This window comes from Juglans microcarpa x Juglans regia, chromosome 4S, assembly GCF_004785595.1.
Source record: "Juglans microcarpa x Juglans regia isolate MS1-56 chromosome 4S, Jm3101_v1.0, whole genome shotgun sequence".
Classification (NCBI taxonomy): domain Eukaryota; kingdom Viridiplantae; phylum Streptophyta; class Magnoliopsida; order Fagales; family Juglandaceae; genus Juglans; species Juglans microcarpa x Juglans regia.
The window spans coordinates 2660423-2801270 of NC_054601.1; the positions used below are offsets into that span (position 1 = coordinate 2660423).

General features: G+C 36.4%; 15 protein-coding genes and 1 pseudogene across 28 annotated transcripts in view; 11 read left to right on the forward strand and 5 right to left on the reverse strand.

Moving 5' to 3' along the window:
- Nucleotides 1-7844: 7844 nt before the first annotated feature.
- Nucleotides 7845-14080, forward strand: LOC121262433 (casein kinase 1-like protein HD16). 2 transcript variants are annotated; one of them, XM_041164900.1, is made up of 16 exons: nt 7845-8384; nt 9531-9662; nt 9764-9837; nt 9948-10017; nt 10137-10192; nt 10280-10351; nt 10769-10863; nt 10965-11031; nt 11124-11253; nt 11332-11550; nt 12002-12144; nt 12227-12401; nt 12581-12671; nt 12759-12916; nt 13010-13198; nt 13289-14080. In XM_041164900.1, the coding sequence occupies exons 1-16, from the start codon at nt 7989-7991 to the stop codon at nt 13346-13348; spliced, it is 2127 nt and encodes a 708-aa protein (XP_041020834.1). In that variant the 5' UTR covers nt 7845-7988; the 3' UTR covers nt 13349-14080. The 2 variants fall into 2 exon arrangements, with proteins under 2 accessions (XP_041020834.1, XP_041020835.1); XM_041164901.1 differs by lacking the exons at nt 7845-8384; nt 9531-9662; nt 9764-9837; ... (1 more) ...; nt 10137-10192; nt 10280-10351 and adding an exon at nt 10520-10566.
- A 5196-nt stretch (nt 14081-19276) lies between these two features.
- LOC121262610 (NADP-dependent malic enzyme-like) lies at nt 19277-25755 on the forward strand. Of its 8 annotated transcripts, none has more exons than XM_041165153.1 (21): nt 19434-19560; nt 19898-20082; nt 21218-21338; nt 21433-21507; nt 22058-22209; nt 22282-22387; nt 22517-22582; nt 23063-23158; nt 23264-23335; nt 23412-23495; nt 23590-23688; nt 23766-23813; nt 23890-23943; nt 24091-24189; nt 24286-24375; nt 24485-24562; nt 24697-24771; nt 24861-24951; nt 25186-25314; nt 25407-25508; nt 25702-25755. In XM_041165153.1, exons 1-20 carry the CDS (start codon nt 19528-19530, stop codon nt 25493-25495), a joined length of 1842 nt encoding a protein of 613 aa, XP_041021087.1. In that variant the 5' UTR covers nt 19434-19527; the 3' UTR covers nt 25496-25508; nt 25702-25755. The 8 variants fall into 8 exon arrangements, with proteins under 8 accessions (XP_041021091.1, XP_041021087.1, XP_041021086.1 ...); XM_041165155.1 differs by lacking the exon at nt 25702-25755 and adding an exon at nt 19772-19796 and having other exon boundaries at nt 19465-19560; nt 25407-25681; XM_041165157.1 differs by lacking the exons at nt 19434-19560; nt 25702-25755 and adding an exon at nt 19277-19433 and having other exon boundaries at nt 25407-25681.
- A 168-nt stretch (nt 25756-25923) lies between these two features.
- Nucleotides 25924-30905, reverse strand: LOC121262611 (protein cereblon-like). Its single transcript, XM_041165160.1, is given in 11 exon segments — nt 25924-26265; nt 26524-26687; nt 26797-27002; nt 27540-28119; nt 28248-28349; nt 29189-29254; nt 29339-29430; nt 29433-29450; nt 30156-30233; nt 30332-30414; nt 30704-30905. Coding segments are annotated over 11 exon segments (1662 nt in total). The 5' UTR covers nt 30841-30905; the 3' UTR covers nt 25924-26129.
- An 863-nt stretch (nt 30906-31768) lies between these two features.
- LOC121263616 (tryptophan--tRNA ligase, chloroplastic/mitochondrial) lies at nt 31769-39537 on the forward strand. Of its 2 annotated transcripts, XM_041166598.1 has the most exons (15): nt 31769-31965; nt 32051-32203; nt 32849-32936; nt 33415-33456; nt 34333-34422; nt 34529-34651; nt 35263-35334; nt 35641-35753; nt 35881-35902; nt 35988-36053; nt 36628-36684; nt 36918-36964; nt 37179-37260; nt 37739-37828; nt 38915-39537. In XM_041166598.1, the coding sequence occupies exons 1-15, from the start codon at nt 31895-31897 to the stop codon at nt 39047-39049; spliced, it is 1251 nt and encodes a 416-aa protein (XP_041022532.1). In that variant the 5' UTR covers nt 31769-31894; the 3' UTR covers nt 39050-39537. The 2 variants fall into 2 exon arrangements, with proteins under 2 accessions (XP_041022532.1, XP_041022533.1); XM_041166599.1 differs by lacking the exons at nt 36628-36684; nt 36918-36964 and having other exon boundaries at nt 35641-35749.
- Nucleotides 39538-40538: 1001 nt separating this feature from the next.
- LOC121262230 (histidine-containing phosphotransfer protein 4-like) lies at nt 40539-44737 on the forward strand. Of its 2 annotated transcripts, none has more exons than XM_041164624.1 (7): nt 40539-40815; nt 42366-42484; nt 42694-42824; nt 42900-42968; nt 43887-43958; nt 44086-44158; nt 44259-44737. In XM_041164624.1, exons 2-7 carry the CDS (start codon nt 42416-42418, stop codon nt 44310-44312), a joined length of 468 nt encoding a protein of 155 aa, XP_041020558.1. In that variant the 5' UTR covers nt 40539-40815; nt 42366-42415; the 3' UTR covers nt 44313-44737. The 2 variants fall into 2 exon arrangements, with proteins under 2 accessions (XP_041020558.1, XP_041020559.1); XM_041164625.1 differs by lacking the exon at nt 42366-42484 and adding an exon at nt 41957-42023 and having other exon boundaries at nt 40541-40815.
- Nucleotides 44738-53172: 8435 nt separating this feature from the next.
- LOC121262560 (receptor-like protein kinase HSL1) lies at nt 53173-56701 on the forward strand. Its single transcript, XM_041165083.1, has 2 exons — nt 53173-55866; nt 55986-56701. The coding sequence occupies exons 1-2, from the start codon at nt 53190-53192 to the stop codon at nt 56423-56425; spliced, it is 3117 nt and encodes a 1038-aa protein (XP_041021017.1). The 5' UTR covers nt 53173-53189; the 3' UTR covers nt 56426-56701.
- A 258-nt stretch (nt 56702-56959) lies between these two features.
- LOC121262561 (nuclear poly(A) polymerase 4-like) lies at nt 56960-63298 on the reverse strand. Of its 3 annotated transcripts, none has more exons than XR_005940125.1 (11): nt 62758-63298; nt 62584-62661; nt 62073-62180; nt 61085-61147; nt 60839-61000; nt 60363-60476; nt 60143-60205; nt 59701-60030; nt 59450-59614; nt 58119-59292; nt 56960-57605 (listed from the first exon to the last, which is right to left on the reverse strand). XR_005940125.1 is itself a non-coding variant. In XM_041165085.1 (11 exons), the coding sequence occupies exons 2-11, from the start codon at nt 62887-62889 to the stop codon at nt 58528-58530; spliced, it is 1980 nt and encodes a 659-aa protein (XP_041021019.1). In that variant the 5' UTR covers nt 62890-62933; nt 63141-63298; the 3' UTR covers nt 56960-58527. The 3 variants fall into 3 exon arrangements, 2 of the variants coding, with proteins under 2 accessions (XP_041021019.1, XP_041021018.1); XM_041165085.1 differs by having other exon boundaries at nt 56960-59292; nt 62758-62933; nt 63141-63298; XM_041165084.1 differs by having other exon boundaries at nt 56960-59292.
- A 71-nt stretch (nt 63299-63369) lies between these two features.
- Nucleotides 63370-70601, forward strand: LOC121262562 (endoribonuclease YBEY, chloroplastic). The gene is given in 13 exon segments (XM_041165086.1): nt 63370-63909; nt 64636-64861; nt 64864-64886; nt 64961-65056; nt 67057-67234; nt 67352-67420; nt 67505-67605; nt 67836-67928; nt 68170-68241; nt 68744-68863; nt 68950-69000; nt 69596-69784; nt 70243-70601. Coding segments are annotated over 13 exon segments (1791 nt in total). The 5' UTR covers nt 63370-63504; the 3' UTR covers nt 70411-70601.
- Nucleotides 70602-71009: 408 nt separating this feature from the next.
- On the reverse strand, nt 71010-74192 carry LOC121262566 (early nodulin-93-like). The gene is made up of 4 exons (XM_041165088.1): nt 73882-74192; nt 72552-72613; nt 71667-71742; nt 71010-71342 (listed from the first exon to the last, which is right to left on the reverse strand). The coding sequence occupies exons 1-4, from the start codon at nt 73991-73993 to the stop codon at nt 71245-71247; spliced, it is 348 nt and encodes a 115-aa protein (XP_041021022.1). The 5' UTR covers nt 73994-74192; the 3' UTR covers nt 71010-71244.
- A 3185-nt stretch (nt 74193-77377) lies between these two features.
- Nucleotides 77378-83842, forward strand: LOC121262563 (annotated as a pseudogene). Its single transcript, XR_005940126.1, has 14 exons — nt 77378-77616; nt 77933-77979; nt 78089-78128; nt 78525-78587; nt 78673-78810; nt 80319-80477; nt 80575-80628; nt 81366-81434; nt 81541-81670; nt 81818-82083; nt 82861-82909; nt 83038-83192; nt 83370-83616; nt 83663-83842. The product of XR_005940126.1 is annotated as an ATP-dependent 6-phosphofructokinase 3-like (transcript).
- A 179-nt stretch (nt 83843-84021) lies between these two features.
- On the reverse strand, nt 84022-87396 carry LOC121262565 (serine/threonine-protein kinase Aurora-1-like). Its single transcript, XM_041165087.1, is given in 11 exon segments — nt 84022-84355; nt 84442-84514; nt 84918-85035; nt 85267-85278; nt 85281-85362; nt 85454-85549; nt 85750-85845; nt 85943-86089; nt 86880-86945; nt 86947-86997; nt 87346-87396. Coding segments are annotated over 11 exon segments (879 nt in total). The 5' UTR covers nt 87382-87396; the 3' UTR covers nt 84022-84253.
- An 849-nt stretch (nt 87397-88245) lies between these two features.
- LOC121263808 (glutamyl-tRNA(Gln) amidotransferase subunit C, chloroplastic/mitochondrial) lies at nt 88246-90653 on the forward strand. The gene is made up of 5 exons (XM_041166887.1): nt 88246-88562; nt 88688-88728; nt 89704-89759; nt 90249-90300; nt 90388-90653. Exons 1-5 carry the CDS (start codon nt 88254-88256, stop codon nt 90461-90463), a joined length of 534 nt encoding a protein of 177 aa, XP_041022821.1. The 5' UTR covers nt 88246-88253; the 3' UTR covers nt 90464-90653.
- Nucleotides 90654-91397: 744 nt separating this feature from the next.
- LOC121263274 (RNA polymerase sigma factor sigC) lies at nt 91398-95511 on the reverse strand. Its single transcript, XM_041166074.1, is given in 8 exon segments — nt 91398-91848; nt 92583-92783; nt 92882-93022; nt 93175-93405; nt 93491-94057; nt 94299-94462; nt 95286-95327; nt 95330-95511. Coding segments are annotated over 8 exon segments (1677 nt in total). The 5' UTR covers nt 95379-95511; the 3' UTR covers nt 91398-91566.
- Nucleotides 95512-99732: 4221 nt separating this feature from the next.
- On the forward strand, nt 99733-101077 carry LOC121262273 (EPIDERMAL PATTERNING FACTOR-like protein 2). Its single transcript, XM_041164671.1, has 3 exons — nt 99733-100370; nt 100457-100491; nt 100595-101077. The coding sequence occupies exons 1-3, from the start codon at nt 100253-100255 to the stop codon at nt 100865-100867; spliced, it is 426 nt and encodes a 141-aa protein (XP_041020605.1). The 5' UTR covers nt 99733-100252; the 3' UTR covers nt 100868-101077.
- A 2384-nt stretch (nt 101078-103461) lies between these two features.
- Nucleotides 103462-109919, forward strand: LOC121262731. Its single transcript, XM_041165321.1, has 2 exons — nt 103462-104056; nt 108395-109919. The coding sequence occupies exon 2, from the start codon at nt 108416-108418 to the stop codon at nt 109547-109549; it is 1134 nt and encodes a 377-aa protein (XP_041021255.1). The 5' UTR covers nt 103462-104056; nt 108395-108415; the 3' UTR covers nt 109550-109919.
- A 4985-nt stretch (nt 109920-114904) lies between these two features.
- The window catches only part of LOC121262711, a 42783-nt gene continuing 16839 nt past the window's right edge, over nt 114905-140848 (forward strand). The window contains exons 1-5 of the mRNA XM_041165301.1: nt 114905-115605; nt 115857-116000; nt 117167-117428; nt 124528-124533; nt 128756-128762. Of these exons, the coding sequence (XP_041021235.1) occupies nt 114988-115605; nt 115857-116000; nt 117167-117428; nt 124528-124533; nt 128756-128762 (1037 nt within the window). The 5' untranslated portion in view covers nt 114905-114987. The remainder of the gene's footprint in view (nt 115606-115856; nt 116001-117166; nt 117429-124527; nt 124534-128755; nt 128763-140848) is intronic.

Here is a 140848-nt window from a genome sequence, read left to right on the forward strand (position 1 = left end):
AAGTTGGAGGAACCTCCAATTGTCCAAGTTCGACGCAACAACAACCCTTTTTTTGAAGACACATGAGGTATTCAAACTAAGGCCATACGTTTGAAATTTCCCAAGTTTGATGGGGAAAACCAAAATGGGTGGTTATATCGAGTTACTCAATTTTTTAATTATCATCAACCCCATCCACATCATCATGTTTTATTAGTTTCCATCTATATGGAAGGAAAGACCTTAACATGGTTCTAGGAATTGGAATCCGCTGGTGGTTTTCTTAGCTGGGACAATTTTGTTCATGTTTTGCTCACTCGTTTTGGGCCATCAGCTTATGAAGATCCTATGGAGGCCTTCACAAAGCTATGACAAACCACTACGGTCGAAGCTTACAAATGTGAATTTGAGTATCTCTTTAATCAATTACATGGATTAGCTGAGTCTTACAAGCTCAACTGTTTTTTGGGCGGATTGAGAAAAGATATTCGTTATATGGTTCGAATGATGCAACCTTAGTCTTTATTGAATGTATTTGGCATCGCTAAAATGCAAGAAGAAAACGTGGCAGCATTGAAAATGGTCGTTAAAATGAGTCCTGGACCTACCAAGGCTCCTATGGCTCTTCCAGCTCCAGTTCACAAGACTGTCGTTCCAGTTCAACGATTATCCCCTGCTCAAATGAAGGAACAACGGGACAAGCGCTTGTGCTATAATTGTGATGACAAGTGGGTTTCAAGTAGAGGTGTAAATTGGTCCGGGGGGGTGATGGACCGAAATTTTAGGTCCATCATTTTTTCAGAACCAGACTGGACCCAACATTCCTAGGGACCAGACCGGACCAATAGCGGTCGGTCCATTCGGTCTGGCCCAATTATTTTATTATTATTTTATAAATAAATTAATAAAAAAAATTAAGTGAATTATTAATATGGATTATGTAACTAACTCAATAAAAAAATAATTTATATGATCAATGATAATAAATTAGATGAAAATTAAATTCTTAACTTATATAATTAATACATAATCAGTTAATTGATACAATATTAATTTGTTAATAACATATTTTATATTTTATATTTTTAATAGTGATAGGTTAGATGAAAATTACATAATTAATTATACAATTATTATATAAATAGTATATATAAAATATATATTTTTTTAATTTGGTCGGTCTGGGGTGGGAAACTCCTAGACCGGGACCGAACCAAAAAGTTTCAGTCCTCTATTTCAGGGAATGAGACTAACCAGTCTTGGTCCCAGGTCGGTCCGATCGGTTTCTCTGATCTGGACCAACTGACTTTCACCCTTAGCTCTAGGACATAGATGTAAGTCAACAAAATTATTTATTATAAAGTGTGAGGATTCAGAATAGGAAGAGGAAATTAAGTCCACCCTTATGATTATTAAAGAAGGAGGATCAAATTCCAAGCAACCTAGCTTGGACACCTACACCACAGGGCTAAAATCAACAATCTCAATCCATGCACTAGCTAGTTCGCCAAGTCCATGAACCATGAGGATTATTGGTTGTATTCAGGGGGTAAGAATAGTGGTTTTGCTAGACACAGGGAGCACCCACAATTTTGTGGATCCCTCTATCATAGCAAAGGCACAATTGCCTAAATACACACTCTGGGCTTAAATGTGAAGGTAGCTAATGGTGGAGCTGTACGCAGCGACAGACTTACTAAACTAGAGGCATTTCAAATGCAAGGTATAACCTTTACAGCTGAATTTTTTGTCCTCACATTGGGTGTTTGTGATGTGGTCTTAGGTGTACAATGACTAAAAACTCTTGGGCCTATTTTGTGGGACTTTTCTCGGCTTTCTATGGTGTTCATGTTCAATGACAGCAACATAACTCTTCAAGGCCTCAATCTTACTGCACTATCACTAATGGAAGGTAAAGATTTCAGGAAGGCAGCTAAGGCTGAAGAAAGAGGTATGGTGTTACAATTGATTGATGGGCCTGTTTCCCAAAACCCTCGTCTCGAATTTCACCCACAACTATAGCCTCTCTTAGACCAATTCCATTATGTTTTTCAAACCCCTACCCGATTACCACCAACCAAAACCCATGATACCACATAGAACTTCAAGAAGGGACAAAACCAGTGTGTGCTAAGCCATACCGCTACCCTTATTTCCAGAAAACTGAGATTGAGAAATTAATCCATGAGATGCTACAAACTGGAATTATTCGATCTAGCCAAAGTCCTTTTTCTTCTCCCGTTTTATTAGTACGCAAACGAGATGAAAGTTGGAAATTATGTATCGATTATAGGGCTTTTAATAAATAGACTATTAAGGCTAAATTTCCTATCCAATTGTGGATGAACTACTCGATTAATTACATGGGGCCTCAATTTTTTCAAAACTGGATCTTCGATCCAATACCATAAAATATGAGTCTTCCCTAGTGACATACCGAGAACAACATTCCACACCCATGATGGTCACTATGAATTCCTAGTTATGCCTTTTGGTCTAACTAATGCTTCCGCTACCTTCCAAAGCCTAATGAATGAAATTTTCTGTCCATTCCTAAGGAAATTTCTTTTGCTTTTTTTTTTTTTTTTTTTTTTTTTTTTTTTTTTTTTATGATATACTTGTCTATAGTAAAACTATGGACGACCCTATATTCATCACTTAAAACTTGTCCTCGAAACATTACACAAACACCAACTCTATGTCAAAATGCAGTTTTGGATGCCCCAAAATTAATTATCTTGTGCATCTAATCTCCAAAGATGGTGTTAAAGCCGATCCATCAAAGTTAGACTCAATGCTCAATTGGCCTTTCCATACTACTCTCAAATCCCTTCGTAGTTTCCTCGGCCTTACATGGTATTATCACAAGTTTATTAAAAATTGTGGCCTCATTGCTACCCCTTTGACAACATTACTTAGAAAAAATTCTTTCCATTGGTTTGAATAAGCCAAACTTTCCTTTTAGGCCCTCAAACAAGCTTTAACATCACCTCCAGTTTTAGCACTTCGTAATTTTTCTAAATGTTTTAGCATTCAATGTGATGCGTTGGGTTCTGATATTGGAATAGTTTTATTACAGTTTGGGAAGCCTATTGCATTAATGAGTCAAGCTCTAAAGGGAAATGCACTTAACCTCTCCACTTACGAAAATGAGCTCTTGGCCTTGGTCTTGACAGTTAAAAAGTGGCGTGCATATATTCATGGGCAAAAGTTTGTGGTACAAACTGATCAACAAAGTCTTAAGTATTTGTTAGATCAGTGTGTGGGTACACCAGCTCAAGAACGATGGCTAATCAAGCTATTGGGATATGACTTTGAGGTCTATTACAAAAAGGGAAAAGACAATAATGATGCAGATGCATTATCTAGAAGAAACAAAGGGAACTCTTGGCTATAACACTGCATGTGGCTTCTTGGTTGACTCAGTTAAAATATAATCATGTAAATTATTCTGAATTGCTTTCATTGCAGGAATAGTTTCGTCGGGGCACATTAGATCCATCTAAGTATGCTCTAAAGGATGAAATCCTCTTTTATAAAGGCAGAATGTGGGTGCTAATTCTTCACTTAAAGAGTAACTCATACAACTAATGCATTCTAGCTCTCAAGGGGGCTACTCTGGGTTCCAAAAGACATTGCACAAAGCAAGGGCTGAGTTTTTCTGGAAATGGATGCGCATGGATATCCGCATATTCATTCGAGAATGTGACATTGTCAATGGAATAAGAGTGAAAATATTCCAACTCCTAGACTCCTTCAATCTCTACCAATTCCTACCAAGGTATGGACTGGTATTTCTATGGATTTTATTGAAGGGCTTCCTATTTCACAGGGTTGCATTGTCATTATGGCGGTGGTGGATTGTCTTACTAAATATGCACATTTCATGACCCTATCCCATCCTTATACAGCTTCTAAGATAGCACATATTTTTCTGGATAATGTGTTTAAATTACACGGGATGCCTTCATCAATAGTCATAGACCGTGACCATACTTTTACTAGTCTATTTTGGAAGGAGCTATTTAGACTCTAAGGGACCTCCTTGCAATTCAGTTCAGCTTACCATCCCTAGTCTGATGGCCAGACTGAGATCGTCAACAAATGTGTAAAATAATACCTAAGGTGCTTCTGAAGGAAAAAACTAAGGGATTGGAAAAAATGGTTATCTTTGGTGTAGTGGTGGTACAATACAAATCTTCACTCCTCCACCCAGATCACACATTTTGAAGTTGTATATGGCTACCCACCCCCGAAACTATTATCCTACTCTCCAGGGACAATGAAGATTGAAGCAGTGGATGACACTTTACGTTCTAGGGATATGATGGTAAAATTCTTATAGCATAATCTATGCCCAAGCTCGTATGAAAAAATATGTAGATATGCATAGAATTGAATGTGAATTTCAGATTAGGAATTTTGTGTATCTACGGTTACAACCATACCAACAGCATTCCATAGTACATTGACGACATCAAAAATTAGCTTCGAGATTTTATGGACCAAACAAGATTTTGGAAAAGGTTGGGTCAGTAGCTTACTGATTGGAGCTCCCCGAAACTTCTATGGTTCATCCCACATTCCATGTTTCGAGTTTGAAAAGGCTTCTGGGTCAACTCAACATCCACTCCTCTATGTTGCCACCAATTGTAACGGATAGATCTTGTATGCAGCTAGATGAGATATTGTAGCACCGCATGGTTCGGAGAAGAGATAGGGCAATAATGGAGGTCCTCGTGAAATGGAAGGGATTGCCTGATGAAGAAGCTTAGTGGGCCGACTTCCACAAATTGCAAAAGGATTTCCATAACCTTGTGGGCAATGTCCTATAAGGGGGAGGGAATGTTACGGGCCAAGCACAGCGTCTTGTGGCATATGGTGTTATGGTCTTGTGGCCTATGAGGCCCACGAGATTTAGTCTTTTGAAGTCCAACAAATAATCAGCTCAGTTACAACAAATAGTAGTTAGTTGACTAAGTCTTTAGTAGGTCGTGTCTATCAGTTGTGATCTATTATTTCATTCTTTGTAATTAAGCAATTATTTTGCCAAGTCAGTTGGGTTTGCTATCTTTAAATATTCTGGAATAACAACAAAATGAGAGAATTATGCCCAACAATATCCTTAATGATTGATCATCTCAAATTGATCCTCTTAAAATATTTCAGTTACTACTTTCATGAGCCTTCACATAATAGAGAGATGCTTGTTTGTGCAAAAAATTAAACAAAATAGACCAAAACGGAGAGTGAGAGATGCAGATCAATGGAGAAGAGATAGAGATGGGAGGAGGAAGCTTATCAATGTGATGTAGGGCAACCGACGACGACAACTTGACCAATGACGATGCACGATAAGGAAAGGGGAAGGAGCGAACTCAAGAGATAACTTGTTGAGTGAAAAAAGAAAATCTGAAGTGGCATGTAGGGAGAATGGGGAGAAAGTGATGGAAAGAGAAAAACTAAAGATAAAAAAAAAAAAAAAAAAGGAACTGTCTGGAGGAAGGGAGAAAAAGAGAGAAAAAGAATAAGAAAAATACTTACCAAAACGATATCATTTTCCTCTTCAGGCTGGGCTTCTCTGTGGGCCTGGGCCTAGCCTGAGTGTTACATACCAACTTTCGATTGTTTAGTGAGTGGACAAAAAAATAAAAAAAAGATTAAGAAAATACTCCCCTATTTATTTATTCAAATGCAGATTTTTCTAGCAACTCAATCTTTGTAATCTAGATACAATTATCATATCATCTCCTCAAGCATGATATCAAACAATAAAATAATCATTTATGTTTTTTATTTAACTAATAATTAGTAGACATCACATTATAAGATGAAATATTAATGTTTGAGAAATGCTACGGTCATAAAAAGATTTCAAAAAAATAAATTCACAAATTAATATAATTTCATTTGATACGTTAGATTTATTTTATAATAAAATTAATTTTACAATTTATATATAACATCAAATCATGTCAATTTATGAATGAGTAATGCTGGATAGAGTCATGAGTTGTACAAATACTATACACTTATTTGAAAAATAATAAATTTTATTATTAAAAAATTAATTTTTTGATATAAATCCTATATTTATATAATTTTTTAAAAGAATATGTAGCATTTGCATGTTCAATAATTATAAATGTAATTTCTCTCATGATTACAGTCTGCAGACTGGGCAAAACCAAACAAATTTTTCCCGAAATATCAGAAAGTTCTCACATCCAATTGGCCTTTCTAACTTTTAAATTTAGGTTAGATTTAGATTAGGTTTGGATAGTGAGTTGAGATGAAATGAGTTGAAGTAAAAGTTGAAAATTAAATAAAATATTGTTAGAATATTATTTTTTAATATTATTATAATTTTGAAATTTGAAAAAACTGAATTGTTTATTGTATTTTGTGTGTAAATTTATAAAAATTATAATAATGAGATGCGATGAAATGAGATGGATTGAGCTTAATTCCAATACAAATCGAGCCTTCTCTAACACGTGGCATCATCTCATTTGTAAAAATACATGATTTGCATCAGGAAAAAATAAGAGAGGAAAAAAAAAAAACAAAAGGAAAGAAAATCAAGAAAGCCATAATAAAAATAGAGAACCGCTTTGGAGCGGTACCTACCGTTTTTTGTGGGGAAACAAGTCTCAAATAAGAAATTGCCATGTCATTAATATAGTAAAACCTTATATGAGGACCACTCCATCATAATTTTTTCCAAAAATCTCTAAACATTTTTTACCTCAGCATTTCACCTGACCCAGCCACACTTTCCCACACCCATCCAGACGTTGCCACCACCAGACGCTGCCACCAGCCCCACGCAGCCACCAGCCCGACTCAGCCACCAACCATCATTGTCGTCCTCCATGGTTTGCTTTTACAACCTTTTTTTTTGTCTACCCGATTATAGTTGTTGTTGGGAACACTGTTTTTCATTATAATTTACACTGCATTGCATGAACGATAAATGAAATTATAGAACATTGAAAAAAAATGTGCACTACCAGTGTAGTTTCTGGTTAATGAAGAAGGAAAAATGAAGGTTTTGTTTTGGGTTTTTCTTTTCTGTTTAATAATAATAATAATAAAATAAAAGTATGCAGCATGAATACAAAGTCAAAGTAAATGAGGCCACTTGATTATGTAGCAGATATTTTTATGTAGAAAAATATATGCATTAAAGAGGGAGAGTTGCGTTGATAGGTTCTACGAGAGAGAGACGAGCTTTGGTGTAATTGGGAGAGACAGAAAAGAAAGAGGGAGAGTTGCATCGATGGGTTCTGAGAGAGAGAGACGAGCTTCAGTGCCCACTCTTGGGCTTAGTTGCATTGATGGGTTCTGTGAGAGAGACAAATGAGCATGAGGGAGAGAACAACTTCTGCGTTTGCGAAGAGAGAGAGACGAGGTTCAGTACGGTGCCCGACCATTCCTTCAGTAATAGGTGGGCTACGTGGCTTTATTATATTAGAGGTTGTTCTCAAGCCCATTTCAAATGTATGGACCAAAAGGTTTTCTCATAAAGATATGGTAATTTCTCTCTATTTTTCAATCTCCGGACAAAAAAATAGAGAATCTACGATTGCTTTAATTTCCCTCCACAGATCTCCAAATTCCCTCGCTCACTCTGACTGAACCCTAAAGGCTAAAGGCTAGATTTAGATTAGAATTAATTTTTATAAATTTTTATTTCAATTCATTTTATTTTATTTTATTATTATAATTTTTATATAAAATATAATAAATAATTTAATTTTTTTAAAATTTTTAAATAATAATATTAAAATAAATATTTTAATAATATTTTATTTAATTTTTAATTTTATCTAAAATTATCTCACCTGACCGTCAAAATCATTTGGTTCGGTTCTCTTGTCTGTTGGGCACACATTCCAGCCCTCTGTGAATACAATTCAAACCCGACTCTAGAAGCTTTATGAATCTTCTACCAGCGCATCACTACCTCCAAGGACTCCCCCTCTTCATGGACCTTCGTCCCCACGATGCCTGATCTGCGTAGCCGATCACGCAGGAACCGGGCATTCAACAACCCTGTCCCGAATCCGATTACCCCGCAACCAGTAGTCCACAACAGTGAGGATCTTCTTTTAACTGTACGAGGTCGCCAGAGAAGGGCAGCTGGGCAGAACCGGACGAGTAATAAGAACTCGATCGGCGTTGCTGAGAGGAATATTGTGACGAAGAGAGGCCGCAAGGTCATCAAAACGAGGTCGTCGAAGGGCAAGAAAGTAGAGAGAGGAGGAGAGGAAGGGATTAAGGTTTTTAGAGGGGGCGTCGAGGAAAGAGCCATGGATGAGTACGGTAGCGGCGGCGGACGGAGCGGCGATAAGGAGCCCGCAGCCGAGGACGAGGGCAGCACTGCGCCTCTTCCCGAGAAGGTCTCTCTCTCTCTCTCTCTCTCTCTCTCTCGCTCTCTCCTGATTTCGTGCTTCGTCTATGCCTTTTTGTTGCGAATCTACTAGGTAGAACAAATACTTGAAAACCGGCTTACAAAGAAAGGGTGTTAGGGGCTTATAAACCATCAACTAATCTCATACTTAGTCGACGTGGATCGTAATAACCACCACTATCCGCAGCCGTCCACGGCAGTTCTGGTGCTCACATATGGGTTAGCTGTGTGCTAGGTCTTTCCTAATCCCGGACGAACACTGCCATGCCGACATCACTCTCATGTCACAAGATTTAACCGTGCCAATATGGACGGCATACATGGGGTGACTCTGATACCATTTGTTAACTCACATTTGAAAACCAGCTTACAAGGGAAGGGTTGGGCTTATCCAATCTCATACTTAGTCGACGTGGGATCGTAACTATTTTTATTTACTCTTTGGTTTTACTGTGGGGTGATGAAAAAGCTGAGTAAAAGGGGAGGAACGAGACTTTTGTTTGTGGGCTTTTTGTCTTCCTGTTGTTCCATATCAGAAATCCTGTCGATGTTCGGTGTTGGTCGCATTATAATTAGGGGGTTTGATGGGTGAGGTGAGCTCATCTCTATGTCATGAAACCTAAAATTTCACAGCCCTTTTCTCATCGATGAAAAAAAGGGGAAAACATTTAGGTTTCTGGATTCTCTGTTTAGGCGAGCTCAGCTCTGCGTCGTCAAAGCTATTATTTCATAGCCTTTTTTTTCATCGATGAAAAGATTGGAAAAACATTTAGTTTTTGGATTCGCTATTGAGGCGAGCTCAGCTCTGCGTAAAGCAGATATTTCTTAGTACCTTTTTCATCGACTTGGGTTTTTGGGTTCTCTCACAATTTAGTTGCTAGGAAGATGTAGTGAAGGAAGCAGTGTTTTAATCTTATTCTTTAACTTGCTTTTTTTTTTTTTTTTTTGGTTCTTTTTTCTGCGGTCATTCTTCTTAGCTCCCTCTCTTGATGATTGCATTCACTTGAACTATATTAAACTAATAAACCGATCAGCGAGAACACAATGATGATAACAGTGGGCTAGTTATGACTTGAAATACAGTATTCTTTTGCATTCATAATACTCATTTTGTTATATGGTTTCTCTACAACAGGTCCAAGTTGGTGGTTCCCCAATGTACAAAATAGGCAGAAAGCTGGGTAAAGGAGGATTTGGACAAGTGTATGTTGGTCGACGTGTTGGTGCTACCAGTGTAAACGAAAGAACTGGGCCTGGAGCTGTTGAGGTATTGCGTATTTGTTATATGATGTATGTGCTCACTTAGTAATTATGTTAGGATAATAATTTCGATGTTAACCTGTCTGAATGATCATTCTAAATTTTCAGGTAGCTTTAAAATTTGAGCATAGGAGTAGTAAAGGATGTAATTATGGACCGCCGTATGAGTGGCAAGTTTACAAGTGAGGCCCCTATCAATGCCTGTATTATATTTTTTGGTGCATTGCTTTTTCACTTGGAACTCTTACTATATGCATGGGTTCAACTGACACTTTTAATTATTACCATGCAGTGCACTTGGTGGCAGTCATGGTGTTCCACGAGTTCATTATAAGGGCCGGCAAGGTGACTACTATGTCATGGTATGTGTTATTCACTTTGATATGTTCCTTCTGATCTCATGTTAATGAAATCGAGTTTATTATCTCGCTTTTTTTTTTTTTTTTTTTTAAACTGTAAGATAACTCTATCTTGTTCACAGGTCATGGATATGCTTGGGCCAAGTTTGTGGGATGTTTGGAATAATAACTCACACACGTAAGCTTCTTTTTCAAATCTATACTTTTGTATGTTCATGCGATCAATTTTACCCATTTGATGTTTCCTTATTTCTTTTAACTGCAGGATGTCTATTGACATGGTTGCATGTATTGCCATTGAGGCCATCTCCATATTAGAGAAGATGCACTCTAGGGGGTGAGACTTTTATTGCAATTTGGACTTTCTGTTTCTTTACAGATATATGTGATATATTTTTCAACAGATTACACGTAATTTTATGCTAGTTTTTCTTTTTTAGATAATATGGTTATGGTATGTAGGGGCATCAATCTCCACAACAACCTTACACCCTATTTTTTTGTTGGAAACTCTTTATAGCATCTGATGGAGGTCTGGTACAGAATAGCTAGGTACTTGTGGGTGCCGTGGTTGAAGAGCGTTGTTCTTCCTTGGACCCATCAACCTTTGTGTTCAATAGTATGACACACTATTCCAGAGTTATTGCATGTAATTGTGCTAGCTAGTCCATGAAAGTAATGGTTTAGCATTTGAATGGTTTCTAATCATTGCAGTTTTTATGGGTTATTATGTTGTGGCTGATATTGTTGGCAGATATGTGCATGGGGATGTGAAACCTGAGAATTTTTTGCTTGGTCCTCCTGTGACTCCTGAAGAAAAAAAGCTATTTCTTGTCGACCTTGGATTAGGTAAACTTTTAAAATACCTTTTCCTTCCCGCAGCATGTTGTTACCCGACAATGAAGAAGTATTTCATACCTTCTTATTCTGTGTATATCTTGACCTTACAGCCACCAAGTGGCGAGACAGTGCAACTGGCTTGCATGTTGAGTATGATCAACGTCCAGATGTTTTCAGGTAAAATTTAACCGTGTATTAAACCAAAAGTCTGCTTGAATTTCCTTTCTGTGGTTCTTAGATTCCTCATTGGCATGCGATAATGTGTCCAGGGGAACTGTCCGGTATGCTAGTGTGCATGCTCATCTTGGTAGAACTGGTAGCAGGAGAGATGACTTAGAATCTCTTGCTTACACTCTTGTTTTTCTTCTCCGTGGCCGATTGCCATGGCAAGGATATCAGGTACCAAACTTTCAAAATTCAGTGAGGTTTGGTTTTTATGTAGTTATGCTTGACCTTCCAACATGGTGTTTGTTCTAGGGGGACAATAAAGGATTCCTTGTAAGCAAGAAGAAAATGGCCACTTCCCCAGAATCTCTGTGTTGCTTTTGTCCTCAGCCTTTTCGAGAGTTTGTTGAGTTTGTGGTAAATTTGAAGTTTGATGAAGAACCTAACTATGCAAAGTATATCTCCCTCTTTGATGGGATTGTTGGTCCAAATCCGGATATCAGGCCAATAAACACTGATGGCGCTCAAAAGGTACTTTTAACATTCTTGCATTTTTGAGTTCCAGACATCCGGTGCCAATAAAAAAAAAAAAAATCTTGCATCTTTGTTTAATGATTGACTGCATGTTGAAGTAGAAATCTTTGGAAGTATGTTTCTTTCTCAAAGCCACATATCTGTCTTTTGTTGGTTGCTAATTAGGCTTTTAGTTTTCAAATTGGGTGACATCATAAACAACTCATAAGATAGCCAATTCCTTCACTCCAGTGGACAGTTCAAGGTCAAAAAATTGAAATGAAGATTTTTGGAAAACACATTGACCAATTTATAAGCTGAATTCTACTTATAAAAAAAATTATAAGCTGAATTCTCCAGAGAACAAACTTGATGTTCCGTGAAATTTTCAGGCATGAAACATAAACCTTTGTCTAAACCATTTTTTTCTAAATACATCTAACATATGTATTTCTTTTCTATGCTGAAGCTTATATGTCAGGTTGGACATAAGAGAGGACGATTGACCATGGAGGAGGAAGATGATGAACAACCAAAGAAGAAGATTCGAATGGGGATGCCTGCAACTCAATGGGTTAGTGTTTACAATGCTTGCCGGCCTATGAAGCAAAGGTATGTCTCTGAAGTCACCCATTTAGCTTGTCAAGTATGTCATAATAGGGTCAGATGCTGACGTTTTCCTCTCTTTTTGGAGATTTCACTATAACGTAGCAGATGTAAGGCTCTCCCAACACATTGAGAAAGGAAATGAGGATGGATTATATATCAGTAGTGTGGCTTCATGTTCAAACCTTTGGGCCCTTATCATGGATGCTGGCACTGGATTTACTGCTCAAGTTCACGAACTCTCACCCTATTTTCTTCACAAGGTTGCATTTTTTTTTTATTTGCATCGAGAACAGTTTTTTTAGATATAAAATTGTACATGTTTAACTGCATTGCTTTTTTGTGCCTTCACTATGCCATATAGATGTTTATATTGGTGGTTATAGAATTTGGAGTGTTTGTGTCGACTGATTATTCTTGTCTATCTTCTAATTATGTGAAGGAATGGATCATGGAACAATGGGAGAGGAATTACTACATCAGTGCAATGGCAGGGGCTAATAATGGGAGTTCATTAGTTGTGATGTCAAAGGGTTAGTCCAAGCAGCTTTAAGCATGGATGGTTTTGAGAGATTTTTTTTAACTTCCGATCTTAACTTCTATTGCTTCATTGAATTTAGGGACACAGTACTTACAGCAGTCTTATAAAGTCAGCGATTCATTTCCATTCAAGTGGATCAACAAAAAATGGAGGGAGGGGTTTTATGTTACTGCCATGGCTACTGCTGGGACTAGATGGGCAATTATTATGTCTCGTGGTGCTGGATTTTCTGACCAGGTTCTGTTCAATTATCTGGATCTGTTCATTTGGAATACCCAGTAGTAGCACAGGAAAAAAATATGTAATCTATTTTAATTTCTATTTTTTCAGGTTGTGGAACTAGATTTTCTCTATCCTAGTGAAGGTATTCATCGAAGGTGGGACAGTTGTTACCGAATCACATCAACTGCAGCAACTTGGGACCAGACTGCTTTGGTTCTTAGCGTTCCTAGAAGAAAACCTGCAGATGAAACTCAAGAGACTCTCCGAACTTCTGCTTTTCCCAGTACACACGTCAAGGTGGACTACTTAGATTTATCATTTTTTTCAATTTTCTTCCTGTTCATCCTTCATTTCTGAATCTAGAATTTCCACGTGGTGTTTATGCAGGAGAAATGGGCAAAGAATCTTTATATTGCATCTATTTGCTATGGTCGAACTGTTTCATGAACTACCAAAGTTCTGTTAGGATGCCACTTAACGTTATTTTGACCTCACTTTTATGATCCATGAATGGGTGGGCTCTTAGCATCTAGTTCTTCTCGAGAAGCAAAGATCACGTCAGGCAAATTTACTGATCATAGCATTTTGGAGATGATGTATGCTAAACTCTTCTTTATTGCCGCCATCACATAGCATCTGTTACAAACACCTGTGCACTGTCTTTAAATTGCGTCAAAATGCTTATGAGGCTAATTTTAAATCATATATCCACCTGCAAGGGTGCTTAATATTTCATTACAAAGTTTGTATAGGTTTGAACAATAATCACATGGCTGAAGGCATGTGCACGGGAGGGCATTTTGATTGTTGATGGTATTTTCGGACATACAATTATTATTTTGCTGTGGGCTCTGGACATTCTCAGCTGTTCACCCTGTATTTAGTACTTTTTTTATTCTCCTTTCCGGACTTGAATGATAGTTTCTGGGTTGTCAGAATTTGACTTGAAAGGAAGTGGTTGTACACTTTGAGCAAGAGTTTGTAATGATCTCTTTATTATTGTTTTTCTTCATGTTATGTTTTAATTGCAATCTTCTGCACCTTCCTTTGACCAGCATGGTGCATAAGGTGCATGGCTTGCCTAAGTATATCATGGTGCATGGCTTGTCTAAGTATACCAAGGTGCTATGTGTTTATCTCATTTTTTTACTTATAAGAAAGTGCATCAAAGTGCTAATTTTGTGTTTGACACAATCATGGAGTAAGTCTTTTTCTTCGCCTCCTTAAAGTAGCCATTTTTCCCCTTGTACAATTCTTTTTTCACCATCTGTAACATGACCCCAGTGGTTTCTACGATCTAGATTTTGAACTGGTCACCAGAGCACATATTGTCTGGCTGACCTGTTCAAATTCAGAAATTTCATAATATTTTTCTTCATATTTGTGCACGTGCATGCGCATGTCTTATATTGTGTGTACACATAGGCCACGGGACTACATAGGTATGACTTACTTATGTTCATTGCATTTGACTATCTTAAGAGGCAGCAGCAGTTGGCTGTTTGCTGATGCAGTGATCAGTTGCAAGTATATTTTTAGATTCAAATGTCATTTTTCTTGTCTCCTTTTAAGTGCTTGCGGAATAGTTTAAATCGGTTGCGGGCGTACTTATTCGCCTTGCTGGTGTGTAGGTTCATTTATATAGAACTCGGCAATATGAATGTGCTATATTTTCAGTGTGTTTTTAGCATCAAAGATTAGGTAGTAATGCTCAAGGTCTTGGAAGCAGAAACATTGAAGGCAAAGCTCCTTGTATCCATGTAGAATTAGAAAAAAATTGTGCTACCAAGAAAAACCCCAGTATTCCACTTGGTAAGTCCAGGGATTGTTGTGGGGAAACTTCATGCAAATTTCTTTGATGTGCAGTTTGTGGAAGCATATTCTGATAGTTAAGAAGGTGAGTTTGGTTGCTGTATGATTGATGAAATTTAATTCTATATTCAGGTACTACTTAAGATTCTGTTGGCATAATCTTACCAAGACTCTACCCTGGTAAGCACCCGATTTTATTTGTTTGCATTATGCCAATAGATGGCTTTCGTTATTTTCTTGAAGAGATAAGTAGACTGAATATGATGAGGAAAATGCTGTGCATTCAGGGCCTTGATGCCATGGAATCTGACTGACTGAAATGAGATATACTCATTGTGGTTGCAATCCTTCATCCACAGTGGCACTACATGAAAAGTTGCGAGTCATCAGGACGAATGGTATGGAATTCTTTCCCAAACCCCCACCCCCAAACAACACACAAGTATCTCTTAGATGATCATTTTTGGGCGATTGATGACTGACTGCGTTCATTTTGATGCATGCAAATAATGCAGTCAGAAATTGGCTTGTTTTGCACGCATTTAATATCTGAGCACCTCTTTAATAGTCACTCTCCAAACAATCACAAGCTTTTCTTTCACTTCATTACCAATTTCAGCTTTGGGATAGAGCTATCTATGGATCTTTTTACTGTCTTGGCTCCTAAATTCAATAACATCAAAATGGAGTTCACAGTTCACACTTTATTGAGTAGGGAAATTATTTATTTATCATATTTATTTATCAGAGAAGTCGACCAAATTTCCTGTACCTATGTATACCAAAATAGTGGAGTTATTGAAAGAACTTTTGTATCTTCTCCAACGTATTTCTTTTGTCTTTTCTTTCCTTTTGTTCTAGGTGTAGTGTTCTAGTTGACTATATTCCAACCATTTAGATGGTCCTTGAGTCATTGGAGGTTCCAAATGTGAATACTTCCCAAGAATTCTGGTGTTGAACTTTTTGATGTGCAAGTAAACCTCTGTTGTACTTTTGGGATGTGTGTGACAGAAAAGTGAAAGCAGCTCAATCTCTTGGAGCGGGGGATTGTGTCGTCATTTTTGTGGTAGTTTCTTTCTCAAGATTTTGAATGTCAAGGTGATTGTCTTGCCGATTGCCTGCGCTTTCCTTGAATGAAGGGAAACTCTTCCAAGACCACTGGAGGAGGTTATGGGGATTGAGCCCTGAACATGGCAGCACAGAAAAGGTGCAGATTGACTCTAGGCTTCTATGCCTTTCTTCGGCAACCATTAGTTTAGTTGTGTGATATCGTGTACAACGTTAGGGATAATCGATTAAATGATTAAGCTCTTGAATTGCTGGGAGATACTGGTTTTTTTTATATTTATATATATATATATATATATATAAATATTGTGGGCAAGATTATCCAGTAAATCACGCCAAGCTTTGCTAGGTTGAAGTGCATTAAGAGAGCTGGGAAAGAGAGAGGGTAAACGATTGAATGTCTTTTCTAGTCTTGTGAGCTACCGATTGTTTTTCTTCTTAAAGAAGATTTGTTGAGAAAGTGCCTAAAAGACTTACCTATAATAAATGTTCGTTCAAAGAAATAGGTTCAATTCATGCATAAAAAGGAATTGATTTTCATGGGTTATATTGACAAGCTTTGATCTTATCACACCAGTTTGCAGTTATTTTTCAACAGGTGGAAGGGCCCTCTGTGAGCGAGAGCTTCGGCGTGATATGGCCCAGGCCCTGTTTAGATGCAATTTAGGTGTCACGAATTTTATTTTACTGACTGATGAAATGCATCAAATCGTTGAATCAGGGTAAAATGAGATGAGCTCTCTACTGACTTTGATTCCATTTGAATACTGATAAATATATGTAATCTCGATTTTTTTATTTTATTATTCAAAGACTTAAATTTATAAAATATTTCGTTTGTATTCTGTCAACAGATCTAACGACTGCAAGCTTGGTTACATGATATTTCTGTCATGATTCAATTAAAAAAAATTGACTCATAAAATTCAGTTAAATACAAATAGTGTTAAAATACGCACGCCATTAAAAAATTAAAAAAAAAAGAAAAAGAAAAGACATGGGGAACAATTAATCAAATTTAAATAAAAATAAGGTAAAAAAAAAACCGTCCCCATGAGTTGGGTGCCGAGTGGTCCTCGGAGAAGGCAAGAACAACCCATTGTAGATGGTTTTGGCTGACACATTGCCAGGTATCAAGCTTCTGTTGAGTTAGCAGACGTTATATACAGAATGATTTCATTGAAAATTCGTGAATATATGTAGGAATTGAGTCGTTGAAATTGAAAACCCTATAAATCTTTTGATATGCTTGTGAAAATATCAAATGTCGTCGTTTTCAATATCTGTTGTAATACTTATGATTAAAACAACGTCATTCTACTTAAACTTAAGTGGAACGGCGTCGTTTCGATAAAGGTATATTAAAAAAAAATATTTTATTATATCGGTCGATTCAGCGGTCCGGTCCAGCTTCAAACCGAGATCAAACCACTGAACGTCGGTTTCTTGAAATTTCCACCGCACGCCGACTGGTTCCGGTTGGTTCCTGATGCTGCTGGTCGGTTCGCGTCGGTGGTGGCCAATGCCGTCGGTTTCTATACAGCCCTAATTTAAAAGATAAATTTTAAAATTTAAATCTTATTATTTAAATGTTAACAATGTGTTTTACACACCGATTTGAAAATAAAATAACTCATTTATTTCTTTGTTCAATATTTCTCTTACACATAAAATTATATTATGGTGTTCAAATCCACTTCAAATAAATTATCAGAATAATAAAAATTCAAATAGAGAAAGGTAAGGGGGTGATTTAGATGGAAATACAAGCTCGTTATTTTTGCATGGGTGTGTCTTAGGTAAAATCATGGAGGAGCGTTTCACCAAACTGCAACATAACCTTGTCTATTTACACAAGATGGCAAAAGTGGTCTCTTTGGGACTAATGGCCATAAATATGAGCACCACGTTTGTTAGGTTTTGTGGCTGCATATTCTCGACTTGGCCCATCACCAACTCCATCACAAAGATACATTCCATCTACAATTCATTCCCAGCACATGCTTGCATTTTTTGGTAAGATTGTAATGTCAAGTTGAAGTTAGTAGGTTGAATGTAATGTCTATGTGTTCCATAACATTTAAAGGATGAGAGGGAAACTTGTGGATGTCTTCCATGAAATGAATTCTAAAAGTGACGTGCTGTTGGCGGCACATTTAACATATGGGAACATGTAGGGTGCGATATATTAAGATTAGTAGGTTGGATTTAGTTTTCTTATATATTAAGGGTGTGATGTATTAACTCATAAGATGACCCTAGTAGTTGTTTCGAAAATGTTGCAGTTATAAATGTGTCATTATATTTATAAGTTAGTGCAGAAGACATATTATTTACACTATTGACGTGACAAGATTTAGTTTGTAAAATTTAAAATTTAAAATTTCCCTTATAAATCAAGATTCTGCCATATAAGCAGTGTGAAATGTGTATCATTCACACCAGTTTGAAAATAAAAATCTTCTTTATAAATAATATTTTTCTATTACTAGTTTATTCTTCATTTTTTAACCTGATTTTACAACTTATGCATCTTATGGATTTTATTTTATTTATTTATTTATTTAATGAAGTTTGGGGTAATATGATGGGCTATAAAGTGATGAAACAAGTAGTTGTGAAACTTTGCCATATTCTAAAGTGAATGAAATTTTCCATATCAAATTCTTAGAAGGGTGACTCTATGCTAGGTGAGCCCTCTCTGAAAGGACACCTCTACACATGAGATGAGCCTCCCCCTCAAGAAGGTGTTTATGATGTGCTAACAAGAATAATGACAAACGGTTTAACCGTTGTTTTAAAGTGTAAAAAACCGTGTTTTTTGTTTTGTTTTGTTTTTTTTTTTAAATCAACATCATTTCATAACAAGTCTAGAAAGTTGAGTGTTGATTGTTTATTGTGTTTACCTAATTCTTAAAAAGAGTTATTCTACTTAAAAATCGACGTAGATGACATACTTCACATCGCTAACATTACATCTAAGGAAAATTCTATCTCCATGACATTTTGAATTTGAAATTCTTTAATATGATATATTACGTGAATTATAAGTGTGCCTTTTATTTTGACTATAATTTTCTTCTTGATAACTTTAGAGAAATTTAAATTTATTAGGTGAAAGATAAAAATATGAATATGATTTATAAAATTAGGATAATGGTAAATACAAGTTCAAAAATCCCATAAAATTTATTTAAATGATGAAAAAGTTATTTTTATCATTTTCCTTATCCCATTTTGGACAATAAATTAGATGATAAATGACATTTACATTTGTAAGATGTACAACAATATAAGTTTAGTGTATTTTATTTAAAAAAATAGATAAATTTAGAATCTACGGAAAAAAAAAATAACTATTTTTTTTTAAATGTGAATCTCTTTTTTTTTTTTTCTAAAAAAGACAGTGCATTACCAAAAGTAGAAATGGAGAGAAGGAAAAAAAAATTGTAGAGAGAGAATGTCAAAAAGTCACTTTTACGAGCCGTTGCCTCAAACACAGGCAGTAGAAGGGTAGACGACGCGATCCTACTTGGCGCTATCCTCACCGTACACTACTACAAATCATAAACACTCTCATCCGGATCTCTCCGTGGGAGGATTTCGTGGGAAATGGACCAATGGATATACTTTCTGTAGCCCCAAACACGGGGTAAGAAAATCTTTCTTTACAACCGCTACTCTCACCACCTCTTTTTCGAAGCCAAGACTCTTCGCATTATTAAAGAATACGTTCCTTCATTAATATGATCTCGTTGAGCAAGAACATCAATATTCTGGTACGCTCAGAAAAACGTCGTGACTTCGTAATCTCACTTGACTTCTCTTACAACCCCCCATTTTTGTACATAGGAAAAAATCAATGTAGAATAATGACTACACTTCTCTTTAACGTGCGTATTCCACCTTCTCTTTGTTGTTGAAACCTAACTCCTTTTCTTTTTTCCTTTTCAACCCTTTTGCAATAATCCAACTAAAAAACAAAGACAGGGAGAGGAGAAGGCTATAAAAGGAGGTTTCTGGCTTTCGTTTATACAAACCTTTCTGCTTTTCGTGTCGGTGCTTTTATTTTTGGGATTCTGCGTTGGTTTTTGTTTAAGCACCTGCAATTTGCAGAGACTGGTGCGTATCGGAAGAGGAGCGCTGATGCAGAGAACAATGAAGGAGATGAGGAACGGTGGCGATTCGTTGGTGGATGTGGAGGGTAAGTCTGGTTTTGGAGGTGGTCTTGAGGATGTGTACGGTGAGGATAGGGTCACCGAGGATCAGCTGGTTACTCCCTGGACCGTCTCTGTTGCTAGGTGAGAGTAAGAATCGGAAATGAATGGACGTAAGATGTTGCTGTTTTATTTATTTTTTTGTCTGCATTTCTAGTTAAATTGCTTTTCTTTATATATAATATTTGGCTCTTTTGTCTCCACATTGCATGGGATTTCGATGCTTCATACTTTTTTAATATTTTTGTATGTATCAACTTTCTTAAATTGATTTGATTTATTCTTTTCTCAGTCCAAAGGGAAAATAATCTTTATTTTAATTAATCTGTTGTTTACGTGATCTTCTTTTTTAGAGCTTAATTTCTTCCGAGCTTCCCCCCCTCCCCACACACCAATAGTTCGGCCTTTGTTTCTTGAGGCTTTCTGTACGTAGAAGGTAGGATATCTAGTAGTGTAAAAAGCTTTTCCTTTTTGTTGTTTTCTGAAACTGTCGTTTTGGGCTTACTGTGAAAATGATTATTTCGTTGAAATTTCTGATGGGCAAGTGATCGAGTGATTGAATAAAGCATGCGAATTACTTAAGAAAAGATTGTTGTTTTGGAAAAATCAATTTCAATTGCCTTCCCAATTTGTCGGCTGTAGCATCCTCCGAGAAGAAGGCTAAATGCAGGCCTTATTCCATTCATAAAGACTTTAAGTGTGCTAAATTTCCTGTCCAAAATTCTGGTGTCATGCCAATTTAAGATTTTGCTTCGATTCTAAAGACTCGTTTGGTTATGCAATTCAGATGAGATGTGATATTTTATTAAAAGTTAAATAAAACATTGTTATAATACAATTTTTAATATTATTTTTGTTCTGAAATTTGAAATAGTTGAATTATTTATTATATTTTATGTGAGAGTTTGAGAAAGTTGATGAGATGAGATGAGATGAGATAATTTAGTTTTGTAAATCAAATTGTTGCACTCTATTATTTCAGCTTCAGTTTTATAGTTTCCTTCTAATTTTGTCTCAAATTTTTAAAGAAGCTTATAGACTGGCCGTTCATTGCTTGTTTGTTGTTCCTTAGTGGTACTTACTCTTACCAACCATTCTGGAACTTCTCCTTTTTGCGCATTCATTTCTTGGTTGATTAATTCGTATCGCCGGGTAATGGTCTAAAGTAGCAAAGCTGTAATGCATATTGGGATATTGATGAGCGGTATTCATTTTACAGTGGGTACACATTGCTGCGGGATCCACGCCACAACAAAGGGCTTGCCTTCACTGAGAAAGAGAGAGATGCCCATTACCTGCGTGGCCTTCTGCCTCCGGCAGTACTTTCTCAGGAGCTTCAGGTTATTTAAATGACCATGTTTAGGTTAGTTAGACAATTTGTGCTTGACCCTAAATGGATAATCTGTGATTGTTTTCTATGGTTATCATGTTTAGGAAAAGAAGATAATCCACAATCTTCGCCAATATAAAGCTCCATTACATAGGTACATGGCCATGATGGATCTTCAGGTAATTGTTCACCTGCCTAATTTTATATTGGTTTTGGAACTTGTAAACATAGTTTCCTTCCTGTATTAAGTTAATTTTCACGTGCCCCTCCCTTGAGGTCATACTCAAAACAATGGGGGAAAAGTTGAAATTTCTTTAATTTCTTTTTAGGTGAAGGTGAAGGCAGTTCTCCTGTGCTTTGATGTTGAACTCTGTTATTCGAGTAGTCCAGTTGTCTCTTAATAGTAGTAGTTTGAATCGAATATGGGTCATTCAAAAATGAGGACTGTTATATCCACAAATGAATTACATAAAAATAATCATACAAACTGACATGACTTCATCTGATCTTTTAGATTTACTTTATAATAAAAGTAACTTTACAATCTAACAAATCATATCAAGCCACGTCAGTTTGTGAGATTGTTTTTGTATAATCACTTTGTGGCTAAAGTATTTCCCTTCAAAAATTAGTTTGGTAATGAATGATGCCAATCCTGTTTCAGGCTGTGCAGCCAATATTTAAGAAACTCCTACTGAAGCTCTAGTGCAACGTTGTTGTATTGTACAGGAAAGAAATGAAAGGCTGTTTTACAAGCTCCTAATTGAAAATGTCGAGGAACTACTTCCAGTTGTCTACACTCCAACTGTTGGTGAGGCTTGTCAGAAATATGGGAGCATTTTCAGGCGTCCTCAGGGCCTTTACATCAGTTTGAAAGAGAAGTATAATTTCTGATTTTTTTGTTGATTTTCTCAGTAGCCCGAAGGAGGGTATGAATGATTGTCAATTTTTAGGGGGAAGATCCTTGAAGTCCTGAAAAATTGGCCGGAGAAGTCTGTTCAAGTTATTGTTGTGACTGATGGTGAGCGTATCTTAGGGCTTGGGGATCTTGGCAGCCAGGTATAGCATGTCCGATTCAATTTGAATTTCATATTTTGTAAACCATGGCCTGGAATTCACATTCTATCTCTCACCTCACAGTGGAGTTTACAATCAACTTCTTTGACATAATCATCTAAATCTGTGCAGGGAATGGGGATTCCTGTTGGAAAACTCTCTCTGTATACAGCACTAGGAGGAGTTCGTCCTTCAGCAGTAAGAAATATTCCTCTCTTCTCTTCATTGGATTTTTTCATAGTTTCTCCGTACGCTCTTTGAAATAAGACTCTTGTTAACGTGGATTTAAGTCTAAGGTTCTTGGTATTATTGCCTCCAATGCACTTTTGTTTTTTACCAATCCTAACCAAATATATTAGGCATGGCCAAAAACTGCAAATAAGATTTGAAGTAATTGCATAGTTTCAATATCTTTTTCCTGAGTTTCACGTTAGTCCCGACAGTGCAGGTTCCATTATCCGAAACTTGTTTATGCCTTTTTTGTATAATTTGGCCCGACTTGGTAGGTTATGGCCACAATTCCCTCTTGGTGTAGTTTGATAATGCGGAGACTTTGATGAATTATTTTGTCAACAGATTGACAAAGTAACCGAACCTTTTTTTTTTTTTTTTGCGTAAATAAATTCAAAGAACCTCCACCATTGCTAGTAATTTACAATCTGTATTTATTGTCTACAGTGCTTGCCGATAACCATTGACGTTGGCACAAACAATGAGCAGCTGTTGAAGGATGAATTTTATACTGGGCTTAGGCATAAGAGGGCAACGGGGCAGGTTTTTTTTACTTTCTTGTCTTCTTCCCTTTTCTGTTCAGTTTACTGCAATTGTTTAACTATTGCAAATGCTGTATTATTGAAGTGGTTTTTCACGTTGATTCAGGAATATACAGAGCTGCTTGATGAGTTCATGTGTGCAGTTAAACAGAACTATGGGGAGAAGATTCTAGTACAGGTCTTTATCATTTTCAACTAACTAAATTTCATGGTTTTTGTACTTTTTTGAGTTTCGTGCACCATGTGTTCCCCAGTTTGAGGATTTTGCCAACCATAACGCATTCGAGCTGCTGTCACGATACCGCTCAACTCACCTTGTCTTTAATGATGATATACAAGTAACAAGTTCAAAACCTTTTTGACCGTTAATAACATCTTGATTTCAAGTTGGTAATGTTTTCTCTAAAGGCGACCTCTTTCAATTTGATTCAGGGTACAGCATCTGTGGTATTAGCAGGGATTATTGCAGCCTTGAAATTAGTTGGTGGAACCTTAGCTGACCAAACTTTCTTGTTCCTCGGTGCTGGAGAAGTGAGGCTCAAACTCCATTTGCCTTTGAAGCTCTTTTTTCCTTTTTTGTCCTCACTTCTGTCCCTTGTTTCCTGAAGGCTGGAACTGGCATAGCGGAGCTTGTTGCACTGGAAGTGTCAAAACAGGTATTGATTTCTCCATCTAGACCATTTTCATTGTGTTCAGCGGAAAATCTACGATCAGGTTTTGTTTACTTCGCAGACAAAAGCTCCACTGGAACATACCCGCAAGAAGATCTGGCTTGTGGACTCAAAGGTAATTAGCTAGGAACCTCATCTGCATACTGAGATTCATGCCACTTGTTACAGTATACTAGCTTAATTATTTTGGACTTTTTTCCTTATTCTTTTTTTTAATTCCCACCCCTCCATATAATCACTTATAACGGTATACTAACTGCAGGGACTGATTGTTAGCTCCCGTCGGGAGTCGCTTCAACACTTTAAGAAGCCATGGGCTCATGACCATGAACCTGTTAAGGGACTCTTAGATGCTGTCAAGGTGTGAAAAATGTTTGGGATCTTGCTTCATCTTCATAAAAGATTACTTGATAAGGAAATTTTCAGGTAAGCTTATACTATGCTTCCAATATGTCAGGCAATCAAGCCAACAGTGCTGATAGGATCGTCAGGAGTGGGAAAGACTTTTACAAAAGAGGTGGTTGAGGCCATGGCATCTTTCAATGAGGTTCTCTCTTTCTCTCTCTCTCTCTCTCTCTCTCTCTCTCCCGTACTATCTAATATATTTATATAATCTAAAAGAAAGTCTGAGATTGAGATTGGTGATTGGCTTCTAGAAACCTCTTATTCTAGCTCTCTCCAATCCAACTTCACAATCAGAGTGTACAGCTGAAGAAGCTTATACATGGAGCAAGGTAGAATTCTGTTTCTCTTTCTTGGATTTTTAATTTAAGATTCCACATTTCTTGCATTTTGAAAATGGAATATTATGGCTAAATTTACTCTTTTTATACCATCATAACCTTTGACCTCTGTCAATAATATGCAGGGCAGAGCAATCTTTGCCAGTGGAAGCCCATTTGATACTGTCGAGTATGATAGGAGGGCTTTTGTGCCCGGCCAGGTGAGGTCCTAAACTCTAATATATCTTAAATGACTCTCTTTACCCCATATTTACAAAGATTTTCAAGCTCACTTGTTCATTTCATTCAGGCCAACAATGCTTACATCTTTCCTGGTTTTGGTTTGGGTTTGATCATCTCTGGTGCAATTCGAGTGCATGACGACATGCTTTTGGCAGCCTGTAAGTACACCAAAGGATGGTAAAAATTTAAACCCGATGATGGATACCTGTAGGAACCAAGTTGATAATGGAAACAAATGGGAATGAATGGAAGAGTGGAAGAATGCAAAGAAAAAAAGTGGATAGGAATCATGATTCTTGATTGTTGTTCTTCGTTATTGTTTTTTGTTTAATCAAAATGGTCTTGCTAGGTTCATGGTTTAACTTCTTTCTTCTTTTCCCCTCTTCCAACAGCGGAAGCTTTGGCTGCACAAGTGACACAGGAAAACTTTGATAAGGGGCTGATTTACCCACCATTCTCCAATATCAGAAAGATATCGGCCCACATTGCTGCTGATGTGGCTGCCATGGCATATCGACTTGGTGAGTTTTTTTTTTTTGTTCCTGATTTGTTCAGCTCACTCAAAAGATGCCTGGACTGTTAAACATTGCTGCATAATTTGATTGCTTTATAGGTCTTGCTTCTCGTCTCCCTCAACCAAAGGATCTTGTCAAGTATGCAGAGAGCTGCATGTACACCCCAATTTACCGAAGCTATCTTTGAAATTCCTCCATTTGTAAGTTTCAACTTACCCGAGCATCTAACAGCTCCCCAGGGTGATTGGTTTTCCTTAGTCCTCTAGTTCGTGAAGTGCAGTCAGCGATGCGATGTTGCTATTAGGATGATAAGTATTTTGTTTCCCTTTTTCTTCAAAGATAAGGGGGGGAAATAAACGATTTTTTACTCTTAGAAGATTCTCAATGTTTCAGATTCTACGTCGAAAGAATAATATTCTGACACCAGAAAGAGTTGTTGTGATTATATACCTGATGCCAACTGACTCATGTGGGGGGCACTTGGGGTCAATTTGGCTCAACATGGGTGTGTCATAGATGTGAGATGTATACAGCAAAAATCTGTTCCATTGGATGGTTAAGGTGATATTGGAAATAAGATTTAGCTTCAAACATGCTTCCCATCAAAGACCAACATATCACAAACCTTTTATCAAGTTATTATGTACCCCATATATATGTAACTATGTTACCAGCTGAAAGTCTAGTCATGCATAGCAGAAGGCACAGCAAATGAACCCCAACACATAACACATCTGAGAGATTGACACGAAGCCCTAACACATTAATATTATTACATAGTTACTGGAACGTTCAGGGAAGCACCTGATAACTTTGCGCGGTCACTGCATGTCATCTGCGACTTGAGAACTCCTAATCCCCCAGAATGATCTGGGCTTCAACTTCTTGATTGTGGCCGTGAATAACCACCCCATTTGAATTTGACAAGTGGCACAGTTGGTGATCGTCCATGCATACCTGCAAAATATGGCAAATTGTCAACTGCGTCTCCCATGACAAGGATCGCCCAAGAGTTGCATCATAATCGTACCACAAGTTACTTCTACATCTATATTAGCAGACAATAGCGGGCATAAAATTATAACATTAAGGGAATGGGTTAACATGCTATTTTACCTAACACAAGTAAAGTGTGAACTCACTGATTGTTAAGGCCAATGAAAAGCGTGCCTGGAACTAGGCACAAGGACATGAGAAAAATGGATAAATACATACCCAGGAAACCAGCTGTATTCTATCTGTGGTCGCCCTCTTGGTGCCAAGCCATTTGCTTTGTAAAGAGTCATTATCTCATGTACATAACCCTCTGGGTTCACGTAAGCACCAAGAGGACCTTCACTGGACATGACCAGAATATCACTCCGCCTCGCAATTGCCGTCTGCATCAAAGAAAAAGGAAAGAACGGAACCAATAGGCAAACATGAGTTGCTGAATACCAGTTAGCCAAAAAGCGCGCGCGCACACAGGATAAAATGAAGATATATAACCTGACAGGTTTTACATCGAATAAGATTGACACTCTCAAGCAACTCAATTTCCCGACGCAATCTATATGAAGTCCCATCAATCTCCAGGAGCTCCTGCCTTGTCGACTCAGAAACAGGGATTTTACTGGCAATATAAAATGACAAATGGTCAGGTGTCCGAATAAGGCCATCCATGCTGGGTGCCCCGACTATCTTTTTCCACATATCTGCAAAATCCAGAGCAGAAACATGAGTATCATCAACTGAGATTTAAAGAAAACAAAATCTAGAGCAAAAATTCCCTTTGTTTCATAAGATCTGAAACTTCACTAGATGCTGCAATTTTCCACCTGAATCAATCAATCAAAGCTAAGATACCCTGGAGTAAATGAGGCTTTTTCCATTTTTTTTTTTTTATTTCCTTCGAGGAGGAGGAATTACAAATCATATAAGATTAAGAAGATTGATTCTACAAAATTCAAGACAATTTTGCAGATTTATCTATTTTCTATGGACAAACTTTTTTATAAGTAAGGATCAAAGCAAACATTATTAAAGCCTTAGGCTTAAATTACAGCTGACATTTAATGTCTTTAGTGTTTTATAACATTGGATTGGATACATGACAGATTTTTTTTAGGTAAATAAACAAGAGAGTCTTCAGAACTTAGACTCTTGAGGTACAATATTCAGTTATGATTGAAGTCCAAAAACTCAACGTTGGTGAAAGGAAGGAAGAGTGTATGGGGATGAACAAAAGTCACCTGCAGCCCTTTCGGCAAGGCAATAGGAGTCATACATACGGTACACCCAATAGGGCCAGAACGCTCTTGGAACCCTGCGGAACTTGTTGAAATCCATTTTTTCCCAACAAGTGTCTGGCTCTTCTCCCTTGCAAGATAGCTTTCCGGGAGTGGAACTGGTCCCCAATCCCAATTTGACATTTTCGATTTGCTTCTTGTGGTCTTCATGCAATGATCCTGTGGATTCAGAGTCATTCAGGAAAGATCTTCTAAATTGTAGGTCTGACTCACACAAGAACTTGTCATCATCACTGCTTGTTGATTCATCCATTCTATCACTCCTATCAGAAGAATCAACCACGGAATGGTGGCTTCTCCTTTCCACAAGGGAGAGTGCACTCTCAAAGCATTCTTCAGAATTTGAATCTGAAACATTGTCCTCATCCCTATATGGATGCAATTTATCATGAGAGAGTTTTGAAGGCCGCTTTAGTGAGACAATAGGGCTTCGAAGACTACAAAATGGTGGCAATTTCCCACATGCATCAAGTGGAGTTCTTAATGGTTGATCTTCCGGGATAATTTGGACCTCTCCACACGGCTAAAAAGATGAAAGATATAACCCATATAAGCTTTTATCGATAGAGGTAACCAGAAAGGGGAAAAAAACAATATCATTCAAGCATGATAATCTTTTTTTGGGTAAATAAACATAGATATCATACTAACCGCTCCTTCCACATCAATCCAAGGTCTCCGTAGACGAAATCTCTGCTGGCCACGAGTAACCACATTCAGTGAACCATCCTCTAACCGCCGGTATTGCCGAATCTATAAAAGTTTTAACAAGTGAATTAAGCTGTTTCCCTAGGTAACATAACAAGCATTAGAGCCCAAAATCTAGCACTCTTGAAGAAGACTCCCAAATGCATAAAATATCTCTAGCTCCCATTAAAAGAGACACTTTGCCAGCAGGTTTATTGGGCATGAAAACAGTATCATGATAGAGATTGATTCACTTTCATTTCTGATAAACGTGAGCCCAAATCAATTTTACAACAACTGTTAGACTCCACTTAAAAAAATAAAATGTCAGCCATAAGAAACATGGGTATGCATAGAAAGGTTCTCAGTATGTCTTGGTCTAGGCTGTGAAAACATTCATTATCCAGAGCACATAATTTTACGTGGGAATATAATAGCCCAAATTAATCTACATGAATGTTCACATCATACAACCAAGTACTTCCAACCTCCATTTACAAGGAAAAGGTTCCGATCATATCAATGGAAAAGTAGCATTATGCATCAGATCACAATGAAAAGTTATCATTGTATCAATTGGTTGTCCATGCACATAAACAAGCACACAAGCAATGTGTGAAATGATAAATGCAAGAGAATTCTGTCAAGTTGTATATTGTTTTTTCATAAGTAGAGTTCAAGATATTACAGAGCCCAAAAAAACCATGAGAAACAAACCCAGAATGAATTCGATAAATTTCTCTGTCTATGCGTTTCTTTCTAACTTTCACTGCAGAGTACAGCTTTGTTTGGATCTTAAATATGATAACGGAAAAAAGTAATAATAAAGTAATTCTCTAAAGTTCTTAAATATACCTATGAATTGGGGGGGTGAGGGAAAAAGCTGTAGGATTTTTTAAATATACCTCTGCTGTCGTCCCAATGGTTGCAAACCTTATTCTTCCGTTGTTAGGATCCCTGTGCACACGGACCTGAAAGAGTTCAACAAAAGCAATGAAGAAATACCAACCAGATAAAGAGAGCAAGTGAAAAGCAGTCAGGAGGAGGTCACCTACCACTCCAATTGTATAAGGAGCATCAACCTGGGTCAGTGCTCTCTCGACAGTGGCTATAAAATTTGACTGAATAACTCTTAAAGGAAGGGTGGCCCTGGGAACAGAACAACTCCTGAAAAATATCACACGGATCTCCATTTTAGAAAAAGCTATAAGGGGACAAAAAAGAAGAGGAGTGAAAGCATCCCAGAGTAATAAAAGACACCAGAGAGGTCTTATCTCTTGTATATCATCTTGTATACTTGGGCTTTGCCTATCTCTATTAATAATATTATCGATTACTTATAAAAATAAATAAAAGACACCAGGTAAAAAGGTGGTGCACTCTACCAGCATGAGATCTCAAAAATAGCAGGATTAACAGTAAACTAAATTCTTTCTTTGAAGTAGAGGCCATCACAACTGACTTTATGCGTGATAGTGCAAAAGCCATTAGAGTATGATGGCACATGAATGAATGGGGAAAAAGAACATACTCACCCGCACAGTTGCAGGCATAGGCATGAGATCTTCTCCAGAAAAGTTTGATAAAGAATATTAATAAGATAAATGCCAGCTATTTAAACACGTGGCAAAAACCTTGATATTATTTGTCTTCAGTGCTCGGTACAACTCGAAGTACAGAGTCCTCACTTCTTAAATTCCAGAAATTTTTAGATTATTCAATAACCGAACCCATTTTTCGTTAAAAATCGTGGATAACTTTGCACTACTGTGACTGAGCTTGTAATCTAGACGGGCTTCGATAGCCAACCAGGTAGGTACTGGAACTGAAAGTCAATACATTGATATTTTACATAAATTGATAAATAAGGACCTTCAAGATAAAACAGTGGGAGGTTCAAGATGGCGCCGCCTTCCAAGAAAGCCTTCCGATGGTGAGTGTCTTCAACCTCTGTTGCATGCAAGTGATATCATAAACCCTATATGTTTTGGATGAACATCAATTTATGTATATGCATAAAACCGAAGATCATATGCGGCTATGCCTACCGCCAAGATACGTATGTGATGAAGCCAAACTGGTGTTAAATGTGAATTCGCCAGACGAAGTAGCACCACCATAACCACGATCACTTCAATTTATACGAAATAAACGTAGGAAGTCAGCAACCAATGAAAATAATCAAAACGACATTAGTGAAATCAATTCCAAAGCATTATGAAGGGAAAAAATTAAAAAAAAAAAAAATTAAGCACACCCATCCCCTATTGCTAATTAAGTTCAAGCTAACATGCAAATTTTAGCTTGAACTCATATTTTCCATATCTGTTAATCTCAAATTTTTCATATCCATTAATTCAGCTTCCATAGGAGACAAAAAGGCTTTTGAAATCAAACGACGAAGAGAATAGCGAAATTACGTGGCGGCAAGTTCATCATTGGATGGCTGGCGGTGGTCATATAACTCTTCGACCTGCAATTCCTCGAGATCGGGATCGAGCTCTCGAATCTGCTCCCTCCTGTGCCTCTCCATCTCCAATATGCGATTGTCGTCCATTTCTTCTGATTCTCTCTCAGCTGTGCTCTCTCTCACTCGGTGTTATAGATTTTGGGCTTTGGGCTTAAGCAAATGACAGAGTGAAATTTAGGAGAAAAATATTTATAATTTTAAATTGTGCAACTCTCATCTAATCGTTTGAAAAAAAATAAATAAAATATAGAATTTATGTAAAAAAATTAATTTTTTAATAATAGACTCTACCCTTTTTCAAAACGATTATACGATATTATTATTTTCAAGAAAAAAATAAAAAAATTTCTCAACATTTTAAGTGGCCATATGAAACTTATCATTTAGATATTTATCTTGACGAGTCACCATGTAATTATTATAAAAATATATATTTGAAGTAAAAGAGAGTCCGAAATTACAATAAGAGAAATATGAAATTTTGAAATTTTTTGAAAAAATAGAAAAATCTAGTATTTTAAATGGCCATATGAAACTTATCATTTAGTTAGATGTTTATCTTGATGTGTCACCACGTAATTTATTATAAAAATGTATATTTGAAGTAAAAGAGAGTCCGAAATTACAATAAGAGAAATATTAAAATTTGAAATTTTCTCTATTTGTTTGTTTTTTTAATTTTTTGTAATAAATTATGGAACATTACATAAAAGAAAAAAAAATCCATCTATAAGAATTTTACTACTCATTATTCCTACATATCATACATTATATTTATATTTATTTATTTTTATTTTTAAATTAATTTATTTTTCTTAAATTAATTAAATTCTTCTACTTATTATTTATATATTTTATATTTTATAAGAGAAAAAAATTAAAAAATTAAAATTTATATGTAATGTAAATTTTGTATATCCGAGGTAACAATTTAGGAACAGAACACAAAAGGCAAAGATGGATGTTTTTGTGTGGGCCGAAGATTCCGATACAGATCAGATTAGTCCTTTCTCTCTTGCGTTGAACTGAACATGCTTCGCGCAGTCGGATAAACCAACCCCTCGACACGAGCGTTATAAAGGCTTAAGAAAAACAAGGACGAAGTACAAGCGAAGTACAAGCGAAGACGAAGAGGAAGAAGATGGGTCGCTCGATTCTGTCCCACTTTCTCACCATCTCACACTCCTCGTATCCACGCTTTACTCCGTCACTGTACTCTCTCTCTCTCTCTCTCTCTCTTCCCAATGTAGTAGTAATGTCTGCCCTTTTCGTCAGAGTTTTCGTTTTCTGTGAACAGATGCTGTGGATCCCCAATGAATTACATGAAGAAAACCGATTTTTTTCGTAGTTCTCGGCGTCCCAGTGGCCTTCGTGGAACCGGTTTCCAGTGCTTTTGCAGTGTCTCCGTCACCGAACCCCTTGTGCCGCAGACTCCTCCAAGCTCTGTGAAGTAATTCCGTCTTCTATCGATTATCATTTGTTGAAATTCCGGTTCGATGTATTAGCATGAGGAATAATATGGGTTTACTTTACAGAAAGTCTTTTTTTTTTTTTTTTTTTAAATTTTTATAATTGATCGAAGATTTTATTAAATAGGGTTTGCTTGGCTGAAACTAGTTATAAATAAGCTCTGTTTGGGTTTATAGAGCTCTTGAGATTAGCGTACAAAACAATGAGTCATATAACGAAAAGAAGTAACGGAATGGAATCCAATAAGTGAATCACAATTGAAAAATTCGAGGCTGCTTTGCAGGAAGTTGAAAACTTGTAGGCATTCGAATAAAGTGATTGGATTTTGGGATTTGCGTGAACTCTTCTCCTGGAAACCGGTAATTGTTAATGACAGTGAAGCATAAGATTACATAATTTTTGTAAGCATGTTACCGGGGTTTGGTTAATGTACATTAAGTTAAAGCATGTTGATGGGTCAATAAAATTAGGATTTTGAGACTTTTTCTATCCACTTAAATTTAATCTCAAGATATTACCGATTACTTTCTAAACTCGTCCTACACTGGTGTGCAGGCAGTGTACTTTCTGTTATATTAAACTCTCCTGGATGTGTGTTAGATTTAGTTGAACTTTTGTTTTACAGGAAAAGGATCGTGTCTGGAGTTCAACCAACTGGATCTATTCACCTTGGAAATTATCTTGGCGCCATAAAGAATTGGATTTCACTTCAGGTTGTTTTTTACTTTCTCTGATGTTCTCTCAATGGAGACCATTTTGCAAAAGCTTGAACACTATATTTGTTGCTTATCAGATAATACCGTAGCATCATATCAGAATGTGGCTGTTTCATGCCGCAATGAATGGCAGGATGGAATTTTTTTGTTTAAGCATCCGATTCATATATTCCATATATTTGTTCAGCTTGCCATTTTTTTGAGAAGTAATAAAAATTTCATTAAAAAGAACAAAATGTGTGCTCCAAATTAAACCCATGGTTAATGAGGTATCTCTTTGTGCTCACATATGCCTACTTTGGTCAGGTGAATGATAATAGTTAAGAGAAACTCTATTGCTAATTTTTTTCAATGGGATGGTTGCCAGTTTGAAATCCAAATTGCCTGTACACACTTCAAATGAAAAAAAATTATTTTATTAACCTGTTGTATTGTACATGTTTGATTTTTAAATTCTGTGGTTTAAATCTTGCAGAACGCGTATGATACTCTCTTCTTTATTGTGGACCTCCATGCGGTATGTTTCATACTTGAGTCGCAGCTTTTAAGTTATGAAGTACTTAGTGATGTTATCTCTCCAGTTTTTTTGGATGCAAAGCCGCTGGAGGAGCAAATATTAACTTTTCATTGTTAGTGTACAAGATTGGAGATATCTAATACCCTCTAACCTTCTTGAGCTCCATTGAAATATCTTTTATATTTTTTTGCTTGCTCGTTCTCTGGGTCTCTTGTTCCGGAATTTTTTCAAACTAATATGTACCATTATAGTAGAGTATGCATTTTTAACACTTAGAAAGGTGCATCCATTTTCTTTTACTAGGTAGTGAGGATGAATGAGTCGTGGTTATTGATGAGTGGAAAATAGCTACTTGTGTGGAGAGGGAGACTGGTAATAATTGAAATAAAGAGCTGTCCTCTCATGTTTGTATAAGTGTCAGTGTTTGATGTGTAAGAGTCTGCAAGGTAATGGGGTAATCTTTCCTCCTTTAAACTTAGCTGTCTAGGTGCCATTTTTACTGTGAAGGTGTTCGACAAATAAACCCCAGTATAATGCTATTATCTGCTTATGCTTCTAAGGGGCTTTATATTGATTTTGTATTTGAGTGTCCCTCCTAAGAAATCATAGAGATAAATTATTCTGTTTGATAGGTGCTTCTGAAGCATCTTAAGTATCTGGGTGTTGTTAAGTACAGTACCGATGCCCTCTTTTATTTTGGGTGAGAATACCTATAAAAAAAGGTATCTGGGTGTGGTTAAGGGAAGTGAATTCTAAGCCGTTTTTGTTATGTTAATATTATTCTCTTTGACAGATATCAATGGACTGTGGAAACTATATTTTTTGGCTGTGTTTTATACTACAGTAAGCAATTAACAGCTCCATATCTAATTACAGATCACATTACCATATGAAACACAACAACTATCAAAGGCAACAAAGGATACTGCAGCCATTTATTTGGCATGTGGTGTGGACACTTCAAAGGTTTTGAGGCAGCTATTTATCCTTAATAGTCATGTTTTAAGTTTTCTGTTCAATATAAAATATTTATCTCTCCCTGTGAAGGAATGAATCTGCCTTGTGGTTACAGGCTTCTGTTTTTGTGCAATCTCATGTTCGTGCCCATGTGGAACTAATGTGGTTATTGAGTTCTACAACACCAATTGGCTGGCTCAACAAAATGATTCAATTTAAAGAGAAATCTCGCAAGGCGGTACGTTTTTAGCTGTATGACAGCTCCATCTTCATTTATGCTATTTATTCTGATAAATATGTATTAAAACCTGTAATTTTCATCTGTTAAGTCAAATTTTTTGAATTCGAATCTGGTTAATGTCCCAAGGGGTCAGATTGGTCCCACTTGAAAATTAGTTTAATACTGTGAGATGAATATTGATCATTTTCTCCAGTCAATCATTAAAATTTAACAAAGAAAAAGAATCCTAACATCAAGTTTTGGATTTGTCACTCAGCTTTGGAGACCACAATAATAATAAAAAAAAATCCTATTTATTGCTTTTATTAATGAAGGGAGAGGTAAAAACTTGTATTTTTGGATGTAAAAAATTGCCATAGGATATCTACAGTTCCATAATAATACTATATCTCTGGCAACTTTTGACAATTTAGAAGTATTTTTCAGTTTTAACCCATAATATACTCTTATTCTAATAAGTTATAACGTTCTGGTTATTATTAAAATTTAAGTTTTTATGGTAGACCCCAATTTATCTCTTAGTTTAGTCTTTTTTGTATTCTACTGTTGACTGTATAGTATTTTTACTGACTCAGAAGATTATGTTTCTTTCATTTTGGTTTTTCTAGGGGGATGAAAATGTTGCTGTTGCTCTTTTGACTTATCCTGTGCTGATGGCTTCTGATATTCTCTTATATCAGGTGGTCTTTCAATATCTGCAGCATTATGTAATGTGACACACAAAATATATATCTCTTGAAAAGTTTTTATCTGATTTTTCAGATTCAATCTGGTTACTAGTATTTTTGTATTTTACGTACTTACGAGGAAGCTAATTAATTATCCTCTTTTAGTTGGTGTACTAGAGTTTCTTTTGGCAGTAACATCTCGAACTTAATTACAACAAGCTCAACAATTTGATTTGTGCTTAATCAGCTTTGCACATTAATATCAGCTTCCTTACCCTGATAACATATGATTCTCATATGCTCAGCTTGCCTCTGCAGTCTGACTTTGTACCTGTTGGTGAGGATCAGAAGCAGCATCTGGAATTGACTCGTGAGCTGGCTAAGCGTGTTAATTACTTATATGGAGGAAGGAAATGGAAGAAATTGGGTGGGTAAGAAGAATTTATATTTCAACTTGCAAGCGAAGTTGCTTGTAAATAGATTGAAAATTTTCTAAATTTCTAAGCCTCCTATTTATTTCTGCATGACCCTTCAGAATTTTTTATGTTCTGGTTGCAGGCGAGGTGGTGCTATCTTTAAGGTGGATTTGTTGAAACCATCTAATTAGCTCATGAAGTCTCTTGCAATGGAGCATCCCCCTTTTCTAAATGTGTATCATGATGTAGGTTCCCGAGGCCCTTATACCACCAGCTGGAGCCCGAGTTATGTCCCTCACTGATGGTCTTTCCAAGGTTTCCATTGTTCTTTCTCCCTTGCAGTTTGTTTCCCTCTATAGTTTTATACATCAGACTATTGTGTGCCTTTAAAAAAATTATAAGTTCAATATTTCTATTTATTTTGGCATCAGACCAGGACATGAATACAGTGGAAACTAATTCAGCATTGAATTGCTTGAATGTGTTCATCGGGGATTCTTTTGCAATTTTGACTTAGTTTAACTGGAGAATACATAGGCCAAGAAAGAAACTAGTTGGTATTCATGAGCATTTTACTTTTGCTAAATGCTCATGAAGTACAAGTTTAATTTCATGAGCATTTTACCTTTGCTAAATTTCTTGAATTGAAAGCAAATTCAAATTTCTTATCTGAAGGGTGTTGTTCTACAAAAAGGGCCAAAGTGTTTTCTTTGTAATAAAAGGTTCTATAACTGAAGATATTCACTCCAATCACCTTGATAACTATAATGAATTTTGGTAGACCTTCCTGATCAATGGGTTGTATTAAGATTCTTGAATTTCTTGTTGCAATTCTCAAGAAAAGTGTTTTTAGATACCAATTAACATCTTTTTGGGTTCAATCTTATAGATGTCCAAGTCTGCACCATCTGATCAATCTCGAATCAATCTTCTTGATTCAAAAGATGTAAGTATGCATGCGTACTTTTTGCCTCGTAAGTTTTAGTCGGCATGCTTCCAATGTGTATGTATAATTGAATTTATTTCCTTTTAATAGATTTCATATTAAAATGAGGCAAAATATCACTGATGCCATCAAATGGTAATGATAAGATTGTTGATGTATATATGCAATATCAAGCAGTATCATTTTTCCCCTCCTTTGTTCTGAGTTGGCTTTTTTTTTTTTTTTTTTTGAAGGAAATAGCAAACAAGATAAAACGTTGCAAAACAGACGCATTTACTGGGTTAGTACTTAATCTTTGCATTTTCAATCTCATTAATTGTCTACTTTTTTTCTACCTATAATTTATTTATTTTTTATTTTTAATGTTCTGTAGAGTTTCACCTGTACATTGAAGTCATTTTCTTTTCTAACCTTAATTTTCCCTAACAGTTTTTTCTAATGTAAGTTCTGGTAAGCTCTTCCATGTTCTGTGTGTTTTCTGGTGATTTGTGCAGATTGGAATTTGATAATCCTGAAAGACCTGAATGCAACAATCTTCTCTCTATATATCAGCTCATGTCAGGGAAGACAAAAGAGGTCTTGAATTTTCACCTATGATTTCTTTTTTGTTGTAATTCCCACTGGTTCGACAACCTTATTTTCTGTTAACTATTTGTTTAGATGTGACTGTTGTTTAATTTTTATTTATTTCAGAAAATTAAATAATTGAAATTCAGAGGTTTCGTGAATTTGCTGAGTCATTACTACTATTAGTTTTTAATATAAACATTTGTTCGCATATGCTGAAAACTTGATATGTGTTAATTAAGTTGGAGCATCTATCAATTGTAATCTTTGATAATGATTTTCTAATTGTTTATTTATTTATTTATAAAAGCTATTCAGCTATAGCTCTATTCAAATGGAACATCCCCCTTTCAAGCCCTGTGGGTGTACTACCTTTTGAAAATCTGACAATCATGTATCAATTGTATGCTTTTTTTGTTATTTCTTAGTAAGATAAGTATAATATTGCATACCAAAAGTTTTTATGCTAAACAATATTTTGTTGCAGGAAGTTGCACAGGAATGCCAGAATATGAACTGGGGTACATTTAAGGTCCTTTTAACGGATTCCTTGATTGATCATCTGCACCCTATCCAGGTTTCTACTTCTATCATGATACCTTTTTCAATATGTTATGCTGCATTATATGCTTTTTACTTTACCAAAATGTTTCTTTCTATCAGTTGTCACAGTTATTCTAATCCTTTAATATTGAAGAGGTAATAGATATGCTGTTGAGGTTGAGCTGCTAGTGGGCCAACATTAGCCACACTTCAATCATATCCATTCAAAGCTCTTGGTGTTGACAGTTCATAGTGACATTTTGTTGACAAAAAACTCTGATATTTTTGTTAATATTTTGTTTATAATGCTGCCAAAATCATAAAAATGAAATAGGCCTTGGAATTTTTTTCTTTTTGTGTTCTCATTAATAAATAAGCTGCTTATGACTTATCACAAGCATAGCCATTAACTTAGCAATCTAATATGACCGTTGCAGTATAAAATCATAATCATGCTTGTTTTTGGTTGACCATTTTAATTGATTTTTTTGCAAGTCATATTAATATGATAGTGGGAACTATTGCCGAAATGGTCAAATTATTCTTATTGGTGATGTCAGACACATACTGCACATTCTGGTATCCACCGAGTCCATGATGAGCACAAAAAATGGGCTCTCTGTGTTTTGGTTTTCATGGAGTCAACACTTAACACAAACTAATTTTCTTTACCAGAAATAATTTAAGTTGCATATAATACGCATAAAGTTTTCCCAACACCATTTACAGAAATTTGGTGAATTCATATTGTTGCAAGTTGGAAGTTGAAAGTCCACCCCGTTGCATGCATCTTATTTTTATGCGTGTGCAGTGTGTTTGTTGTGGAGGGTGTGCTTGCGATCTGCATGTTGTGGCTGAACATTGGCATTTTGCGGTGATCCTGGGGATCCATACACATTGTGTCTTGATCTATTTGTCTGCTCATGAATCTCTTATATTTATCTACCAAAGGCATGACTATACTTTTTGCTAATTTTGTAATATCCCTGTTTCTGCTTATAACTCTCAGGCAATTCTTTTTCTTTTTTTGTCTAATGGTTTACCAGTCTTTTCCAATATTATTAGTGATTATTAGCATTTATGATTCAGCTTATCTAGAACTTCGATGATTTTTTTGCAGGTTCGCTACAAGGAAATAATGTCTGAATCAGCTTATTTGGATAGAATTTTGGCAGAAGGTGCTACAAAAGCTGCAGATATTGCAGATGCTACTCTCAATAATGTCTACCAGGCAATGGGATTCTCGAGAAGATGAGCAGAATTGATGCTACTGAAAGAATTTATGCCGGATGATGAGTAAGACAGCAACCTAAGTGTAACTTTTGGATAATCAGTCATTGCAAAAAGTTTTTGAAGTACATCTCTAAGCATGTTCTTTGAAGAGTGAATGAAAAGTTCTGCGAAGGCCCCCAGATTTTTGATGTAGTTATCTCCACTTCTCTGCTCTTATTGGTGCATATACATTCCTGGTGCTCCAAAGAATCTGGTAGTTTTAGGATTTATTTTATTTTATATTTCAAATTATCAAGCAGTATTTTTCATGTAATGGAATATGATATTATAGGATCTGGTTTTGCTTTTCCATTTGTAATGCATTCATTCAGCCGAATTAGGGCTCAGATAAATCATTTTTATCTCTTCAGTCTTCACGAATTCATGTAATATGGAAGCCATAGTTGGGCTTTGCCAAGATTGCTGTTAATAAAGTTTTTATTTATATAATAAAAAAAAATGTAGTATGAAGCCGTAGCTTTATCAAACCTTATAGTCCATCTGTCATATTTTCTCTTCTGGCCTTAGTCTTTGTGATAGTTCTTCTACTTTCCTTGTGATTCTTCATTTAAACTCATCAACAGAAATTCACATGGACTGTTTCAAGAGTTTAAAGAGATTAGTCCTTATTCCCCTGTATTTTGTGGAGTCCTTATCGACATGATATTTAGAACGACTTTACTTGTAAAACTCATGACTTCACCTCATTTGGGACAACATGATATCTGGAACTTTTTGTTGTCGGGATGATTATGAGTTTATGCAGTGAACTCATGACTTCATCTCATTTCCTTATTTTCAAACATGACAGCATACTTCATGTGCAAAACTCTACAAATTTCAGCTGCATATAAATCTTGAAGTCTTTTTAATGCAAACATCTGTAGATGACTTGATTGAATAATCTATAAAGGAATTGTATAACTTCTTACCATCATATGCTAGGAAAGGTGAGATTAGGGGTTGTTTTGGATTCTAAGATGAGATGAGATGGTTTTAGATGAAAGTTGAAATAAATATTATTAGATTATTATTTTTTAATATTATTTTTATTTTGAGATTTGAAAATTTTGAATTCCTTATTATATATTTTGTGGAAATTTAAAAAAATTGTAATGATGAGATAAGATGAAACATTTTCCGAATCCAAACGAAGCCCACTCTTTTGGACAAAGAAATGAGATATAGAATTCTCAAAATTTTTTATAATTTCATTGTCAAACATTACTCAAATATAAAATACTTTTTAATTTCAAATCTTCAATTTTTTCATTTAATTATTACCTAATTATTATCTAAACACAAGAATCAATTCAACTTTTACAAATTTCAAAATAAAAATAATATTCAAATAATTTTTTTAACTTTATAATATTCTTATTTACTCTCTTTTTTTCTAAAATTTAATAAAACATTTTAATCCAAATCATTTCGATAACAGAAATTAGTAATTTAGCACTGCACCCGTAGGTTTTATGATTTTATCACGCCCACCTGGCCGGAATTCTTATCATCACAAAAGCCCTTTTTGTCTTTTGCAAAGGAGGAATATGACCATACATCTGGACATTCCGTTAAGAGTGGGATTGGGAGAAGATCTTCCATGCTCTCTTCCTCTATTTGATGGGTGGCATAGGATAGGAGTAAGAGAGGAATCCTTTTAAACTCTCTTTTCCATCTTTTGGTAAGAATTATAGAGAAACGGATAGAAGAAGGCATTCCAAGGACCACTGTCTGGCTCATTTAAAGGTTGTATATTCTCCTTTCAATCATTATTTGAAATATTTTTCTTTCTGCTTCTGGTTACTTCAAGACTGACTTCTGTGGCTTCTCAGTTTCCCATGTAATCTTATTTCCCAGTTCAAAAGAAATCGATCACTGCATCATATTATCTAGATCCAATAGTACTTTCGGAAAGTAAACTAAAAAAACAAAAAAAAAAAAAAATTATTTGCAAGCAGACATGGAGGACACATTCTTCGTAGTACTACAGTGATGTCATATTAAAAATGAGTAATGTTAGCTACAAGTTCAAATCTATATATCTTGTACAAGTTTTTTGTAAAAATATGGGCCCTATTAAGAGAATAGAACTGCTATATACACAAAAAGATTACATAAAAATAAACCTATAAATTGATGTGGTTTCATGAGATTCGTTAGATCTATTTTTCAATAAAAGTAACTAAACAATCTGACGTACCACATCAAACTACATCAGTTTGTGAGTTTACTTTTATGTAATCAGTTTGTGAGTTTTTCACATTTTTGCATAATGAAATCTACTTTTTTATAAGATTTGTGTATTTGGGATTTGTATATATCATTAAAATAATTTTAAGTTTTTTCTAAGTATAATTTTTTATCACGTCGGATATGTCATCTGCACCAGTTTCTAAGTAAAAGTATCTCAAAACAAAATTCAACTTTTGGTAATACAATGGAAGGAGAAAGATGTGTAAAGCTTGATCTCCTTCCTCATTGAGTAAACCGTTGGTTCATTACTCGTATTTACTGGGCAACTAACCCAAATGAAACGAATGAACAGCGAAGTACCATCACAGTGAAGATTATTAAACGTAAGAAAATATTTTCTTCCTAGTTGAAGGGTTTTGGGATCTCATGAATGCATATACTCTGGCAACTAAATATGGATATGAAAGCATCATATCCTTGACACGTACCTACCCTCTTGAACACACGCACACACACCTCTCTTTTTATGATTTTATCGCTCTCGCCCGACTGTGCTCGATAAATACCTTGGTCAATCTGCCATGTTTCCGTATCACATGTGAAACCATCAAAGCCTGCGCACCACTTTACACCAAGAGATTTGCTGTGTTTTGTCATACCCTGTTCCATCAAGTTCTGCCACTTCTTAACATAGGGGAGGGGAAATGGTAAATAATCACATGCAACGCCAGCTTGACATGAAGAGGTCCCTCCTTGATCAGGTTCTGCTCACACTTCCTGCATGCACTAGATTATATACATACATAAGTGTTCATTGCTCAACCAGACAACGGACTCTCTGTTTTCCCAAAAGCAGTGAGCTTTTTAAGGATTCGCAGGAATGGGGTTTTTTTTTTTTTTTTTTTTTTTTTTTTTTTTTTTTTTTTTTTCCAATTCCTATTTCCCCCCCTTTGCTTTGTCGCCTTATTGCTTTCTGTAAACAGAAAATGGTTTCTAAAAGCCCTAGAATGATTTTCTAATGTGATTGCTTTGACTCTGAGTCCAATAAATTACTCCTATATTAGGAATTGGACCATAGCCTAAATTAATCAAACTTTATGCAGTGGGCTAAGCTTAAGGTAGAAGAGGCAAATTAGTGGAGCTTAACTTGACCATGCTAGTGGTAGCCCTACCACGTACTGCTCTCTTTCTCCAAGCACTGAATATTTACTATTTCAATAAGGTTGAGTGCTTTTCAGCGAATTTGCACGAATTCTTCACCAAGTTACTGCATAAAATGAACATTTACATCTCTCTCACTTTGGACTCTTAAATTCGTGTAAGAACTTTATGGGATGTTTTTTTCACCTATGTGTGCAATAGTAATTAGAAATTGAAAAAAAAAAAAAAAAAAGGTGACATGGCCAGTCAGATAACAATGAAATGCTGCAGGGGTACCTTGATGAGCAATTTATACAGCTGGAGGAGTTGGAAGATGATGACAACCCTAATTTCGTAGAGGAGATGGTGACAACGTTCTATAATAATTCTGCTAGACTGCTACAAAACATTGAACAGGCACTGTACGTGGATTATTGTTCTTGCTTCTATTGTATTTTGTCATTGTTTTCATATTTATTAATGATCTATATATGCAGGGTTAGTCGGCCTATTGATTTCACCAAGCTGGACAATTATATGCACAGATTCAAGGGTAGTAGCTCAAGGTAATGATTCAAATGGTTCATAGTTTAAAGGGAATTGGTGTTTAAAGCAGGGAAAATGCAGCCCTGCTCACCCAACATAAACATATACTTTCAGCTCCCATCATTTGTTCTAGACAACCACCCATTTAAAAGAAAGTGGAACACTTCGAAAGAGATCCATCCACTTGTATTTATAACACAGATCTTAAATCAGTGGATCAAGAAACAGAAATTAGTATATATATAACTTGACCTTAGTGATATGGAAGTGGCACTCCATGATTCGTCTCAAACCTTTTTTTCTAACAAAAGAACAACTTCATTTATCAACCTCCATAAAGACCGGAGTAAGGTTCTGACAGCAATGCTCCCAAAATCATGGATTGTGATTCAAGCAACATCAAGTCAACAAAATATACTGAGGAAACAGAGGATATCATGAAACATAATCCTCCACACCGACAGACCAGCTACTGTGTTTTTAGAAGTTTTGGTTGTACTTGCTAACATGCTTAACTTCTCAAAAATACAACAGCTAGCCTATCGGTGTGGAGGATTATGTTGCATGATATCCTCCCATATTTTCTCGGTATATTTTGTTGAATTGTGCTTGAATCATGATTCATGATTCTTCTCATACTCGATTTGATATGTTTATTTAGATCATCTACAAACTTCCATATAAAGTAATGCATTCACTTGTTAAGTTTTTAAGATTAGTGGTGATTTAATATAGTATCAGAACGGAAATACTGAATTTGAACATTGGCTCCACACTTTATGTCATGTACTGAGTCTATTTATTAAGGGAGAATCTAATCCACAAGTGAAGAAGAGTGTTAAAATAAAATTAAATGATTAAATTTACTTATTCTCATTAGCTCAAATTGTTGAGACAAAGTGGTCGTCTAACAAACTATTGGATGATTTGTTTTGCAGCATAGGAGCTACAAGAGTGAAGAAAGAATGCACAATATTCACGGAATACTGCAAAAAAGCCAATGCAGAAGGGTAATTTATTCACAGTACCATCCTAGCTTTGCTCTTTTGAACTTGCAACTCAGATTGATATATACGCGGCATCGGTTCCTTGAAAGGGATTTTATATTTCTTAGATTTTTACATTCCCCATATCCAGATGCATTAGGACATTCCTACAAGTCAAACAAGAACATGCATGTTTGAGAAGGAAGCTGGAAACTTACTTTCAGGTATCTGTCCTGTCCTGTCCGGTGTGTGTTCTTTATCCTGGCTAGCTCTTCGCTCTTCCTTATATTTGCTTGCTATTGTGTTTATATAACATTAATTTAGTTGGGAAGACAAGCTGCTGGACCATCTGCAAATGCAGGAGGTCAAGTCGGATGATTATATGGACACACATGAACGTCGATCCTTCATTTCCGGAGTCATACTTCATATATATATATATATATATATATATATATATATATGAACAGAAGTCCGTGTTAGTGAGTAAAACGAAAGAATTTTGCAGTGTTTGGATGTCGCAGAGGCAGTATTATTAATAATGTCTTGAAATCTAGATCCTGTACAAATAAAACAAGTTCGCTTGTCTATCTGTATGGTTTATGTCTGCTTGTATTGTCTTGACTGTGCGTGTGTGTGTGAGAGAGAGAGACAGCAATATGTTTTAAAACACATTAAAACACCAATATGTTGGGCATTGGAACTGAAAGCACCAAAAGCTCAAAATAATCATAAATATATTACAGTTGAGGAAAGTTTGCATGAGCCAGTGTTTCTTTCCTCTTTCCTTCCGACGTAAGATAACCTAACTTTGATTTTTGAATCATGTGGAACCGATGAAAAAGACTAAACTATACAATGGGACCTACCTCTTTGTCTAGTTTGAAAATAAGAACGAAGGGAAGAATTCTAGAAAAGTACTAAATTTACTAACGTTAAACAGTCTTAAAGGTATCCAAGTTCTCTTTATCCTTTTTGAAACAAGTGGTATCATAAAAAAAAATTAGGTCACGAGAAACTATCTCATTTTATTATTATAATTTTTTTAAATTTTTACATAAAATATAAGAAATAATTTAATTTTTTCAAATTTTAAAACAATAATAATATTAAAAAATAATATTCTAATAATATTTTATTCAATTTTTAATTTTTATAAAACTATCTTATCCTATCTCATTATCTAAACAGAGCTTAGTTTTTTTTTTCGTAGACTCTAGATTTTTTGATTTTTTTAATGAGAATGAGCGAAATTTATATATTTTAAAAGTGTATAAATTATTCTAAAACACCCCCAAAAAATAGCCAGTATTTAAACGCAATGGAGGTAAATTACAATTCATCCTTTTCTTCAGTTTAGTCAAAACCACAATGATTTTTTTAGCACCAACTAACACAAAAGATATTGCTTCAATAGCAAGTGGATCAAAGTTGGATAGAAAGCAAAGATGAGGAATTTTATTGAAAGTTGAATAAAATATTATTAGAATATAATTTTTTAGTATTATCTTTATTTTGAAATTTGAAAAAGTTAAATTATTTATTATATTTTTATATAAAAATTTAAAAAAATTTTAATGATGAAATGAAACGAAGTCGCACAAATACTTTAGACGTTTGACTACTGAGTAAAATATTATCAGTCAAAAACAAACCACATTGTCGTATAGAGAAATCAAATTCCGGCAAAAGGGAATATAAAAAAACAAAATAAAGAAACCGAAAAGGTGTAAACTTCCAGCTACTTTCCATTATTTGCGAACCATCGAACTTGGTACATTTCTTTGTTTTCCACTGCATGCATCATCGTCCCAAATGGATTGACTTCAGGCATCACTTTTTTTAAAGTAATTTTTGACTGGAGATCGAGCATGGGCTTGAGCAAGCTGATCATCTGGGTCACTTGTATTTCCCAAATTCTCCCCACTCATCTATAGATCAGTACACAGCAATGGACCAAAGATATGTTTTTTAATAGATAAATTCTTTAATTACAAAAAGATTATAAAAAAATAAACTCACAAACTGATATAGCTTGATGCAGTACGTCAGATTGTAAAGTTATTTTTATTATAAAGTAGATTTAACGGATCACATGAAACTGCATCAGTTTGTAAATTTATTTATGTATATTCTCTTGTGTATGTAACACTTCTCTTTTTAATATTCATAAATCAAGATAAATATAACAATATTGGACCAGAGATATTTTGTTATGGTTTCCTCTCAGATATCAAAGCCACCCATATAATATATATTTATATATATATATGTATGTATATGTATATCTGCTAGCTAGCTGATTACAGCTAGCTTTCTTCCATAGAAAATAAATCCAACCACCTTGACAACCCCACAAGTATCTTTCATTTTTATTTTTCCGTGATCTCACGATGCTCTCCAAATTTATAAGTTCAACACGTGCTTAATATTGATGGTCACATCAAGATCACGATCTTCATACCAAACGTAGGACTATTCAAACTCACGAGCTTTTGGCTTGGATCTTCTCTCACGGCAGCTCAAACTTCCAACTTTTGGAGGTTTTCTTTCCAACATTAATGTTAAGACTCTTCATGCAACTACTAAAGTAGTTTTAAAGGGGGAATAGGCTTTATAAACTATCTTCCATAAAGACCAACAGCTTGGACGTTCATGAAGGATTTATTTTGGGCATACATGCATGCATGGAATCGGGGCATATACAAACTAATTAAACAGACAAGCTGTAGTACTACGTAAGACGCTCCTATTGCCGAATTGTCAAAAGTGTTGCCCAACAAACCAAAGACCCTCTTTTATATTAGGACTTGCTATTCTAGATCATCTTTTGACCCAGAACGCATGGAGAAAGAAATTGATCATGGCCAACACTAGGGGTGGGTAGCGGGGCCCCGCCCCCGCTGCCCCGACCCGCTTCCGCCCCGCCTCCGTTAGGCGGGGCGGATCACCCCGCCCGTCAGATGCGGGCGGCGGGGCCACCCGCCCGCATCTGGGGCAACATCCGGGGGCGGGGGCGGGCTGGGGTGACCCCCGCCCCGGATATACCCCGCCCCGCCCCGCCCCGCGGATATTATTATATATATAATTATAATTATATATAATTATATTATATATTATACGTTATTTACATATATTTTATAAAAAAAAAAAAAAAAAAAAAAAAAAAAAAAAAAAAAAAACCCAGGCATGAAACGACGTCGTTTCATGCCTGGGTTTAAAATTAAAACCGAAACCCTTGGTCCCTTACGCAGCCCCCCCTACTTCTCATCTCAGTTCTCAGTTCTCACTCTCGCTCGCAGCGGCGCAGCCTCGCTCTCGCCTCTCTCTCTCTCTGAGTTACTTCTCGCAGCCGTGAGCCGCCGCCCGGTCCATCTATCTGCATCGCCATCCCCGTCGCACGACTCCGACTCGCACCCGGTTCCTCTCTCTTCATCTCCGAAGGTAAGAAACCCAAATTTTTAAATCAATTTTTTTTTTATTTACATATTTAATGGAGATTGGAGGAAGGATGGGGTTTATCGGAGATGGAGGATGGGATTTTGTGAATTGTGTGCTGTGGAGTTTAGATTGTGCATGTGGTTTGATCTTTGAAATTTTGAATGTGACCCGTGAATTGTGTGCTGTGATTTTTTTTTTTTTTTTTTTTGCATTATATAATGTGTGTAAATCACTGAATTTCAATATTATTGTGTCTAGGGCTCCAATCCGAAACACTAAATTAATTTAGGGGTTTTAATCTTTGAAACCCCTAAATTAATTTAGGGTTTCGAAATACCCTAAAGAGCTCAATCCGAAACCCTAAATTAATTTAGGGGTTTTAATCTTTGAAACCCCTAAATTAATTTAGGGTTTCGAAATACCCTAAAGAGCCCAATCCGAAACCCTAAATTAATTTAGGAGTTTTAATCTTTGAAACCCCTAAATTAATTTAGGGTTTCGAAATACCCTAAAGAGCCCAATCCGAAACCCTAAATTAATTTAGGAGTTTTAATCTTTGAAACCCCTAAATTAATTTAGGGTTTCGAAATACCCTAAATTAATTTAGGGGTTTTAATCTTTGAAACCCCTAAATTAATTTAGGGTTTCGAAATTCCCTAAATAGCCCAATCCGAAACCCTAAATTAATTTAGGGGTTTTAATCTTTGAAACCCCTAAATTAATTTAGGGTTTCGAAATACCCTAAAGAGCCCAATCCGAAACCCTAAATTAATTTAGGGGTTTTAATCTTTGAAACCCCTAAATTAATTTAGGGGTTTAATCTTTAAAATTGCTATGCACTAGGGGTTTAAAAAATTAATTTAGGGGTTTAAAAACAGAATTTGATGTTCCCTACCAAATTGAACAAAAAAAAAAAAAGGGAATGCACTAGGGTATTTCGAAATTCAATATAATGAATTAAGATGAAATATATATATATATATATATATATGAAATTATGAATGTCAAGTGGTACTTTTTTTTATTCTACTTTTTTTTTTTTTATGTTCATTATAATTTATATAGTTGCTATGCTTATGCCTTATAGTCTTTCAAGTTATAAATATATATATATATATATATAAATAACTAAAACCACTATAAGTCTTTTTATAACTTGAATAATTAATGTGTCTTTTTAATGCCTAAAATTTATGACTTTAAATTTTTTACAATTGTTTGATGAATTATATGGTCTAATTTTTTATTCTAATTTTTTTTTATGTTCATTATATATTTGCTATGTTTTCTATAATTTCAGATTTGTTGTTTGCTTGAGTTCATGGATATGCCAGCAGATTCTAGTGCTAGCTCTCCTTTCCAGGCCGAGGGCACCCCTACCCCTACCCCTACACCTACACCTACCCCTCCTAGTCAAACCCCTACCCCTAGCCCTACGGCACCTTGCCCCGCCCCCAAGCCCAACAAGAAACCTGCTTCAATAGTTTGGAGTCATTTCACCAAACTAGAGGGTGGTGACTCAAGTAACCCCCAAGCCAAGTGTAACTATTGTGGAAAAATTTATGGATGTCACTATAGGAAACATGGCACCTCACAATTAAAGGTGCACTTAGAAGAGCAATGCAAAAAAAGTCCAATATTAAGATCATTACAAGACAAAAGCCAATCTAGGCTAGAAATTGGACTTAAAAAAATGGCGGATGAGACTAGTGGGGGTGCAACTTTGAAGGGGTATACTAAGTATGATCCCGATGAGTGTAGAAGACACCTAGCTCGTATGGTCATAATGGACGAGCTACCTTTTCAAATTGTTGATGGGAAAGGGTTCCAAGCGTATTCTCACTACTTGGAACCAAGGTTTAACATTCCTTCTCGCCACACGGTGGCAAAGGATGTAAAAAAACATTATTACATTGAAAAGGAGAAGTTGAGGGGTCAATTGGCGGATCAATTTGTTTGTCTCACCACTGACACTTGGACATCGATCCAAAATTTTAATTATATGTCTTTGACTGTGCATTTTATTGATTGTCATTGGACATTGCAAAAGAAAATTATAAAATTTTGTAAAATCACCGATCATAAGGGTGAGACAATTGGAAAGGCCTTGGAGGCCGCAATAAAGGAGTGGGGGTTGACCCGAGTGGTTACAGTCACAGTCGATAATGCCTCGTCTAACGATGTTGCATTGGGACATCTAAAGACCTATCTTAGAGAGGCAAATAAGACACTCATGGGTGGTGAGTGTCTGCATGTGAGATGTGCGGCACATATTCTGAATCTGATTGTCACTGATGGTTTGAGAGATCTTCATGACTCGATTGCTCGGGTTAGGACTGCTGTGAGATGGGTGAGATCTTCTCCTTCGAGGTTGGACAAATTCAAGGTTGCTGCGAGACCTGCGGGCCTAACATCTAAGAGGGGCCTTTGTACTGATATGCCTACACGATGGAACTCAACATTTCTGATGTTGGAGGCGGCCCAAGAATATAAGCTGGCATTTACATTATTGGGTGACGAAGACATCCAATATGTTAAATATTTTGATGATCACGGGGGATTGGGGAAACCCGTAGAGGATGATTGGGAAATTGTAACTAATTTTGTAGAGTTTTTGAGGCTTTTTTACGATGTCACCATGAGGCTATCTGGAACTTTGTACCCTACATCCAATATTGTATGTCAGCAAATATGTAGGGTAAAAGAAGAATTAGATGACATGGTCGCGAGTGGTCACATTAGGATGCGGGAGATGTCATTGATTATGAGGACAAAGTACGACAAGTATTGGGGAGATTTAACGAAGGCTAATATTTTGTTATATGTAGCTGTCGTCTTTGACCCGAGGTATAAGTTGGATGGCATGATATTTGGATTGGGCCTTGCGTACGGGCAAGTATGGGCAGAGCTTATTGCAGCAAGGGTTCGGGAAACCCTTACTAGATTATTTGATGAGTTTTCCACCATGCGGGGTGGTAATATTGCGGCACCTACACCTACCCCCTCAGCCTCAAGCTCACAGTTTCCTGAAGTCGAGGTTGGGAAAAGACGTAGATTGGAGTGGGGTGAGAGGTATGAGCAGACCCGCTTCCTTCGGAGTTCTATAGAGGCTCAGCCAGAGATAGACAGATACTTAGCAGCAGAGATTCTACCATTTTCCCGAGATTTTGATATATTAAGTTGGTGGAAGGTGAATGCCGTGAAGTATCCCATCCTTGGAGAGATAGCCCGCACACTTTTGGCCATCCCTGTTAGCACAGTAGCCTCAGAGTCGGCCTTTAGCACGGGAGGACGTGTATTAGATTCATTTCGGAGTTCATTAGCTCCTGCCACTGTGGAGGCTTTGATTTGCACGCAGAATTGGATCAAGGGAACTCCAATTCATGTTCCGGATGTTCTTGAGTATGAGAAGGCCGACGTCGAGGAGGATAGTGATGATCAGTTTGGATCTGGTATTTATTTTAATTTCATTTTATAATTTCTTATTTTAATTTATTTATTTTCATTTAATTGGTATTCATTAATTTGATTTCAAATTTAATACTTATAGTGATACATGAGACGACGTCTACGGCTACCTCCGATGCAGTATGACTTTGTATTGGACCCACCATTGTCATGGTTTGCACAATTTCTTCCATAATTGTTTTTTGCATTTAAAATTTTGTTTCATCTTTATAACTTTTTAATTCTAATTTGTTTTATTTTTAACTTATTAATATTTCAGGTTTTATAACTTATTGACTTTTATGATCTTGATTTTCAGTCTCACAGCAATCGACATAACTCACCACTCAGTGAACTCACCGCTACGGCTCCACCCCAAAATCAAATTGATCAAATTGAAAAATTATGATTTTATTCATTTAACATTAATTGTAATGTTGCTACAATAGTTAATTGTATAATTTGTAATATTTATTTCTTTTAGAGGAGTTTGTAATAGTGTAATAGTTTATTAGTTCTCTTAATTTGTATAATTGTGAACAAAATATTTTAGCATAGTGTCTTACTGCCTTAGTGATGATTACTACTTAATTAGTTAATAACGTAATAGTTCAATGTATGATTCTATATATCCCTTATATATATTTTTTTTTCCTGTTTTTAAATCTATATACTTTTTAATCTAAATAATGGGCTCAAATGGCCCAAAAACGAATTCTGGGCCCAAAGTGGCCTAAAAACCGATTCTGGGCCAATTAGGGCCCAGAAAAATGTACTGGGCCAAAGGCCCAGTATGGGGGCGAGGGGTGCGGACGGGTGGGGGTCCACCCCTGCACCCCGGCCCAACGGATGGGGGACCCCGCCCCCGCCATGCGGGGGCGGGGTCCGGGGAGAAATTCCCCACCCCCGCATATGCGGGGGCGGGGGGCGGGGGAGGGGTGGCCCCGCCCCGTAGGGGGCGGGTATCACCCCTAGCCAACACTAATATTGAGTGTTTAAGAGTTTGTTTCATAACACTATTGTTCTCAAATATTCTCAATTAATTATTTCTCTATTATTTATAGATATTCTGAGATATTCTTAATATCCGGACAAACCAAATATTACTTAAAAGTTATGTACAAGCAATAATAAATATTATGAAATTTAATTTAGACATCTATTTCTCTCTCAGCAATTCAATGAAAATTATGTTATGATAATTGATATCCTAAACTATTAAATTTTGATATTTTACAGCAATATTGGTTAACATCTAACCAGGAATATTAGATCGTATAACTCAAAATTGATGATTTAATGCGTCAATTATTAATTTTAATAATTTAAGATGCATATTAAGAAAAAAAGGTAATAATTCAATAATGAAAAGAATATATATATTTTTGCTCATATTTTATGACATCTTGGACCGACGGCAATGTTATATAGTATAAAGATTTTCATAATGATCTGTCATTTACTAATCTGCCCCTAAGAAATTGGATTAGTGTGCACCACCAGCACCCAGTATTAGCTTCTGCCTTCTAGAACGACGGATTCAATCAGAACTGCGGCGGCTTTAGCTGTATTGCCATCTACTTCGATTTTGTTTGAATTTTTCTGTTGCCAATCACAACAAAAATTTACAATTCAAGGCCGTATCTGATGGAGTTGGTACAAATTGTAATCAGTTTTTTTCTTTGCATTTGTGTTATTGCTTTCTTTTTTTTATCTTTTTATTGTTAATTAAAATAAAAAAAATTCATTTTTCGGATATTTGTCTATAGTGGTTGAGTCCTCTCTTTTTATGAAGGATGATATTGAATATCTGTTTAGACAGAGAGTGTTATCTCTTGGATATTTATCTATAGAGAGTATCAATAATAGTGAAAATCAGATTAGTCACAAAAGAAAATAGTGCACTGGTGGACCTCCAAATATATTATTTTGATTTAGAATGTCATGTTTGATACGGAAACTTTCAAGATGTATCCGATCATGAATGTAAGTTTTTCTGATAAATGAATTATGAGAATTTTCCTTTAAAAAAATCATTATTCTTATCCATTTATTTATAAATAGGCAATATACTCGATTATACATATCCTATAATTTAAATCCTCAAAGAAAAAAATTACTGAATTTCATGTAGAAGAATATAAATTAAAAGTTGAACGTCTTTGAAAAGGAAATGTTGTTTGTTTTTAGTTAACCATGGATGGATTTGTAAAGAATTTTCAAATGTGTCTTTAGTTTGACTGCATTTCCATTAGCAGCCAATAACTTTTGGGGTGACACGTGGGATCCATTGATATATGGCCACGTCACACTCAAATTACATCTTAAATCCCCACGAGGTAACAAAACCTCTTCCGTACTCCACATATGAATTTTGACCGTTTGTTTCCCACCCTTTTCCCGGCAACTGAACCCGCGCTCCAAATGCCGCAACTACCCCTATCGTTACCCCAAACTCCGCTCCTCCTCTTCCTTCTTCTCCTCATCTCCATACCCCTCCATGTAAATTCTCAATCGGAAAACACCGTCCTCCTCAACCTTAGACAGCAGTGGGGCAACCCACCGTCCATCCAGTCCTGGAACTCCTCATCCTCACCGTGTGATTGGCCTGAGATCAACTGCACCGATGGCGCTGTCACCGGGATTATCCTCCGCGAGAAGAACATCACCGAGAAGATACCGGGATCGATTTGCGACCTCAAGAACCTCGCTATCCTCGTCCTCGCCTCTAATTACATCCCCGGAGAGTTTCCTAGAGTCCTATACAATTGCTCCAAGCTCCATACTCTTGATCTCTCCCAGAACTATTTCGTCGGTGCAATCCCGGAGGACATCGACCGGATTCCGACTCTCCAGTACTTAGACCTCAGTGCGAACAATTTCTCCGGCGATATCCCCGTCGCCATCGGGAAGCTGCCGGAGCTACAAGCCTTGTACCTCCATGAAAACTTGTTTAACGGCACGTTTCCGAAAGAAATTGGGAACTTGTCCAATCTCGAAGTTTTGGGCATGGCGTACAATGAAAAGTTGGTGCCTGCGCCGATACCACCAGAGTTTGGAGGGTTGAGGAAGTTGAAGTTTTTGTGGATGAAGCAGACGAATTTGATCGGCGAAATACCGGAAAACATCTCCGGTCTTTTGAGCCTCGAGCACTTGGATTTGTCAAGGAACAATTTGGCAGGTGCCATTCCTAGTAGATTGTTGTTGTTAAGGAATTTAAGCTTCGTCTATCTCTTCAATAACAAATTGTCCGGGGAGCTGCCGAGCTTGGTCGAGACGTCAAATTTGATCAAACTTGATATTTCTAAGAACAATTTGACCGGTTCGATTCCTGAAGATTTCGGGAAATTAAAAAACTTGGAAGTACTGAATTTGTTCGCAAACCAATTAACCGGCGGCATTCCGAGAAGTTTAGGTCTACTTCCACTGATTGATTTTCGAGTTTTTAGCAACAAGTTGACCGGAACTTTGCCATCGGAGCTAGGCCTGCATTCGGAGCTCGAGGCATTTGAAATCTCGGAAAATCAACTGAATGGTCCATTGCCGGAAAACTTATGCGCTGGAGGTGCTTTGCAAGGACTGATCACATTTTCCAATAATCTCGGCGGGGAACTGCCGAAATGGGTAGGAAATTGTCGTACTCTGCGCACGGTTCAGCTTCATGGAAACAACTTCTCCGGTGAGGTTCCTCCTGGCCTTTGGACATCATTCAATCTATCAACCTTGATGTTAAGTGACAACTCGTTTTCGGGCGAGCTTCCTAGTAAGTTGGCTCGGAATTTGTCAAGGTTGGAAATTGGTAACAACAAATTCTCAGGTCAAATTCCTGTCGGAGTCACTCTCTGGGTGAACCTGGTTGTCTTTGAGGCAAGCAACAATCTGCTCTCGGGAAGAATTCCGGTGGAATTAACGAGTCTTCCACTTCTTAGTTCTCTCCTGCTGGATGGTAATCAACTTTCCGGTGAAATTCCGTCGGAGATAATCTCATGGAAGTCGCTAACAACTTTGAACCTATCAAGAAATGAGCTTTCTGGCCAAATCCCAGCCGTGATCGGTTCTCTACCTGACCTCATTTATTTGGACTTATCGCAGAACCAATTGTCGGGTGAAATCCCACCTGAAATTGGCCATTTGAGGCTCACTTCACTCAACTTGTCCTCCAACCATCTATCTGGGAAAATCCCATATCAGTTTGATAACCTTGCATATGGAAACAGTTTCCTCAATAATTCCAACCTATGTGCTGTTAGTCCAAACCTAGACCTTCCAAGCTGTTACACCAAAACCCATGATTCCGACAAACTGTCCTCTACCTATCTAGCCATGATTCTCGTTCTCGCGATTGTTGTTTTCATGGTCGCTGTTTTGTCGGCATTCTATAAGTTCAGAAACTATCGCAGGACAAAGCACAGACGCGATCTTTCAACTTGGAAGCTTACCTCATTCCAGAGATTGGATTTCACAAAAGTGAACATCCCGTCGAATTTGACGGAGAACAACCTTATAGGAAGTGGCGGGTCAGGGAAAGTATATCGGATTGCTACAAACATTCCCGGTGAGTTTGTTGCCGTGAAAAGAATTTGTAACAACAAGATATTGGATCACAGGCTGGAGAGAGAATTTCTAGCCGAGGTTCAAATACTGGGCACGATAAGGCATTCCAACATAGTAAAGTTGCTGTGCTGTTTTTCGAGTGAGAATTCAAAGCTTCTCGTCTATGAGTACAAGGAAAATCACAGTCTGGATAGATGGCTCCACGGGAAGAAGGGAAAATCGATGACAGGGACAAACCCTGCGCAACATATGGTCTTGGATTGGCCAAGGAGGTTGCAGATTGCAGTTGGGGCAGCACAAGGACTGTGTTATATGCACTATGACTGTTCTCCTCCGGTCATTCATCGAGATGTGAAGTCTAGCAACATTTTGTTGGATTCTGATTTCAGGGCAAGCATAGCAGATTTTGGGCTAGCCAGGATGTTGGGTAAGCACGGAGAGTCCCACACGATGTCTGATGTCGCAGGCTCTTTGGGCTACATCGCCCCAGGTAAGATCATCTTCTCATTAGTATATTGAAAATTCTTCTGCTTTTGAAACAAGTACAGAAAAAGGGTCTAGTATCGGAAACTGTTTTCAGAACGTCTTATTTATTTATTTACGTTACAGAATACGCTTATGCAACAAAGGTCAACGAGAAGATCGATGTTTACAGTTTTGGAGTTGTACTTCTTGAACTCGTCACTGGAAGAGAACCCAATTGCGGAGACGAGAACAGAAACCTAGCAGAGTGGGCATCGCGGCACTACCTCGGAGGGAAGCCTATAATTGATGCCCTCGACAGTGAAATCAAGAAACCATGTTACTTGGAAGAGATGATTAGTATTTTTAAACTAGGACTCATTTGTACTCACAATTCACCTTCAACTCGGCCTTCCATGAAGGAGGTTTTGGAGATTCTTTGCCGCCGTGGTTCTCTGGGATGTTACGAAGGGAAAAAGACGAGAAGCGAATTCGATGTAGCTCCTCTTCTTGGCAGTGCTACATATCTTTCTAGTTACAAGAGCAGTAAGAAAGTATCCATGGAAGATGATGATAGCTTAGTTTAATGCGCATGATGTATTAAGTAGTTTTGTATAACTGCAATCACGGTGTCTAGACTCTAGAGCTTCGTTTAGTATGATGTACCAAATAGTTTCCAAGAAAATTCGGGAACTCTTCTGGCAGAATCAACAAATGAAGAACCAAGTGTGTGTACAAGGCTTCTGCTTCATCGGAACCTTGAACCACTCTTTGCAAAGCCTTGACAAAACCTTGTTTGGTGAACTAATTTCCAAAAATAACGCAAGTGACAACAATGAATAAACGTGTAACTACATTGGAAACCTGGGTATAATATCTGGAAAAGCCACCATAAAGATTTTTCCACCTTGTTATGACAGTAATATACTCTTATTTTCTGGAATTTGGCTGAAAAAGAGATCGTCTTTCACATGCTTCCTGATAGACCGTATCATCAGCAACACCAAAAGAGTATCTGAAACTGCTAACTATAGAACACCCCGCTCATATATGCAAACGTCTACTACTGACGAGGCACGAAATTTGTGTTGTCAGAGAGAAGACAAGACAAGATGAGCAAGGGTTCAACAAAATTCTTGTTACAATAAATCATCTCTAGAAGCTACAAGGTTTAGAGAACTCTCAAGGGGGAAGAAAGCCCACAAACTACAACAGTTTAGGGTGGGAAAAATAGACCCCCCCGCCAAAAAAAAAAAAAAAAAAAAAAACTTGTTTGTCCTAGTTAAAAGGAGTTCTTTCATCATCACATCCACCAGCAAAAGAAAAGTAGAAAACGGAGACCAGTCTTCAAAGCACCATCGTGCTTTATAATAGCATTCAGCAGCACAGTGAAACCTAAAAATCCACGCCAAGCTATGGGATGTCTTCACTTTGCCGACCCCAGCTCTCAGCTCACAAGACCAGAGACAATGCACACCTGGAAAAAACCATAATGAAAGCCAGCAAGGAATGTGTCACTTACCAAGGTGCTGGCTCTCTCCTTTCATAGAAACGAACCCCCGTTCAGTTATAGTCACCACCTGAGTATTTAAGCTGTTAAGAGACAAAACCTGCATACAAGAGTTGTACACAAGAAACAGCACGGTATAAAGATATTATGACTTGCATTAAAAAAACCTAAAGTTTGGATAACATGCCTTGTCATCGGCACTTTCATAGATTCTGATCTAGCCCGGAATTTACAACATTCTCAAGTGCAATATTTGGCTACACAAGACAAAAGCAGGGGTAAAAGAACAAGTTAGGCCCCATAACAATATATTAGAGACCAGAAACAAGAGGAGAGTGTCATGTCTCTGAGTCTTAGAGATATAAAGATAGCCAGGTTCTATGCACAGTCACTGTGAGCATGATGTATAGTGGTGCAGGACCTGCCACCACATATGCACCAGTTGGGAGATTTTCTGTGCAAAAAATTAGAATTATCAAATGATTAAGAAAAAGCAAAATTCCATAGAATAATTTCGATAACAGCATATGGAGAATGAAACAACAACCCACAAAAGAGCTTTCTCTCTCCCGAATGATCCAGCCAGATAGAGAGAAAAAAAGAGTGAGGGGGGATTCCATAAGAATTAGAGTCTAAAATGAATTGGGAACCTACAAACAGGCTTGCTCTCCGTCAGTAACCCAACCACATAACCACAGAGAGATAAAAGGAGGGAGAAAAGAGGCGGAGACACTTGATAGAAAAAGGATCAGAAAGTTTAGATTCAGAACCTCCATGTCTTGAGGCAAGTCTTTTTGAAATGCTCCGCTCGTATCGAAACGCCCATTTGCCAAAAGCAAATCAGTATCTGCATCACATGCATCGTCCTGAAATGATTTAAGACTCCCACTTATCTCCAGAACTTCGATTTTTCTCATTGACACCCCTAAGATGCCCACAACCAAATTGCACCGGAGGTTCCAAGTACTGCAACTTAGTTTGAGCCCACTTTCAGCATTTTATTTAATCGCCTGATTTCATGGTTTGACTAATTTTTTATCAGCATCTTCCTCCAATTCAGCAGTTTCCTGCAGGTTTCTCCAGTGCTTTGGTTACATGAAAGCTACCCCGGCTTTGACAGTTTCCTGCAGGTATTTTATCCATGTAAGCAGTTTCCTGCAGGTTTCTCCAGTGCTTTGGTTACATGAAAGCTACCCCGACTTTGTCCCCATTCAGACCAATCTGATATGCTTCCCCAGTTACAGCATTAGGTAACTCATATGAAGCGAGCAACTCCATGGGTGAAGGTTTCTCCACTGCATCAGTTAACAGTACTTCATTTTTAACTTCGGGCAACTTATCACTCACAAAAGTTTGCTCAGCTTGGCTGACAGAGTCATCAACAACAGTTTCACCATTATGCACATGATTTTGTTTGACACCCTCCTCTTCACTCCCCAACTGTATACCACAAGACCTAACCTCAGAATTAATATCTACATCCCCAGTCGTTAAACACCCTAATCTAATAGAAACTCGCTTATTTGGATTACTGGGCTCCGCATCCATCATTGCAGGATCATTTTTCCTCTTGGGACGCCTTTCCTTAAACGCAGACTGGCACCCCACGACATCTTCACAAGTTTTTTCAGCCTGCTGGCTTATGTGCCTTGACAATCGAGATCGTTTATAACCATCAGGGAAAACAAAAGCAGGGAGCTGCTTTCGACGAACATGAGAAACAAAAATATCCATCCCTGGTTTCCAAAACATGTACATATTGATCTCTTGCCTGAACTCATCAACTGTTCCACGTATATCAAATTGCTGGCCTTCTTGACCTCTAACACCCTCTTTCCTCTGCAAGCCCATGAAGAAAGCACAATGAGAACACGGCTTGGACATGTCTACATATTCATTTGGACAAGGATGGCACTGAAGCATCCCATCTGTGTCCCTCTCTATCTGCCCAGGATAAACAGAAAGCATTAGTAATAAAGTAAACTGTACCTCCTGTCTCAAGCATGTAAAATATTCAACAATTGCAAACACATAAAAAATAGCCTAAAACACAGTGAAGTTTACTCCTGCTTTTTAGGGATGTCTAAAAGATAGATTTAACCTTCAGGGTAAGCTGTCTAAACCGAGATTCCACCCATCCCTTCCAAGCTAGCATATCATCAGCATCAGCCGCAATTACATCCACCTGTAAATAGTTTTTGTATGCTTCGAAGAATAGATACGGCTCAAATAGAGCACTCCATTGGGCTTTGTTCAGTTCAATATCCTGCCAAATCACAAAGGCATGTCATCAAATCAAATGAAGCAACCTATATGGAGTAGAAAGGGGGAGGGGCGGGTGCAAAATCAAACCTCACAGATCCTATGACCATGGTGGAACTGCTCCACCATAACACGGAGAGTACTTCCTGAGACATTGTAGCTAGAATTCATACAAGGGTATGCAGGAGTTATTATTGGCATGTGATGAAGTCGGTCCCTAGGGTTTTTGCGAGGATGCCATACAGGAAACCCAAGTTCATTCTCTTCTATTGAACATAACATCACAGGGTTCGGCCAACGCCATTGTGTATAAACTCTGAAGAATCGAGAAACCAGCATACTAGGAATGGCATTGGGATAAAGCTGGCATACCCGAGCAACCAAAAGAGCCCAATTTACGCCACCAAGGAATCCAGTCACCTACATAAAAGATAAGAAAAAAATAGAAACCATGATATAAAATTAAAATGTGAAGCGAGACTCATTGGAAAAATGCTGAGCAATGAAAAACAGACAAATACAAAAGTCTTACATTTGAATAAACACCTCGCATTTTAGCCCAAAACTTCAAGCATCTGAGTGTCATGCGAAAGTGCTACAATTGCATATAGGAACAGACCATAAAAACAATAAAATAGAGGTATAAACAGTATACTTGGGCTCTTGCTATTCTTATGATCAATAAAATTTTGTTTACTAATAAAAAAGGAGAAATATAAATATAAACAGGGTAAAGCATAAGGATTCTTTACCTCAACATTTGGAACAAGTTTAAGAATTTGATCTGCAACCCTGCAGCCATTAAGACTTCGGACAGTTTGCTCATCAACATTGTACAGCACAGATCCATCCGAGATGTCCAGGTCCTATTGAGAAGATGCAAGTAGATGCAACATATATGCGTCCTTTAGATCCCAAAATCTCAATCACTAGAAGATTCCAGTGCAAAAGGACATGGTGTATCAGTCAGAAACAATCAAGATAAATTTTTTTTATCCATTCGATGCAAGTTAAGCAATCACACTAACTATAATTGTGGCTTATGCGAGTGACTACAAGAACTCTAGAAAGCCTGGTTTACCAAAGAAGTGAATAAGCAACAGCACATAATTCATAGAAAGAAACCATCTTTTAAAAAGAGCCATGAAGCATGAAGAGACATAATCTATAAAGACTACTGTGAAACATAACTAGATGAACAAGCTCAAAGAGCTGCACTCAAACTTACTTCTGGAACTACCAAAAGAGATATACTCGCATAGAGAAGATCAATCGATATTCCCAGGAACTTGAATTTCATAACTGGGACATGAGCATCTGGAACTGGCTGAAGCTCAGTAACTTCTTCCATTTCAGCCAGAATATTATGCAAAACCACAAAAAAATCTTCCTGGGAAAAGACAATTGTGTGTTAGGTGAAGCTTAATTGTTTGGACTCAATAAAACCGAACAACAATGATCATATTTGACTCACATCTCGATTCACATATGATGGCCCCACACACAATGTGTCAATGTCAGCCCCTGGCCCATGGACCTGTCAATATAGTAGGTACGTGATACTAGAAAGTGGTAGTTGTTACTTGGAGGACATCAAAAGTGTGAGAATATATATGTGTGTATATGGTTAGAATCTAGTGAGAGTAACATATTTTTTTTTTAATAGTGAGTAACATTTCTTGCGCTCACAACACCTGTTTGAGGATATAAGTTGAGAGAGGGATATTATACCACAAGAATTGGTCAGAATCTAAAATGATTTACTTTTCTTGTACATTTTTTGGCTGCACCATATTCACCGGCAGCATAACAGCAGAAGCAAGACCAAAATCAGGACAGGAGCACTTCCCACATATAACAACTAGCTGTCTAAGTTAAATGTACAACTGAATGTGAGAATGATGAAGATATAATCCTCATCTCTACTCCCACCATCTTGGGTGATGCTTGCACTATGAGAAAGGAATTACCAATTAAGGACCATAAAATGGGATCAACTATTAATAAGAAGGGCCAGCCTGGTTATTGGATTTCTGCCAAGAGAAGGACCGTGTGCCCCAAATAATCACTTGACACAAACTCCTCTCTTTCCTCCAAATTAATCTAGAAAATATTGCCAGAAACTTTCATTGGTACTGATATATTGGGGTGCTTCATAGTTGAATTTGAGTTTCCCCATCCCAAGCATATCACAATAATGACGCAATTTACCAAAAAGGATAGTACAACATTCTGGCAGGTAACTTGATTCTTATTTCTGAACTCAAGATGATCCTAAGTTGGTCCTCCAGCAAACAAATGGAAAAAAATAGTATAAGACTCTGCACGTAAAGCTCACAAGATTATACACTACCGAATAAGAAATTTGCGAGGCTGGACTAAAATAGCTAGGAGACGAATATAACAAGGTATAAGAGATTGTGCTCGCTTATAATAAAAAGTGTAAGAAAACTCATACTGACCCCCAGACGATAAGAGCCAAAAGTAAAAATGACAGCATTTGCATCCTCCACCATCTGATCTGTGTAGCCTCTCTGGCGGGTTAACTGCTTGACCCAACCTTTTACAATCTACAACAAAGGTTTTGTCAGTGAAGCAGAAATGCATTCCACGGAAAAAAGTGCAGAATGCAAAAATTACAAGAAGCTAAAATGCCAATGTTTTAGTCAACAAGACAAGTTAGCAATGGTGTGTCACTTGGATCAATTATTCATGGACAAGATAGAGACGAAACCATGTGGCAGCTGAATCCATCAAAGATCGAACAGAATGAATTCTTTCATCGTATTTCCACCATCATTTTTATCGGTGATTTCCTTTAATCCATTTAATCATACATCAAGCCCAAATATTTTTGAATCGCACAGCTTGCAAAACTAAGTATCCACCACTACATAACTTGATGGCAAGTACATATACACTATTGTCCTGAAAATGCAGTCACCAAAACAACATAACTAATCAATTAATTACCTGATCAATGCGGTCCAGGACCTCTTTTCTCCTCTCAGCTTCATCCTTACTCTCATACAGCCCCGAATCAATCAAGAACTGCCAACAATATTGTAGTTTTACCCGTAGACACAAGCAAATTCAGAATAATGTGGATATAACAAACCGAACCATTAAAAAAAGAAAAAAAAATACCTTGTCCAGTTCCATATTGCGGTGACGATCAGCCTCAGCGGGCCCAGCAAGAGAGATCGGCTTTGTGATGCCGTACTTCTTCGCCAATTGTGGCGAAGAATCGTTCGGACTCTCAGAACCCACCACTTTCATAGGTAATTTTTCTTTTAAAAGAACACACACTGAATCAACCTGGCCTAAAATTGATATAAATACAAAAGCAATGGCAACGGAGATCGAACGTGTTCAGCAAATCATAAAGCAGATCATGTTTGGGTGAAGGTTGAAGAGAGAAATTGAGATGAGAACAAAGTCAAGGCGGGAATCTGAAAGACGGACAGAGTGAGGCGATGAAAAATAACTGCGTGGAGAAGTCGGAAACGAGAAAAGATCAAAACCCTAACCTTCGATGTAGGCGAGGTTTGCCGGTCAAACGCGGAATATGATATGAGGAGAGAGAGAGAGAGAGAGAGATCGATCTCGAAGTGGTGATGAGAGTGCCGGTGTGCGAAAGATCCAAGAACTGACACAAGGAGTTAAAACCAGCTTCCGGTTTTAAAAAGTAAAAATAAACTAAATTTTGTTTTGTTTTGTTTTATTTTTATTTTTATATTTTTGGGCTAATAGAGCCCTAAAACCCTTGTAAGGCTATTGCGGAGTCGTAGACTTGCGAGAGATCGTTCATGTCGTTGTCACCGTCACTGCCCAACAAAACCAAAGCAACCCGAGCTCAAGCTGACATTCCTCCTTCCTCTAAGCCTCCTCTTTATGCTTCCACGCCTCTCCCCTCTCCTCCGCAACCTCCACCCACCTCCACTTCTCTCTTCGAGGTCTCCTTCCATGGCGCGTGTCCTCTCGCGCCCCACTCCGCTCCCTCTCAGCCCCGCTCCCAAGACCATTTCCTCCATCCGTGCCTCCGCGCAATCACGCTTTCTTATCAATACGAGTAGTCTACATGTCTCTCCGTCTCTGAAATCTTCGCTTTCCGGTCGGGGGTTCGACTCTCTCTGCAGAGAAGATGGGAGGGGTTTGAGGCCGCTGGGAAGGGTTTGGGCCGCTCAGAGAGAGTATCGGAAGGTGAGGAGGCGGCCTTCGAAGAGCAAGGAGAAAGAATTGGAGCTCAATGTCAGTATTTGCATTGAAGAAGATTTGCCCGACGATGCTGAAATTCTGGTAATTCACCTCTTTGTATTACCTTCGCATTATGTATCGCTGGAAGCCTTCTAATTTCAAGGCATTTAGGTTTATTACGGAATGCGTTAGTGTCTGCGCGCCTGTGTTAAAATTCACGTGAAAATATTTCCATTTGGAGGTTTGGTCATGAAAATGGCTCCCTCTTCGGTAAGATTTATGAATGAATGCCTAAGACAATATATGTTGTTGCCATGTGAGAGCCTGCGCTATTAAAAGGGAATACGTAAGCTAGTTATATAACATGCTGCACTAGGGTTATTTTTTATCCACTAAAGGGTGTGGAGGAGGTGAAATTGCTACGAAATTTCACTTTTTCTTTTTCCTGGTTGTTGAGATATGTACAAACATTTTACTAAGCATCATGTAACAATCTCGAGTTGTTGGTTACACTTGTCAAGTATATGTGGAATGATCTGTTTCTCTGTCTTTCAGGATTACTCCTATTTTCTTTTTCTTTGGTCGAGTTTTTATCTCCTTTGCATTAAGAACATAAATCGTAGACTTGCTTGCCTGGTCTTAACTTTGAAGTTGGGTGGAACTCGGTTTCTTCTAAGTAGCATTTATAAGTATTCCACTGCACATGAGTTATGGAATATGTCATACAAGTTTAGTATGATTCTTCCCCTTCAATGGGGATGGGGGAAGTTCCTCCTTTTTGATTGATGATTTGATTCTTCCATCTATCTTTTTTTGTACATGCTGCAGAGTATTGCAGAAATGCTTCGTTTAAATGTTCCAATGGCAATGAAATTAGCATTTGATGGCTTAAAAGATTCTGCATATAGAACAAGGGATACTGCTATAAGTGATGTTGGTGGATTTGAAAACGTAGAGTTGTCTCTGCTTCTTTGCAATGATGAGTTCATTTGCAAACTCAACAAAGAATGGAGGGATGAGGATCATCCCACTGATGTTCTCTCCATGTCACAACATGCCCTGAACTTAAGCTTCCAATTGTAAGAACTTGAAGCCATTAACTGAAGGCTTTATCTTTAATGATAAAACAGTTGACTGATTCTCATTATTGCAGCTTCTGTTAGGTGACATTGTAATTTCTGTTGAGACAGCTGCCAGACAAGCTGAGGAAAGAGGGCATACTCTTCTTGATGAGATACGCATCCTCATGGTTTGTCTACGAACATTTTAATTATATTTTGTATTTTCTCAAAATTATGTGTTTTGATGGCATGATCTCCATTCTCTTGTGATTATTTTTAGATGAGTCATGTCATTGCTCTCCCTTTCATACTTAATTGTTTAAAATAATACGCATGCATTTTCCCTGGTCTCTTAAAAAGGATATATCGATTTGGCTAGAATCAAATTGCTGAGAATATGAGTGGAAGGTAACCTGGACTTCTGTAATTGCTTTCACCTGTCAAATGAAAGTTGTATTGCATTGGTAACAAAAAGCAACTCTATTCTACCCGGTTGTAACATTCCACAGTTAGAGGTTGGGCTCATATGCATTTGTTTAAGGTTAATTGGAGTTATGTGGTCATTCGCAATGTTACCCAATACCATTATGTAAACTGCCGTAATATGAGATTGGTTTGCATTATCCATTCAATTGCTGTAATATGTGAAATATGGAAGTTTGTGGGGTGGTTGGTGTACTAAAGCAGCTAGTGGAGCTTATGGGGTTAGTTTGTGGAAATTTATTAGAAAATGATGGGATTCCTTCTCCAATAATTTCAGATTGAAGGTGGGAGATGGAAAGAGGATTCTCTTTTGGCATGATCTGTGGTGTGGGGATACTGCTCTCAAGCTGGAATTTCCTACCCTTTTCAAAATTGCTAGGGATCATAATGCATCTATTTATGATTCTTACTGCAGTGGTAACAACAAGGTTGAATGGAATATCATTTTTAAAAGGGACGTTAATGACTGGGAAGTGGATGAAGTTAAGGCTCTGCTGGTAAAACTCTATAGTTCAAAGTTGGTGCTAGAAAGAGAGGATAGTATGGTGTGGATTCCTGCTGGAAATGCAAAGTTTTCAGTTTCTACTTATGGCAGAGTTTTGTCAAGCCATAGTAGTTGTGTTTTTCTTTGGAAAAGTATATGGAAAGTGAAAGTTCCCTCTAAGGTTGCTTTTCTCTGTTGGGTGGCTTCTTTGGGCAAAGTATTGACTACTGATAATCTTAGAAGGAGAGGTCTGTTTATTGCTGATTGGTGTGTCATGTGTAAAAGGGAAGGAGAATCTGTAAATCACATTTTTCTTCACTGCGAAGTGTCAAGATTCTTGTGGAATGAGGTTTTGAGTTGGACAGGATTACATTGGATAATGCCTAGAGAAGTGGTGGATTTATTGGTAGGGTGGAAGGGTTTGAAGGGCTGTAAGAAGGCAGCGAGAGTTTGGAAGATGATTCCTCCTTGTCTTATGTGGTGCATATGGCTTGAAAGAAATGGGAGATGCTTTGAAGATAAAGAACGCTCATTGGGAGATCTTAGGGATTTTTTCTTGAGTACTTTGAGTTCTTGGGCTAAAGCTTTTATAATGGCGGATAATTTTCTGCATATGTTTTAGTTTTCTGGTGTCAGTTTCTTTTTGTTTTTGGAAGTTGTAGGTGTTTCCTTTGTATACGTCCTGTGTACTTGGGCTTATGCCTATTTCTTTGAATACAATTATTACTTATCAAAAAAAATTGTTGAAATCAACATGTTCATGGGGCTGAAATGGGAATTGCAAATTAATGCTTTCTAATCTGTTAATCTGGACAGGTTGGGACAAAGCCCACCTTACCTGTCCATCCTACCATACTTGCCGACTGATCTATTCATTTTGACACTATTCATTTTGACACTATGTTGAATGGGAAGAATGTGAAGAGAATATACGTTCTTTTTCCGCTTTATCTTGAAGGCTTTGTTAAATCCAATATATGGATCATAAATTTCTTGTACGGTGTGTACTTAAAAAATCAAAAGAATTGAGAGGACGCACCTATAAAAAAAAAAATTTGAGAGGACGTATGTAATATTTTGTGTTTTTCAGCTGGTAGTAGCCCAAGATATGAAGGCCACGTATTTGAGCGTTACACTTGTCCATTTCCCTGCCCCCAAAGTTTCGAAAAGGAGTTTTAACGCACGCTGCCTGAGAACTATAGCTACTTAACAATCCTGCAGGTGCATGGGCTGTTACATCTTTTGGGATTTGATCATGAGATCAGTGAAGAGGCTGAAGCAGAAATGGAAAAGGAAGAGGAACGCCTTTTGAAGAGTCTCGGGTGGAAGGGGAAAGGATTAATTCAGAGTGCATATGATGCTGAAACAAATGCAAACTCTTATAACGAATATACAGATGGTGATTTCACTCTTTATCTATTATTGGATGTATATATTTGATATACATTTTGAAGCTATAACATGCTATATATAAGTTTTTTTTTTTGAGATCATCTTACAGTCGGATTGTTAAAAGACAGGAAGAAAGAAGGCAGTCTTCGATTTTATAAACCGAAGTTCAACTATATCTTCTGTGATATGGATGGTGAGATAATGCTTACAGTACTGGGTACATGGGTGTTTTGGATCCTGTTCATAGCTTATAACATCTTTCTTTTTCATATGCAAGGTACGCTGCTAAACAGCAGAAGTCAAATTTCATCAGCAAATGTCAAGGCCCTGAAAGAGGCTGTGTCAAGGGGTGTAAAAGTGGTGATAGCCACTGGAAAAGTAAGAGCATCTAACTTCATTAACTATCACAACATTTTAATGGAAGTGTATTTGAATATCGTTCCCTACTTGGAAAATACATTGTCTGTATTTATCTCAATCTGTTTACTTGAATCGTTTTGTGTTTAGTTGATGCTGCTGCATTATTTCTTATTATACTTTTTTCTCGTGTGTTGGATAACACTGCTTGTCTGTGTGACCATCAGTTCTTATTAAATTTTTGGGTACAGGCCCGTCCAGCTGTGATAAGCATTTTAAAAATGGTAGATTTATCTGGAAAAGATGGTGTTGTTTCAGAATTTTCTCCCGGGGTTTTCTTACAGGTTTATCACTTTGCCTTCGTTCTCTCATATTTCGGCATCTTGCTTATTTTCAGTAAAGTTACTCCATATCTAGAAGTTGAATATGTAAGAGAATGAGTTGCATCTCTGGGCAGAGACTTGCTTAGTCTTTGGTTCAGGGAGCTCTTATTGCTCATGTTTTTTAATTTGGGCATTTGTACGCCCAAAGTTACTTTTAACATGTATATTTTAAGTATATTCATAATAATATGCTTGATTCTAGGGTTTGCTTGTTTATGGTCGACAAGGTCGGGAAGTTTTTAGAAGGAATTTAGATCCAGATGTCTGCAGAGAGGTAATATCCCTTGTACCCCATTACCCCTTGTTATCTTACTGATTAACACAACTAAAAGATTAGCAGAATTTATGATATGTAAGTTTGATAGATTATGAAGACTGAAATATATTTTTGTAAATATATTCCCTCAAGTTCCAATTGGAAGAACTTAAATCCTAAAATCTCATTATATTATGAGTAGAGCCCTTCTGCCTAACACCATGTAAAATTAAAGACTGATTCTCTCCTTGGCAAAGGGAATCCCCTTTCCCCTTTCTCTAATAATAAGGGTTCCAAACCCATCTTACTAATAATAAGAAAGGGGCTGCTGCTACTTGTAGTGCGCTAGCGCCTCTAGGAGTAAGGCTCTTCTTCTGCACGACTCCCTCAAAATCCGCCACTCGTTAATAAAAATTTGAAAACTATATACCTTAACAAGCATGGAAGATATTATTGCTTTATTGGAGGATTCTTTTTCCATTTTGCATAGAGCGAAGATTTACGTCACTCAAATTTGCAGGCTTGTCTTTACTCCTGGGAGAATAAAATTCCTCTCATCGCATTCACCAAAGATCGATGCTTAACCCTATTTGATCACACACTCGTTGACTCACTGCACACTATATATCATGAGCCAAAGGTACCTCATAGACTTGTTAATACTATGTTATGTTTGTTGGGTAAAGGCTTCTTAATTTGTATAATTTACCAGAAAAACCTTAACAGGCAGAGATCATGCCATCAGTTGAGCATCTCTTGGCTGCAGCTGACATACAGGTACGCCCTTGAATGAATACTCCCTTCTCTCTCCCTCCCTCCCTCTTGACTGCCTATTTTCTTTGGTGTGAATTCACGGAAATATGCTTATCTTTTAGTTTCATTGCAATCCTTTCAAAAGCTTATGCATGCACATTATATTATTATAAGCACATCCCTTAAATGTGCAAGTTATATATGCATTGGGCTTTTCCTCTCAACATTAATAATAATAAGAAAAAGTAGTGACCCAAGTCTGCTCCAAATGTCTTGTGATTCAAACATACACTTTCTTTTCTTTTCTTTGGAGAAAAACTTTTAAAGGCCTTAGTTAATTATTTAAAAAAAATAAAATAAAAAAAATAAAAATAAAAACTTTTAATGGCCTTAGTTTACCTTTGCAATTTATCCTACTTGCTCTTGAGCTAACCACCCAGCCAAAAATCTTGTACTTTAGGAGCACCGTCCTTACTCATATGAATGTGGTCCGATGTGTATTACCCGTATTTACATGATTAGGCAGCATCCAGGCGTACTAAACTTTAGAAGGGAGAAAATCTCTTTTGGTGTTCAAAATAATGACTCCTTGTTATGCACGTATCTTTTGGATTCACAGAAAATGATCTTCTTAGACACTCCTGTGGGAGTGGCTACCACTTTGCGGCCATACTGGACAGAAGCAACAAGAGATCGTGCCACTGTTGTTCAAGCTGTGCCAGACATGCTTGAAATTGTTCCGCATGGAACTTCAAAAGGGAGTGGAGTAAAAATTCTGCTTGATCATTTGGGTATCACTGCAGAAGAGGTATGGACAATTCACGATTATACATGTTCTCCAATCTTGTTCACATTTTTAAGGAAACTCCATCCATTCTCTCTGACCATCAAAATCCTTGGAACGAAAAGGGTGTTTAATCCAACTGTAGCACCGTAGGAGCAGAGCCGAAGCTCGAGGACCCCCCCCCCCAAAAAAAAAAAAAAAAAAAACTTAGAAAAAAAAATTATTTATTATTTCGTAGATTTTTTTCTTTTACTTGATTAATGCCCCTCGATCTGCATTTTCACACCATGAAGTGCAGCATGGCCTCCATTGGCCTCGATAGAGCAGATGTTCGGTGTATTACGTAATGATCCTATTCCTAGGAGCATCGTTCCGCACGTTTGGAGGATACTGTAATTTAAGTTTGACGTTTTTTTTATTGTTTGGAGACGGGCCAATTATAACCCGACACCCTGAACGATTCTAATCAATGAACCATTTAGGTAATGGCTATTGGCGATGGAGAAAATGACGTTGAGATGCTTGAGCTGGCTTCATTGGGCGTTGCTCTTAGTAATGGATCAGAGAAGACGAAAGCTGTGGCCAATGTAATTGGTGGCAGCAACGATGAGGATGGCGTTGCCGATGCCATCTACCGGTATGCGTTCTGAGCTTCGTTTCATGACTATATATGCTAGACACTTTCAAGGGTGGCGACGTGTTGCTGGTTTCCCTTTTTTTTCTCAATTATTTTTCTCTCAGGAGAAACATTAAATGAGCTCAGCCAAAAGGGCGAGAACAAATCTATTTATACTCATTGAATCAGATTTGAAATAAATTTCATCTCGAATTTTCCTTTTTATTTTCCGAAATTCATTCACATATGATGGTTTAAATAAACAGGCAAATGTGACTTGATATGAGAAATGATAGTTACAATCGTGGGTGTACAAGCGTGAAAAGAAATTTAATTTTTTAATAGTAAATCTCACTTTTTTTTAAAACGACTGCATGACGCTTGCATACTTTTACAACTGTATGTAGCATTATTCTTAATTTTTATTCCAGAAATTTAAAGTGAAATTAACTTCCATTTGTATCCTAATCATATTCGACTAGGAACCAACCAATCAGAGAGAAAAACACGTTTAACATTATTATGTCGTGTTTTTTTCTTAACAATGGACAAAGAGATGGGTCCAAGTGCTCTTATTCAAAATGGTTCGCTATAGAAGAGGAAGTACAGTGCTCGATGCCAAGTTGGGTCCCATTTTACAACAACTCTTGGAATTCAATAAAAATCGTCAGTAGTTCCATATCGAAGTCGGATAGTACGAGTCACACAAAGCTATTTCAAAGTAGTAAACAACCACCGTCCAGCTGAGAAAATTGAGAGATACCCAAAACGAAAAAGGATATGCACATCTTACCTGACTGCAGCATGATATATCAATACAAAACATTTGGTTGTGGACGAATCACTAAAACTTGAGAGTTGGACTGCATCATCTCTGGTGTCTCAAGGAGTCTTCAAGCTGGGAATTTCTTCTTGCACACTCTAATATTGTTTTATCGGCAGTGATGAAGTACGCTGCAATTGATGCTGTTCAACAATCATAAAGTTATGCTGTTAGGACTATTATGTTTCAGAACCTTCCTAGTTTGAAAGGGAGGAGATATGTTCGGGCATTCAATTACATGTACATTAGCAAAACAAAATATATAAACCGAGAAAAACTAGAGGGGAGATTTTTTTGGGAAGGTGGTGGGGGAGGGGGAAGTGCTTCTGCTTGCGTGTGAGTGAGAGAGAGATGTTACAAGTCAACAAACAATACTCATTTCAAGAATTTCTTTTGTAAAGATTTACTTATAAAGAAACTACTTTTGCACAATAAAGTTCTTCGAAAATTTGTTGTCATGAGCATACCAGCAGATATAATGAGTGCCTGAGCAGTATAATTGAGGTTTGCCTTTGCCCAAGGAATCACACGAACTGCAACCAACTAAGGGCGTGAACAAGAAACATCAGGAAAAGAATGGGAAAAACCATGCTCTGCACGCATGGTAAAGAGTAGAATATGTCAAGTATACAGGAACCAACGGCATCTTTCAACTATAATTTCTCAGCATATGCACATCTTTGTAATCAACCAGTCTTTACCATCGATGTCATCAGCATTCTCACTGTTATCATTATCATAATAAATTAAAACCCTCTTATTGCTTTTTTTTTTTTTACCAAAAAAAGAAAAAAAAGTTTGATATATTATAATTGCATGAAAAGTAAAGGGGGACAGTTAATTTGCAGTTGATTTGTCATGTTCTTCAATTAGTTTCCCAAACTTAAATTAGTTCCCACCACATAAATTTTATCTGCCTCAATGCTAGGAAAGCTAATAAAATTTAAAAAGTAGCTCTTGCCAATTAAAAAATCAAAACATCTCGTGGTAATTATATAACACATGCAAAAATCTTTGCGGATAAAGGTGTGCAAATAAGCTCGTTTTCAAATAATCCTGAGGGATAGCTCAGCTGGTCCGGCCTTGAGTTTGCTCCTCAATAGTCACCAGTTCGAGTCCCCTTACTACTGGAGGTTTACCTAGTCGTTAACTTCAGGGCCCAATGGGATTAGTCATGTGCGCGCAAGCTGGCCCGAACACCCACGGTTATCAAAACAAAATAAGCTCATTTTCAAAGAATTATGACCTCTAACAAGAAGTTAGACATCAAAATAGAAACCAAAAAAAAAAAAAAAGGCAAGCATGATATTTCTAATATGAATCCCAAAAAGAGTAAAAGCACAGATGCATACTGTAGGCACAGCGCTGACAACACATGCAATGGAAGCTGCCTTGAAGCCAGCACGAACACCTTCTGCAAATTATGCATATATGCCAAAAGATGCAAGTCATGTACCAATCCTCAAATGTAAAACAATAAATGATCATAAATACCAAGGCTCTACATAGTTGCTGATGAAAACTGAAGGGAATACAAAAAGAATTTGAAATTTCTGATTTCAAAATTTTTGATTGATTAGGACCCAAGAAAAGCGAGATTGCCTCCAACTAAACTTAGAACAGCTGGCTTAATTTTTCTTACAGGAACAAACAGATACACAAAAGGACGCAGGCCACTGGCTCAGAGGCATTTCCGACTGAATTCACCAGCCAATGACAGGGAATTGAACCTCTTTAACTGGTTTTGTGAAAACTGTAACGACCTTGTTGACTGAGAGATGGGCTCAATAGTCAGAAAGGGTTAATGGTATACGTGTTTCCTTTTGTTTCCTTTACTATCATTGGCCGATTACATTGGGCAGTTGAAGTAGACAGTTATATTGGCTTGGGCTTAACTGATTGGTCTTTAGTCAGCTAAGAGAAATGTAATAAAAAGGCAATTAGATTCTTGTATTGGGCAATCTTGAAATAAATCACTTCTTGATCTCTGGAGGCTGGTTTCCTCGAAAAACCAGAAGCGTGAGTGTGTGATTGTTTTCATTCTTAAGTTTTGCAGTTACTGTAGAAATTTGGTTGAGTAGAAGGGAGGTCTTGACAAAAACTGAGGAAAAAGGTATCAATAACCCATCAATTTTAGATATTTGCTTTAAATTAATCCATCGATTGTATCAAACTATTTTCGATTATACTTTTTTCTGGATTCTCTGGTCCCAAAAGATAAATGTCAAAGTAACAAAAAAGACCTTAATTTCTGTTGCAAGCTTTTTTCCAAGCAACCAAAAAGGTCATAAAGACAACTCAACGCATCTGACATTAGGATTTCAGAGCTTTATAATCTCGATTACTTTGAATAGAGACCAAAACAAAGCCTGACTAGAACCAAACAAGCTGATACCGAGTTTCCAGAGATTAGATCTTAATTTCCGTTTCTTTTTCCACCATCTCTCGGGAAGCAAACCGAGCATATGCATTTGAACGAAAAAAGTAGAATAAGGAGACTATTACCACAAAAATCGACACTTTCAATCGGTAATTAAACAATTAATCAGATCATCAGCATAACAGAGCATAAAACTCATCCAATAATATAGAAATTCCGGTTCTCAGCAGCCAAAGAGAGAATTACTAAACTAATAACAAGAAAAGAAAATTTCAATTGAAACAAAATAAAAAGGGCAGAACCATTTGTGCAGTGTCTGGCTTTGAGGATCTTCTGGTCTTCAACAGGAGAAGCAATTAAGAAGCGTTGTCTTTTCTTCGCCCATATGTCCCTCATTTCCGATGGGATTCCCATTATTCCGTTGTTCTCAGGAAGTTCTGAAGTCTCAGAGTTTACACGGAGAGAGAGAGAGAAAGAGAGGTAGTGATCGGTAATTAGCGAACGCCTTTAAAGTGCTCTCCGGATTGAGCCTTTATTCGGTGGTTTTGTCGGCCGGCGGCTTTTGATCCTATTGACAGCCAACTCATATAAAAATAAAAATTATTCTCATCACATACTATTTACCATCTTATATCATATAAAAAATATTCCTATATCTTATAAAAAACTATAAATATAGAATATAAAAATAAATAATAATTGATGCATAACATTCTTCTATATAAAAAATAGTCACAATGGTAAGTTAAATTCTTTTTTTTCTAAGTAAGTAATACAAATTTTATGTGTAGTTAGTTTTTAGATATATTTAACAAGAAAAATACTAGTTGAACCGATAAAAGTGACTGATTAAATTTTTAATTTTTAATTTTTTGTACTTAATGATTAAGGAATTGAATATTAATGCATAGATTTTTTTTATTTTTTTAAAATATTTAAAATTGTGTAAAAAATTATTAAAATAAAAAATAAAATAAAATAAAAAAGTACATTTGCTCTCATCGGTACACTTCCTTCTAATAAATATTGATTCTAGTAGTACTATCCATTTAACAATTACAAGATACAATAGTCAGCAAAGTGGTAGGCCTCAACATTCCTCCCAAACCAGCAAATACAAATACAAAAAAATTAAAATAAATAAATATGGGGTTAATAACTTGACTTACACCCATTTCTCACAATGGAAAGTTGTTTGAAGCAGTTTTGATACAGTTCGATAAATGGATTGTAACACTATGACTGAGAATCGTAGTGAAGTGAGTTGTACTACATTTTGCTAAATTGGCTCCAGGAGACTTCTACTATCTCTTTTTTTTTTCCATCATTGGTTAGGAAAAGCATAAACATACGAATATAGCAAATATGAAATGCGTTGAATTGCCAAAAGACAAATACCAAGGATTGTGAAGGCACATGAAGACCACGCACTACTCTAAGAAAGTGGAGGTTAGTTGGATACGAAGTATATGAGGTCCGTAGCCCCGAAAATGTTGCATGTGGTGGTAACAAGTACTCCCTAGTGCGACGGCGAGTAGATCTCATGCGCGAGTTGAGTCGTGCGGGCCGAAAAGTAGTAGATTTGCGCTTCTTGTTGCAATGGACAAAAAACATAATAAAAATTGAAAAAAAAAAGATTGAAAAACACAATAAAAACTAGAAAGCAGTAGATGGGAAGAGGGAGAGAGGAGCCAAAGCTCCACCCCCTCTAGGCTTAGAAAATGACATATTTAGTTTTTAGTTGGGAGAAGAATAGCCAGAAAATGACATATTTAGGTTTTAGTTGGGAGAAGAATACCCTGGAGAGAGAGAAGATAAAAATCTCTCTCTTTTTTTTTTAAATAAAAGGAGAGGTGAGGGCGACCAATGTATCAATCCTCTCTGGATATGACCATAAGAGCCATTTCTCATTGTGGAATGTTCGGTTTGAGCCATAACTACTACCCCAAAGATGAGCTTATCACCACAACATCCCAAAGTATCCAGCTGGTTCAAAGTCCATCTCATGACATGATTCAAAGGTCAAGTTTTACTACTACGAGTAGTTTCAACTTATGTCCTAACTTAAACTTATGACCTCGAAATCATAAAATATCAACTCGTACTAATTGAACTACCACTACCACGTTGGTAGACCCATTTAAATTCTACTTGAATGACATATCCTCCAACTTATAAATGTTTTTTTTTTAATTTTTCTTTCTGGTTAAAAAACTTATAAATGTCTTTTTTATATTTTACAAAATGTAATAAACAGTTTTCGTTAGTAGTGTTACTTATATTGTTAAAAAATATATATTTCATAAGATTCATTTTTTTAATTTAATTTTTAATTTTTAATATATCAAATGACCAACGCGTAAAGAATTAATTTTTTTTATAAATTTTTATTATCATTTCTTTTCTTTTTAATGTAAGCATAATGATTAAATCTAATTATTAAATCTTATTTTAAATAGTCCACTAGTGAGTTGTTTTTTTAAACATTTATTTTAATTAGGAGACAGATAAATATGGTAAATAAATTTAGGGTGGAGTTCACGTTTTTGCAGGCCGTCCATCGGATCGGAGCTCGGAAACCACGTCCCACTTACTGTATTACAACAGTAGCCAGTATTACCCCCCGCCGCTTGTTTTCTCACACATTGAATATCAGTCACTATCAGCTACGACATGTCTCACACTAAGCTCACTAAGCACTTTCATTGAATTAGCTAAAAACTAAATCTAATGAAAATTTAACTATTGAACTATAAAATATATCACATTAGAATATCTATATTTTAAATATTTGAAATATAACTACAGTAACTTTTAAAGTAATTTTCAAATTTAAAAGATAATGTTTATTTATCAAATCTATTTTATATCATTTATTTCTATCTCTTGAGGTCTCTATTAATGCCTCTCTAATTTTTACTTTTAATTCGTAATTTAATTAGAATATGATTACTAATTAATATATAATATTATAAAAAGTAAAATATGATAAAATAAATAATTTCTTAATTAAAAAAATAAAATATTTTTGAAATTATTAATTACTTATGAATAAATAGATAATTCAATGTAGAGATTTAATGTGAATTAACTAAAATCAAATTCATCTTTTATTATTTTATTGTCATATAATAAAAAATGACTATTCCAATGTGAAAACTTATGTAAATAGAATAGCTGAAGGCTAAATTCATCTTATATTTATAGAAAAATGTACTTTAACTTTAACAAATCCAATGAGAGTGCTCTAAGAGCACTAGTATTAGACTCATCAAATGAGTACAATTTTTAAAATTTAATAATTTTAGCTTTAAAATTCTAGTATTGGATTCACTATATGTTCAAAAGTCAAGCTTTTAGTTACAATACATTTTCTTTTATTTTTAAATTTGAAGACTCATTATTTACACTCTATAACAATTATTTTATTTACTTAAATTATTATTTCTCAATTTTGAGACATAATAATTTAAGTATCAAATTAAATTATTAATTAATATATAATTAGTATAATTGTAAAATATAAAAAAATAAATTAAAAATATTATTATTAATAAAATAATATTATATTATTATTTTGATGAATTCAATAACTAATCTAACGTGAGATTATAGTTAGAAAAATTTTAAATTTAAGAAAAATATATACTTTTCATCAATTAAAAATAAAAATAATGAATCCAAGATAATCCCGTCAGAACCACGCATCACGACCGTCAAAGTCGAGTGACACAAATCGACCCGCGTCCTGATCTCGCTGCCTCCATTTAGCCAAATACACCGACGTTTTCTCCGATTTTACAATCGTACCCCTCTCAACTCTAGAGCGACTGCGAGCGCGCCCACAGATGTTTGTTTTCTGTATTACTCTCTGAGTTTCCTTGACGTGTTGTTTGGTTCCCGTTCTGTAGTATCTCACAAGTTTCCTTGACGGGATGGGGAGCTCTGAGAATTTGCAGATGAAAATCGTTAATGGAGACGCTGGTTACGTGCTCCAAGATGTCCCTCACCTCACCGATTACATCCCAGATCTTCCTGTATCTCTCTCTCTTTCTCTGAAGTCTTCTTCTTCTTATTTTTTGAAGTCATTTATTCAAGTTTAAATTTGGTTCTACGAACTGAGCGGCATTGGTGGATCAATATCGTTTGTTTATCAGCCAACCTGCTATTGTTTTCCCGATACTCTTATGAAGATTTTTCAGTATTTAGCAATGGCCAACCCCGTTTCAATATAGCCCCCTACATGTTCCATTACTTAAAAAAAAAAAAAAAAATCACTTTTTTAGTCCTTAGATATTTTTTTATCAGTTATATTTTCTTCTCATGGGTGGTGGGTTATAATTTATATGGCAGACTTATCCGAATCCGTTGCAATTCAATCCTGCTTACTCGGTGGTTAAGTAAGTTAAAAGAACTTTTATGATGATTTTTCCCTTTTGAGTTTGTTGAGTCTTTGTTTTTGTGATATGAGGATCTTTACCCGGCTTTCTCTTTGTTTTCACTTTTCAGGCAGTATTTTGTTAATTTGGATGACACCGTCCCTGAGAAGGTTCATTCTGCTCTCTTAACATGATTACATTCACAGATGTTATTTACGCGCGTGTGTATGCATTTAAATAAATACATATATATGTGTGTGTGTATGTATATAAATACCTATATTTAGGTGTTTAGGTGGGTGAATGCAAAATACTGTATTTATCTGTTTGAGAACTTGGTATTCCATGAGCCCGTGAAACTCTGGGCTTTAATTGGATGGCAAACCTGATCATCAAAGGCGTGCTCTTCAACAAAATGACTCCCTACATTTCCACTTGCTTTAGAGAGACTGGCACACGATTGATGTTGACAGTGACTACTCTGTGTACACAATTTTCAAAAGCTAGTTCGTTTTATTTCTTTGTAACACGATTGCTTAAAAATTGCTGGTTTTACTCATTTACAGATTGTTGTTCACAAGACTAGCCCAAGAGGGATACACTTTCGGCGTGCAGGCCCTCGCCAAAAGGTATTGCTTCTCATCATGTCTGAATCCTGTTGTAGTGATTTCAAGTCATGTCCCTGCAAGTAACATTGAATTTTATGCCGCTCAGGTCTATTTTGAATCAGAAGAAGTGCATGCGTGTATTGTCACATGTGGTGGTCTTTGCCCTGGACTCAACACCGTGATCAGGGAAATTGTTTGTGGTCTTTATCACATGTACGGTGTTACTAGAATCCTCGGGATCGATGTGAGTAATTGTACCAACTAATGATGTGTGAGAAAAATATAAGTTATTATTGTGATTCTTTCTTTGCCTTGCATGTGTGTTCAGAAGTTGCTATTAGCTTTCATAATAGAAGTTGCATACGTCAATCTAAGTTAATCTAGGCCACTTCACCCTTCCCCCTTCCTGCTTGAGAAAATGGTAATAACAAGATTAGATTTAACTATTGTGAGTTCAATGAACATGATTGTTTTTCATATCTTAAAATTATCAACAAAAAAAAAAGAGGACAATAAGCTTCCTAGAGCTCAAATTGCACTTACTCTTCCCATAAAGTTATTCAAGTGTGAGGACGTAGGTTCATAGTCTACTGGATGAATGTCTAATTTACCAGTGAAACAGAAAAAAGTTGCATACTACTGTTATCCAAATGTAATATATATAGAATGTATCTATCTCATTTGACAATAATGCTAGCAGACGCACCCAAGAACATAAGGATTTGTGGTTCTAATCATGTTCGAATGTAGCAAAAGTTAATCTTTGCTATAATTGAGAGCTGATTATATTGGCTTTGGTTTTTTAAAACTACTGGTAGCATGTGCTAAAAGCTTGAAGAAACTTAGAAGACACTACTATTACTTATTGATGGGGAAAAAATTGTAAGAGATTCTTATACTAATATCTTTCACATTTGTTTAAAACTTCTTTATTACCTATAAAGAAAAATATCTTTCGCATTTGGTTATAGTATGTTGATGCATTACTCTCAAATTTAAGTAGGCCAAGTTGTATGATATTTCTTTTTTGTGCGGTAACTCTTTTTTTTGTGCGTGTAACATCCTTATATTGTGATTTGTTTTAGGGCACAGGTGCCATGCTTGTGGGTGTTGTATAGCTTTTATATTGTTGAATTTCGAGAATATGCCATGCGGATGCAGGACAGGGTCATCCCAAGAAACTTCATTAGAAACATTCTAGCTTGGAATAGGTCCCATTTTTTATTATTTATTTTTTTCTTTACATGGACCAGCACAAATTGGTTATATAGGATTAACAAAAAGTACTGATAAAAAAATATAGGATAAAAAAATTATCTAGGTTTACCCACACAATTTGGTGATATAGGTTTTCAGTATCATCAACTCATTGTGCCATGGGTCTTTGCATCCCCTGTGCAGGACCTGATATAAGTTCAGGGTATAAGATGTTTGTTGCATTTAAATTATTGAAAACACAAAATTTATGGAAAGTGTACAAGTATGACACCAGGACATATACCTGTGCGTAACATCATACCTGAGTACAAGTTGCATCGTTTACATCATGTATTATCTCTTACAAGGTGTGTGGTACCCGGTGTCCATGTCAAAGCCATGGCAGATGCTAAGATCTTGAAGGTGGCTGAACCTTGTAATACAAGTCTTGTGGATGAAGTTCTGATATTTTAAGGCATAATGTTCTCCTTCATGTTTGAGACTCACTTGGTGATTCAGTGTCTCACCAAAAACTTCTGTTTGCTGTGTATTTAGGGAGGATACAGGGGCTTCTATGCTCGAAATACCATTACTTTAACACCCAAGGTTGTCGATGATATCCATAAACGTGGTGGTACCATCCTTGGGACATCGCGAGGGGGCCATGATACCTCGAAGATAGTTGACAGCATTCAGGATCGTGGAATTAATCAGGTGTGGAAAGGGTTGCTTTATTCCAACTAATTTTACACCATGATTTTCATATCAATCAATAAACTCCTATGGTTTATTATTGCTTTTACATGTCCAGGTTTATATAATTGGAGGAGATGGAACTCAAAAAGGAGCAGCTGTCATTTACAAGGTAATTTTATTTATTAAATTGGATGGAATGGGAGATCTTGGGTCGAATCAATTTTACAATGAAACACCCCCCGTTCTCAATTTGTGGATGACTTTGATATCTGGGGCTCCTCAGTTAGAGGGATGTGGCCAACTCCCTCCCCTTCACCCCAACCTATGAATCTGCCATGGTTGTTGAAGGGATTGGCTTGCAATCTTGTGACCCATTTATATGTGTCGAGTCAAGCTGACCCGCTCATCCTTTCCTGACAGGTTGTTGTGCTATAATTAGAAACTGTAAGGGACAAGATGAATATCAAGAAATTAGTCATAATTGATTATATCTTTAGGAGTTTTTCAAAACTTTAATTATGATGGAAAAGGTTATCTTAATTTTCTTATTCTTGAGCATTTTATCTTTGAAGATTAAAAAAAAAAAAAAATCTTATTCTTGAGCTTCATAAATAGTGTGCCCATTTAGTTAATATATTACGAACTCTGAAACAATTATGAAGATGAGAGGTTGTATGTGTTTGCTCCACGTTGATGTGGGTTGATTTTGCATTTAAGCTGTATGACCAGCTTACTAAATGGGTCAGGTAACATTTTTATACACGAATAAAATGGTCAGCATAGAGTGCATTAATGTTATTGTGAGTGGGTGACCTGACCTGACCTGACTTGACTTATACCCATGCTTAGCCCACCATTGTTTCAGGTGTCTTAGTTATTCAAGCATTTTAGTTTCCAATTGTGCAGGAAATTAGACGCCGTGGACTCAAAGTTGCAGTGGCTGGAATTCCAAAAACCATAGATAATGACATACCGGTACTTCTTTTACAACAATGAACTGTATTTAATGAATCTAAGTTTTACTTGTCCTTTTTACTGTATTTACTCGTCAAATAACTTATGGGACCTTTCATTGAATCAGGTTATTGACAGGTCCTTTGGTTTTGATACCGCGGTTGAGGAAGCCCAACGTGCCATTAATGCAGCCCATGTTGAAGCTGGAAGTATTGAGAATGGTATTGGTGTTGTAAAACTAATGGGACGCTACAGTGGTAAGCTCTGTGTGTTTACTCTTCTTGTATGCTATAAAGCTCCACACTTGTGAACTTAATGTAATTGATGTAGCTCTTTTATCTTTGTAAAAATTATCATTTCCATCTTTTCGGTTCTTTTTCAATCTAACAGGATCCCCGATGCAGGTTTCATTGCTCAGTATGCTACTCTTGCCAGCTGTGATGTGGACTGTTGCTTGATTCCTGAGTCTCCCTTCTATCTTGAAGGAAAGAATGGTCTTTTTGAATATATCGAAAAACGGCTTAAAGAAAATGGGCATATGGTTATTGTGATGGCAGAGGGAGCAGGACAGGATCTTCTTTCAGAGAGCCTGCAATTCATGAACTTGGAAGATGCTTCGGGGAACAAGCTACTCCAAGATGTTGGGCTATGGATATCTCAGAGGATCAAGGTATCTCTTGTAAAAGGGCTAGTATTTAAAAAAAAAAAATGGTTTCTCTCTCATACAAGTGTGTTTTGTGCTGACACACACGTCTTATCTTATCTATGTCTACATTAGATTGTGTATAAAATATTTAACATTTTGGTGTACATGATTAAGTTATTATGTCATCATTGAAAGAAATTTTTTGGCTTATTTCCAAGTATGGATTTATTAAAAGAAATAATAGCACACACCACACCCTCTGCTCGTTTCATCTAGAAATTTCACCATCTACAAACTATTTAAACATTAAACAATAGCCAAGATACATTTAAAAGTGGATAGTTATTGTCTTATCATGCTGTGTTGTATTCTGCCTTGTGAAGAATTGCTGTGTCAGCAGATCCATATTATTGTTTCTCTATATCCCTCATACATAGCCATGCTTTATCTTCTGTACCATTTAAAGCAATGTTCTATAAAACTTTGCTTTGTATGCTAACCTGAGCTGCTGCAGAGTATGGTGCCAGATTCATTTAAAATTAGTAACAGTGAAATGCTTAAGAGGTGGTTGACCTTTTACCGAATCGTATTCTTTCATCATATGACATAGCAAGTAATTGATTTAGGCTTTCTGCAGGGTGATCTTTTGGTTCAACCATCTGATCACAACAAGAGACATCATTTTATTGTCCTCCAATTTGAGAACAGTTTCACTTATTCTCATGTTGACATTTTATATAATAGGCTGTTAAATGTAAATTTCTTTTCGCTATTAACAATCTTCTGTTTCTTTTCTTGTAGGATCATTTTGTAAGACAGCGTAAGATGGTCATTAATCTTAAATATATAGGTTAGTGGCCACAAGTTTAGGCTCCCGTCACCCCCCCGCCGGGGGGGGGGGGGGGGGGGGGGGGGGTGGGGGGGTGGGGTGTGCTTTACTTTCAAATGGGTATCTAATTGAACTAATTAATCTTGCAGATCCTACATACATGATCCGGGCAATTCCAGGCAATGCTTCTGACAATGTCTACTGCACTCTTCTTGCTCAAAGTGCAGTTCATGGAGCAATGGCTGGATATACAGGCTTCACTGTTGGGCCTGTCAATGGCAGACATGCTTATATTCCTTTCACAGTATGGAATCCTGTGTTCTTAGATAATCACTCTATATATCTGCCATTTTTTTGGTAAAATCAACACTCATTTTGACCCTAATTCGTGTAGTCAGTTACTAACACTTTGAATCTGAGAATCAGAGGAAATCGTTTTTTCACTATAGGGACTTATTTTTTCTTAATTGTTTATGGGCAGCGTGTCAATGAGAAGCAAAACAAGGTTGTGATTACTGACAGGATGTGGGCAAGACTCCTCGCTTCGACCAACCAGCCAAGCTTTCTGCACCCAAAAGATGTTACTGAAGTCAATGAAGAGGAAGTGCCGCAAACCCAATTGTTGGACGGGTAGAATAAATTGTAAGGGTCCCAAGTCACTGACTAAAAGCATTCCTAGTTTGTCATAAACGGACCGGACTCCTATCTGTTATAACCTGGAGCTACTTCTACTTTTAGTTTAATGCTAATAGGAATTTGAATTTGAGTGAATCGTGAGTTTGTGAGGTTATGTGCTTGTTGTATAAGAAAAATCTCATTTCAATTTGCTTGGGAAGATCCAAAATGGTTTATACATGTTCCAATCTGCTTCCTTGAAGTGTGTGGACGGAAATTGGTGTTTCCTGTAATGTATAGCCCCTATGCTTTCTGTAAAATAAATTTTTGTAGTGCCAAGCTGTATTGTTTTTGCTTCCTGTTTTTACCATTTGCATACATGAGAAACGTATTCTGCTGAAGAATTGAATCAGACTGATCTGTGCTGGAAATTTAGCTTCAGATTTGACCAGTCCATAATTTCATTATATACAGGAAAACAGCAAAAACTAGAAAAACAAACAAATTCAGTCGACAAATAAACTTGAAAATTTCGATTTTCTTTATTATATTTTTGCCTAAAGAGCTGAGAGACAACTGCATTGAACTGGGCATGGGGGGGATTCAAATAAAATAATCTTCGAAGAACCATATATGCTAAACAAATTCATATTATGAAGTGTTAGTCAACAATGACGAAGGCTGAATCACAAGTTCTGCAACTCCAAAGAATCTGCTACAATGTCAATACCAACATCTTGGACAAGGAACTTAAAACCTATATACACCAGAAGGCTCAGCGTTCTGAACAATCCATGGATGTTCAAGAAGCTTGTGTAGCAGCAGGCGCTGAGAAGAATCCTTGACGAGCATCTGTTAAAATGAAACTATAAAATGATCGTTGTTTTTTTAAGAATATTGTCTCCAACGTAAAAAAAGTGCAAGCAATAAGGTGGAACCTGACTGATGAGGTCCTTAGCGGCAGAAGAGACAAATGGTTTAGGAGGGAACTTGAGATCTACTTGCACAATCCTGTGAGCAGTATGAAAATCTAATCATATATATGATATACCTTTTTTCTTTTGCTAAGAATACATATGCTTTAAATTAAATGCTAAGTACAGTTCATAAAGTTTTTTGTGCCTGCACTAAATGTTGATCACTTACGAGAACCTTGCATCTTTGGAAGTGGGGAAAATCCCACTAAAAAAAATTAGCATTACAAGAGAAACGAATCTCTTAGGAAAAAAATCAACAATTCTTTTTGATTTTTATATATAGAAAAATAAACTATTCTTTATGACGAGGTCCTGTGAACGATTCTTTATAAAAGTTTAATCATTCCATGCATAAAGCATTTTAAAAAGTAGGGTGGTGGAACATCTAACAGATACTAATGCTGATCATGTCAATTCATTCTGCAGGCCATGCTTACCTTCTATATGTATCCGAGTGTTCCTTAGCCTCAAAAGGAGGGACCCCATAGAGGAACTCATAGCAAAGGACACCAAGGCTCCAAATATCCACACTTGCGTCATGCTCTACACTCTCCACTGTTAAGGAATCGCCAAGAGGCATAAAAAATAAATAAGTTCCATGTCATTTAGTTATGTCAAGTAATTCTCAACACGTATTTTCTGTGACATAAAAAATTAAAATTTTGACCAAAAAAATCCAGTTGACCCACAACTAATTCAAAGAGATGAAACCCAACATATGATGGAATGGAAATTGGAAATCAATGAAGCAACTCCATAGGAGCATTCTTATCCATTAATGCATACCCATCTCAGGGGGAGGTAATCCAGCGTACCACACATGGTTCGCCTACGATTGAATGTATGCACTGACCACCCAAAATCTGCAATTTTAAGTTCACCCTGACAAAGAGAACCCACAATGACATCATAAATACAAGGCACATCCCCTGTAAGTCAAAGGATCAAGAAACAGATAGATATTGGTCATTACCTCTGCCCCAATTAAAAGGTTCTCAGGCTTAATATCTCTGTGTATCACATGCTTTCCATGGCAATATATGAGGGCACGGGCTAATGATGCAACATACTGTCCCGTGGGCCATATGCACACATAAAACTTGTGATCAGTTTTGCATAGAAACATGAGCTGAAAAGCATGAAGTCCCCCGCCCAATACTTTCTTAAGGTATGAAATGTATTAATTTGGAAAGGAGGAGGGGCGTGGGGGAGGAAGGGAACAGAAGATGTAAATTAAGAGCCTGGAATATATAGAAGTATAGAACTTACAGTGGCAGCACGTCTTTCACTGAAGTATTTGCACTTCTGTAGTTCCTTGTAAAGTTCACCTTTGGCTGCATATTCTAATATCAAGTAAACTCTTTTCTGCCGTAATCACATCGAAATAATAGATGGTTAATCACGCATAATTCCCCACTTCATGCCTTCATATATGACTCAGTAGCAAAAGATCACTATTTACCTGATCATAGAAGTATCCATAGAGCCGTAAAATATTGGGATGTCTCAGATGACTTTGTATTTCAACTTCTCGGCGAAGCTGATGCTCAACCTGAGACTGTTGCAGCTGGCTCTTAAAGAGGACTTTCAGTGCTACGATATGATTGCTCTGTTCAAGAAATTACATGAGACCCCTTAGGTTTCATAATCTAAACCAAGAACAAAAGGACGATGTTTCCAATTCTGTGGATTATAATCTCTTGGGAAGTTAAAGCTCGGGTTGTTGCAAGAGGAAGATTTAAGAAATCTGCTGAGAACATGGATATTTGTTGCCATAAGGGGTTATTAGAATCTATCCTCTCTAAATGGTTGGATTATGAGCTGGTTAGTCTCACCTGTCAAAGTATATTTTGTTGGGATCAGTTGGCTGCTTTGGTTTTAAGTCGCTTTTAGATGTTTCAGCAGCTGAGGTCCAGCTGAAAAGTTGGAGTGTTTTGTACTAATTTTTTTTTTTTTTTTTTTTTTGTCGATAAAATGTTTAAGCATTCATACAATTAAGGATGATGTAGATATTACACTAGAAAATATATAAACCTTACTATGATCAAACATATCTTCCATATCCCGGCTCGTTGCATAAGATAAAAAGTGCAGCTAGTTCTGAGTTTTGCTGGACACTTTGTAAATTCAGGTGAGACTAACCGCTGGAATCACTTAGGGAAGCCTAAAAACTCAATAAAAGGTCATATGCACTTCAATTCTCTGAATTTCGTAATTCATAGGCAACACCACGAAAGGACTCAAGAACTTTAAGTGTGTTCTGACTAGATAGAACCAAAACCCAATATCAACTTGAAAATATCCAAAATTTCAGAGGCAATGGATCTCGTACTTAACGCATGATTATTGAAGAAGTAGTTGGAAAAACTGAAGAAGGGTCAGAGCACGTGAAAACTAACTCGCTTTTCTCTTGCCAAATAGACATGACCAAACTTTCCACGTCCGAGAGGTTTTCCGATGTCAAAAGTCATTAAGCGTCCATCTTCTTTTCTCCACTCCGGAAACATCTGAAGAAGCCTATGCAAAGAAATGTAAGAACTAAGTTCGCTAGAAAACGCAAATTGGGAAAATAGTGCAGAGAAATAGCATATATTATAGCAGAAACACAGCAGACCATATGTAATGAAGCTCCTGCAAACTAGCAGTTTAAGACCAACATCCCAGAACCTCGAGTCTGCAAACCTAAACCCGAATAGTCTAAAAACCGGCGTGCTCCAATTTTATTGATTGATTGGAACCGGCCCCCAAACGAAGAGAAGCTCAAGATGAGGGGAAAAAAAAGATAGAAAGAATCCCTAATATTTCAGATCTGAGAAATCAAGAAAAACCGAAGGCATAACTTGAAGCATTTTATAATCAATGTACCTTATCTTGTGTTTGGGTCTCTGCAGCGATCGCCATGGGAGGGACAGACTACCCAGAGAGTCAGAGAGAGAGAGAGAGAGAGAGAGAGAGAGAGAGAGAGATCGACGGAGAGGACGATGGCGAACAAGGAGAGGGAGGAGGGGCTCAGGGGGGGATGGGATGCTTGAATAAGCACATTACAACGGTCGAGTTCGTAGGGAACGCCACGTGGCCAGTCCCGCTCAAGTTCTTTTTTGAAAAAAGAAATTGGCATTTTGCTGTGTTCCGTTTCGTGCGGAGTAGGAGCGTCTGACTTCAAGTTCTGTTTGGATTGAGACGATGATGATGGTGATGATGATGATGCATTCTGACCGATGGATTAAGATCTGTGTTTTCTCGTAGCATTTTGTCATGCATTATGAGTTTTGTTGGTAGTTAATTAGCAGCTAATTTGGGATTACGCAGGAGGTGATATTTTTATGAAAAAATCTATTCATAATTTAATTTCTTGTTATCTTCTCGTCATCTTATGATGTGATATTAGATAATAACTTTACAAATGAAATATAATAAATAATTTATAATCATTTAATACATCATTATGAGATGATGAGAACTAAGATGACGAATATAATTACTCTATTTTCATTCACAATAATATCTAACATATGCTTTATTTATATAACTATAAATAAAGGTGAATGATAGAAAAAAAAGGTGTCATCTTTTATATAGTATAATATAAAAAACATAAGCAAGATAAAAATGTGTTATACACTTTGCTTGGATGAAAGCCCGAACGTTGTGACTGTGTATTGTGAGGACAAAATGAGAAGACTGAAAACTACAAGTCGTTTTATGGAAATAAAGCGACGGCGTATGGGGAAAGTGATCAGGAATTACAAAATACAATCGCAGAAAAAAAAAGGATGGGATTGAGATTTGAGAATTTGAGATTGGGAATGAGAATGGGAATGGGGAGCTGCAGAGCCTTGCTTATGGGGAGAGAAGTAGCAGCAACAGCTTCGGCTTCTATACAGAAGACCCAGGTCTTCAACTTCAGCCGCAAAATCAGCAGCAACAGCTTCGGCCTCTGCTTCTCCAAATCAGTTCTTATCACATGCAGAAACAACAATGGAATCCGAAGCTGCTCCACAGCCTCAATTCGATCCTCTCTTGAACCTCCGGATGTGCCTCGTTTGGCTGAGACTGCTCGAATCTCTCTCACCCTGAATGAGGTGTACACAATTTAACATCCATTTGGCTGGGTCGTTGCCACACGTTTAAGTTTTATTTATATTCTATGCTTTCAAAGTAATTTATTTTTCTTCTCTTTTGTTCGCCCGTTCGTTCTTTATTGCAGGTTGAAGAGTTTGCACCAAAGATCCGACAAGTCATAGATTGGTATGCTTGCGTCGCGCTCTCTTTCTCTTTCTCTTTCGCTTTCTCTTACTAGACAGGTTTTAAACTAGAAATTCTGCAGATGTCTCTTTCTTCAATTTATTTCGCAGAAATTAGACATTCTTTAGTTTTTGAATCTTGTTGTTAATTTTTGATTAGCTTTCTCCCTCACTTATGGAAAAAAAGAGAGTTAGTTTTCTATCTAATATCATCAAACTTTGAAGGATGAGCTGTATATTCAGTTATGAATGGAAACAGTGGAAATAATATATCCATGTGCGTGTGAAATCACCACTTGTCTCAAAAGCTTAAGCTAACGGGAAGAGATAGATTTTATTATTTAATTTATATTTCCTCACTTGTGGGCCAGGCTCTCTTGAGCCCAACACATGAAATATTTAATTAAATGAGGTAGAGTGTAGAGTTAGGGTTCGAAAGTCATGACTTCTACTTTAATACCATGTGTAATAACCACTTGTCCCAAAAGTTTAATCCGATGGCAAGAGGTAGATTTTATTATTTAATGTATACATCATCACATTCGGTCATCCGTGCATACAATTTGGTGATGACACTATAGGAATGCAAATAAGATGCATATAATTCGATGAAGGTGACCTCAATATCTGGAAGGGTTAAGCACCTTACTCTCTTGAGGATTCTGGTGCTTTCTTAAGCAGAATTAGAAATGTAGTTGTTTAGGCTGGCCCTTTTCATCCATATGCTGGTTTAGAAAGGAATGTTAAGTTCAAATTGAAAGTATCCTCACTTCAATAGCATTTTATCATCAAGATTTTGGCCTATTGTATACATTGAAAGCCATGCTTATATGAAGATGTTGGGTTGTGACTCACTACATCCTACATCACAAAATAGTTCAGATTATTAGTGATATTTTAATTTATTTCTCCTAGTTTTAATGTTGTTTTGAATTACCTCATCACTATCATTATGATAATTAATAGTTGGACCTGGCAGGTTTGGACAACTTCAAGATGTTGATCTTCATAGTGTTGAGCCCGCCGTCAGAGCAGGTCCGTGAAAACCACTCAAGTCTCATATCTCTTTATAGCAAAACTAGGCAGTGGTTGCATTCACAATGAGATAATGGTCTGGCACATCTTTAAGGTTTATATTTGTAGGATAGACATTAGGAGTCCGTAGCTGGATCTGTTATCACCAAAAAAATACCCTTGACTCCACTGCCATTTCTCCTCAATGTGCTTTTTCACCCAATAGAAAACAACCATCTATCCTAGTGTCAACTCAGTTTCATTAGATTACACATGTAACATGGTGAAGAAGATCAATATGTTGTACCATGATGACAGCTGCAGTAGTCAATGACTTTCCTCTTTACTCTCTCAGAAAAATCTCAAATCCTGCTCTTTTATGGTGAATACTGCTCATACATCTTGATCACATAATAATATATTTTGCTGTCAAATTTTGTCCAAAATCTTAAGGGGTGGGGCGAGTGGGTGAGGTGCAATGTGCTTTTAATTTATTCACTCTATCTACAGATACCGAAGGCAGCAACTTGCGTGATGATGTCCCTGAAACATTTGAGAATAGGTGAGATGATTTCTTCTCTACCCTGCAGTTCAGGATTTGGCTGGCAAATTTGAGATACATTAAATTATTCATTTTGTCCCTCAACAGGGAGGCCATGATTGCGGCTGTTCCAAGCTTTGAGGAACAATATATCAAAGTTCCCAAAGTCCTGAACAAGGAGTAACATTTTTTTAGGCAACCTGTTTCTTCTATATTGTAATTCGCAAGTTATGCAGCCGACGGAAAGCACTCATGTCATTTCTCTCTTAATAGTTTTGTATTTTTGAAAGTGAGCCCATTCTATTTTTGGTTCTAATGTGTGCCATTTTGGCCTCGGACTCCATAAATCATACGAAGTTGTCCTTTCAGACGTATATATTATCTGCTCCTGCTGTAATTCTACATCAAAGGAACTAAATGGCAATTGATGAGTAGGTACTGCAAGAATTTACATGAAACAAGTCCAGCCAGAAAAATTCACTTTCACCCGTGTCCATGACCACCATGCACGCTGAATGAACTTTAGGGTCAAAATGCTAAAATTGTAAACAGGTTTGGATTGGAAACTCATTTCAACTTATCTCATCATATCATTACAATTTTATCAAATTTCTATATAAAATATAATAAATAATTCAATTTTTCCAAATCTCAGAACAATAATAATAGTAAAAAATAATATTCTAAAAATATTTTATTCTACTATTCACAAACTATCTCAACTCTTCTATGAATTCAAATGAATGTTTTTGCAAACACATGAAAATCCAAAGGCCAATTTTGCCTCTAATCCTACTTTTTCTTTTTAGTTAATTGATGTGGAAAACCTTCACATAAGTTGTGTACTCGATGGGTCAATAAAAAGCTTGTAAATATAATTTTTATTTCCTTCTAAAAATACAAAAAGAAAAGAAAAGAAAAAGGAATGGAATAATGGCAAAAAAGAAAAAATGTAATCATCAAGACCCGATCGTGGTTGGGACTTCGGAAATCCCCAGGGCAGCTCGTTTTTTGCGTCCTTTCAGATCTCCTTAGGACTACATCTCTGTCTGGTTTTTATGACAATTCATTCAGACCAAGAAAGTCAAAACTAAACTAAGAGTCGGTTTGGATTGAGATTCATGTCAACTTATCTCACTATTATTTACAAATTTCGACTCACAAATCTCATTACTATTCATAAACTATCTCATCTCATCTCATCTCATCTCTCAATTTAAGTGGACCTAAATCTGCCCCATGCAATCAAAAGCAAACGACATTGGAGCTTCGCAAGTCAAGCTGAAACTAGTTTTCCAAATAATGGCTTAAACTTCTACGAATTTCTTCATTTCTTAGGCGAGCAAGAGCTTTCCTTTCGATCTTACGTATCCACTCCTTGGAGACGTGGAGAAGCCTCCCTGTCTCCTGAAGTGACTTGGGCTGGTAGTCCTCGAGTCCATACCTTAGGAACAAAACTTGCCTCTCTCTTGAATCCAAGCTTTTTAAAAGATCGTGAATTTCTTTCCTCATGTGCTGCCTCGTGACAGTTTCTTCAGGACTTCTTATTGACATGTCAGGCATAACTTCCTGCAAGATAGCCAAAACAATTTTAATTTGATATAATTGTGAATTAGGGAATGTGCCAGTGAGTAGAGTCCAATATACAACAGAGAAAGACACCAGAGAACAGTGCACATATGGAGTGACGAGCCGGCCTGCATACATGACAAGAAGGATGTTTTTCATGCATTGCCAAGGATTGAATCCTTGGCTACAACCATGATGACCCATCCTAAGAATCATTACACACCAAATGGAATTATAACAAAAAGAAGGCCTAATGAAAGCTTGTCTAGCAAGTAATTTGAGTGAGAGACCGTGGATGTGAGTCAGGCCAAGTCGGTTCACAAGCCTCAAGGTAATTCTCATGCATCTATTCGCAATGCTCATCCTAGAGGTTTGTCACTATTTGAAGGGAGTCTGTTCGTTATTGTTAATTAGTCAGAGTTGTAGTCCTGTTAGAAGATGTGTCAAATATACAACTGGATCATCACACTAGTCTGTTAGTTTTTGAAGGTATGGGAGCCTTAATGTGATCTTTCTGTTCCCAAGGGTTCCAGCAAATTTCCAACATCTGATTTTTTGCACAACGCGGAAGTTGTCCAACCTCGTAAGTAATTAGTGACCAAAGCTCAAAACAAAGTGTGTTACAAAAATACTAATTTACAAACAAGACTTTTACTTGACAGTATGGATAAGATGACAATATGGATAAGATGAATCTGCATATGCAAAATAGAGAGTATAGATTCTAGTCATACCCTGTATTGTAGATTGTTGTGATCCCCTATCTTCTGATCAATTGAACCAACAACTCTTAAACATTTTCCAGCCGATCTGATTTTGGCCAAAGAAAGACCTGTGTACTTCGAAATATCATCATCACCTGGGTATTTCCCGTGGGTTCTGTTAAGGTCTTTTCGAGCTTTTACTATTAGATTTATTGCGCTGCTCAACGTATACTGTAAAGGAAAACAGAAAGGAAAACGTTTGTACCAAGCCAAAATATCACAAAGATGATATTTCTACATCCAACCAATATCGCAAAGACAAAACATACTGGAATTTGAATTCCCCTGGCATGCTGTGCTACCATTCTTGACATTGATTTCCTAATCCAGTACTGAACATAGGTTGAAAATCGGTAGCCCCTGGTATGGTCAAACCGTTCAGCACCTTGGAGGACTCCCAAGTTTCCAGCCTATAAGATAGCATAAAAATCTTTAACTCCACGCACTTAAAAGTATTTGTTCTCAAGCACCATATACACCAATTATCAATATGAAAAGTTTTTTAGAAATTATGAAAGAAAAATAGTGATCCAGGATAAAAGAAAAGGCATGTCTAGCAAACCTGAAGCAAGTCTTCCAAAGCTATTCCCAGACCTCTGTAATTTCTTGCAAGATATAGAACTAAGGAGCGAGTACTCCTTATAAGCTCATCCCTACAGCACCAACCAAAATGCAAGTGCTGCTGCAACACCTTTTCATCAAGTCCAGCTGCCTCTGCCCAACAACTCAAGCTAGCTACTCGCCCAGTTTCCTCTTCCAAAGTTATCCTGATTCTCTCCAAGTTTGCAACCACCTGCAATAATGAGGAATTAGATGTTAGGCATCTGTTTGAAGCATGAACAGAAAATTTACATTGTGTCCAAGAAGATGAATGCTACCTTAACCCCCCTTGACATCTCGGCTTCATTTCTAGCAATCTTAAGCCTTCTTATTCTAGACCTGGATCCTCTTTTTATAGATGAAACAGGCTTCCCGAAATGTTTCTGATTTACTTTTGAGGGCAATGACAGAGGAGAAATTTCACTAGCATTTTCCAATGTTCTTGTTCTTGATTTTCGTTCTTTCATTTTCCCTGAGCGAACAACTTTTTTACCTATGTGATCATCTTTGACACTTCTCATCTTGTGGTCTCCAATATGCTGAGAAGGTATGTCCACCAAATCCAAAAAATTTGAGATTTCAAGGCTCCTTGATAGACAGGTATAAAATAAGTTTATAGCTCCAAGCCTTCCTAATTGCAGCAGAATATCCTTTTCCAACCTCATCACGTCTGAATCAACAAAAGTTTCCTCTAAAATGTGAAGATTTTCCATTAAAGAATTAAAATGCGTTGCCTTGCATGCTTGTAAGCTTGTGGAGGAAGTAAATTTGTTCTCTTTAACAGGCACCTTGGTGTCATCAATTATGTCATGTAGACTGCTGAATGTCCTCTTCCTAATGTTTTCCTGAAAGATGAGACCTAAAATAAGATTTCTAATAGGGAAAAAAACAAGGTATGTTAATGATGTGTCTACATTGTGTATGTATGTTTGTCTGCACGGACATAGTTATGCTTGTATGTAGGTTTGTATGTTTATATGCATACTTCTTTTTCATCAACTTGTTAAATATTCTATATTCACCACAAATACGTTTGAGATATCATTCCATGCAGCTTGCCCATGAGAACATGATACAATGACAAACCTTCATGTCTTCCAATTCTGAGAAATTATTCTCCTTGAATTGTGGAACTGCAAGAGAAGAAGTGGATGCTTGCTGAGGATCTTTAGAAAATTTATCACTCTCATCTGAAATCACCGACACTAAAGACTGCCTTGTTGAGTTGAAAGAAGCCTCCTTGCCTCTAACTGTATTATTTCCCAATCAAGAATAAGAAATGTATCACAAAACTTTTACAATAAAATGCAAATGCATAATCCAAACCCATGAGCAGTGTGTTCGGAATGAAGAAAATTGTGTCTAGAACTCTAGTGAAAAAGATTAAGGAGGGAAAATACTTCCCATGTGTAAATATCAAAAAGAGAAAGATATTGATGGAAGTGGGTGAGCTAAACTTCTCAAAGAGCCCACTTTCTACTTCAAGCAAAAAGTGGTGGGAAATGAGTGAACCTTTTTTCCCCTTCTTTTGTACTCAAATAAAACAGGAAAAGAGAACAATAATATATTTTAGAATGAAGAAACCCAATCTCCCCTGTTGCTTGATGTCTAAAATCCTCCTAGAGTTCTGTAGCGAGCTGAGAGCATACTTCGGAAAATTCGAAAGCCCATGAGATTTTACCGCAGTTCCTGTAAGAAACCAAGTCCAATATCCATTTCCTGGAGCAAACTCTAAAATTCAACCCCTATCAAAACTAGTTAAGTGATCGCCTAGCAAGTTCCACCTCTGCGCATAAGTCTGCTATTGGTACTTTGTTGGGCTCAGACATGGATTTCAAGATAAGAGGGTGACGAATATATAACTAAATTTAAGCAACAATATTCAATGCTTTCGAATTTGAAGAGACAACTAAACAATCTCCATGTGAAGTGTGTTTATGTGGGTGTGTGTCATTCAAAAACTAATTACGACAGAGATGGAAGCTAGACAAAAAAAAAAGCGTTTTTCTAGCTCATTTTTTCACCCTTTTGGGAGAACAATTACGAAATGAGCTTTAGATCCAATAGACTCACCGTAAGAAGAAGAAATCCTGAAAGGTGAATTGGAGGGGAATGAGACTGAATCGGAAAACCCCACTTCAGATTTAGCCTGAAACCGAAACCCATTGTGTTTCTCGGAACAAAAATGGCGGAGAAACTTGGTCCATTAATTCTGGATGGAGTTCATCATGCTACAGGGGTGCAACAAAATGTGGATGCGTTGGTGGTGTCACTCTCGACCACCGGTTCTTCATCTACAACTACAAGTTGAAAATCAATTTATATATATGGTTGAAGAAAGAGCCCAAACATTCCTCCTACTTTCCCATGGCCCACAATAGATCAAAAGGGGCGGCTACTATGCCGCCCCATTTTGACCGCTGGGCATACCACCCAGCGTAACTTTTTTTTTTTTTTTTTTTTTTTTCTTTTCACATTTTTTTAACATATTTAAATATATTTAAAAAATAAAAGAAATACACCAATATACTTAAAATCACTTCCTTAACCACTAAGTAAAAAAAAAATAAAATAAAAAAATAAATTTTGACTAGGGGTCAAATAGAAGTGTCAAATTAGGGAGGCAAAGTAGACTTTCTCTAGATCAAAATATCTGAAGATTTTTTGTTGGGCGCCGCTAATTGATTAAGTAAAAATTCAACTTATCATTCTTGCATCACGTATTATACGTGATTTTTTTTTTTTTACTTTTTTATTAAATATGTGGTATATAAATTATGAATAGAAGAATTTAATTAGATTTATAAAAATAAAATTAAAAAATTAAAAAGAAATTAAAATAGATTAATGTTACATACAATCGTAAAGTGCACAAACGTTGTACAGTCGCTTTGAAAAATAGTGAAATCTATTATTAAAAAATTAATTCTTTTATACGAATCCTGTATTTATTTATTTTTTTAAAATGATTGTGTCCTGCTTGCATAATTACGACTACAATTATCATTTCTCTTATATTAAAAGAGGAAAAACATTTGAGCCAACCGACTAACAAGACATGAGATCTATATGTCAACATTACATGACTAGTCCAATAAAGTAGTAAATTAAGAGGTCTATTGTTAGATATAATTTTAGGATGGATAAGTTTCACACATTTTTTTGAAAAAGAAATTTAGAACTTATTATTAAAAAATTATTTTTTATATGAGTTTTAGATTTACACATTTTTTAAAAAAGAAGTGTGTAAAATTTATACATCCTAAAATTGCAAATATTATGTCTCAATTAAAAATTTCAAAGGAACATAAAAACTAATAAAGTAAAAATCAGAGTTTGTAGATGAAATTTCAAGAAATTAATTTTAAAACAGCAATTAAGATTTTTGAAAAAAAAACTTGAAAATTGATTTTTACATGATTTTGTGAAATTGTCGGGACTATTAAAAATATGTTTAATTGAGAAAATGTTTTAAAGATGTTTTTATTGGAATTTGAAAGGGTTGTAGGAGCCATTGAAAATAAATAATTTTCTTTCGAGAGGTTATTTTTAATTTGGTGAACATTATTTTGATTTTTATTTGTCATAAAATAAAACCTTGAAGATAAAAATTATTTTTGAGATTTTTTGGCATAAAGTTATTTATTGAAGGTACAATTTTTCTAACCAAAAAGAAACTAAAAAGTTAAATTAGAGCGATCGTCCTCATGTCTTCTTAAGGGGATGAACATTAATATATAAATTTTGCAAAGCCAGGTGCAAAATGGAGAGTGAATGAGTGATGGTTCTGGAGATCCATGCATGCATATATTATATATATTTGAAGTAGATGGAAATTCAAAGGCAAGCTGATTGGGATCAAGAGGCCAGGCATAAACAGGACGTGGTTCATTTGCCTGTGCATAAAAAAAGAAGTTATGGACTCGCAACGCGGTCTTTGTGGTGGGATTTTTAGAAAATAATTTTAAGAAAAGAAATAGGAATTACCGTTCAATTTAAAATAACTTTTCATTTCATACCAGGATACAAAAGACTCTATGTTTATAAAAAAACGCATTTATTAATTTAAAGGGTTATACCGGAAAACATTAAACTTTATAAATTAAAGTCTTTCATACAAAATGTTATGCTTAAGCTTCCGTGCTCTTCCCCTTAGGCCGTGTCCGTATTGACACGTTCTGCTCATTTAGTTCCTTTAGGGGGAGGGGCATACACAAAAATTAAAATAAGTCGAATACTCAGTAAGCATTATTTTATACAGTTAAAGTATACTAACATAGGTTTTCATTCATGCATTCATCACTCCATACATATCATACGTACATGAGATATACATTCATTTTTAAAACATCACTAGGCGGGAGTTTTCAAAAAGAATTTTTTTTTTGTAAAACATTTCTCCCGTCAGTGCCTTCATTTTTTAAAGAGTTAAATGCATTCATACATTATTTCTTATTACTTTCATTTGGCCGGTACACATTGTTACGCCCCGTGTGTTGGGGTTAGCGGTCTTCCTTTGGACCTGGGTCCGCCCGTGGCCACAGGTTGGGAATCCCTTTCAGTCATGGGGCAGCATTGGGTGCACTACCAGTATTGCTTACCTGGCGTTGCAATCTGCCCATTCCTTTGGTACCCTTTCATTTAATCATGACCGTTACGTATTTTCATACATTGAAACGTTCATTTCCTTTCAGTCATTTCTTTCTTTCATTCAGTCCTTTCTTTTTCAGTCCTTTTCATTTATTAGTCTATTCATGAGGAAAAATGTCATTTAAAAGCATGAGCTTAAACATCATCTTTCATGGCATCCATAAAGCATAAGTTCATAGAGACATTTTAACATCAGTTCATAGGGACATTTTAAAACACTTTCTTCGCGTCATTTAAAACATCACTTAAAGCATAAGGCATAAGCCTCACATCTCATTTCATGAAAATACATACAATACATACTGTGTATAGTCATCAATTCACATGCATACACTTAATACTTGGGTTGCATAAAAAGGAGTCGTCAAGAAAGGTCATTACATACATATACCTTTGAATACTTATACTGAGCATATTTTTCTTAAAACCTATTTTCATTTCATCTCGTAAAGCATGATAAAGAGAAATATTTTTTTTCATTTTCATATCTTTAGAAAACTTTAAAAGAGTATGAAGATAATACTTATCTGAACTCCATGTCATACTCATTTCATATAGTTCATTCATGTGCATGTCAGAAACTCTCTGTGATTAATGAGATGAGTATTGCTATTGGGTAACTTATTGCATACTTAGATGACTCTTGTGATGTGGCAAAATCACGTATTACCACATGGTTTATTAAAAAAAAATATAAAAAATATCATAAAATTAATGTGTCATTTAGACAGTGAATTGAAATGAAATGAAAGTTGAAAGTTAAATAAATTATGGTTAGAATATTATTTTTTAATATTATTATATATTTGAAAAAGTTAAATTATTTATTATATTTTATATAAAAAATTTGAAAAAGATGTAACAATAAAATGAGATGAAATACTTCTTATATTCAAATATAACTAAAAGAACGACTAAAAATCTATTCATTTGAGTGGTAAGTTTCAGACGGCAAAATAACATTAATATTATTATTGTTAATAATGAAATCGGAATTGGGTACTTGATGAATTAATGCAAATGATTTTTTAATTTATTGTTGCGTGGTTAATTTCTTTATGTATGGATCTTAATAAAGTTCTGTCTTTATCATCTAGTACTAGTCATACGTACCAGGCTTTAGGATAATTATAAATATTATTTAGTTGTTCTGAAAATGACACATGGGAAATAATTATGGTGTTGTGAAGACCGCTTTTGAATTATATCCTGCGAAAATCATTTATTATCCACTTGCTGGCCTGGCCTGAAGTCTGGGGGCCAACTGTTTTTATTGCATGTCATAGAATCGTAGTCGCTACGCACTGGATGGACGATGCAGTGTGCTGAAACAGGCTAGGCTACTGACGGCAATTAATTTCAACAAAGTACAGAATGTATAACGATCAAACGTTATTCTCCCCGGTACAGTGCGTGAATTTGCAGCCAAATTCGCCCCCAACCCGCCATGCATATTCCTTCAGAAAGACGTTTGCTTCTCAAGGAACTTATAACGCAGTCCCTTGTGTCTATTCTCTAGATACGTTCCCTAAAATACAGTATCTTCCTTGGGAAATATTATTTACCATACTCTTTCGGAAGATAAGAAAGAAGCTAGGCGAGGTCGACTTTAGCGTGTCGAAATGGAATTGCTCAGATCTCCAGAAAGGAAAACGCGAAATCGTAGGGGAAAATCCGAGGTAAATATGGAAGGAAAACGAAAACCCAAGAGTCCCCACGTACCACTTCTACTATATAACGGATGTCCTTTGTGGGGAACCGATCTCTATCAATTTGCAGGTATGTATGTATATATATATATTATATATATATATATATATAGGAGGTGTGTAGTTCTTTCTTGTTGCTGTTTCTGCATCCATCATGACAGAATGCACCTCTAGCTTTCGGCATCGATACCAGCTTATGGTTGCTCATGTGCTGTCCATCCCTCTCTTTCTGCTACTTCCAGTTATAAACATGATATATATATATATATATATATATATACACACACACACATATGGTACACTTTGGCTTCTGGTGGCTCATGAAACGAGGTCGAGGTCCTTCCGTTTTCGGCTGGGGTCCTAATTCATCTCTCTTTTAAGCTTTATTGTAGATTTGTACCACTCTTTGTTGCCTTCCGCCTCCACCACTGATAGGGAAAATATAAATGGGGAGGTAAAAGGTGGCAATCTTATTTGCATTATGGAGGTAGCATTCACTCTCTGAACCTTCTCCTGGACACTTTTCAGAATTTCGGTTTCATTTCCTTCTAAACTGCCAGCATTCAGGCCTCTCTTTCTCTCTCTTGATCTACTCCTATTTACTATTCCCCTTGTTTTCCTCTTAGGGTTTTAGTTTTACCTTCAAAAGAACTTCTCCCTCTCACCGTGAAAAAAAAAAACATGGACAGCTCTGAAAATTGCGTTTGTTGGCACAGATATAGACATCTACTCATAATTTCCAGCTTGCTCTTTGTGCTTTTGGTTTCAAGCTCGACCAAAGTGAGATTCATGGCTGAAGGTAACAAACACTACTACTCATAGAAAGACATGATATTTCTCTTCATTTCTGACTTGGGCTGTCCTAACTTTTATGAGATATTACAGGAAGAGGCATTCCAGAGTTAGTTAAGGCTGCTCAAGTAAGTAACGTACAACATTTCCATAGCTTGCTCTATCTGATCATATTCCACGGTGTTTGTATTGATCGAAATGTTGAAATTGAATTCATATAATCATGAGCAGGAAAGGATAGAAGAGAAGAAAGTAGTAAGGATGGTGAGAACTCAGATAGGGTCAAGGCCACCAAGTTGCGAGAGGAGGTGCAGCAACTGTAAGCACTGCGAAGCAGTTCAGGTCCCGATCGTCCCAAGAGTACTGCAAAAAACACCCAGGACAAACCACTTCTCTGCAGCTGCTGTTGCGACCCCCACAATTGCATACTCCAGAGATGGGGTCTCTAACTACAAGCCTATGTGCTGGAAGTGCAAGTGCGGGGACTTCATCTTCAATCCTTGATTGAACTTTTTCACCATTTTCAATTTGGTAAATAAGATACTAGCAATTGTAACACTGATCCGTCCCTTTCTCTGGCCATCTTTTTAGAGATTTCCTTCAACCATCCCTATATATATACGATGGGGATTGGATTGTAGAGTGCATTCGTGGGTTGTTTTTGCACATTAAGCTGTGTGCCCAGCTCCCTAATTTCAGCATCCACTTTCTGTACACATTCCTTGCTTCATTACTACTGTTAATTCTATCTAATCTAAAAGTTAGCAGAAGGTTGATGTTTCTGCCATAACATTAAGATCGTGTATATATAAGAGTTGCACTAAAGTCTGAATTTAAATGTTTAGGATGATTACGGCAATTTCGTTTTTTTTTTTTTTTTTTTTTTAATCTCGAGGTGTGTAATTTTGATGGTAAGTGACGAAATGGCTTGGGAATATTAAATGAGATAAAAGGGCGCTTCAAAAAGTAAAACGTTTTTTTCCTAAGCAATGTCAGATGGTTTCCGTTTTCGTATCTTACAAGATTTGTGCATATCCTCGATTGGAGCCTGTGGCTGTGGCTGTGGCTGTGCGTTTGGACAGCCCAGCCCACCTCGAAGCGATAAACTTCAGAAAACTGAAAACGCGTACCAGTACATGATCTCATATTTACCTTTTTTTCTTTTTCTTTTAAATTCTTGGTGACTAAACACTTACGTAGATTCAGGCGGTAGTGAGGTATTTAATATTTAATTATTATTATTTATTTATTTATTTATTATTATTAATATTTTTTCATTATTTTTTTCATAATTATTTATAAAATACTTAAAAATATTATCCAGATGATACCTGACAACGAGATTTTCAGTCATTACCGTCGTATTATTTTGTACAGTCTTTCAATAAATAAGTTTTATATAAGTGCTCATAAAAAGTAGATTTTATTAAAAAAAAAATTATTTTTTATTAGTACAACTCACTTTTTATAAAACATTTATATAAAATTTATTTATTTAAAATTTATATTTAACATTAGTCTTAATTTTAACTTGCATTATTCGATGCATATTGATCTGGAGAACGCAGAGGGTGCAGTAAATTAAATAGCTTCTTATTTATGGCACTGAAAAGATACAAAAACGACGAAGTTAGTTAGATGGGGAAGGCTCGTGACTCGTGATCCTCGCCATCGTCTTCGTCATTTTTTAGGTGGTCTCTGCCCCTTCTGAGTTGTATTTGTACGTACGGTTCTGTTCTGAGTTGTATCGAATAAAGATTGCCGACGCGTAAGACTCAGATGGTACAGAGCAATTAAATAATTAAACTACATCAAAAGAATAGGAGTCGGATTAAAATCAACCATAGGGTTAAAGATAAATTCCAACACTTAGTTTATTTTACAGATGTGATTAATTAAGATTAAAATTAAAAATTAAAATATGTTGAAATATATATTTTTAATATTATTTTTATTTTAAAATTTTAAAAAATTAAATTATTTATTTTATTTGTTACGAAAATTTAAGAAAATTATAATAATTATAAAAGATGACATTAATTGAAAGGAGTTATAAAAAAAAATAAAACCTAAAAGGGTATAACTAATATGATACCTAACTATTTGGAGTTTGGAAATAAGCTCAAGCAAGATATCTGCGTTGGATGGGCGCCATAAACGACTTAATCGCATGATCAATCTTGCCATTCTATGTCACCTCAACTTTTATAAGTAGTTTACTAGCTACATACTATTGAGATATAAAACATTAATAATAAACATGTCACATTTTATATAGTGTGATAAAAATAGAATGGTAATGTGGTGTATAGTATTTGTAGTCACTTTTACATATTTCTTATACACTCCACTAATGTAATTGGTTGCATCATTTTTTTTAATATTAAATAACTGTTTTCACTAATAGCATCAATAGATTACACAAAAATACGTAAAAGTGATTATATGTAACAAAACTCCTTACTAAATATTATAAGTTATTTGATTAGTTTGTTTCAATTTAGAGATGAAAGTTTAGGCAAAGATGTTTATGGGTCTCACGCAAATCACCTCAAATAAATAAAATATGGAAAAATCTATGTACTATACTTTCATTCTATTAAGTAAGATGTGATATATTTTATTATTATTGAATGATCATTTAATGGATGATTCTTTATCATCTAATAATGATGAATGTGTCGCATCTTATTTAGTAGGATGAGAGTGTGGTATATAACATTACTCATAAAATATATACGCATGATTAATGTTATACACCATACCCACATTCCACTTTCATCTTAATGTACGATGTGTCATATTTATCACAATATTTAGTGATAAATGTGACATTTTATATTAAAATGGAAGTCGTGAGATGTGAGTGTGGTATATAACATTTTTATACGCACATATCCGGGCAATAAATAAAGAGCAGGGATACATGTACAGTTATTTTTAAAACTATATTTTAAAATTAGAATATTTATATAAAATGATGGTACTCTTATAAATTATTTTATAAAAATATCATTAATTTAAAACATAATTATATAAATGGTTGTAAAAAGAGTTTTACGTATATCCTTTGTAAATAAAAGTTGGAATCAGGAAGAAGTTTGCAAAAAATGGAAGAACTGCTGGAAGGTTCGAAGATTTTGAGTGGCGTAGAAGGTGTTGGAGCGTGGATAATGATGTAGATCGAATGATCATTTTCTTGTTGATCTTTCTCCCGTGTACATGCCAATTATAAGCGTTTCTTCTTTCATCCGTAATGAATCAAGAAAGGGTGGCGTTCAAGTAAGGCACTTTGAGATATTCTTTCACTCGTAATTAATCAAGAAAGGAGAATTATATCAGTAATCAAAGTTTACTCAAAATGAAATCTCAGAAGATATTAGCTACGTTATCTTAGGATATGGCCAAGGTGGCCCATGCAGTTGATTCAAAGTGGTTTTTAATGCTCACCTTTCTCTGTCACACATAAAAACAAGCTTCTCTCTCTCTCTCATTCTTATGGCGAGGGGTTTTCTTTGGAGTTGCTTAGCTCAGACGGAGCGACACACTATTCGCATCACTTAACGACTCAAGGCTCTCTCTCTCCGTTGCCTACTTTGGATTTCTAGGGAAGAAACCTTCTTGCCAGGAAGCTTATTGTGCCCGTACATAACCGATTTGAAGCCTCGATCATCCTTATTAGCAACTTAACCGGTACAGTTTCTCCCATTCTTCTCTATGCATCCATTTCACTGGCACCTATATCGTATATGTTTTTTTGAAGATTTGGATGGGAAATCAGTTTGGGTTCGCTGCCGTCTGATGCTTCTCAATTTCTCTCTTATTTCTTTGTTCGACACCACAATTTTTCACAAAATCTGTGGAATCTTCAAATTCTGAGAAATGAATTTCAATTTGTGTTTGGTGCTGTCTAATGGTTGTTGTAGAGTTCGGATAAGAAGAAAGCTAGGCCCCGGCTGTCAAGCGGGTCAGTCCTGGTATTTGATTGAGCATCTGGGTTTCTTCCATAATGACTCATTTCCCTTAATTTTCTTATCAAATCTAAACTTTTGGGTTGATCCATTATTTGGTTGAAGATGCAAAATCGACTTGTGCACACCAATTTGAGAGCTGCTCGAGACTGGGTGTGATTTTTGGTGCTTTCAATTTTATAGCTGTTTATGGACCCAAAAAAAGGGGTCAATAGCAGTTTCCTTCCTGCTAGCTCGGGTCCAATGTCCAATTTCTTCTATTTCCCATGCATCCACGAAGTTTTGAAAATGAACAAAGCTTATGTTTGTCACCTGCAAGTTAACCGTGACACTCCATACTCGCTGTGACAAGTGTAGGAGGTGTATGAGATCCACATGCTTGGGAGGAAGTCCCTGATGTGGCCTGGTCCATCCCTTGGGGCGTTCTACAACTCTATATTTTAATGGGCATTTCCTTCAAACTAGGGGAAGAAGGTGCTTCTAAGCTATAGATAGCAGCAGTTTAATTTAGAGCATTACTGTGCAAATGTTCCTACGTAATGCTACTTGCTACTGGCACGGATTCACACGCACTGCAATACGTTTGTCATTTAGCTACCCCGAGATGTGTTTTCCTGCTTTCATTTCGTTTCTTTCACGCTTTGGTAGTTGATTTGGTTGACACTTGACACTCTAGTGGTTGCTGAGAAAGAAAGAAGGTTTTTAACCTCAGATTTTCAACAGTAGTGGACCTGGAGAACAATTTTCTTTTGGTTTGTTTTAGACCTGGAGAACAATTACATCCTTCATATTAAGCTCATTATCTGACTAATTTTTGGCTAGTTTGTGATGGACTGATCCTTCATATTAAGCTCACAATCAGTAACGGCCTCTACTCCATCCCACCACATTCGGCTTCATCTCCATCTCCATCTGCTCTCAACACTCATCTCTTGTTTCCCTTATGGCACAGTAGACTTGGCCATCCCTCTCTCGAGTTTGTGCAAATTATCTTTCGGCAGCATAATCTTCCCGGCATCGTTGAACGAAAGTACCGTCATATTGTTGACACGGGCCTTGCCCTTCTTGCGCACTCCTCTGTCCCATTCCATTTTTGGCCCAACACATTTCTACATGCATTTTATTTAATAAACATGCTTCCATCTCATACATTACAAAACTCCTTACCTTATTTTTTACTCTATAACACTCACTCTGATTACTCTTATCTTGCGGGTTTTTGGCTCTGAGTGCTGGCCTTTAACCACTGCCTATAATCCTCACAAATTTTCCTTCTGTTCACTATCTTGTGTATTTTTGGGCTTAAGCCCATCTCACAAAGGTTTCATCTGTCATCACATCTCTACAGGCCGAACTTACATCTCCAAAGACGTTCGCTTCAATGAATCCAGTTTTCCTTACTCAACTCTTCCCAAGCCCACATCCAATACTGAACCCACTCACATGCTTCTACCTCATTTCGAGTCCAATCCATCCTCAACAACGTCTTATTCTTCATCAATTCTTGGTCCTCCTCCCTCTTCACCACCACCTTCTTCGTCACCCACACACAACACGCCTTCCCAACCTCCTTAGCAACATGCACACTTGATGGTTACTCGGTCACGTACCCATTCCCTATGCCCAAGTAAGTTTCATGATGGCTCCATAAAATGGCCCTTACCCCGTGCTTTTGCCACTGATTTAAGCCTTGTTCCTGAGCCTCCAAAAAATTACTCAGTTGCAAACAAGTACCCTGAGTGGCGTACTGCTATGGCACAAGAGTTTCATGCTCTACTTGCTAACCAGACATGGTCTTTAGTACCAGCTTCTCAAGCTTCAAACACTATCACCTGCAAATGGGTGTTCCGAACAAAACGGCTTGCCGATGGTTCCATTGAACATCGCAAAGCACGTTTGGTTGCCAAAGGGTTCCTCCAGCAATCTGGGATCAATTTTGATGAGACTTTCAGCCTCGTGGTTAAGGCTACAACGGTTCACACCGTTCTTGCTCTTGATGCGTCTCAACACTGGACCATTCGGCAATATGATGTGCAGAATGCATTTATGCATGGACCACTTCTTGAAACTGTTTTTATGTCCCAACCCCTTGGGTTCTCACATCCTCAATATCCCTCTCACGTTTGCAGGTTAAACAAAGCAATTTATGGGCTTCGGCAATCACCTCGTGCTTGACATTCACGGCTCAGTTCTCGCTTACTTGATCTGGCTTTTGTTATCTCCTCTGCAAACTCTTCTCTTTTCATTAATAATTCTGCAGGAGTCACAACATTTGTGTTAGTTTATGTTGATGACTTATTAGTCACGGGCTCATCTATGAAGTACATTTCTGAAATGCTCTCTGCTCTACATAGTGACTTCCCGATCACTGATCTAGGCAATTTACACTATATTTTGGGTGTCGAGGCCACCTTCAACTCTCACGGACTGCTCTTAACACATCATAAGTATATCAATGACTTGCTTCATTGAACTAATATGCAGTCTGCAAAGCTTGTAAAATCCCTTATGTCTACTTCCGAAAAGCTTAGTGCCTTCACTGGGCATCTCTTTGAAGACCCCACCTTGTATCGCAGCACTGTTTTGTCATTGCAATACCTCTCATTCACATGTCCAGACCTTGCTTTCATTGTTGGCAAAGTATGTCAATTCATGCATACTCCTCGGGTCCCCCATTGGCAAGCAGTGAAGCGCATTCTCAAGTATCTCAAACATACCTTTACTGTTGTCTTGCAACTGTCATCCTCATCCACTTCCAAAATCACTACATTTTCTGACGCCGATTGGGCGGGGTGTCCAGACAATCGAGGATCAACAAGTGGTTACTGCATATTTCTTGGCTGTAATCTCATTTCATGGTCCTCCAAGAAACAACCAACGATTGCATGTTCATCAACTAAGGCTGAATTTAAAGCTGTCGCAAACACAACAACTGAAGTTATTTGGCTTCAGCACCTATGCAGGGATCTTGGGATAAATTTACACGAAGCTCCTCTTCTTTACTGTGATAATATGGGTGCAACATACCTCTCATCTAATCCAGTTTTTCACGCACGCACGACCTAAACATGTTGAAATCGACTTCCATTTCGTGCATAACCGAGTTCAAAACAAATCCCTGCATGTTGCTTTCATCTCTGGTAAAGACCAGCTCGCAGACCTCCTGACAAAACCTCTTTCAGCAGCTTGGTTCTCATCACTTTGTTCAAGTCTTCGTCTCCAAGCTTTGCCACTTGACTTGAGGGTTAAGGACAAAGTTGCCCTTGCAAAGACCTTCAGCCTGCAACCATCACAGCACAAGGACCTGAGCAATTCCACGTAACAAACTCTGCAATATGCAGAGCATGCGCCGTGCCTCTCTACCTCTGCAAATGAATCTGTAGCATTAGCTCTAGAATATTCCATTCATTGTACTCTTATGTCTATAAAAGGATCCCATGTAATAACAGTTTTTCAAGTAATGAAAATCACACAAATTCTTTATTGTAACAGGCCATTACGGTTGTGGGACTGGTACTTCGTTGAGGTTTCTCATCACTTGCTTTTTTTGAAGGCCTTTTCTATTTTCTTTCGTCTATGGTTCCTCCATAGGAACACTTAACACTGAGTTCCACAGAGCAGCTCTTTCCCTTGTTCTTCACCATAGTTTAGTAACCCAAACAAAATAAAGATTCCAAGTCCAAACTTCATTTCTTTTGAGTTGGGTTGGTAGTACACTACCAAGGGTAGCCGATTGACCTAGGTTATTGGTGTAGTTCTTTACAATATAAAACATGAAAAGTCCAAAATTCACTTCCTTTTTAGTCATGTTGGTGGTACCACTGCCAAATGTAGTTGTATGATCAACAATGCTGGTGTAGTTACCAAGAGACAAGGAAAACGAACCAGTCCAAATTTGACTTTAAATGATTTGAAACCTCATGCTTTTTTTTTTTTTTTTTTTTTTTTCCATATAGATCGTACCTATTTAGTTTGGTTGGCTTTCTTTCTGATTATTCTTTTGTAATCTTAAATTCCCTGCATGCTGATTGTGTTCTCCACTTAATGGTGATATTTGTAGGCTTCTTTTCAAGCATTAAACATGTTGAAACAATCACCTAGTAGAAATCAGAGGTCAAAAAGCTTCAAGGTGAAGCATGCAATACAGGTATGTCTTTTGCTTGCCATTTGCATATGGCTGCTTTACCAAGTCAAACATTCCCATGAAAGGAAGAAGGCATCTGAAGAGAACTCCAGAAAGGTATCTGAAAAAATCCTGAGTGGGCATGAAATCATTAAACTTGGGAGAAAGGACCTCCACCCTCAACTGGAGGAAACAGATTTAGAAACTGAAAGAAAAGAACTGGAACAAGTAATAGAAGAGAGTAAACCAGAAGAAATTGATGATGAAAGAGGTGGTGGAGATGATGAAATGGTAGGACGTGATTTTGAGAGAGTTGACGAGGCAGAATCTGAAGAAGTGGATGATTTAATAGATGGAGAAGATAGGGAAAGAGGAGGAAGTGAAGAGCTAGATGATGAAGGGAACGGAAATCAAATTGAGGATGGAAGCTTTCTTGAAGATGATGCCCAAATTGAAGAAGAAAGGAATACCCAGGAGGCGAGGGAGGAAAATTACAAAGGCGATGATGCATCCAATGCGGTGGTTCAAAACACCCTAAGTATAGGCACTGAATTTGAAAGTGGAGGTTTGAGAACGGTGAAGGGGCAGGAAGTAGAGGATGCAGACAAAATTGAAGTAGAGCAGGTCAATGAAACTAATAGCACACTAGAAGTTGAAGCTAATATAGAAGATTCGGGTCAAGTAGGAAGTGTTGCCTTTGGAGATGCTATCCATATTCAAGTAGGTTCTGTATCTGGAGTGGCAAATTCAGAGAGTGGCTCGACAAGGGAAGCTAATATTGTACCAAGAGTGCACAATGATTCAAACTTGATGCTGATGGAAACCCCTGGATCTTGGAACGGAACAGAGAGATTCCACGAGTCGACTCGGGTGATGGATATAGCCTCTAATGCAACCAATAGAGAAATAGCGTTATCAATTGGTTCTGGGACTGTAGTACCAAAGGGACCTGCCAACCTTGACGCATCTGCTGTGTCTGGGGAGAGCTCTGCTTCTAAAACTACAAAGGAGAGGGATCATACAGGTGAAATAAAAACTGAGGCTGGCTTAGCATCACTGAGAAACGAGAATGTAGACTCTAAAATAATATAAACGACAGCGAAGAGGCCACAGAATGATGGTTTTTTATTAATATGTTGTCGGGTTTTCCTTTTCCCCCTGAGCTGTTTCTTCCAAGGATGGACATGTAGAGGGAGATGAGCAATTGTACATGTTCTCCCTGTATTTGCTTTGAGTGTGTGATGGTTTTAGGAAATCTTAGGAACTCAAACCTACATTACAAAAAATACTTTTGATAATGAAATATATTAGTTAGATACTCTTGTCCATGAAAAAATTGGTCAATGGTTGATTCTCCGCTTTGAGGCGAGCAGCCAGTCTAGTATTATTGACCATGCATGATGGGTGCTGGAGTTGGAGGGTGTAAAGACTAGAGAAAAATGATACACACAATACTTTACATGACACTTTACACAAACTAATTTTACAAAAATACTTTAAAAATGTAACATGACTTCCACATGTACTCCTTATTAGCTTACTTGAAACATTAGTGATGAGCAATGATAGAATGACAACCTACCTACAATTCATTTACAACTTATGAATAAAATAATATTTCTTAAATTTAAATACATCAAATCAAAATCAAAATCAAAATTAGAATATATAGTTTAAAAAATATTATTTTCTTCTAAAATTATAGAAAATTTATAAATGAGTCGTTGTGTTATCATTTCTTTTAGTGATACCATAGGGATCCGTTGGTCCGATTGGATGGTAGCAATTGGACCACACTTGAGAATCTGTTCTTGCCACCTGCAATCTAGGACTGTATTCGAGCCAAGCGAGTCGGTGTTAGAGTTGCCGAGCTCGAGTCTCGAGCTTGGCTCGGCTCGAGTCGTGTATTTTATATTTTTTTTTATTAATATAACTTAATAAATAAAATAGTAGAGAAGTTATGAAAAAAATACGTAAGATAACAAAATCTGAAGATGATTTCCAATCAACAAAATACATGTAAACAGACTTTAAACTATACAAATTCATGATATGAAATAATCCTGAATATATAGATAAAAAGAATTTTTTTAGAATTAAGCCGTACAGATTAACTATTGTACAAATTATAAAAAAGCTACTATAATTTAATGATTTAAGTACTTAACTAAATAACATATAACTATATAGTATATTAGATATATAAGCATAGGTGACTAGGCATAAGTATTTAGATTACATACTATATATTTAATTATAAAAGTTGCAATACTTATACACACACACATATATATATATATATAATCTATATATGAACAAGCTTTAATCGAGTCGAACTAATGAGATGATTCTGGCATAAACAAGCAAGCCTTAATACGCCTTACTCGAATCAAGTTTAACTTAATCAAATATGTGTCATTTACAAATTGAGTGGGTATCTGCTTTCATGGATGAATTTTTTCTTCAATGATTCGAATTTAACCGAGCGAATATCGGATGATCTATTGAACAAAGTAGTTAATTTACAACCCTAACCCAATCCATCATATTATGGTAGGCAACTCATAATTTAAGAGTGTTCGCTATTATTTTTAGGGTGACTAGCCATCCAACACATAAGATTTTTTAATTTTAATTACAAAAAATTATTGTTAAAAAATAAAGATCATTATTTTTATTTGATAAATATGTTGGGTCTCATATCTTATAGAAATTTTGTTCCAATAAGTCTCCTGTGCGTTATTACTCTAATATTTCTCAAAGAAAAATAGCAAGAGAAAACCCAGGAGAAAAGAAAGAAAGAAGAAAAAATGCTGCATCTACCGAGATGCATCCCGACAAAACTATCGATTCTTATTTTATTTTTTTCATATTTTTTTATTTAATTGTTAAAGAAGTATTTTTAAATATTCAAAAAAATTGAAAAAAAATTGTATTTTTTTATAGAAATCGTCAGGACCACTCCGGTGAAAAGGAAAGAAAAGAAAAGTATGAAAAAGTAAGACAGAGGAAAGAAAGCACTGATGGCAAACGGTCGGTAGAAAAGAAGACAATACAATAAAAAGAACATCAACGTCAGGGAGAAGTTTTAAATAGATAAACTCTTGTAATTGTGTTTTGTAAAATTTTGTACTTCACTAAAAAAAATAGATTGTTTTTTATTTTTTGTGACGGGTGTTAATGCTAAAACTTGCACAACAGAACGGGAGAAAGGGTAATTCAAGGCCTACTAAGGTAGTCTAAGACTAGATGAGAGGTTGTCTGAAGTAGTGGTACGATGTCCGTATGTATATCTATAATAGTGAATAGAAAATATATACAAAAAATGTAAATAGAAATGAAAATATACATATTTACTTGATTAGGTACAGAGCCTACGTCTACGTGTCATTTTAAGGACAAATCTATTATAATATAAGTATTTTATAGTCTCTTATTTCTCTCTGTACAATAGAGATCAGAAACCTCTTTTCTGGAGAAGATCCTCTCTAGTTGTGAGGTTGAAGATGATTTCTGTCATCTCGTCATTGTTGCTTAGCAATTTGGAAGCCCCCTTTCCTCATATCTCAAATCTCCTTTTATTGTAGTCATGCTAGTGGTAGGCAAGGAAGTCAACTTTATGTCACTCATTCCTTGCGTGTCTGACTTGTTTTTTCAACTTTCTTGATTTTTCCTATTTCTCCTTTCTTTTCTCTTCCCATCTGATATTTACCTTTCCTTATTCCCTCGTTGTTTCTTCCCACTTGCCTTTAATGGTGACCATTTAATGGGTTGAACTTGGTATATCTGGGTCTATTATTTTTACCCCATTTAGTAGGGATATTCTTTTGTAAAGAAACTGCATAGAATTTATCGATTTGAAGCTTATACAAATTTTTACTTAAAACAGAAGGAAAGAGAAAGAAACATATTAAAAATGTCTCAAAAGACATAATAAGGTGTTGCTTTAGAAACACATCTCATCTCACATCATCTCAGAATTTCTTATAATTTTTTTCTCAAACTTCAATAAAATTCAAATATTTTTTAATTTCAAATTTTTAAAATTTTCATTTAATCATTATCTAATCATTACAATTTTTTCAAACTTTAAATTTTAAAATAAAAATTATATTATAAAAATATTTTAACTTTATGACAATTTCATTTAATAAAACATATTAACTCAAAAATTTAATTACTCTTAAAAAGGTTTTCATCTATGATTCCCAAGCATGCCCAAAAGAAACAATAAAAATGTTATTTACAACCGGCTCTTGCAACCACGGGTAATCGCCCCATAAAAAATAAAAAAATAAAGAAAAAAGAAAAAAGAAAAAAAGAAAGTGGATACACGCATGTGAGATTTCTCACCTCATGACCCAGCCTTGAAACCTTTTTGAAGCCCCTGCTTTCTCTGGAACACTTCTTATGTGGAATGGTAGCCGTGCTTCGCGCTTTCTCTCATCAATGTTCACATTGTAGAGAAATGTATTTGGTTTGGTGGGTTTTGCTCACTCTACTATACTTTGCTACTGACATGAAGAGAGAGCAGGAGCTTGGGTCCTTAAGAATGGACAATATGGGTTGAATTTAGTTTGAAGGAGGAGAGTGGGGAGGTTGCTTATTTCCTGGGAATTTAATTTTCCTTTGACTATAGTTTCTTTGGATGCTGTCCGACGTTTTCGATTTCGAGTCGATGAACCAAGAAGTATAAGAAGGGCTCGCCAGAAGGTAATGGATACAGTAAATAAATTATATTCACATGCCCCCAAGGATGATTTGAAGAAATTAGAGAAAGAGGTTGACGAGCTGATAAAAAAATTTGCAAGTCCATAGAAGATATGTGCAAGTTGAAGGAAAAAGAGATCACTGGAGGGTGAGAGGTGATCTAACCTTCTCTATTTTTGCAAGATTACATAGCTTTTGGAACTCTCAACTTAGTGAAGCCCTTTTAAAAAATTTTGGTTGATCGAATTCCATGATAAAGTGAGCTTTTTTCAAAAGTCGCATCCGTCAGAATTTGCATTTAGATGGCAGTTTCAATACAAAAATCTAGTAAAAATCTTTTTTAGTGTGAAGAATTTTGCTTATATTTTGAAAACTATTCTGAAGGCAATTGGCAATGATTTGTATGGCATTAAAAAAAAAAAAAATCAACTGCGCTAATCTTAACAGAAGCCAATTCTTTCTCTCTCAATCTCATAGCTTTCCAATCCGCTTCTGTTGATGCTGCAATCGATGCCATTGCCTCTTGGACGCGAGTGGAGTCAAGTTGGTGATCTTCGATGCGATTGGTGAGCTTGTCGAAGGCTTTGCTCCGTTGTTACATGTCTTTGGAGTCCAACACCGTCTCTATCCCTCCGTTGTCTACGCCCTCCATGATTTGCTCCCTTTGCTCGATCGCTTTCTCTGCATAATGCTTTTCCTGGAAATTTAATTTCCCTTTGACTACAGTTTCTTTGGATACTATCTGACGTTCTCGGTTTCAAGCTGAACCACACAGTCCTTTCTTCTTTTGAGATCTCAGTCATTCTTCCTTCTTCTAGTCTGATGTCTTCTCGATTTTCTTTTTCTTGAAAAAAACAAATTGTCAGAGCCACGTCATCCGGTTACACAGTTTTGAAGAAACTGCTACGAACAAGTTAATTTTAATGGAGTATAAGTTAATTTTAATGGAAAATGATAGTAGGTTACTTTCTTTGATGGTTTACTTATTTAACTTTTTAATTTTTTTTCTTTAACTATTTCTTAATAGTTAAGAAAGTGATTATTGATATTTTTTATTTTTTTAAAGTATTTAAAAATATTGAAAAAATGTAAAAAGGAAAAAATAAAAAAAGTAATCTGGCCTAGGGGCACATCCGGTCACAACTGGGCAAATTTGTAGTTCAGGATGGTTCTAGTAGGCTACCATCGTTTATTTTTGGGCATGCCACTAGCATAAATTTGTAATTCTCTCTTCTTCTTTTTTCTTTTTTTTTTTTTTTATCTTTTTTTTTAAAATATTTTGTTAACATTCTTAGCCATTAAGAAAAAGTTAAAAAATATACAACTTTATTAATAGTCACTTACTTAATCATTAAGTAAAAAAGAATAATTGATTAAAACAAAGTAAAAAAGAATAAAATGAAAAAAATTAAAATACTCGATCGTTAACTTTGAGCAATAACATTTAGAGGATTAAGTAGCATTTTCCTATTAAAGTAAGAAAATGATACTATGCCTTTTGAGTTTATCTTCTCAATTTGATATTTATATATTTTATTTAATTTTTTAATATTTTTTATTTAATGACTATAAAAGTAATTATTAGTATATTGATATTTAAAAAAAAAACATATTTAAAAAAAAAAATCAATTTGCACTAAAGAGCAGTGAGCAATCTTGGTGGCATAGTAGGCTAGTACGCAGTATAAAGATCAATGATAGTATAAAGAACTCCGAGTCTTTTCATATTCACTCATACTTTCATGCCTTCTTTCCAAATTTTCCACATCTGGCTGACAAAAGACCCCTGCCATTGTGTATCCCATTCAGAGACCTAAAAAATGGCAGAAACCAAGATGAGCCTGAAGCTTGTGATAGACAAGAAGAGAAATCGAGTGCTCCTCGCTGAAGTAGGCAAGGACTTTGTTGATTTCCTCTTAGAAGCCTACACTCTGCCGGTTGTAACTGTCGCGCGCTTTCTGAAAAATGAAGACACGGCAGGCTGCTTGCAAAGCCTTTACAATAGCATTGAAAACCTGAGTGACTCTTTCATCCAGCCAGGCCGAAGTAAAGATTTGGTGTTGAGACCCAAATTAGTAACGTCTGGAGATACATGCTCCCTCTTTCCAAGGGTCGATCACTGTACGTTCTTGAAATTATATGGGTGTTCGAAGTCGAACTGCTATTACCGTGATACTTACCTGTCTTCTATATCGGGCAGACGTTGTATATCATGCGATTCAGCAATGAACGAAGAGGTAAGAATTGAAGAGCTAGCAAGCAGAAATGAGGCGAGTGGTAATTTCGATTTCGTGAAAGAGAGCGTCACATACATGGTGATGGACGATCTGGAGATAAAGCCCATGTCGGTCGATACTTTCATAACTCTGCTTAATGACCATAATCTCAAGGAATTAGGGTTGATTGAAAATAAAGTGATCGATTTGAGCATGGATGAGGTATGGCAGTCCTACCTTGCTCCTCTTTGTTTTTTTGGATTATTTTTTCAAATATAATTTTCTTTTTGTCAAGGTTTGACAGTAAAGTCGATAAATTAAAACCATAAATAGTGGTCATAAGCTAGCTATTTAATTAAATAGACAGCCAGTTAAGAATATATATATTACATCAACAATGTGATTTGATTATGTCGGTGTCAAAGTTATTGTTGAATGTAACAATTTTGACTCTCAATTTGATTTCATTCTAGTGTGTGAAATTGTTGAAGGCTGCTCTGCAATCCAAGACTGTTCTGACTGATGCCTTCCTGTCGAGTCCATCAGAAACTGGGGAGTCAATCAAAAGGAGTGAGAGTTCGGCTGGGGGAAGTAAAGGCAGTTCAGTATTTCTGCCCAATTAATCTATAGCTGCTAGGAACTGATGTTGGATTGTTTCGTATGACAGAAGAAGTATCCGGTCAAATTTGATGTGGCAAGAAAAAAATATGGAGGGTCTCAAGTCTAGGATTGTTGTCTTTGCAGTCTGGATGGTTAAGTTTTGATTCCTCTTTCTTCTTATCAGTTTCGGCAATATTAGCGTTGCACTTTCTTTTTATGGTATCAAACATTTTTCATCGAGGAACATAAATTACATTATCTATGGTGTGGACAAAAAAAGAGAAACGTAGCGCATCGGTAACATAAAAAAAGAAGATTATTCTATTTAAAGCTTCTAAAAAAAATACAAATAGAGAGAGATTTGGAATTCAAGAGCACTATTTTTTGTATTACATTAAATTATTATTTATTTAAAACTTAAATTAGAAAAAATAATTTAATTATTTAAATCGTATCCTATCCTGCCGTGACGAGGTGATACCAAAAATAATAGTAATATCACATTTTACTAATAAAGGCCCGTTTGGATATTGAGGTGAAATAAAACTATCTCATCTTATTTAATTTTAACTAATAATTTTATTACTATTCACAAACTATCTCAGCTCATCTCATCTCACTATTCAAATGGGACCTAAAAGTAAGTCACGAGTGCTGAGTTATAGCATTGCTCCTTCAAAACAAACAAAAACCGACTCGGTTATTGGCTCGGTGGATACCTCGTATGAGTGAACCAGTGAGTCAACTATCCGAGTAAAATAACCTATAAATAATATTGAAATAATTAGTAAATAACACTTAATATTTTGCAAATAATAATAAAATAATCTGAGTTGTATTCTCAGATCAGACCTTAAACTGAATGCTCCGAATGGGGGGAAACCAAACGGCTTATCTCTTCTTCAACGGAAGAAACTGCTGTTGGATTAGTAAACTTGATTTCAATTATTTCTTTTAGGTATCGTTTGGATTCGAAGATGAGTTGAGATGAGTTGAAATAGATTGTGAATAGTAGTGAGATTTGTAAGTTAAAGTTGATGAATAGTAATGAATAGTAGTGAGATAAGTTAAAATGAGTTGAGATGGGTTGCAAATATAAACTGGGTTAGTGTTTTCGTATTCTTTTTAGTTATCGAGAAAAATAAATATCATTAATTTCAAAGTCTTTTCATATTCCTCTTAGAAAAATACTATTAGTCTGGTCTCCAATTTTTCCACACCCCCTCCTTATAAAATGGTCATCGGTTTACTCTACCCATTCGAAGATCATTCATTCAAATACCTACAAAAAATGGCAGCCACCAAGATGAGCCTGAAGCTGTTGATAGACAAGAAGAGAAACCGAGTGCTGTTTGCTGAAGCAGGCAAGGACTTCGTTGATTACCACTTGCAAGTCTTCTCTCTGCCGATCATAACTGTCACAGGCTTCCTAAAAACTGAAGACACAATAGGCTGCTTGCAAAGCCTGTACGAGCGCATCGAAAACCTGAGCGATACTTTCGTCTAGCGAGGAGTAAGCCTATTAAGCTAGATGATAATTGTATAGAAAATAAGAATACTCTAGAAAGTACTACAGAGAAAGTCTCTGCTGTTATGTAATCGTTTTTTATTCTCTTCTTCTTGTATAAATATCTTGTTATTTGTAAATGAAATATAGGGAAAAAGTATTCATCATTCTTAGACTCTGTTATGATATCAGAGCAGCATGACTAGCTGTCTCTTTCTGATCCATGGTCCTCTCAAATTCGTCTGTCCCAAATACCTCCGTAATCTCCTCTTTCTCCCATATTGTGACCACCAAACTTACCTCCGAAAATTATCTCTTATGGAAGGTGCACATTAGTGCCTATCTATGAGGCCAAGACCTCTTCCGATTCGTTGATGGCTTAGTGCCTCCTCCTCCTCAGTTTTTGCCGAACCAAACAACCACCATGAACCCAGCATATACAGCCTGGAAAAGAACTGATCAGCTTGTGCTTAGTGTTCTTTTTTCATCCCTTTCAGACTCTGTTACAGGGCATGTTCTCTCATCAAATACCTCTTTGGAGCTATGGAATACCCTTACTTCTATGTTTACCACTTGGTCCTAGGCAAAGGAATTTCATGTGCGTTTTCAGCTCACCCATCTCTCCCAGGGTACTCAAAGTATCACAGAGTATTTTGGTAAGGTGCGTTCTCTTGCTGACACACTAGCTGCTATAGGTAATCCTTTACCTGACAAGGAATTTGTAACCTATTTACTTACTGGCCTTGGTGACTCATATGAGTCGTTTATTACTTCTATTTCAACACAGTCTGATCTCATTTCTTCTCATGAGTTGTATCAACTGCTACTAGCCCATGAAAGCAGGCTCTCACACTCGGCTAATAAAAATGGAAATGGCACTAAACCATCGGTTAATTTTACCTCTGCTGGAAATCGTCCTTCTCGCGGACGTGGAGGAAGACAGGGCAGAAGTGGGCGTGGGCGATCTGGCTCGTTCTCTTGGGGTGGACGAAATTTTTCCTCCCACACTCAAGCACCTCAACAGGCTTTCCCTCGCCCAACCTGTCAAGTGTGCAACAAACAGGGTTACGTTGCCTTACAATGTCAGTATCGCTTCAACCATTCGTATCAACTCGATGCCCCTCCTTCCTTCTCGGCAAACTACACTTTGTCTGGATCATTTTCTGATGACTCATGGTATTCAGATTCAGCAGCTACTCACCACGTCACTAATGATCTTCACAACCTCAATTTGTCTTCGGAGCAGTACAATGGTGGTGAGCAAATTCGGGTTGGTGATGGGTCAACTTTGCCAATACAGCATCTCGGTGACTCCTCCTTCTCTTCTCATACCTCTTTTTTTTTTTTTTTTATGATTTATTACACGTTCCTTCCATAACCAAAAATCTTGTGTCTGTATGCAAATTATGTGTTGACAACCATTGCTTCTTCGAATTTCATGCTTCTCACTTCTCTATGAAGGACAAACACAGCGGGAAGACCCTCATCACCGGACCTAGTTGAAATGGCCTCTATGTTTTTCCATCGGTGTCACCATCTTCCATTTCTCATTTTGTTCAACTCGGCGAACTAACTTCCATAGCCAACTGGCATCACAGATTGGGTCATCCATCACTTAAATTAGTTTCTCCTGTTTTGCACAACAATCATTTAAAGTTTCTCCCCACTGAGTCTTCCTTCACCTGCTCAGATTGTCCCCGTGCCAAGAATCATCAATTACCATTTAGTCCTAGTCGGGCCCATTATACAAAGCCCTTACAATTACTTGTTGCTGACCTTTGGAGTCCAGCTCCTTATGTCTCTAGAAATGGTTTTAAGTATTATTTGTCTTTTGTTGATGCGTATACCTGATTTACTTGGATTTTTCCTATCAAATTTAAATTAGATGTTCTTAATATTTTTACCACATTCTTGCCTTACATTGAGCAACTGTTTAATTCTAAATTAATCACATTGCAAACAGATGGAGGAGGGGAATTTATACCTCTCACTTCATTATGTAAAAAATTTGGAATTACTCATCGTCTCTCTTCTCCTCATACACATCAGCAAAATGGTCTCGTTGAACGCAAATATAGACATATTGTAGAAATAGGGCTTGCCCTCTTGGCCCACGCCTCACTTCCATTAACTTTTTGGGCCGAAGCCTTTGAGACTGTAGTCTATCTAATCAATCTCTTACCAACTCCAACTCTCAATAAAAAAACCCATTACTTTCTTGTCCATAATCGTTCTCCGGATTATAACTTTTTGAAGGTTTTCGGGTGTGAGTGTTGGCCTAACTTCAAACCATACAACAATCATAAACTCCAATTCAGGTCCACCTCATGTCTGTTTTTGGGCTATAGCCCAAACTACAAGGGCTATCGCTGCCTTGACCTCAAAACAAATTAGACTTATATCTCTAGGGACGTCCTATTTGCTGAAGATTCTTTTCCCTTTTCTCAAATGCGGTCCAAGCCCAACAATTCCACTCCAACTCCTCCCATTTCCGTAGCCCCTCTTCCACTCCTTACTCCATCAATTCTTGGCCCAGGCCCAAGCCCACCTACAATCTCACAAAGTTCACCCTCAACCTCACGACCCCCCCTCTTCTAATCCCTCTATCTCTTCTCAGTCGCCTACTCTCAGTTCGTCTCCTACCCATCACGCACCTGACCCCTCTCCTCTAATTCCTCCTAGGTCTCCCATTATCACTAGATCCCATACTAATTCCTCATATCCTCGCACCTTTCATGATGGCACTGTACCATACCCATCCCAAAATTGCTTCACTGCTGTTGTCACTGTACCTGATCCCCCATCAAGCTTCTTCGCTGCTTCAAAATGGCCCCAATGGCAACATGCCATGTCACAGGAGTTTCTTGCTCTCACTCACAACTCTACCTGGAGTCTTGTGTCGCCAGAGTCAGTTGAAAATGTGCTTGGGTGTCGCTGGGTTTACAAGACTAAGTTGCGCGCAGATGGGTCACTTGAACGAAGGAACGCACACTTGGTTGCCAAGGGGTACCATCAGCAGTATGGCATCGATTATGATGAAACATTCAGTCCAGTAGTCAAGATGCCCACCATTCGTCTGATTGTTGCCCTTGCCGTCTCTCATGGATGGACTTTGAGACAAATTGATATACAGAATGCCTTTTTGCATGGCCCTCTTATTGATACCGTGTACATGCAACAACCTCAGGGCTTCATTGATGCAGGTCATCCCACCTATGTCTGTAAATTGCACAAAGCAATTTATGGACTCAAGCAAGCGCCCAGGGCATGGCATGCTCAACTGAGTTCGTGGCTTGTTGGGTACGGTTTTCACTCATCCAGGGCTGATCCATCACTCTTCATTTACAATCAAGGTGATATCCACATTTATCTCCTTGTATATGTAGATGATATCGTCATTACTTCTTCACATACCTCTATTTCAAATAAATTAATTGCTGATTTGGGTACTGCTTTTCCTGTTAAAGACCTTGGGAAATTGTCTTTTTTTCTTGGAGTAGAGCTTGAGTATTTACCCACTGGTGTTTTGCTCTCTCAACGGAAGTACATAAAGGATCTGTTGATCCGAAATCAGATGATACATGCTAAGCCAGTAACGTCGCCTATGGCAGCTTCTCTCAAGTTGTCCATTCTTGATTCTCCTGATGTTGATGACCCTCATCAATATCGTAGTATTGTTGGTGCTTTGCGGTACTTATCATTAACTAGACCAGATATTTCTTTCTCGGTTAACAAGGTGTGCCAGTTTATGCACAACCTGAAAATGCCTCACTGGACTGCAGTAAAACACATCCTGAGGTATCTCAAGCATACAATTAATCTTGGTCTTTTCTTCTCTTCAAGTTCCTTTCTTCAGTTGCAAGCATACTCTGATGCTGATTGGGCAGGTTGTCTAGACGACCGTTGTTCCACTAGTGGCTACAGTATCTTCCTTGGCAGAAATCTGATCTCATGGAGCTCGAAAAAGTAGCATACTGTAGCACTTTCCAGCACAAAAGCAGAGTACAAGGCTCTTGCTTCTTCTGCTGTCGAAGTCATATGTGTCCAAATCTTAATTTCTGAACTTGGTCTTCACTTATCGAAGGCTCCAATATTGTGGTGTGACAATATTGGAGCAACTTACTTGGCTGCAAACCCTGTGTATCACTCAAGAACAAAGCACATGGAAGTTGATTTTCACTTCATTAGAGATCGGGTTGCTGTTAAGAGTCTGACTGTTTCTTTCATTAGTCCTAAAGATCAAATTGCGGATGTTTTTTACTAAGCCTTTAGTTTCTGACAAATTTTTTCATTTTCGGTCGAGTCTCAATGTGTTAGATACCCTTTTAGACTCGAGGGGGCGTATTAAGCTAGATGATAATTGTACAGAAAATAAGAATACTCTAGAAAGTACCGTAGAGAAAGTCCCTACTATTATGTAACCATTTTTTATTCTCTTCCTCTTGTATAAATATCTTGTTATCTGTAAATGAAATATAGGAAAAAAGTATTCCTCGTTCTTAGACTCTGTTAAAGCCAAGACTTGGTGTTGAAGCCCAAACTAGTAATGTCTGGTGCACAGACTCCCTCCTCTTGCCAAGGGTCGAGTCCTACACATTTAGCAAATTCTATCAATGTCGGAACTGTGTATACAAAATTGGTACTTACCAGCTCATCTCTAGCGGGAACTACTGTAAAACATGCGGATCATCATCAGCACTGTCCAAGGTATCAGTCAATGTTGAAGAGTTTATAAGAGCAAACAAGGAGAGCGAGAGTGGTAAATTCAACTTCGTGAAAGAAAGCGTGGCATACATGGTGATGGATGATCTGAAGATGAAGCCCATCATGTCCGCCAACACTATCATTGCCCCGCTCAATTAGTATAATCTGAAGGAGGTAGGTGCGATTGAAGAGAAAGTGGTCGCTTTGGGCATGGATGAGGTATATATGGCAGTACCTTGTTTTCTTTCCTCTTGTAATTATTTCATTTTCATAATTCCTTAAATGATTTTCTTTTTGGACGAAGTTGGACGATAACGTCGTTAAATTAATTATGCTCCCGATATGTGGCCATAAATTCGAGTCTTAAACTATTAGATAGTGGCCATTTATATAAGCAATCAGACATAGCTTACAACTTACAATATTTACAAATCAAGCGAGTATTTGCTTTCATGAATGAACTTCTTTATTTTTATGATTCGAATTTAACCAAGCAAAGGGTGATTTATCAAACAAACTAATTAATTTACAACCCTAACCTAATCCCTCATATTATGGTAGGCAACTTGAAATTTAGGAGTGTTTGCTATATTTTTTTAGGGTGACTAGCCATGTAACACATAAGATTTTTTTAATTTTAACTACGAAAAATTATTGTTAAAAAATAAAAATCATTATTTTTATTTGATAAATTTTTGGGTCTCATATATTTTAGAAATTTTGTTCCAATGAGTCTTCTAAGTGTTATTACTGTAATATTTCTCAAAAAAAAAAAAAAAAAAAAAAGGCAAGAGAAAACCCAGGAGGAAAAAAAGAAGAGCTTAGTCCGACCGATATTGTGCATATAATAACCTCCCTTTCATCTGCTGTCACGTCTGAAATTTCCCCAAACCTGTAATAACCTCATTCACACGATATAACTCTCAAAACAAAAAAGGAATATAGCAAGTTCAGTTCCACCATCACCCTCAATATCTACTCCTTCGCTGCCATCCTCCATGTCATGAGTTTCATCCTTCATGATAGATGATAGAACTCACAATAGACCCTCCACATCAATCCCGAATCTGGAAGCCATTGTAGAAACACACACACATAGAGAGAAGCACTACGTTTAGCCTCCGTTAACCCACCCAGCAATAACTACCATCATAACAGCCCAAAGACCCATCGTGCGCCACCATCCCTTGCCACAACAACAACAACAACAACAACAACAATAACAACAACAACAACAACAACAACAACAACAACAAATCCTTGCACCATGAGACGAAAATAGTCCATACACATGTCACTCTCTCTAGCTTTCCCTAAAATCAAGAAGTTGGAGGATGAATGGGTGAGGGAATTGAAGGTAGAGACAGAAACAAAAAGATGATATTTTGAGAGAAATTTAGCACGAACGGACAAAGGAGGTAAGAATCTTTGAAGATAGAGAGAGAGAAGTTTGAGAGAAGGGAATTAAAGGCTGGAGCAGTTTCTTCAAAATGGTTTCTCTCTCTCTCTCTCTCTCTCTCTCTCATGTTCTTCTTAAATGGTGGTGAGAATTTGAGTTGTGCATCCACATGATAGTTGTGGTGGGAAGCCTACATGTCACTTAACTATTGGTGGGCTGTTAATGAATCGGTGTAAGGTTTTCTCAAAAAAGAAAGAAGAATAGATGTGGCTGATACAGTTCATGTGCGTAACCTGGTAGATGGCGATGCTCTTGAGTTTGCCCACTTGGTACCCATAGTATAAATTGTAATTTTCTTAAAAATTTTTTTTGACATTTTTAAATATTTTAAAAAAAAATTAACACGTTAATAATCAATTTTTTAATTATTAAATAAAAATATTAAAAAATAAAATAAAATATATCAACAATCAATTGCTACAAACTCGAAGCATAGTATCATTTTCCAAACTGTAACAGTCAAGCTGTGGATTGTATGAATTACGTAGGAAAATGATAATGGAATGTATATTGAATTCTGATAAAGCTCTCTTCGAGGGGAGCGCCTCCAAATTGTAACTGAATTATATTGAAAATATTCTGGATCCTTCTTTCCGTATAGTTTGTTAGGCTATATACTAGAACTGTAAACTGTAAAAGACTAAACTGTCCTCACTACTCGGGCTTGTGGATCTTTATTACATAGAAATGAATTAACATCTAAGAGTTGGGTTAAGCCCAACGTGAAGGTCTTTCCGTGAAGCCCATTGAAGCCCATTAGCCACCATTTCTTCTAGGTCATCTGGGATATACTTTCTTTCTCTTCTTAGCCGCCGCACATATCTTCTTCTTCTCTCTATGTTACTCTTCATTGGTCCTCCATAACTTCGTGACCTGCAGTGTATAACACAAACGCAAAAGTACTCACGTTGGAAGACGAAAAAGAAGTGCATTTTTGTGAAAAAGTCTTGGCGGAAGAGAAAATAATAATAAAAAAAAAAAAGGAAAATACTCCATCTACCGAGATGCATTCCGACAAAACTATCGATTCTTATTTTATTTATTTAATTGTTAAAAAAGTTTGAAAAAAAAAAACACAAAATAAACAAAATATATTTTAGACTTTTTGATAGAAATCTTCAAGTTCAGGATTCCCCCGGTCATCTTAGCAGGAAAAAGTCGTCGAAAGAAAAGAAAAGAAAAGTATGAAAAAGTAAGGCAGAGGAAAGAAGTGCGCTGATGGCAAAACGGTCGGTAAAAGACAAGACAATAAAAAGAAGATTAATCTCAGGGAGAAGTTTTAAATAGATAAACTCTTGTAATAATGTAAAAATGTGTGTTTTTTTTTTTTTTTGAGCGTAAAAATGTGTATTTCACTAAAAGAGAGTAGATTATTTTTTACTTTTTATGGTGCGTATTAATGTCAAAATTTACACAATAGAACTAGAGAAAGATTAATTCTAGGCCCATTGAAGTAGTCTAAGACTAGATGAGATGGTCTGAAGTCGTAGTACGATACTCGTACGTATATTCATAATAGTAAATAAAAAATAAATACAAAAAATATAAACAGAGATTGAGACATACAGATTTAAGTGGTTTAATACAGAGCCTACGTCTACAGGTAGTTTGAAGGGAAGATTTATTATAATATAAATATTTTATAATCTCTCATTTATTTCTGTATAATGCAAATCGGAGACCTTTTTTTTAAAGAAGATCCTCTCTCTGGAGCTCAAGTCGTGAGGTTGAAGATGATCTCTAATTCTCTGATCTCGTCATTATTGCTTAGCTATTTGAAAGTCCCCTTTTCTCGTACCTCAAATACCCTTTTATTGTGGTCATGTCATTGGTAGGCAAGGAAGTCAGCTTTATATCACTCATTCTCGTTCCTCCCATTTCTCCTCTCTTTCATCTTTCCATTTAACATTTACTTTTCCTTATCTCCTCCTTATCTCTTCCCACTTGCCTCTTGAAGGTGGCCCTCTGTTGGACTAGGTTCGAGTGTATCTAGGTCTATAATTTTTACCCCTTCAATAGGGATATTTTTTTTTGTAAAGAAATTGCGTAGAATTTATCGTTTTGAAACTTATACAAATTATTACTTAAAACAAAAGGAAAGAGATTTCTCATAATTTTTACCCCTTCAATGGGGATATTTTTTTTGTAAAGAAATTGCGTAGAATTTATCGATTTGAAACTTATACAAATTATTACTTAAAACAAAAAGAAAGAGAGAAACATATTAAAAACGTCTTAAAAGACATAATAACGTGTTGTTTGGAAAACACATTCCATTCCATCTCATCTCATATCATCTTATAATTTCTTATAATTTTCTTCTCAAACATCAATAGAATACAAATATTTTTTAATTTTTAATTTCAAATTTTTCATTTAATCATTACCTAATGATTACAATTTTTTCAAACTTTTAAATAAAATAAAAAATAATATTACTTTTTTAATTTTTTTAAAAAAAATATATTATAAAAATATTTTAACTTTATAATAATTTTATTTAACAAAATCTAATAAAATATTTTAACTCAAATAATTTAATTACTATTAAAAAAAATTTCATCTCTGATTCCCAAGCATGCCCAAAATAAACAATACAAAAATAGAAATAAAAATTGGAAACTTAAAAAAAAAAAACACAAAGGAAAATGAAAAGAGAAATAAGACAGCACGGACTACGGGAAAGAGAAAACATCATGGAGTCACGTTAATTTTACTGGAATTTTTTTTTAATATTTTTTTATTTAACAATTAAATAAGTGATTATTAATATATTGATATTTTCTTAATTTTTAAAACTATTTAAAACTGTAAAAAAATGTGAAAAATAAAAAATAAAAAAATAAGAAAGGAAGATTCGACCTAGGGCCTGCAGTCAGAGCTGGGTGTCACCTTACCATTATCCATTATTAAATTGTAGCTTAAGGTGGTTCTAGTGGGCCTGCCATCATTTATCGCTGGACATACCGATAGTATTAATTTGTAGTTCTTTTTTTTTTTATTATTTTTCTTAAATATTCTTTTAACATCTTTAATTATTAAGAAAAAATTAAAAAATATACAACTTCACAAATTATCACTTCTTTAATCTTAGAGTAAAATAAAATAAAATAAAATAAAAATAATTGAGCAGTAACTTTGAACTGTAATATTGAGAGGGCTAAGGATATTATATTCATTGAGTTTTCTTCCTCAATTTGACTTTATTTTTTAATATTTTTTATTTAATAATTAAAAAAATAATTATTAGTGTATTAATTTTTTTTTAATTTTTTTAAAATATTTTGTTTGAAAAAAGAGAAAAATATAATTTGTACCAAAGACAGTGAATAAACTTGAGTGAAGTAGTATCACGTTCTTTAATAATCCTGAAAACTGTGCAAACGATAGTATACTACATAAAACTCTCAAGTCTATTCACTTTCACTCAAAAGACCCCTGCCATTAAGCCTTCTATTTTTCCACACCTGGCTGACGAAAGACCAAGACCCCTGCCATCGTCTACCCCATTCAGATCCCTAAAAAAAATGGCTGAAACCAAGATGAGCCTGAAGCTTGTGATAGACAAGAAGAGAAATCGAGTGCTCCTAGCTGAAGCAGGCAAGGACTTTGTTGATTTCCTCTTAGAAGCCTTCACTCTGCCGGTTGTGACTGTCGCACGCTTCCTGAAAAACGAAAACACGGCAGGCTGCTTGCAAAGCCTCTACAATAGCATTGAAAACCTGAGTGACTCTTTCATTCAGCCAGGCCAAAGCAAAGATTTGGTGTTGAGACCCAAATTAGTAACGTCAGGAGATACAGGCTCCCTCTTGCCAAAGGTCGATCACTGTACGTTCTTGAAATTATATCGGTGTTCAAAGTCGAACTGCTATTGCCGTGGTACTTACCTGTCTTCTATATCGGGCAGACGTTGTTTATCATGCGATTCACCAATGAGCGAAGAGGTAAGAATTGAAGAGCTAGAAAGCAGAAACAAGGCGAGTGGTAATTTCGATTTCGTGAAAGAGAGCGTCACATACATGGTGATGGATGATCTGGAGATAAAGCCCATGTCGGTCGATCCTTTCATAACTCTGCTTAATGACCATAATCTCAAGGAATTAGGAACGATTGAAAAGAAAGTGATCGATTTGAGCGTGGATGAGGTATGGCAGTCCTACCTTGCTCCATTTTTTTTTTGGGAAACTAAACAGATTCATATCATTGCATAACTTTAAACATCCCGTAGATTTTGCTCACAAGCAATACATTGCAAAATCTGAGGAGGATCCTCCTCAATACAAACAATTTCTTGGTCAAAATTCATAGCAAGTTTTGCAAGTAGATGAGCAGCATTGTTTCCTTGCCGAGATACAAACTGCAACTGTCTGTTTAACCTGTGATAAAAGAAGCCTTTCAAATCCTCTACAATTTGCCCATACCAAGAGCAATTTTCCTGCTTACTCACTCTTAACATCATTAATCAATACTAGAGCATCCCCTTCAAATATGCACTGAGATAACCCCAGTTTAAGACTTAGAGTGGTAGCTCTTTCCAAAACAAAAGCTTCAGAATGTAAAGGGTTTGAAATAAAGGATTTTGCCCAACCTGCAGCAGCCATCAACTCACCATCCTAATTTCTAATGACAATGTCCCTCCCATCCTTTTTAAATTATCATCATAGGCAGCATCCCAGTTAATCTTAAACCACCCATAACTTGGTTTTTTCCATCTCACAATTGTGGAAGAAGCAGAATTTTCAGTACCTGGAACATGAAGATAATGTTGAGCAGCAGCAAAATCAGATAATTCTATATGAGCAGCATGCCATACTTTGCTAGGATTCTCAATCTGATCCTCAAACACCCATTTGTTCCTTCTAAACCATATTCTCCTAAGCACACAAGCAAGCAATTCTATATCAGCCTTATTAAGTTTCATAACCAGATCTTCCTATATGTGTCGAAATTGTAAATCATTCAAGGCTGCTTTCTGCACTGGACTGCGGAAATCAGACCATACATCTTGAGCAGCAACACATGACAACTAGTTTCCTTAAACTGTTTGCACCAGGGGCAGAAACCATCAGTAATTATCTTCCTCTGCACAAGGTTCCTTTTAGTAGGCAAAGCCTCATGAATAGCCTTCCACAAAAAGACTTTAACCCCATTTGGCACTTGTAACCCCCACACTTTCTGCCACTTGACAGATGAAGACTGATAATCTGAAGTCCCTCCCAAATTAAAATTATTTTTTTGATCGGTACGAATATGATCTAATAATTTTTTTAAAATTATGTAACTGACACTGTAAAAAATATGCAGACTTTACAGAGAAAAGGCCATTTCTAGAAGGACCCCAATACAATTTATCTCTAGAGCCCTTAATTCTAGTTGGTAAACACTTGATAACCTCTGCTTCCTCCACATTGAAAATCTGGTCAATTATTAGCTCGTTCCATTTCCCTGCTCCATCCAACAGTTCATTCACATGAGAATCCTCTTGCAAAACTGAAATCTGGGATTGCCCTTTATGAGTAAATGGAGTAGGAGGCCAGCTATCTCCCCAAACCTTAATATGTTCTCCATTACCCACTCTCCATCTCATCCCCGCTCTAACCAAATCTCCTGCCCCACACATACTCCTCCAGATGAGTGATGCAGAAAATCCAACTTTGGCATTCAGTAAATCCTCATTTTTGTAATACTTTTCCTTCGTGACCTTAGCAACAAGAGAAGAAGGATTAGTAAGTAATCTCCAATATTGCTTTGCCAATGGAGCTTGGTTAAAAAGTTCCATAGCTCTAAATCCCATTCCACCTTTTCCGGAGAACCCATACCTTGCTCCTCTTTGTTTTTTTGGATTATTTTTCAAATATAATTTTCTTTTTGTCAAAGTTTGACGATAAAGTCGATAAATTAAAGAGTGGGCTACTTTGCCTCCCAGAGTAGCCCGCTCAAGTTACCACTCCTTCACTTTCTATTTTTTATTTTTTTCATTTTTTTCACATTTTTTTAATATATTTAAATATTTTTAAAAAAATTCCAATCCACCTAAAATCACTTCATCACTAAGTAAAAAAGAAATTTGACAAGTGGTCAAATTGAGTGGTACAATCGGGAGGGCAAAATAGTTTTTTCCTAAGTTAAAACCATAAATGGTGGTAATTTATGCAGGTTATTTAGCAGATATCATTAGAATCGCAGGCATAAGCTAGCTATTTAATTAAATAGACAGCCACTTAAGAAGTAATTACATCAACAATGTGATTTGATTACGTCGGTGCTAATGTTATTGACTCTCAATGTGATTTCATTCTAGTGTGTGAAATTGTTGAAGGCTGCTCTGCAATCCAAGACTGTTCTGACTGATACCTTCCTGTCGAGTCCATCAGAAACTGGGGAGTCCATCAAAAAGAGTGAGAGTTCGGATGACCCAAGTAAGCATTATTATAGCATTGGTATTGGTTTCATCAAATTTATCTCTAAAATTTGAGTAAAAGTATGTGTTTTACATAAATTTAAAATCTTTCTAACCATAACCCCACATTGAATTAACCATTGGATTAGTCAAAATAATAATATAATATTATCTTTTTAATAATAGTATTTTTTTCATATTTTACAATTACACTAACTATATGTTAATTAATAATTTAAGTTGATACTTAAATTATTGTTTCCCAACTTAAATATATTGTAGCTCAAAATTAGGAAACAATAATTTAAATAAATAAAATAATAGTAATAGAGTGTGAACAGTTAGTTTTCAAATTTGAATATGAACTTAAATGTACTTTAGCTCAAAGTTGAAAATTTTAGTGTATGCTAAATCCAATACAGTAATTTTAAACACAAATTCATCAAATTTTGAAGATGACACTCTTTTGATGAGTCCAATGTCAATGCTCTTAGTCGACTCAATAAAATTTGGCCGAAATTTGATTAGAGAATTTATTTTTATAAGTTTAACTAACTACTTTTCAATAACACCAAATAACAGACTATCCAAATCTATCATTATTTTATTAAAATATTGATTTTGACATTTTTATTTATTTTAATTCTAATTGTAATTTAAATATTTATTCGTTATTAAAAAAATACATATTAATTTTCTAACTTTCATATTATTCTTAACAGATATACTTTTCTGACGTTTTTTTTACAGTGGTCATATTCTTTTAACTGATATATTTTTTCACTAGTCATATTTTTTCAATAGTCATATATATATTTCCAACGGATATATTTTTTCTGCAGTAATTTTGCACAGGAGGTACAGCAAGCAGCGGTGGTGAAAATAATAAGATTTGGTTAGTGAATATATTTTGAGCTAAAATTACTGTTTATTTATTAAGTTCATTATAGTGAATTTTTGTGCGACGTAGCTAAACTTTGGCTAAAATTTGGATAAATTGAGTCCAGACTCCAGACAGTTCTGTATTTCTGCCCGATTAATCTCTAGCTGCTAGGAACTGATCTTGGATTGTTTCGCATGACAGAAGATGTATCCGGTCAAATTTGGTGTGGCAAGTAAAAAACAGGGAGGGTCTCGAGTTTGGGATTGTTGTCTTTGCAGTCTGGATGGTTAAGTTTGATACCTTTTCCTACTTATCATTTCGGCAAATATTAGCGTTGCACTTTCTTTTTATGGTATCAAACATTTTACTTTGAGGAACATAAATTACATTATCTATGGTGTGGACAAAAAAAGAGAAACAAAGTGCATCGGTAACAATAATAATAATAATAAAAAAAGGATGTAGATGGAAAACTCTCAGTTAAAAATAAGAGGAATGTTACATACAGTCGTAGTACATGATGTGTAGTTATTTTGAAAAAAAGTAAAAGTTATTATTAAAAATTTAATTTTTTTCATATAGATCTCATATTTATTAATTTTTTTGAAAATAATCGCGTGATATTTATATCCTCAAAACTGCCGAAATTATAAGAAGGGAAGGAAATTTACTCTTTGTAAGAAACTGCTGTTGGATGGTACACTTGATTTCAATTATTTCTTTTAAGTTACCGAGAAAAATAAATATCATTAATTTCAAAGTCTTTTCATATTCTTCCTATATTTTGGATATAAAAAAAAAAAAAAAAAAAAGAGAGACAAAACCTTTTGGTATTCTTGTCAGGAATACCAAATTTTTTCTTAAATTTTACTCAAAAATTATATTTTCCTATTTAATTAAATATCTTTTCAAAACCTCTTACATCTCACTTTATTTCCTGTTTTTTTCTCTACTCTATTAATATTATCTTTCTCTACCATTTCTTTATTGCTTTTTCTACTCATTTTTTTATTGTACATCTTTAACTACCAATTGTTTGTCTTTCGAAGAAAGAGTAGAAGAAATTTTTTATCTTTCTTTTTCACATTTTCATAATTATTTAATTATTTCTTGTACCCACGTTTTCGTCTTTTCATCTATAACAAGTTTTTTAAAACTATTTATCTGTCTAAACGGTAATGTTTTCAAAATCAGTGCTTTCGTAACAACGATATTTAAAAAAAAAAAAATCATATTTTCACACATGATCAATTTTTTATTTTTATAAAGTGTATCATCTCAACGGTGACATTTTTGTCAAATTTAAACTATAACAAATATGAACATGAGTTTGATTTGTAGATAAGCAAAATAAACTTTCTTTTAATCATGTACACTTTCTCTATATTGACAAAATATAATTTAGTAATGAACAGTTTCCTATATTTAGCGAGCCACTCTTCAAATTTCAAAAGTTTTTCCAAAATAGTTAGTCGGATGGAGAGGATTTCTTTCGTAAAAAATTTAATATTTTTATTAAAATTTAGGCAGGTAGCTCCTATTCTCCAAATGTGGATGCTCTTACTTGAAGCATAAGGCTATGTTTGGTTAGTGAGATGGTCTCATCAGACTACCTCACTACTACTTACTATTATTTATAAATTATTTATTATTTTTTTTATTATTATTCATAAGTTTTTTACTACTATTCATAGATCATATGATATCACCTCAACATTTAAACGTAGAACGATAGAATGACCATTCATTAGTCTTGTTTGACCTAGGCCGAGGGCGATCGGACCATCTTCAAATTTTTATTCAGTGACCATACACCCTGCCCGAGCCCAACGTATCAAGGTGGGCAACTCGTAATTTTGGTTTAATCACATTAATTTTTTGACACTCCTATACAAAATACAAAAAACAAAATAACTTTTTCAAATTTAAAAACAAAATTTATATTCAAACACTTTTTAACATTATAAAAAATTGGCTTCCTGAGTAAAAATATGCAGGTCAAATCAAGTGTGGCAATGAAAAAAGGGATCAATGTGAACTCCTGGAAACAACTAATATTCTATTTGGATCCAGCCCTATAACACGAGGGAAAGAGGAGAAATCCTTTGTTAACTAGGAAATGGCTGGAAAATTTGTTGCGCATGCTGAACTATCTTTAGGATGGGTGAGCCGTTGAGTGTGTGCTACAAAATGCAAGGTCATGTACTGTATTAATTGTTTTCGTTTATCTATATTTTTTAGATGTTAGTTTTAAACACGTACGCCTGTCTTGCATCGTCTAGTGAGTGGATTAATGTTGTAGTCTACATGCTTAATTAATAAATTCTGATTCGTTTTACTATTCAACATTACTTGTGTCGATGAACCAAGGGTAGTAATAAGAAAGATCATGGAGCCAATGGTTGATTCTCTGCATGCTTGAAGGTGTGTAGCCAGTCTAGTATTGTTCACCATGCTGAATCATAGATATTGGAGCATTACGTACGTTTTTTGGTTTTTGTTTACAAACAAAAGCCATGCATACTCGATCGTCCTGTATTTTGCAATCATCTATACTCACATGATCATGAATTGATCAGATGATGGAATAACCAATGAATTCTAATACTCCCAGGTGTATTTGGTCACAATTGAAGGAGTTTTATAGATTGTTATAAATAGTGACAACCAGTTAGAACTCTACACATGTCAAATGGAGAAAAAGGAAGCAGCCAAAGACTCAAGTGCTGAGGTGGAGGGCTGTAGTTTTCTGTTATGCTTGTATACTCTATAAAAGCAGTTCTCTGTGAGTCATAATGTAATGCAATACAATTGATGTAAGGAAAGGAAATACAGGAGAGCAAGAGAAAAAGAACTCGAGAGAGGGAGACATTTTCTCATTGATAGAGGAAGTGATCTGTGAGAGTTGTATATGCTTGAAAACAAACTGTATTATTCAACTTCATCAATAAACACATAAGGCTTCTAGCTGTTCCTGTCGTTGATGTAGATCAATAAGATCGAACGGTCAAACCACGTAAAAATCTTGTGTTCTTTGTGACTTTCTTTATTACTTGTGTTTCATTTGTGAGTTTCTTGGCAAGTCTTGGTAGAATAATTTTGTTCTAGCATCAGAAACAGAAGGATACAAGTGCAACAAGTGGCATCAAGAGTCAGGTTCGATGGGGACTACCAAGTTTGATGTTAAGAAGTTCACGGGGAAGAATGATTTTGGCCTATGGAGAATGAAGGCACTACTGGTTCAACAGGGACTCCAAGATGCAATTCTTGGAGAAAAGAAACTGAGTTCTTTATCAGAAAATGAGAATGCACAAGTTCTACAGCAGGCTCATAGCACCATAATTCTCTCTCTTGGAGACAAAGTCTTAAGGGAAGTTGCTCAAAAAGATACTACAACTGAAGTTTGGTTAAAACTCGAGAACTTATACATGACAAAATCTCTGGCAAACAAACTCGTAAGAAGACAAGGCTCTACACCTTCAAGATGACACCAGGTATGGCTATGGAAGATCACCTCAATGAGTTTAATAAGATCATCTTGGATCTTGCAAACAAGGACATAACAATAGAAGATGAGGATCAAGCAATTCTATTACTGAGTTAATTAGATTCCTCATATACAAATCTTAAAGAAACTATGATGAATAGGAGAGAAAGCTTGTCACTTGAAGAGGCTCAATCTGTCTTGCATTCAAGGGAGTTACAAAACAAAAGTTAAATTAAAACAGAAACTGGAGAAGGGCTAGTTGTAAGGGGCAGGCTAGATAAAAGAAACTACAAGGGGAAGAACAATAAAATAAGATCAAAATCGAGAGGAAAACAATTAAAATGTTTCCTCTACCCCCAAGGAAGGACATTTTAAAAGGGATTGTCTAGAAAAGAGGGAAAGTATGGGAAACAAGTCTAAGGAGGAGGGAAATGCAACTGTAGTCTTTGATGGGTATGAAAGTGCTGAAGTATTGAATGTTTCAAAAGTGGATTCAAGAGAGGAATGGATTCTAGACTCATGATGCTCATTCCATATGTGCCCCACTAAATCTTGGTTTGAAACCTTCACTGAACTTGATGAAGGACATGTGATTCTTGGGAATAATAAATCTTGTAAAATTTTGGAAATTGAGACAGTAAGATTGAAGATGCATGATGATATGGAAAGACTGCTCAAGGAAGTAAGATACATACCAGAGCTGAAGAGGAATTTGATTTCTCTGGGGATGCTAGATCAATCAGGCTACTCTTTTAAATCTGAAGCTAGAATTTTAAGGGTTGCAAAGGGTCCTTTACTGTGGTGAAGGGTATTATAAAGAATGGGCTTTACACACTAGTTGGGAAGACAATAACTGGTGAAGCCTCTTTAGTCCAAAAACAAATGGAAGACAAGGTTTTGTTATGGCACAGAAGGTTGGGACATGTCAGCCAACAAGGTATACAAGAACTGAAGAAACAAGGCCAATTAAAGGATGAAAAGCTTAAGTAATTACCTTTCTGTGAAGACTGTATTCTTGAGAAATCAACAAGGGTCGGCTTCAAGACAACAACTCATAAAATCAAGCAGATTTTAGACTACATTCACTCTGATCTATGGGGACCTGCAACAGTGAATTCACATGGTGGAGCAAGATATTTTTTAACTATTATTGATGACTATTCCAGAAAAGTATGGCTATACATTCTAAAGAATAAAAGTAATACTTTTGCTAAGTTCAAAAAATGGAAAAGTCGAGTAGAAAACTAAGTGGGCAGAAAAGTTAAATGGTTGAGGATAGATAATGGCTTAGAAACCTATCCAATGAATTTAATGATTTCTATAAGAAAGAGGGCATGGCCAGACATAAAACAACAAGACACACTCCCAACAAAATAGTTTAGCAGAGAGAATGAATAGAACCATTTTAGAAAGGGTGAGGTGCATGCTTGCAACATCAGGATTACCAAAGATTTTTTGGGCTAAGGCTACTGTTACAGCAGTGCATCTAATTAATAGATGCCCTTCTGCAACCTTGAACTTAAAAACTCCTTAAGAGATGTGGTCTGGAAAACCATCAGGTTATGAACATTTAAGAGTATTTGGATGTGTAGCATATGCACACTCCAAAACAAATAAGTTGGAATCTCAAGCACTCAAGTGCATATTTGTGGGGTATCCAGAAGGTGTCAAGGGTTATAAACTATGGGTAAATGAACTTGGGAGGCAAAGGTGTATTATAAGTAGAGATGTAACCTTTAATGAGTAGCAAATGGCTAGACAGAAAAACAATCAGAAGTGTCAATCCACCCTGGCTGATATGCACCTTGAGGTGGAGCAATCAAATGGTATACTATGCCATCAGGAAACTCAGGTCAGAAAAGCTGAGGACACTAATTCTGAGGTTAAAACTCAAGGTGGAGAAGACTCATACAAACTAGCTAGAGACAGAGAAAGGAGAATTATAAAACCTCCACAGCGGTATGGGCAAGTTGAGTTAACAGCCTTTGTGGCGCCCTCGACCCCCATGTGTTATTTTAATGGAGTTCGTGACACCGGGATGATGACCACACGGATCACGCACCCCAACGACCAATGCTCAAAGTGTGTACAACATACAATAAATATACAATATATTATTCGCAGCGGAGAAAAATAAAAGGGTCTTTCTTTATTAAGTACCAGAATTGTTCAAAAAGCAGTAAAATAACTTTACAGAAATTTTACAGTCTTCCGTCAGATAATTTAAAGAAAACAAATAACATAAGGGAAACAAGTCCCAAAACGCTGAACAACATAACAGCGACTTAAGCTTCTGGCGGAGTCGGTCCTTCAGGTTCATACTCGGGCTCTGCGTCAAACTCTACGGCACCATAAAACGGAACTGTAGGGTAAACACCACTATGAGATTATGACATCTCAACAAGTAATTAACCAAACAACATCCAAGAGATTTAAAACACATTTATACAAACACGAGTTCCCAACGGATAGAATAACAACCCACATTCATTTTTCCCAAAAATACCATTTTTATACTTACACCAAAAATCCCATTTTTGTCCCAATCATATTTATTATGAAATTTACGCTTGCACCACGGTCTCCCCTATGGACCGTCCGCACACCCTGGCTCTCTTCGTCACATCATGGGTAACGTCCGTGCATGAGACTTCGAAACGAGCGATGCCCAGTTCCGCGCTCCCATCGTCGCCCAGCGACAACTGAGAGGACGTCACGTCAGTCTGTTACACTCCCGAGTGACCAGAGGAGCTCCACCGAGATAATGCCACATCTCGGCTTGGGGTCGTGATACACACGCACCCACGCCATTAATAACAATAGCCTCAATTTCAACAGACAACGTGACATCACAGCACAATTTATTATAAACGATAAATATGCATTACAACAGTTTATTGGAATAAATATTAAATATTTCATTTACAAAAATAAACCTCCATTTACAATTATACAGTTTCACAAATACACGCGTAATCCCGTTCATCAATCCGGCCCAAGGCCTAAATCCAACTCCAGTTTTAACATACCCAACACTTCAATGGCTCAAGGCCCAATTTCCAACAAAACCAACAGTTCAATAATTTACAGTGAACAGCAGTTATAAAGTCAATTTAAATCACTTGATTTACGATGAAAAATTACATACACACGATGATGGGTATTTCTGAAAGATCACTCAAGGACGTTGCTCAAGGCGGTGGCTCAACGGAACAGTGCCCAAAAATTGGGTTTTATCACACGGCAACAACAACCCAACAGATAAATTTTTTTCCCTCAATTAAAATAAAACCAAGTACAACAAAAATCGAAGCTTTCGGATTTAATCACCCAAACTCATGAATCACCCAAACTCACGAATCACCCGAATCACCCAAACTCACAAATTTTAGATTTGCAACTCTCGGATTCAATCACCCAAACTCACAAATTTCAGATTTGTGGCTCTCGGATTCAATCCATACAACACTCGGGTTCATCCCCAAAATTCACAAATTAACACACAAAATAGAAAGAGGTGAATGGCTTTGAAAGAGAGAAAGAGGATGAGGATCTCGAAAATTAATCTGAGGAACCCGTGGACTATAAATAGACCAGCAATGGCGGTTTTGAAGAGCTATGTGTCGCACGGGTAGAGAAGATGAAAACGGCATCAAGCCGTGGAGGACTGAGATGCATTCGCGCGGATGTGTGGAGAGGCGGCGACGACAGCACATTCGGAGCCCATGCCCAATGCCACCGAGATACTTATGGAAAAATGAGGTGGTGGCGTGGGGATCGGCAGCAGCTGCATGGAGGAAGGGAGAAGAAATGCAGAAGAAAGGAGAAGGAAGGAGAAGAGACTCGCGCGGCGCAAGGGAGAAAGGGATGAAACCCTAAATCATCCCTCCAAAACGACACCGTTTCAGAAAGTCAGAGCTGAGTCTCACGGGCCGCACGGCTGGGCCGCACTTCGTACATGGTCTGGGCCCTTGCTGGGCTGGGCTGGAACCGGGTCACCAACACACACCCACGGCCCACAGCAAAAATACACATACTCACACACAGCCCAAAATAATAATACTACAATAAAATTACATAAAAATTACTAACACATATATAAATAATAAATAAAGAAATTAAAATCCCAACATACAAAAATAATTAAAAATAATAAAATAACCCAATAATAATTTAAATAATTTAAAACCCATAAAAATAGGGATCTCACAGCCTTTGCCCTTACTGTTGAATAGGAAATAATTGAGCAAAAGCCAAGATAATTTCAGGAAGCCATGGCTAGTAAAGAGGCTGGTAAATGGATTCTTGCAATGCAAGAAGAAATGGAATCTCTAAACAAAAATAAAACATGAGAAATGGTTCACAAACCAATAAATTAGAAGCTGATTGGATCAAAATGGATCTATAAAAGAAAAAAAGGCATACTAGGGTTGAATTACCTAGATACAAAGCTAGGTTAGTAGCTAAGCGGTTTACACAGAGAGAATGAGTGGACTACAATAAAATCTTCTCCCCTGTGGTAAAGCACAACTCAATAAGGTTGTTGCTCTCTTTTGTGGCTCACCAGGATATGCATTTGGAACAGCTGGATGTTAAAACAACCTTCTTACATGGGGAACTAGAAGAAGTGATATACATGCAGCCACTAGAAGGGTTCACGACTGAAACCACAAAGGATCAAGTTTGCTTACTCAAAAATCACTCTATGGACTTAAACAGTCCCCAAGACAGTGGTATAAAATGTTTGACTCCTACATTATTCAAAATGGTTTCAATAGAAGCAACTATGACAGCTGTGTATATTACAAGCTACATGAAGAAAATCCAATATACCTACTACTATATGTGGATGACATGCTCATAGCATGTAAGGATAAAAATCAAATTGATAAAAGTCAAATGCACACTCGAGTCAGAATTTGAGATGAAAAACTTAGGCCTTGCCAAAAGGATATTGGGAATGGAGATAGTAAGGGAAAGGGAAAAGGAAAATGGGCTTCTCTACCTATCTCAAAAGTCATACATTTCAAAAGTTATTAACAAGTTTGGAATGGATCAAGCAAAAATATTGAACACCCCAATTGGACAACATATAAAACTGTCAATTTCTCAAATACCAGAAACAGATGTGTAAAAAGAATTTATGAAGAAAATTCCTTATGCTAGCATGGTGGGAAGCATCATGTATGCCATGGTATGCACTAGGCCTAATCTAACTTATGCAGTTAGCTTGGTTAGCGGGTTTATGAGCAACCCAGGGAAGCCACATTGGCATGCTATCAAAAGTGTGTTTCAATACTTATCTGTTACAAGGCATTTGGGATTGAAGTTTGGGAAAAATGAACTTGTATGTTCTGAGCCGCAAGGATTTGTTGATTCAGAGTATGCAGGAAACTTGGTCACGAGGAAGTCCTTAATAGGGTTTGTGTTCAGTGTTTTTGGAGGAGCTGTCAGTTGGAAGGCAAACCTACAACCAGTGGTAGCCTTATCAACAACTAAGGCTGAATATGTAGCAATGACCAAGGCTATAAAAGAGGCTATATGGCTAAAAGGAATCTCTCATGAATTAGGCATGATTAATGGCAGTATCACAGTACACTGTGATAACTAGAGCACCATAAACCTAGCCAAGAATCATGTTTATCATGAGAAATCCAAGCATATAGATGTCAAATTACATTTTGTGAGAGATATCATATCTGCTGGAGAGATTGGTGTGGAAAAGATTCCTACTGAAGATAATCCCTTCGACATGATGACAAAATCTCTACCTACTATCAAGTTTAGATATTGTCTAAACTTGATTCACATGAGAAATTGTTAAAGTACCAACTAGGGTGAACAAGCAGGAACATCTAAGAAGGAGAAGACATCTTGCAAGTTCTAAATGCTTGTCAAGGTAGAGATTTGTTATAAATAGTGACAACCAGTTAGAACTCTACACATGTCAAGTGGAGAAAAAGGAAGCAACCAAAGACTCAAGTGCTGAGGTGGAGGGCTGTAGTTTTTTGTTATGCTTGTATTCTCTATAAAAACAGTTCTCTGTGAGTCATAATGTAATGCAATACAATTGATGTAAGGAAAGGAAATACTGGAGAGCAAGAGAAAAAGAACTCAGAGAGTGAGACATTTTCTCATTGATAAAGGAAGTGATCTGTGACAGTTGCATATGCTTGAAAACAAATTGTAGTGTTCAACTTCATCAGTAAACACATAAGGCTTCTAGTTGTTCCTGTCGTGGATGTAGATCAATAAGATCGAACCACGTAAAGATCTTGTGTTCTTTGTGACTTTCTTTATTACTTGTGTTTCATTTGTGAGTTTCTTGGCAAGTCTTGGTAGAATAATTCTGTTCTAGCATCAGAAACAGAAGGATATAAGTGCTAGCACTATAGTTCATTTCTGTACTCGAAGCATTTAATGAT

Excerpts from the sequence above, each read along its gene's own strand:
- LOC121262433 (XM_041164900.1), top strand. The coding sequence starts at position 7,989 with ATGCCTGATCTGCGTAGCCGATCACGCAGGAACCGGGCATTCAACAAC. Across the intron at positions 10,352-10,768 it reads GAGAAGATGCACTCTAGGGG|ATATGTGCATGGGGATGTGA; the intron begins GTGAGACTTTTA and ends TATTGTTGGCAG. Across the intron at positions 12,672-12,758 it reads ATTAGTTGTGATGTCAAAGG|GGACACAGTACTTACAGCAG; the intron begins GTTAGTCCAAGC and ends CATTGAATTTAG.
- LOC121262610 (XM_041165153.1), top strand. The coding sequence starts at position 19,528 with ATGATCTCGTTGAGCAAGAACATCAATATTCTG. Across the intron at positions 21,339-21,432 it reads TACTTTCTCAGGAGCTTCAG|GAAAAGAAGATAATCCACAA; the intron begins GTTATTTAAATG and ends TATCATGTTTAG. Across the intron at positions 24,190-24,285 it reads GACTCTTAGATGCTGTCAAG|GCAATCAAGCCAACAGTGCT; the intron begins GTGTGAAAAATG and ends CCAATATGTCAG.
- LOC121263616 (XM_041166598.1), top strand. The coding sequence starts at position 31,895 with ATGGGTCGCTCGATTCTGTCCCACTTTCTCACCATCTCACACTCCTCG. Across the intron at positions 32,204-32,848 it reads ACTCCTCCAAGCTCTGTGAA|GAAAAGGATCGTGTCTGGAG; the intron begins GTAATTCCGTCT and ends TTTGTTTTACAG. Across the intron at positions 34,652-35,262 it reads AAGAGAAATCTCGCAAGGCG|GGGGATGAAAATGTTGCTGT; the intron begins GTACGTTTTTAG and ends TGGTTTTTCTAG.
- LOC121262230 (XM_041164624.1), top strand. The coding sequence starts at position 42,416 with ATGCTAGTGGTAGCCCTACCACGTACTGCTCTCTTTCTCCAAGCACTG. Across the intron at positions 42,485-42,693 it reads ATATTTACTATTTCAATAAG|GGGTACCTTGATGAGCAATT; the intron begins GTTGAGTGCTTT and ends GAAATGCTGCAG. Across the intron at positions 44,159-44,258 it reads AGCTGGAAACTTACTTTCAG|TTGGGAAGACAAGCTGCTGG; the intron begins GTATCTGTCCTG and ends ACATTAATTTAG.
- LOC121262560 (XM_041165083.1), top strand. The coding sequence starts at position 53,190 with ATGAATTTTGACCGTTTGTTTCCCACCCTTTTCCCGGCAACTGAACCC. Across the intron at positions 55,867-55,985 it reads TTTGGGCTACATCGCCCCAG|AATACGCTTATGCAACAAAG; the intron begins GTAAGATCATCT and ends TTTACGTTACAG.
- LOC121262561 (XM_041165085.1), bottom strand. The coding sequence starts at position 62,889 with ATGAAAGTGGTGGGTTCTGAGAGTCCGAACGATTCTTCGCCACAATTG. Across the intron at positions 60,031-60,142 it reads TGCGAGGTGTTTATTCAAAT|GTGACTGGATTCCTTGGTGG; the intron begins GTAAGACTTTTG and ends TCTTTTATGTAG. Across the intron at positions 59,293-59,449 it reads TTAGACAGCTTACCCTGAAG|ATAGAGAGGGACACAGATGG; the intron begins GTTAAATCTATC and ends TATCCTGGGCAG.
- LOC121262566 (XM_041165088.1), bottom strand. The coding sequence starts at position 73,993 with ATGGGAATCCCATCGGAAATGAGGGACATATGGGCGAAGAAAAGACAA. Across the intron at positions 71,743-72,551 it reads TTGTCAGCGCTGTGCCTACA|TTGGTTGCAGTTCGTGTGAT; the intron begins GTATGCATCTGT and ends TCACGCCCTTAG. Across the intron at positions 71,343-71,666 it reads GGCACTCATTATATCTGCTG|CATCAATTGCAGCGTACTTC; the intron begins GTATGCTCATGA and ends ATTGTTGAACAG.
- LOC121263808 (XM_041166887.1), top strand. The coding sequence starts at position 88,254 with ATGGGATTGAGATTTGAGAATTTGAGATTGGGAATGAGAATGGGAATG. Across the intron at positions 88,563-88,687 it reads TCTCTCTCACCCTGAATGAG|GTTGAAGAGTTTGCACCAAA; the intron begins GTGTACACAATT and ends TCTTTATTGCAG. Across the intron at positions 90,301-90,387 it reads CCTGAAACATTTGAGAATAG|GGAGGCCATGATTGCGGCTG; the intron begins GTGAGATGATTT and ends GTCCCTCAACAG.
- LOC121262273 (XM_041164671.1), top strand. The coding sequence starts at position 100,253 with ATGGACAGCTCTGAAAATTGCGTTTGTTGGCACAGATATAGACATCTA. Across the intron at positions 100,371-100,456 it reads AGTGAGATTCATGGCTGAAG|GAAGAGGCATTCCAGAGTTA; the intron begins GTAACAAACACT and ends GAGATATTACAG. Across the intron at positions 100,492-100,594 it reads AGTTAGTTAAGGCTGCTCAA|GAAAGGATAGAAGAGAAGAA; the intron begins GTAAGTAACGTA and ends AATCATGAGCAG.
- LOC121262731 (XM_041165321.1), top strand. The coding sequence starts at position 108,416 with ATGTTGAAACAATCACCTAGTAGAAATCAGAGGTCAAAAAGCTTCAAG.